Source organism: Pan troglodytes, chromosome 15 (assembly GCF_028858775.2).
Source record: "Pan troglodytes isolate AG18354 chromosome 15, NHGRI_mPanTro3-v2.0_pri, whole genome shotgun sequence".
NCBI lineage: Eukaryota > Metazoa > Chordata > Mammalia > Primates > Hominidae > Pan > Pan troglodytes.
The window spans coordinates 102,229,163-102,371,795 of NC_072413.2; the positions used below are offsets into that span (position 1 = coordinate 102,229,163).

Consider the following 142,633-nt stretch of genomic DNA (forward strand, 5'->3'; position numbering starts at 1 on the left):
CCGTCCTGGCCCTGGGGAGTGGACCATCCGGGGGCAGGGCTGGCCAGTGAGCAGAGAGCCGGCGGTGACATGGGCTCAGCACAGAGCACCACGTGGGGCCTGGGAGGAGCCATGAGAGCCGGCAGCCCTGCCTGTCCTCCAGATGAAAGCGAGGCCCGCAGCCTGAGAGGGAGGGAGGAGACGCTAATTACGCCCAGCGCCGGGCTCCCCAGGCAGCCTCAGCCACAGGATCAAATACCGCCTTCCTCAGCCACGCGCCCGGTAGTGCCAAGTCCAATTACAAGTCTAACCAGGGCTGGTGTGGGCCTCATGGAAATTCAGCAATTAGACCCGCCTCCAGCAGCTCCTGATGGGCCTGCTGTGTGTGCATGTGTGTGCCCCTGTGCCTGTGTGCGCCCCTGTGCCTGTGTGCAAGTGTGCATGCACATGCCCATGGATGGACACACACAGTGTGTGTGTGTGTGTGTGTGAAGGGAAGCAGGGTGAGGGGACTGCTCATTTAGGAGGAGAGGCCAAAGGAGGCCAGGCCCCAGTCAGGCCAGGAGAAGGGGTCCACATGCTTGGGAGACAGTGAGCCAGCAGGGCTGCTGCCTGCTGTACTGGATGGAGCACGAGGCCCTTTGCAGGGGAGGAGACTGCAGCTCAGGAACAGAGAAAACCCCTCCCCTAGCTCTCATGGCTGAGCTGCTGGCTCAGGCCCTTGGGGCTTCCTGGTGGACCCTCAGAAGAGGGGCCCCTGGGTGCTGGCCTTGGGTGCAGTGTCAGCCTGGATCAGAGAGGGAAGATGGCTCTGGGCATGGATGGGGATGGCTGGGCCTGGCAGGGGCTCTTTCATGGGTACATCCCAGGCTCCCAGCCTGTACCCTATCCTTTCTAGATGCTAGTCTCAGCCCTGCCCAAGCCTGTCCCTGAGATCCATCTTCTCCCAGCCCTGAGACAACCCCTTGTGGGCCTCCGTGTCTGGCCATATCACAATGGTAATGAGGGTAGGTAACGAGGGCCCACAGCGTCCTGCGCCATCCACGTGGTACAGCTGGTCTGCCTCCCTGCTGCCTCGGCACCCCGGAAGCCAGGGCGAGCAGCTTGGGTGTCTGTGGGTGTGGGGTTCAGTTAGAGAAGCTCCTAAGTTCTCAGGAGTTCTGCTGGCCACTGTGGCACCTGGGGAGTCCGCAGGACAGCCCAGCCCTCAGCACATGGCCCCAGCCATTTGGGGGGATGCTGTGAGGGTGGACCTTCCCCTCCTTTCCCGCCTGCCCACCCTTCACCCGGCCAGGCCTCCTCCCCATGTGCGATGTCCTCCCAGCATTCGCCCCTCCTGCTCCTCGGTCCTCATGTCCCCAGGCTCCCCTGCACCCCTGACACCCTCTCCCCTCCCCCTACCTCCGCAGGGAGGAGGTGAGACTCCACTCCAGGGGAGGGGCTCGGACACTGGACCAGATTGAGGACTAGCTAAAACAGGGCCGAGGTGAAAGCAGCTTTCAGTCAGATCCGCCCACCAGTGTGCCATGTCAGTTTACCATTGCCATGGCAACACCCTGGAGTTACCACCCCTTTCCGTGGCAACGACCCAATGACTATTACCCCATCCCTAGAAATTCCTGCACAAACCACCCCTTAATCTGCATGCCATTAAAAATGGGTAAAAACATGATGGCAGAACTGTCCTGAGCTGCTGCTCTCTGCCTACGGGGAAGCCCTGCCCTGCAGGAGCAGTCACGGAGCTGCGACACCACCAGAGCCGGGACACCACCAGAGCTGGACACCACCAGAGCTGCAAGACCACCAGAGCCGCCACACCACCAGAGCCGGGACACCACCAGAGCCAGGACACCACCAGAGCTGCCACACCACCAGAGCTGGGACACCACCAGAGCCGGGACACCACCAGAGCTGCGAGACCACCAGAGCTGGGACACCACCAGAGCCGGGACACCACCAGAGCCGCGACACCACCAGAGCTGGGACACCAACAGAGCCGGGACACCACGAGAGCTGCCACACCACCAGAGCCGGGACACCACCAGAGCTGGGACACCACCAGAGCCGGGACACCACCAGATCTGTGAGACCACCAGGGCTGGGACACCACCAGAGCCGGGACACCACCAGAGCTGCCACACCACCAGAGCTGGGACACCACCAGAGCCGGGACACCACCAGAGCCGCGACACCACCAGAGCTGCGACACCACCAGAGCTGGGACACCACCAGAGCCGGGACACCACGAGAGCTGCCACACCACCAGAGCCGGGACACCACCAGAGCTGGGACACCACCAGAGCCGGGACACCACCAGAGCTGCGAGACCACCAGAGCTGGGACACCACCAGAGCTGGGACACCACCAGAGCCGGGACACTACCAGAGCCGGGACACCACCAGAGCTGCGAGACCACCAGAGCTGGGACACCACCAGAGCTGGGACACCACCAGAGCTGCCACACCACCAGAGCCGGGACACCACCAGAGCCGGGACACCACCAGAGCTGCGAGACCACCAGAGCCGGAACACCACCAGAGCCGCGACACCACCAAAGCCGGGACACCAGCAGAGCCGGGACACCACGAGAGCTGCCACACCACCAGAGCCGGGACACCACCAGAGCCGGGACACCACCAGAGCCGCGACACCACCAGAGCCGGGACACCACCAGGGCCGGGACACCACCAGGGCCGCGACACCACCAGGGCCGGGACACCACCAGAGCCGTGACACCACCAGGGCCGGGACACCACCAGAGCCGGGACACCACCAGGGCCGGGACACCACCAGAGCTGCGAGACCACCAGAGCTGCGAGACCACCAGAGCCGGGACACCACCAGAGCCGGGACACCACCAGGGCCGGGACACCACCAGGGCCGGGACACCACCAGGGCCGGGACACCACCAGAGCCGGGACACCACCAGGGCCGGGACACCACCAGAGCTGCAAGACCACCAGAGCTGCGAGACCACCAGAGCCGGGACACCACCAGAGCCGGGACACCACCAGGGCCGGGACACCACCAGGGCCGGGACACCACCAGAGCCAGGACACCACCAGAGCTGGGACACTGCGGCTTCAGTAAAGCTGTTTCTTCTACCACTGGCTTGCCCTTGCATTCTTTCCTGGGTGAAGCCAAAAACCTAGAGGGCTAAACTCCACTTTCGGGCTTGCCTGCCTGCATCATAACCATGAGGCCTGGAGAGCCGGGTCTCTTGAGAGTAAACTGCCGTGAGATTCTACAGGAACTCTGCCTCTCCTCTGGGCTGAGCTGTTCTGCCTCAGTTTCCTCACTAACAAAATGGGGTGACATCTTGAGGTGGCCCCTCTCGGTGCTGCCAGCCTCTCTGCTCCCCACTCTTTTTGGGCGGCCCTCAAGGCGCTTGTACAGCATCTGGGGGGGGTCACACTGCATACGGCAGGGGTTGGGGGGGGATCACACACAGAGGTGCTAAATCGATGCAGGACGTCTGCCCCAAAGACACGCTTGTGCTCCCTTTGGAGAGTCCTGCAGCCTTCGCCCTCTGTTCATCTGTCTGTTTGGGTCCTGGGGATGAGTCTAGGTGGCGGCCATCTCCGGATGTCCCCAGGTTGCTCTGTGTGGGGAAGGGTGGGGAGGCTGCTGGGAACTGGACTCTCCTGGAGAGAGGCAGGGCCAGTGGGCTGTGGGTGCTGGGGCTTGGCACGGTGCTCCCCAGCCTGGTGGCCCCCTCTGCAGTGGATGGAGTCGGGATCCTGGGGGCAGTGAGTCTGGGACCCCCTCTTGGGAAGTCAGCCAGCCCCAGGAGCTGATTTGGCCAACCTGGCCTCAACTGAGCACCAAGGGGGCCTGAGGGAGCACCGAGGGGGCCTCCTGGGAGTTTGTCACATGATGGAGGCCTCGAGCCGTGGCCCGGCCCTGTCTGCTCGCGCCCCCTCACCCACGGCTGGCTATTGTGGATGGTGATGTTCCTGTTACAACTGAGGGATCTCCATAGAAACCCAACAAGGTCTAATTAGACACAAGTAAGTGCTTCCCAAATGCATTTTAATTACAGCTCTGCTGAAATGAACGTCAAACTGAGGTTTCAATTGCTGCGTGTGTGAATCGAATTGGCGCCTTCTCCTTTTCCAGCCATCAGTATGCCTTTTGTGCGATTTTGTGTTAGGACCCAGCAGGATGGGGTGTCAGAGCCTCAGAGTCCCCAGGGAGTGTCCCCGTCCCAGCCCAGAGGGGAAGCAGCACTGGGGCCCAGGGGCAGTGGTGGGGACCCTGGGATGCAGAGGGAAGAACCTGGGGTTCCGGGGGGCAGGGCTGGGGGAGGGATTGAGGGAGTGCCCGGCATTGCTGCTGGCACCAGGGGGGTGTCTGTGCATGAGGAGGGGCTGGGAAGAGTCAGCTGGTCCTTGCAGAAGGGGGCCCCTGGGAGGGGCCCACCCAGACAGGCCAGGTGCCAAGTAGCATGGGGAGTCCTTGCGGCGTGGGTCTTGGGGGCGAGGCCTGGGCCACATTGCTGGGTGGGCCTTCAGCAGGGAGGAGCTGAGGGGGTCTCCTGAGGGGATTTCCTTCCTCCCTTACAAGAGACCTGGGGCCAGGGTATGACTGGCCACCCAAATTCGCACCCAGGGTCCCTTCAGCGCGGGCTGGGCGGGCAGCCGAGAGCTGGGCTCAATCTCTCCGTCACACCTGCCTCTCAGACGTGCATCATGGGATTCTGATCCCCACCAGAAGCTCAGAATGTGACAAATGAGCAGAAAGAAGATCCCGGGGTGTTGAAGGCAGAATTTATTGTGGAGAAATTGCTCTGCAACTCTACTATTGTAGGCTTTAGAAATAGACTTTTCAGTACATAAATCCCACGGCTCCAGCCTCACAGATAAGCCCGGCCCATCCGTCTGGAAGAATTCACAGATGACAAATGGAGGGTGGTGGCTGGTGTGCATTTGTGCCTTAGGCGGGGGCTCAGGACAGGCCGACAGCCCACAGCCCCACCTACGGTCTCAAGCCAGCTGGGTCTTCCACTCGCTGCCCAGCAGCACCTGAGCCCATCCAGCGCTCTGCTGCTTCTAAGGAAATGGACATCTGGGGTCAGCCCAGGCCTCACCAGGGAGGAGGCAGAGCCCAGGGAGGAGGAAGGATGCAAAGCAGGAGGAAGAGGCCGGATGCGGTGGCTCACGCCTGTAATCCCAGCACTGTGGGAGGCCGAGGTGGGTGGATCACCTGAGGTCAGGAGTTCAAGAGCAGCCTGGCCAACATGGAGAAACCGTATCTCCACTAAAAATACAAAATTTTTACAAAGTGTGGCGAGGTGGCCCTGGTCCGGGTGGCACTGCAGCAGTGTGGCGAGGTGATTCTGGTCCGGGTGGCACTGCAGCAGTGTGGCGAGGTGATTCTGGTCCGGGTGGCACTGCAGCAGTGTGGCGAGGTGGCCCTGGTCCGGGTGGCACTGCAGCAGTGTGGTGAGGTGGCCCTGGTCCGGGTGGCACTGCAGCAGTGTGGTGAGGTGATTCTGGTCCGGGTGGCACTGCAGCAGTGTGGTGAGGTGATTCTGGTCCGGGTGGCACTGCAGCAGTGTGGTGAGGTGGCCCTGGTCCGGGTGGCACTGCAGCAGTGTGGTGAGGTGGCCCTGGTCCGGGTGACACTGCAGCAGTGTGGTGAGGTGATTGTGGTCCGGGTGGCACTGCAGCAGTGTGGTGAGGTGATTCTGGTCCGGGTGGCACTGCAGCAGTGTGGCGAGGTGGCCCTGGTCTGGGTGGCACTGCAGCAGTGTGGTGAGGTGGCCCTGATCCGGGTGGCACTGCAGCAGTGTGGTGAGGTGAGTCTGGTCCGGGTGGCACTGCAGCAGTGTGGTGAGGTGGCCCTGGTCTGGGTGACACTGTGCTCGCACAGTGAGGCAGCCCTCGTCCAGGTGGTTGCAGGCTGCCCGCCCCAAGGTGAACGAGGGAATGTGACAGGAGCTGCCCAGGGCTCCCAGTGCCCCCAGGCTGTGTATACAGTGACCTCGCTGGTCTGGGGCATCATCAGGGCCAGGGTTGCATATTATCTCCGACCTCACTGGTCTGAGGCATCATCCAGGCCGGGGTTGCATATTATTTGCATATTATTATCTCCGTTGGTTTCTTGGGGAAGCCAAGTCTGCTGCTGGTCTGGTGCCTGCACCTCATGACGGGTTGGGTCTGGAACCCAGGCCTTTGGCTCCAAGTTCTCTGTGATCTGCCAAGATGTGGGTGGCACTGAGCGGTCCCTGGGGAGGGAGTCAGGAGGCAGGAGCAGAAGCCAGACCAGATACAGATGAGGCAGAGACAGTCCCCTCTGTGGGGCTGGGGTGAGCAGCTGACAGAGGTGTCTGCTGGCCTGAACTCTCATCCTCCAGACTGGGTGAGGGAGTGGAGAGTGCTCTCGGGGCCCACTGAGGACGACAGCCTGAACTCCCAGCCCTGGGCCCCCTGAAGTGAAGTGGCGGCTGGTATGCTCCCATGTCGGGGGCTCTTCCCAAGTAGGGAGTGGTCATGAAGGGGCCCCCCTGGGTCCTGGGGGCTGTGGATGGACAGACCAGAGCCCATATGGTGGCAGCGGTGATGATTTTGCTCAGCCGTTCCTCCTCACCTTGGGCTGTCTTGGGGGATTAGCCTCGTAAACAAGCAGTTCTCACCCTCTCAGGGCTCAGGGCCCTTCCCTGTCGTTCCTGATTTCCGCTCAGCCCTGGGGAGGCCTGTGTGGGCCAGTGGCAGGTCCCCTGGAGCCCGCGCCTTGGAGGGCAGTGCAGAGGCCTGGACTGCGCCTGTGGGGAGGGGAGTGCAGGGAACCGTGCCTTCGGCTGAGGGTTGGAGGCCCTGCGTTGTCCTGCTGGCTGGGGGAGCTGGGGCACGTCCTGGCGCCTCCCTGGGCCTCAGTTTTCACATTTTGTTCGATGCAGGGCTGGGTGGTGAAGTCCTGGCTGAGGGAATGTGACAGGTGCCTACCCGGGCCCCTCATCTCCCAGGACTTGGGGGACTGAGGAGCAAGCATCCTCCGTGTAGACACGTGAGGCCAGGAGACACCCGCAAGGTGAGGTCTGGAAAATGGAGGTTTCTGGATGACCAAGCAGCTGCTTCTTAAAAACTCTACTTTTGAAAGGGACTGCTTTGCACATCAGAATCTCTCCAGAGTGAAGGGTGGGCCCGCTGGTTTCTGAAGCCGCTGCAGACGTGGGTTTGCAGATTGGCCCAATCTCAGCCCCGCTGGTGAGTTGGGGCTAACAGGGCCTGGTACAGGCTGCAAGGCTAATTTAGGATCCAATGAGATGAGACGTGTAGGGTGCCCAGTGCCACCTGTGAGGCATCGCTGTTGGGAGACCAGAATGTTCTGGAGCCATTACCCCCACCAGGCAGGGAGGACACCTCCTGGAAGCCTCTGACCTGCCTCATGGGTCCAGCCTGGTCTTTCACAGCTGGAAGCAGGGGCTGGCTGTGCCTTTTCACTGAAAAGGGCGGCATTTTTGTTCTTTCTTGAAAAAATAAGCATTACTGTTCTTTAAAGTAGATGTAAAATTCAGGTCTTTGAGATTTTTTACAGAGGGATTTTCATAATATACATGTGACCACCAATTCTTAAACATTTACTATGCAAACTGTTTTAAAGTTAAAAAAAAAGCAAATGGTTCTGTTAAAAAAAAAAAAAAAGTACCAAAAACCTGTAAGCAGCAAAGCTGGAATTCGGGCCCAGGTGTGCGGGACACTGCCTCTCTGTCTGCTCCGGTCCTTCCATGAGTCCCTGCTGAGCTGGCACCAAGAGTCCCTTCCCAGCCCCCCAACCCCCCAGGCCCCCAGCCCCTCACTGTCCTCTGGCCTCTCATTATCTCAGTTCCGCACATGGAAAATCAATAAATAATTTGCATAGTGTTCTCCCCTCCTGCCTTTTATCAATATTTAATGACAGGCTGCGGGATGCTTTTGGTGTGCATCCTTCTGGGGCCCCTCCTAATGGGATAGCGACAGAGGTCTCTGCAGGTGCCCGGGCTCACAGATTGCCTCCTGGATGTGGCCCGGGTGGCCGCGATTGGCTGTACGGGCGGCAGGCTTGGAGTCGGGGGAACGCGGTGATGAATTTTAACAACCTGGGAAGACTCTGGCACCGGCCGCTGTGCAATTAGCGGCCTGCGGATGTCAGGGTGGGTTCCAGATGGGAGGCGCTGGGGAGGGGGGGCTCCTCTTTGCCAGCTTGGCTGGGAGGGTGCACGTGGGGTAGGCTGGAGTCAGACATGGTGCGGGGCGGGGGGCTCTTCCCAGCCGTGTGTCCTCTCTCACAGACTCAGAGGGAGGTGGTATTTAGTTTGGCTCAGCAGCTGCCCAGAAACCCTGACCCCTTCAGGGCTGCACATCCTATGTGAAGCGGGGTCCACCCGGCCCCCTCCCCCAATAACGTAGAAGCTGATCACCCCCTTTCAGAGTTCAAGCCTCTCTGAGAGAAGCTGACCCTGATCCGCATCCATTAGGCGGTGGCTTTGGGCTGAAGTCCACATTGGCTGGTAACAGGGTCAGTAAATAAGGCGGCTCGGTGACAGTTCCGGAGGCACAGATGAATACATAACGTCAGCTTCCCGCCTGTCCCCATAACCAGGAGGGGTGGCAAGGCTAGCCGTGTGTGGGGGGGCTCACTCAATGCTGCTGTGAGTCTCTGGGTCTGGATTCCACGTCCATAAATATTTCGCCCCCGCCCCCCAGGAGGCCCAGCCTGCGGCGGTGGCTGCTTCCCCGAGACTCGAGCACGAGTGTGTGTGGGGCCAGCACTAGCCAGGAAGGAGGTGGCTACTGAACTGATGACAGCTGGTCCCTCTGATATATGGAGGCTCTGGGCTTGGGGATTATTCCGCCTGTGGATTTATTGCCCTTCCGGAAGGCAGCCCAATGGGCCTGTGGGCTTGGCCTCAAGGAATGTTTGGCTTTGGGGTGAGAGGGCTTGGAGGGGGATGGGCTTGCTCCTTTGGGGGCCAGGCTCATTCCCTCGGAAGCAGGACAGCCCCGAGGCCTCCCCAGGGTCCTCTTTTGGGACAAGCTCCCTTTGTCTTTGAGGACATGGGAAGACCCCGAGAGGGAGCTGTCGCGAGCTGCCGACAAAAGCCCACTTTACACTCATCAGCTCGGCGGGAGCTCTGCGTGTGGTCCAAAGCCGTGTCCCCTCTGTGGCGGGCGGCATGGCGGGGGCAGCTGGGGCCCCTCTATCCTCCCGCGGCTGCACGTGCTTCCCTGCGAAAAGCAGGGTGAAGCGGCGTCTCGGGGCCAGGACCCTGCTCTGTAGTGGGCGGGGGGGTCCTCCAGAGGGAGAGGAGGAAGGAGAGGGCGTTGGGCTGAGGGGATTGGAATCTGGGGTCACAGGGCTCTGCCAGGGCTCCTTCGCCAGCCACCTGCCCCGGCTGGGAACTCAGCCACCCTGTGTCTCTGTTCCCATCTGTATCTGGGGACTGCAGAAACTGCCTCCTAGGAAGTCAGGAACATGGGGCACACTGGGGGCCCTTTGAGTTCCCCTCTGCCCTGCTGGCTCTCGGCCCATCCTGACTCTCCCCACCGGAGCTCCTGGAGCCGACCCTGCATGGGCCCCACCCAACTCTCTCAGGCTCGGACCTGCTGATGACTCTCCACACTCAGGACCCACTGTCTCCACAGGCCATCTGTGTACCCTGCATCCGCACAGGTGCCCTCCCCAGGTCCCCAGAACTCCTGCCTCTCAGGCCGGGCTGCCCCGGGGAAGGGAGCACAGCCAGGAACCAGGTCTGCAAATGAAACGCTGGTCAGAGCCTCCCCACCAGGCGACGTGGTGGGCGGCGTGCAGGCTCCCTGGGCTCTTAGGCACCCCCGGTGGCATTGACAGCTGGGGAGAGAGGTGGTCTCAAGGACTATGGAGTCCTTCCTGAAAGTCTCTGCTCCTACGCAGCGGAAACGAGTGAGACTGGGAGTCAGCCCATGGCGAGGAGCTGGGGTGGGGGAACATGGGGACCTGAGACCCAGGCAAAGGCCACCAGTGCTCCCGAGGCGTGTAGCCTGAGCCTTTGGCCCCCAGAAGGGGGTGCGGTGGGGGCACCCCCTGGGCAAACCTGCAGCATAGAACAGCACAGCGGGCCGGGGCCCGGGCAGGTGGATGTGGAGAGGTGTTCCGGGGGGTCTCGGATGCTATGAAGAGATGAGAGGTGTTCAGACGCCATGAAGGGGGGGATGCCGCCCTGTGGGTGGAGGGTGGTCTGGAAGGCCCCAGGCTGAGGGGCAGCCCTGGTGGGTGTGGGCTGGGGAAGCCTCTGGGCAGTGGCTGGCCTGGTGCCCTTGAGCTGCTCTACCCCTCATGGTACCAGGACCCTTGGCGCCCAGATGTGCTGGGAGCCTGCACCCTGCGGAGGGGGGCCAGGCCCCTCCTCCCCGCTTTGTCCTCTGCAGCCACCTTGGGCCGCCACCCTCTGACCTGCTGGGGGGTTGTCTCTATGCGTCATCTGGGTGGCCTGAGCCCGGCTCTGATGACTTCACATGGAGCCACCTGCCAACAGAGACATTGGCAAAGCAGCTGCTCTGGGACCTGACAGAAAAGATAAAAATGATGGAATGTTTGTTCTCTGACATGGAAAACCAGGCTCCCACATTTAGGGCAATTGGAGAAAGATCTTCCTGCTCACCTCGGAGCACAGGTGAAAGACCTGCTCTCCTGCACACCTGCTGCTCCCTGGGCCAGGCACAGCCGCCTCCCGTCTTCTGATGGTGCTGTGGCTGTGGCCTGGCTCTGCCTGCATGGAGCGTTGTGCGAGTTAGGGGGTCTCTATGGTGTCAGGGAGCTTCGGGCTCCCCTGGGCTCTGTGCACAGGCCTCTGGGTGGGGCTGGCAGGACAAAAGAAGAGGAAGAAATCGAAGTTAGTCTCAAACTGCTAGACCACAGATCCCATGGGTGGGTCATTCAATGTGGTGAGGGACGGTAGGTGGTGTGACCAAGGCCATCACGCAGGGGCACCTGAGGGTGGGAACATGCGGCCAGCCTGTCCCTCAGGCCTGCCTGGGGTCCTCAACCCAGCATGGGTCAGGGACTGCTGGCCTGCAGCCCAAGAGACGGGGACTCCACTCCTGGCCTTCTGCGTCTTTGCTTGGAAGGCTCTTATGGCTTTGTGGCCCATCCCCAAGTGCCAGCTCCTTGGGTACAGCCTCCTGTGTCAGTGTCAGTATGGGGTCATGGCACAGGGCTGCCCTGAAGGGTGCAGAGGAGACCAAAGCCACAAGCTGGGTCTCTTGAGGGCAGCTGCCTCTCGGACCCTTCAAAATGGGTTGGGCCCTGACCCTGGTCTTGGACCAACCCTGCCCCTCCCTGCCGAGGTATAGATGGAGCTGTCAGGGACTTGGAGGCCAGCGTCTTCTTCCCAACTGCCCGCTGTTGGAGGCCCCCAACAGACTCCCTCAGTTTTCTTGCTAAGGCCTCTGCCACGCGGGGTGGTGGCTGTGCACCCTACAGCATGTGCCCTGTACAAGCCCCTCTGGTCCCCTGCTGTGGCCTTCACCGTTGGCCAAGTTCCTGCTCTGGGTCACTCTGCTGATGGCTGAGGGGGCAGGGTGTGAGGGCGTGGTCCACTCCCAGACCCCTACTCTCCCCAAAGCCCCTCCCTGACCCTGCCCTCCCGCCTCTGCAGGCAGCCTGCCGCCCCTGCCCCCACCCCAGCTGCCTCCTCCTTTCTCTGGCAACCTCCTGCCTGGGGTGTCCTGGAACTGCAGCCAGGGGGACCAGGTGACCTTGGACACGGCGTAGCTGCCTGGGCCACCCCCTTTCCTTGGTAATTTGCGGAGACTCCGGAGGGAGCATGAGCAGCTGAGTGCTGGGGGAGGGGGCTTTCCTCTTCCTGTCTGTCATGTCCAGCCTGTGAAGAGCACGCTGGCTGAGCTGGCGAGAGGGGTGGGGGCGTCCTGGCGCTGCTTCCGCACCCACTGTCACTGTCCCGGCCCTCGCTGAGTGTCCCCGGACCCGTGGGCCCGCGTCTATGCCAGGCCTTGGGGAGTCCTCCAGCCTCGGAGCCTCTTCCCGTTCTCAGACCTCAGTGCGAGGAGGAAATCGGGTGAGTTGAGGTTAATGTTTCCATTAAACCTGGATGGATTTTCCCTGCGTGGATGGAGCTGTTACGCGCCAGGGCTCCGAGCAGCATGGACGGGGCCCCAGCGCAGCCACGCTCCCGAACGAATGCCCTCCTGGGACGGCCCGGCTGCCTGCCCGCCCCGTGCCTCCGCCTGCCTGCCCCCTGTGCCTCTGCCGCCAGGCCTCGCCCTCCCTCCTCTCCTCTCTTGTGAATAAAGGGCCTCAACCCCACCTACCCGGTGTGCTGAGGGTCCCGCTATACTTAAACTGTAGTTAAAGCAAAAACAAACAAACAAACAAAAACAAAAAAAACATGCAAAACCCCTGTGGCAACAGCTTGTCCCGTGCATATCATCTCCACTAATCCATGTCTCCTGCTCGGGGTCCTGCGGTTTCCAGGCCTGTATCTGCGGGTACTTATTTTCCATTTCCTCCCGAGAGTTTAGCCTGCTAATGAGATTTTGGTGTCTGGTATCTTGGCACATGTCTCCAAAGAGATTTATGGGGCTTCCCTCTCCTGGCCCCTCACTTGTCCTTGGCAGGAAGCTCAAGGGGTTCGATGTAATCTGCTCCAGGGCCCTGGGGAGGGGGCAGAATGTGCTGGAAGGCAGATCTGGGTGGGGTCTGCGGCCAGAAGCTGGATGTCTGCTGTGGAGGAGCCAGGCTGGTGGCGTGTAGTCTGTGGTGGCCCTGGGATAACCAGAGAGGGGTGTGGGTGGGGGTCGCCTAGACACCGGCCACCTCGGAGCCAGTCTACAGACTTGGTGTCTCCGCCAGCGCCAGTGATCTGAGCCGAGCGCCCCCTGCTGGTGTTTGGGCTTCCCAGTCCCACTTCACAGTGGGGGCTCCCGGCTCAGACCCACCCATCCATGCCACAGCACTCAGCTCAGGGGCTGGATCCGGCCGGGACCTTGGGTGCTCGGGGGCCCCATGCTCTCCAGGGACAGGGACCTTCGGCTCCACCTGCTGCCTCAGGTGGTCTCATCCATGTGGCTTCAGCCCATTTTCCAGGCAGGGGACAGAGCAGCAGTGACCACAGGGCTGTACAGACACCTGGGGCAGAAGGAGCTGTGGGCCCCTGCCTGGTCCAGAGGTTTCCAGGCCGCAAGCCGGTCCCTAGCTGCTGAACACCGGCTGGGCTCGGCCTGGGTGGAGGAGAGGCCACAAGGCTTGGGTCAGGGAGGGCCTGACCTTGCTGTGACCTTGGGCACGTCTCCCTACTCTCAACAGAGTGGGGCTAAGAGCAGTGCTGTCCTTGGTGGGATGGAGGGTAGATGCCTCCCAGGGGGGTGTTGCCGACCCATGGTGGGTAGATGCCCACCATCACCCCAGCTGCATTTCCTCCTGGGATCTGGGGCTGCTCAGAGTGAAGGCAGGTGTGGTCCCAGGGGGTTGCTCGGAGTGAAGGCGGGTGTGACTCCCGGGGGCAGCTCGGAGTGAAGGCAGGAGTGACTCCCTGGGGCAGCTCAGAGTGAAGGCGGGTGTCACTGCCGGGGGGCTGCTCAGAGTGAAGGCGGGTGTGACTCCCGGGGGCTGCTCTGAGTGAAGGCGGGTGTGACTCCCGGGGGCTGCTCAGAGTGAAGGCAGGTGTGGCTCCCGGGGGCTGCTCAGAGTGAAGGCTGGTGTGACTCCCCGGGGGCTGCTCTGAGTGAAGGCAGGTGTGGCTCCCCAGGGGCTGCTGTGAGTGAAGGTAGGTGTGACTCCCCAGGGGCTGCTGTGAGTGAAGGTAGGTGTGACTCCCCAGGGGCTGCTGTGAGTGAAGGCGGGTGTGACTCCCCAGGGGCTGCTGTGAGTGAAGGTAGGTGTGACTCCCCAGGGGCTGCTCGGAGTGAAGGTGGGTGTGACTCCCCAGGGGCTGCTCTGAGTGAAGGTGAATGTGACTCCCTGGGGCTGCTCGGAGTGAAGGCAGGTGTGGCTCTCAGGGGCTGCTGGGATTGGAGGCGGGTGTGACTCCCGGGGGCTGCTCAGAGTGAAGGCAGGTGTGACTCCCGGGGGCTGCTCAGAGTGAAGGTGGGTGTAGCCCCCAGGGGCTGCTCAGAGTGAAGGCGGTTGGGACCCCCGGGGGCTGCTCAGAGTGAAGGCAGGTGTGGCTCCCGCGGGCTGCTCAGAGTGAAGGTGGGTGTGGCTCCCAGGGGCTGCTCAGAGTGAAGGTGGGTGTGACTCCTGGGGGTGCTCTGAGTGAAGGTGGTTGTGGCTCCCGGGGGCTGCTCAGAGTGAAGGTGGTTGTGACTCCCGGGGGCAGCTCTGAGTGAAGGCAGGTGTGGCTCCCAGGGGCTGCTGGGAGTGAAGGTGGGTGTGACTCCTGGGGGTGCTCTGAGTGAAGGTGAGTGTGAGTCCCGGGGGCTGCTCAGAGTGAAGGCAGGTGTGGCTCCCGCGGGCTGCTCAGAGTGAAGGTGGCTGTGACTCCCGGGGGCTGCTCAGAGTGAAGGTGGCTGTGACTCCCTGGGGCTGCTCGGAGTGAAGGCAGGTGTGGCTCCCAGGGGCTGCTGGGATTGGAGGCGGGTGTGACTCCCGGGGGCTGCTTTGAGTGAAGGTGGGTGTGACTCCTGGGGGTGCTCTGAGTGAAGGTGAGTGTGGCTCCCGGGGGCTGCTCAGAGTGAAGGTGGGTGTGGCTCCCAGGGGCTGCTCAGAGTGAAGGTAGGTGTGGCTCCCAGGGGCTGCTCAGAGTGAAGGCGGGTGTGACTCCCCGGGGCAGCTCAGAGTGAAGGCGGCTGTGACTCCCGGGGCAGCTCAGAGTGAAGGTGGATGTGACTCCTGGGGGTGCTCTCAGTGAAGATGGTTGTGACTCCCGGGGGCTGCTCGGAGTGAAGGCAGGTGTGACTCCCCGGGGCAGCTCGGAGTGAAGGCGGGTGTGACTCCCCAGGGGCTGCTCAGAGTGGAGGTAGGTGTGACTCCCCGGGGGCTGCTCAGAGTGAAGGCGGGTGTGACTCCCCAGGGGCTGCTCAGAGTGGAGGTAGGTGTGACTCCCCGGGGGCTGCTGGGAGTGAAGGCGGGTGTGGCTCCCAGGGGCTGCTCGGAATGAAGGTGAGTGTGACTCCCGGGGGCTGCTCAGAGTGAAGGCGGGTGTGGCTCCCGGGGGCTGCTCGGAGTGAAGGCGGGTGTGACTCCCCGGGGCAGCTCGGAGTGGAGGTGGGTGTGACTCCCCGGGGCTGCTCGGAGTGAAGGTGGGTGTGACTCCCCGGGGCAGCTCGGAGTGAAGGCGGGTGTGGCTCCCAGGGGCTGCTCGGAGTGAAGGCGGGTGTGACTCCCGGGGGCTGCTCGGAGTGAAGGCGGGTGTGGCTCCCGGGGGCTGCTCGGAGTGAAGGCGGGTGTGACTCCCGGGGGCTGCTCGGAGTGAAGGCGGGTGTGACTCCCGGGGGCTGCTCGGAGTGAAGGCGGGTGTGACTCCCCGGGGCTGCTCGGAGTGAAGGTGGGTGTGACTCCCGGGGGCTGCTCGGAGTGAAGGTGGGTGTGACTCCCGGGGGCTGCTCGGAGTGAAGGTGGGTGTGACTCCCGGGGGCTGCTCGGAGTGAAGGCGGGTGTGACTCCCCGGGGGTGCTCTGAGTGGAGGTAGGTGTGACTCCCCAGGGGCTGCTCGGAGTGAAGGTGGGTGTGACTCCCCGGGGCTGCTCAGAGTGAAGGTGGGTGTAGCCCCCAGGGGCTGCTCAGAGTGAAGGCGGGTGTGACTCCCCGGGGCAGCTCGGAGTGAAGGTGAGTGTGACTCCCGGGGGCTGCTCAGAGTGAAGGCAGGTGTGACTCCCGGGGGCTGCTCAGAGTGAAGGTGGGTGTAGCCCCCAGGGGCTGCTCAGAGTGAAGGTGGTTGTGACTCCCGGGGGCAGCTCTGAGTGAAGGCAGGTGTGGCTCCCAGGGGCTGCTGGGAGTGAAGGTGGATGTGACTCCTGGGGGTGCTCTGAGTGAAGGTGAGTGTGGCTCCCGGGGGCTGCTCAGAGTGAAGGTGGGTGTGACCCCCGGGGGCTGCTCAGAGTGAAGGTGGGTGTGGCTCCCAGGGGCTGCTCAGAGTGAAGGTGGGTGTGGCTCCCAGGGGCTGCTTAGAGTGAAGACAGGTGTGGCTCCCTGGGGCTGCTCAGAGTGAAGGTGGGTGTGGCTCCCAGGGGCTGCTTAGAGTGAAGACAGGTGTGGCTCCCTGGGGCTGCTCAGAGTGAAGGCAGGTGTGGCTCCCGCGGGCTGCTCAGAGTGAAGGTGGGTGTGGCTCCCAGGGGCTGCTTAGAGTGAAGACAGGTGTGGCTCCCTGGGGCTGCTCTGAGTGAAGGTGGGTGTGGCTCCCAGGGGCTGCTTAGAGTGAAGACAGGTGTGGCTCCCTGGGGCTGCTCTGAGTGAAGGTGGGTGTGGCTCCCGGGGGCTGCTCAGAGTGAAGGCAGGTGTGGCTCCCGCGGGCTGCTCAGAGTGAAGGTGGTTGTGACTCCCGGGGGCTGCTCAGAGTGAAGGTGGGTGTGACTTGCTTCAGATCTCATTGACATAGATCTTAGGCAAGTGGTTTTCATTCTCTGGAGCCAGTTTTCTTACCTGGGAATTGGGTTAAATCCCGGTGGCCTTGGGCTGTGGTGGAAGTTAGACAGGACAGCCACATGCCACACACTTGATAGATGTGTCACTGATGGTCACTGGTGGGTTATGTGGGGCCACTCCTCTGCCTCTGACTCTAGGATCCCGTTAGTTGTTTACCAAAGTAGCATGTCCACCAGGGTGCTTCCGGGTATACGGCTTGCTTCCAACTCTCTCACTGATATTTTAGGTCTGCTAATACTTGGAGAAATCTTTTGGTGTGAATTATTCTCAGCAGCTGCAGGGCACCCTGGTTCACTTTCCCGTTTCTCAAGCTCCAACGGCACCCGACACTGTTTCCTGGGGAGGAAGCTGATGTGCCTTTAGGTGGACGCCTGTGTGAGGCCAGCCCAGGCCGAGCTGGAACTACCAGCCTTCCGCGGGCATGCGTGCCTGGCCTGCCTCGCCTCAGCAAACACACGATAAATCCCTTTCCCCAGGCCGCCTGCTCCCACTTCCCAGATAGCCGAGCTCTTTCTCACATTTATGTTTCATTTTGTCTGGCGAATATTGTCTTAGATAAATTAGGGAGAGCAGATTAGTGTTTGATTTAGTGGTAGGAACTCCGATGAGCCTGTTTCGTTCTAGTGGTGCCGGGGATGGGATGAGGGTCCCTGGTTCCTCATAGCCCTTGTGGTGGTGGCTCCTGAACCAGGAGGGGTCATTTGCATGGGCCCAGGCTCTCAGTGCAGACCCAGCAGGTCTCCCTGGCCGCTGGGACAGTGGTCAGATGAGATGGCCCCTGTGGGTCCTGGGGGCACAGAGGTGCCACAGTGAGCCAGCCTGGCCCCTTGCTAGCAATAGGCTTGTGCTAGAAGAAAGACAGAACTGACCTGCAGGTGTCAGCAGCTGAGCCTCCTTGTCCTCCCTCCTCTGCACGCTTTCCTGTGCCGGTGTTATTAAGGGGGCCAGGCCAGGAAGTGCTAAATTAGTTATGAGATGCAGGGCTCCAGGGATTCAATGGGGTTGTGTCCTCGCTTCCTGTGCATTTCCTGTGTGCTGGGCATGGCCCAGAGAGACTCACAGACAGATGCCTGCCCTGGAGACTCCCAGGCTGCAGTGGCCAGAGAAGGATCCCAGGGGTCTTATGCGTGTGCAACTTTGGGGGGTCTTCTTTAAGAAAGAAAATTTAAAAATAGAAATATCTAATTGGTTCTAGGCCTTGCAAGAACCCATGTCAGTGGGGGCTTTGCAGCTGAGCTTTCATTAGGGGCTGGATGAATTGCCCCATGTAGGGCCGTCAGCCTGATGAGACCATCACTGTCTCCAGGGATGGGGACTCGCAGGTTAACAGTGACAGAAACTCTCACAGTAGCTGGGGCTGAAGGATTTGCTGGATGAGACCTGGGCATCCTGTGGAATCTAAGGATGGTTGGATCCCCAGGATGGGAGGCAGCTGGGATTTAGGGGCCACCAGGGCCAGGGCCCAGAGGTCTCCTTCCCAGGTCAGGCCTCAGCTCTCTCACTGGTTTGTTCCACGTGTGGCAAATGTGTGGCTGGAGGCTCCCCAATTTTGCATCTTACACCTCTGGCCACCAGAGATAAATTGACTTTTGTTTCCTAGTTCAAGTTCCAGTAACCCTGGAAAAGTGCTGTGATTGGCCCAGCCTGAATCAGGTGGCTCCCTTAGGATAACTCAACTGGGGCCAGGGCAGTGGGGTCACAGTGTACTAACCTAGCAGGTTTGCAATAGCTGTGGGGTGGAGAACAGGAAGTAGTTCCTGGAAAGGGGTAAGTCATACTGATCTCCTTTCTGACTAAGCCAAGGCTACTGTGGGGGCTCAGAGGAAGGTGTGACTTAACTCTGCTTTGAGAACAATGGACAGTTTCGTAGAGGTTGGGCCATTTGGGCTGAGTCTTGCAGTATCAATAGGAATTCACTAGGCAGAGCTGGAGACTAAGGTGACTCTAGGGGGAGGCATGGAGAGGTAGAATTGCTTGGGAAGAATAACTTGTTCAAGGTGATTGGAGCGTAGACTTTGGTGGTGGCAGGAGGGTGGAGTGAATGGGCAGGAAGCTGGGTACGAGGTGGAAAGGCCTTGGACTTGACTCTAGAAATACTAGGAAGCCACCAGAGGGCTTGAGCAGAGGTGACGTGACCAGATCCTTCCTGTGTTCCTGTGAGGATGGGTAGACAGGGCCCCCTGGGAGCTCACAGAGGTGGAGTACCTTGCCCAAGGTGGCGAGAGGGGACGCCCGCAGCCTGGGTCCCAGTGCAGCCCTTGTTCCCATGGGTCCAGATTCCTGAGCCTCATCCACCCCTCCCTCACCACTGCCACCTGGCCAGTAGCCACAGGTGGCTTCCAGAGCACTCTCTTACCGTCCCCCGGGGTTTTCTGGGTACTGACCTTCTCTCTCTCACTTGGGATACCCACCCCTATCAGGGAAATCAGGGGAGGCACTATTGTCTCCTTTACAGAGGAGTAAACTGAGGCTGGGTTAACATTACTTGCTCAAGTCACTCAGCTGAGACGGGCAGTGCTGGGATTTGAACCCAGCTCTGCCTGGCTTCTGAGCCTGAGCTGACTTCAGTGCCCGGCCCCCAGATCTGCACACCAGGGTGCCCCAACTGCCTGGTGAGTGGCCAGGCCAGAGGGAAGCAGGGAGCAGGGTGGGCCCAAGGCGAGGCTCAGCGAGAAGGCAGGAGCAGTAGCCGTGGGGCAGCACTTGGGGTATGTGGGCCATGGGGAAATGGGCACCAGGGGTAGAGCCCCTTTGGGGGGCTGTGGAGGGGGAGCAGCGGGGAGTGCAAGGGGATGTGACACAAGCCCCTTCTGAGGGAGGACTTGGTGGCCGGTTGCTCTTGAGTGGTGCCTGCCTCAAGGCCTGGGCTGTGTCCTGCCCTCCTGCTGCCCCGGCCACCTCTGACAGACCCTGCTAACTGTGGTCAGCCTGGCAGGGCTGGCATGGCAGAGCAGGCCTGTGGTGCCACCCTGACCTGGCCACTGTGGTCCTTATCCTGGGTCAGGAGCCGTCCCCGCCCCAGGCCCACGCTTTCCATCTGCCGGGGACCCTGCCCAGGAGGGGCACATGTAATGCTAGCCTTGTGCATGGCGGCTCCTGGCTGAGGCCTTGACTGAACTTGCATCTACATTTAGACTGAAATGCACCGAGAGGCTGGGCCTGCTGTGTCCCAGGGGCTGCGGATGGGGTGTCCATCCTGCCTGGGTAGGATGCATCTGCAGGGTGCCTCCCACCACACGCTAAAGTGGGGTCATCACCCCTGGGTGGCCTGGGTCACCAAGATGCTACCCCACCGAGCCTGATGGGATGCCTGAGCTCCAAGCCTGCCCCCTCACAGGGGAGATGATGGCCCCACGAAGGCCCCCCCCGGGTGCTTGTGGTGGCCGCTCACTCAGTCTCTCTCTCCAAAGCGGCCTGCCCGTCCGCGAAGTCACTTAGCTGGGATCTAATCGGGTTTCACAGGGGCATAAATTACTCGGCTAGAGGTTGTTCCTGTGGTGTTTCCACCCCGGGCCTGTTATTTACACACCGTGCGGTAATGTAGTCATGGCCTTGGGTGCGCAGTATTTATGGTGTTTGATCGGCTTCCAGCCCAGGCCGCCTGTCCAGGAACATTTGGTGAGATGTTGTGCAGAGCCGCTGGGGACCTCTGCCACAGGCGGGCATCAATCTACCTGGAGCTCCTGCGGCAGCCCTGCAGAGCCTCAAAAGGGCAGGGCGGGCCTGTGGTGCCACCCTGAGCTGGTCACTGTCTGCAGATGGCAGCTCTAGGAGTGATGGCTGAGGACGAACAAGGGTGCGAACTGTCACTGACATTTCCATGGGGCGTGGACGTGACACATGCCGAATGCCATACCTGGCTGTGGACAGTCGCACCGTTAAAGGCAGCAGTGCTAACTGCCGTTCACAGAGCACCCACTGTCTGCTAGGCTCAGTGGAAGATCCTTTGTTTTATTCTCTCCGTGAGTGCTTGTAGCAGCCCTGCAAGGTAGGTGTCCCTCATGGGAAACTGAGGCTCAGTCACTGCAGGTGACTTCCCAAAGGAACACAGCCTGGGAGCTCCATGTGGCAGCTTCCTCTGGCTCTTACAAGGGGAAGGATGAGCTCCCGTTGGTTGCTGGGGTCCCGCCCCTTTGCCTTCATGTCTGTGATGGTGGAAATGCTTCATAAGGAGTGTAAAGTGGTTTTTGTTCCTGACCCAGAGAGATCTGATCACGGTAATTCTGTATCTGCTTGCCTATATTTATCCCCCAAGTCCGGCTGGTGACAGGGAAGCAGATGATCAGTGCCAGGCCTGATAAATTGGACCCAGGGCTGAGGCGGGAGAGAAACCTTGTTTTATTGTTGAAGACAAAGCCGTCGGGCAGGAGGCATATGTTGTGTTGGAGCCCTCGCTGCGACGGAGGCCCTGGGCCTCAGAGCAATCAGGGCTTTCACGAGCACCCCCCACCCACTACCTACGTGGGCGGCAAGGACCCCCATTAGCCCGGCTGGCTGTGGGGGAGGGGCTGACAGAATGTCAGTGGGGTGGAGGGGAGAGGAGGTGATCAATGAGGACTTATTGACTTGCATCTTTCCCCACGACTTGATTAAGACCACTATGGAGATGAGGCCTGAGGAGGGGGCTGGGGCCAGAGCCCCGGGCCAGTGTGGCTTAGGGGATCTTTTATGTTTGGAGGGCAGGAAGGGAACAGAGAGCCGCCGGCTTTGTCAGATGCCTGAAGAGTATTGATCCATATTAGAAATGATAATGAGCCAATTCTGCTGGGCTGGGAGGCCTTAACCATTTCATTGCTTACAAGGCTGTCCTGGTGGGGATGTTGGAGGAGGCTCAGCCTCTAGCTGCTCCTCACCATGTTTCTCCTCGCTCAGGTCTGCAGCTTCCCAGGCCACGACCTGAGTCCACTGATGGTCCTGGAGGTCTGGCCAGAGGGGCAAGGGCAGCAAAGGAGAGGAGCACAGGACTGGGAACGGGAGCCTGGTTCTGGGATTGGCTAGACCCTGCGGGGTTTGCCAAGCACCTGGTGGGTGCCTGACATTCTGCGCATCTCCTCGGGCACCTCTAAGGTGGTCAGGATGACCCTTACTGCTATAATGACAGATGAGATGAAGGCATGGAGGCTCATAGTTGCCAAGAGGCCAGGCCTCTGCCTGCCCCTCCAGCACTCTGGGACGTGATGCTGCCCCTCAGACCTGCCACTTGCTGATGGAGCTTTGACTTCTGTTGAGTCATTTACCCCTCTGGGACCCACTTTCCTCATCTGTAAAATGACAACCACAACAGGCTTGCCGAGATAATTCAGAGAACAATGACAAGGGCTCATACAGTCCAGCCCTGCACCAGCACTTGGTGGTGGGGCCTGGCCTGAGCCTAAAGCTTGACTCTAGCTCTGTGTCCACTTTAGTGAACATTTAAAGTTGAGGAGTCTGAGTTTGCTCCTCCATGGAGGGAGGACATGCGATTCATCTTTCTAAATGGTTGTGAGAATCAAATGAGTCTATGCATGGGGAGTACCTAACATGTAGTTGGTGGTTAACAGAAGATGGCTGTCATCATTGTCATTGTCACCATCACCATAATCATCATTATCACCATCACAACACCCTCACCACCATCATCATTACCATCATCATCATCACTATCACATCATCACCATCATTACCATCATCATTACCATCATCACTATTACACACCATCATCAACATCATCCCCACTGTCATCATCACCATCACCACCATCATCATCACCATCACCACCATCACCATCAACATCACCATCATCACCATCACCATCATCACCATCACCACTATCATCACCATCACCACCATCATCATCACCATCAACATCATCATCACGATCACCACCATCACCATCAACATCACCATCATCACCATCACCATCACCACCATCACCATCACCATCAACTTCACCATCATCACCATCATCACCATCACCACCATCACCACCACCATCAACTTCACCATCATCACCATCATCACCATCACCACCATCACCACCATCATCACCACCATCATCACCATCATCACCACCATCACCATCATCACCACCATCATCACCATCATCATCACCATCACCATCAACATCACCATCACCATCACCACCATCACCATCACCATCATCACCATCACCATCACCACCATCACCATCACCACCATCATCACCACCATCACCACCATCATCACTATCACCATCAACATCATCATCACCATCACCACCATCACCATCACCATCAACATCACCATCACCATCACCACCATCATCACCACCATCACCACCATCATCACCATCATCATCACCATCACCACCATCATCATCATCACCATCACACTCCATCATCAACATCATCACCATCATCGCCATCACCACCATCACCATTACCATCACCATCACCATAACACTCCATCATCAACATCACCACCATCATCACCATTGCCATTACACTCCATCATCAACATCACCACCATCACCATCACCACCATCATCACCACCATCACCACCACCATCATCACCATCACCATTACACTCCATCATCAACATCATCATCACCATCACCACCATCATCACCATGACCATCACCCCATCATCACCATCACCATCATCACCATTGCCATCATCATCACCATCATCATTACACTCCATCATCACCACCACCATCATCATGACCATCACCATTACACTCCATCATCACCATCACCATTACACTCCATCATCACTACCATCATCATCATCACCATCACACTCCATCATCAACATCATCACCATCACCACCATCATCACCATCACCACCATCACCATTACCATCACCATCACCATAACACTCCATCATCAACATCACCACCATCATCACCATCGCCATTACACTCCATCATCAACATCACCACCATCACCATCACCACCACCATCATCACCATCACCATTACACTCCATCATCAACATCATCATCACCATCACCACCATCATCATCACCGTGACCATCACCCCATCATCATCATCACCATCATCATCACCATCACCATTACACTCCATCATCACCACCACCATCATCATCACCATCACCATTACACTCCATCATCACCACCATCACCACCATCATCACTATTGCATCATCATCACCACCACCATCATTACCATTACACACCATCATCAGCATATCACCACCATCATTACCATCATCTTCATCACCATTATCATCACCATCACATCATCATTATAGCTATACCATCACTGTTATCAGCATTACTATCACATCATCATCACCATCATCGCCATCATCATCACCATCATCATTGCCATCATTATCATCACCATCATCACCATCACTATCATATAACCATCATTATAATCACTATCACTGTCATCATCATCATTATCACCATCACATCATTACCATCACATCACCATCATCACCATCATCATCATGGTCATTGTCATCATTATTATCATCCCTGTCATTGTCATCATCTCTTCATTATCATCAACTTGGCAGAGATTGTGGTTTTGTTCCCATCCCAGAGAGATCTGAAGATGCTAATTCCATCCTTGCCTCTATTTATCCCCCAAGTCCGACCTGCAAGGGAGGCTGCTGAGTATGCCAGATCCATTGGATCCATGGATCAAGTGTCTCAACCCCCTGGGATCCATGCACTGGCATTTGTCTGTGGAGTCCAGTGGTAGGTCTTCCCACTACCAGGACACCAGGCTGGGTAGGCAGGCAGCATGGGGAAAGCTTGAGGGTCAAGGCTGTGAAGCTGTGGTGACTGATGTGGGGTCTGCTGATGGGGAGGGGGTGCTTGTGCAGGTGGTATGGGGCTTACTCTACTGCTGCTCCCCAGGAGTAGGAGGAGGGGCTCCAGCTTAGGATGACATATTTGGCTGCTTTCTACACAAAGAAGATGCCTTTGTTCAAGCTCAGGCTGGTGCTGGAGAGAGCATCATCCTGACCTGGGCACAGCTAGGGAACATCTCTTCTGGGGTATCATCTTATGAACATTAGAGGCTTTGACTTGGGCAGGACTGGGTTTTAGTTCCATCCTGACCCTGACTTGCTGATATGGTTTGGCTGTGTCCCCACCCAAGTCTCATCTTGAATTGTAGTTCCCATAATCCCCACACGGGAGGTAATTGAATCATAGGGGTGATGATTTTATAAGAGTCTTCCCCCCTTTTCTTGGCTCTCATTATCTCTCCTGCTGCCCTATGAAGAGGTGCCTTTTGCCATAATTATAAGTTTCCTGAGGGCTCCCCAGCCCTGCAGAACTGTGAGTCCATTAAACCTCTTTCTTTTATAAGTTACCCAGTCTTGGGCAGTTCTTTATAGCAGTATGAGAATGGACTAATACAATAAATTTGTACCGAGAGTGGGGTGCTGCTATAAAGATATCCAAAAATGTGGTAACAGGCAGAACTGGGTAACAGGCAGAGGTTGGAACAGTTTGGAGGTCTCAGAAGAAGACAGGAAGATGTGGGAAAGTTTAGAACTTCCTAGAGACTTGTCGAATGGCTTTGACCAAGTTGCTAATAGTGATATGGACAATAAAGTCCAGATGATGGTCTCAGATGGAGACGAGAAACTTGTTGGTAACTGGAGTAAAGGTCACTCTTGCTATGTTTTAGCAAAGAAACTGGAAGCTTTTTGCTCCTGCCCTAGAGATCTGTGGAACTTTGAACTTGAGAGAGATGATTTAGGGTATCTGACAGAAGAAATTTCTAAGCAGCAAAGCATTCGAGAGGTGACAGAGCATAAAAGTTTGGAAAATTTGCAGCCTGATGATGCAGCAGAAAAGAAAAACCCATGTTCTGGGGAGAAATTCAAGCTGCAGAAATTTACATAAGTAATGAGGAGCCAAATGTTAATCACAAAGACAATGGGGAAAATGTCTCCAGGTCATGTCAGAAGTCTTCACAGCAGCCCCTCCCATCACAGGCCTGGAGGCTTTGGAGGAAAAAATGGTCTTTTTGGCCAGGTGCAGGGCCTTGCTGCTTCATGTAGTTTTGGGACTTGATGCCCTGCATTCCAGCCATGGCTAAAAGGGGACAACATACAGCTCAAGCTGTTGCTTCAGAGGGTGCAAGCTCCAAGCCTTGGCAGCTTCCGTGTGGTGTTGAGCCTGCAGGTGCACAAAAGTCAATAATTGAGGTTTGGGAACCTCCGCCTAGATTTCAGAGGATGTATGGAAATGCCTGAATGTCCAGACATAAGTCTGTTGCAGGGGTGGAGCCCTTGCAGAGAACCTCTGCTAGGGCAGTGTGGAAGGGAAATGTGGGGTTGGAGCCCTCACACAGAGTCCCCACTGGGGCACTGCCCAGTGGAGCTGTGAGAAGAGGACCACTGTCCTCCAGACCCCAGAATGGTAGATCCACCAACAGCTCAGCTTGCACTGTGCCTGGAAAAGCTGCACAGCCCATGAAAGCAGCCAGTATGGGGGCTATACCCTGCAAAGCAGCAGAGGTGGAGCTTCTCAAGGCTGTGGGAGCCCACTTCTTGCATCAACGTGACCTGGATATGAGACATAGAGTCAAAGGAGACTGTTTTGGAACTTTAAGATTTAATGACTGCCCTATTGGATTTCAGACTTCATGGGGCCTGTAGTCCCTTCCTTTTGGCCAATTTCTCCCATTTGGAATGGGTGTATTTACCCAATGCCTGTAGCCCCATTGTATTTAGGAAGTAACTAACTTGCTCTTCATTTTACAGGCTAACAGGTAGAAGGGACTTGCCTTGTCTCAGATGAGACTTTGGACTTGGACTTTTGGGTTAATGCTGGAATGAGCTAAGACTTTGGGGGGACTGTTGAGAAGGCACGATTGCTTTTTAAATGTGAGGACATGAGTTTTGGAAGGGGCCAGGGCAGAATGATATGGTTTGGCTGTGTCCCCACCCAAATCTCACCTTGAATTATATTTCCCATAATCCCCACATATTTTGAGAAGGACCTGGTGGGAGGTAATTGAATCATGGGGGTGATGGTTTTATAAGGGGATTTTCCCCCCTTTGCTCAGCATTCATTCTCTCTCCTTCCACCCTGTGAAGAGGTGCCTTCCACCATGATTGTAAATTTCCTGAGGCCTCCCCAGCCCTGTGGAACTGCGAGTCAATTAAACCTCTGTAAATTACCCAGTCTTGGGTATTTCTTAATAGCAACGTGAGAGTGGACTAATACACTTGCCCTCACTCCACATCTTGCCATTCAGCAAGTCCCTAGGATGTCGACACAGCACTGCGCCTTCTCTGTTGCAGGGCCTGCCCTTCCTTCCTTCCTTCCTTCCTTCCTTCCTTCCTTCCTTCCTTCCTTCCTTCCTTCCTTCCTTCCTTCTTTCCTCTTTCTGTGTTAGGTTTGCAGCTCCTGTTAGCCCTTAAGTGGAGACATTGAATGGAAGGTGGATTTCTCAAGTCTGAAGCTCAGGGAGAGGCCCTTGCTAGAGGTGTGTACTTTTAGAGTCCTCAGTATGCAGCTGAAGTTTGAGCCACAGTCTTGGTGAGACCTCAAGGGAGGATGTAGACAGACAGGCGAGGAAGCCAAGTCTAGGAGCTGGAAGGAGATGAGAGGGCAACAAAAGGCCTCAGAAAGAGTGGCTGCTGAGGTGGGGGTGAGCCAGGTGAGTGTGGGGGACACCTGCAGGAGGTGGTGCTGCAAGGAGAAGAGGCCACCCACGTCACAGGCTACCCATGTCACAGGCTGTGAGAGATCAGGAGGGTGGGGCCTAAGACTGCTGGCTGGCTTGGTGGCCCTCACTGATGTGAGCCACTGGGGTCTTGGTGACCAGTGGGGTGGGGCAGGGAGGAAACAGGCTGGTGACAGTGGCTGAAGGACATGGGAGGAGTAGCTGGGACTGTGATGATGGACCATTCTTTCCAGAAGAAGAGCAAAGAAATGCGGGTAGTAGCTGAAGAGAGATGTGGGTGAGGAAGAACAGCATAAAGAAACAACTGGACATCAATAGTGGGAACAAGTAGAGGGGGAGAAACTGAAGTGCAGGAGAGGGAGGCTAATTGCTGGAGGAATAAGTGGGTTTTCCCTTCTCTCGTTTCTTCTCAAAATGTTCTTTTCACTCTTGGTTTTCAGTCTTTTGACTATAATGAGCTCAGTTGTGTGTGTGTGTGTGTGTTTATATATTCATTCTTTTTGGGGTTTGCTGATATTCTAGGATCTGTAACTGACATATTCTTCAATACTTTGAAAAATACTTGGCCATCATATCTCTGAATATTTTTTTCTGCTCTTTTACATTCTCTTTTCTTTTTTGATTCCAGTAACACATATCCCAGGCCATCTGAGACCATAGAGGCACTGTTCTGAAGTGTAGGTTTTGTAATTATTCAGATACAACAAGGGCAATAGACCAGGGGATGACCACCATTGAAATGGTTTGTTACTCACAGCTCCCAAGAAGAGGGGTCATGCCACACCTGATGCAGGGCCACACAGGGCAGCACCAGGGGTGGCCAAGGGGGAAGAAGGAGTGATGGAAAAGCACGGGAAGGTCCGGCCAGGCAAGCAGGCTGACAATTGGCTCGTTTCAGTCATTTTGGTGGGCTCTGGGGTACAGGTGCTGTCTCTAGTGGTCTGGTACCTGCCCTGGGGTAATCAGGGTGGGACTTGTGGCCACCCTGCTGAGTGTGAAAGCCCATAGAGGAGGTGGCATGGGTGCAGGTTCTGGATTAGCTGGTTTGCGTGTGGAAGGTGTGCCCCAGTGTTTACACTCTCTAGGAACTGACTAGGCCTGGGAGGTGGCAGAGAGCAGTTTCTCCAGGGTCAGCAGGGTCCTGGGTGTCAAAAAGATATGTTTAACACACTTATTTTTCATGTTCTAGAAATCTTCAATCTCTTTGTTCTTCAGATGACATAGAAATTTCTGTCTTTAAGCTTGCTGACTCTCCTATCTCCAATCTGTTGTTAAACCTATCCAGTGTTTAAAAAAAAATTCAGCTATTATATTTTTCAGCTCTGGAATTACCCTTTAAACCTGGGACGTATTTATAATTGCTGACATAAAGCAATTTTTCTGTTTCTTTGTTTGGCTAGTCATTTTTTATTGTAAATTAGACATTGTAAATGGTACCTTGTGGAAACTCTGGATTCTGTTATCTTCCTCTGAGAAGTGCTGATTTTTGTCCCAGTAGCCTGTGCAGATCTCGATTTTATGCTTCATTGAAACAGGTCCTGGAGGCCCATGGTGTTTCCCCAGCCTCTACCTTGGTGACGCGAAGTCCCCACACTCTGTCTCCCCTGTGGACCTGGGGGCTCAGTGTTGGCGTTTTGAGGATGTGTCTGGAGCAGGGCTCTGAGCATTGTTGTGTCTCAGCTGCCTGCTCCACCTGCCAGGCTCGCCTCCTGACTTGGGTTGGTCCTGAGCCCCACCACCTTCCAGTGCTGCTAACTGCTAAGCTCTCCGTCCTGCCTTTGCCCTGGAGAAGAGCACTTGGTCCTGCCCTCTGAATGCAAGGCCCCACCAGGGACCGTGAACCCTACACTCCCCTCCGGACCCTCTCTCTGGAATCCTGCCCCCCACATTCCTGTCCCCTCAGTGCCTGAGCTCTGGTTTCTGCCTCCTGGGCTCAGCTTGCTGTCACACCCTGCCTGGGCTCCACTCCTGCATGAGTGGTGGGGAAATTGTCCTGGGTGGAGGGCTGGGCCAACGTGGCACTCATCTCACAGGCTTTCCTTTTCTCCAGGATCACAGTCGCATGCTGCCTGCACCAACACCCGAAGACCATCACCTAGTATATTCCCCCAGCACTGGGGTTGCTTATGGTGGGAGGAAATGCACGGGCGGCAGAGGGCAAGGGCGTGGCCATTCTGATAGACCACAGGTGCCGAGGTGGGCACAGGAGGAAGGGCGGGCAGGAGAGGAAGTGTAAAGTGTCACTGGCTCAATGAGGACACGCGGTCCTGGTCGGGAGGAAGGCTGGGGGCTGGAAGTTGCAGAGGGTGGGAGTGCGGAGCGTGGCAGGTCAGCGGCCGTGGAGTGGATGCTGGAGGTGGGTTTGTGGGTGATGACAGCCCAGGCTGCAGCCTCAGGAGGAGAGGACGGTCACTGGGTCAGGGGGCAGATGGACTGGCCGTCCCGTGATGCTCAGAGGCTGTGAGTACGTTGGCTGGCTGGGGTTGCCATAGCCAGTACCACAGACCGGTGGGGCAAAAGCAGAAATGAACTTTCTCACGATGTTGGAGGCGGGAAGTCTGAGGCCCTGGAATTGCAGGGCTGGTTTCCTCTCTGGCCCCGTCCTGGGCTTGCAGATGCCACCTCCTCCCTGTTCCTCAGGGTGGTGTGCCTATGTCCTAATCTACTATCAGGACACCCCTCGGATGCAAACAGGGCCACCCTCATGATCTCCCTTTAATGGAATCAGCTCTTTAAAGAGCCTATCCCCAAATACAGTCCCATTCTGAGGTCCTGGAGTTTAGGGCTCTGATATCTGAATTTTGGGAGGTGGATACCATCCTGTCCCTCCCAGCGAGTGGCCCAAAGCTGAAGCCATTGATGAGTGACTGACAAGCAGCAGCCATGGCGGAGGGACCAATCCTGAGCTGGAGCTGGGGCTGTGGGGGCCTGAAGGACTGTAGGGGTTCTGGGGAGAGCCAGATGTCAGCTGTAGCGAGAAGAGAAAGACTGCCAGATGTGCGGCTGAGGAGGAGCCAGGCTACGCCTGCCCTCGGGCCCCCGAGAGTGTGGAGGCCCCTGGCCATGCACCGGAGGAGCCTCTGATGGATGCTTCATAAGAGTGATGCCCACACTGCAGCCACCTCCGCTGCCAGGGACCCCTCCGGTGAACACGTTGGCTCCTCCTCAGGGAAGGGGCAAGTTTCGTGGCTTGACCAGAGGGCCCTAGGTGAGCAGTGCCGTGTTGTCTTCGGAGGAGTTTTCTCCTTTGGCCTCGGTTCGTCCTCTGTGTCATGGGGGTGATTGTCCCTGAACTTTCTGGCTGCTCAGGGCTGGATTTAGGCTCTGGGGAGGCCATGGGGTGTTTCTTGAAGACCGAAGCCATGCTCGAGGCTGTGACTCCTGCAAGACAGGGCCTGAGGGGAAGCCCCGGGGTGAGTGGGTCTATTTGAGGCTGGCTGGGTGTATGGGCCACTGTCTCAATCCCTTTGGCTCGAGCTGGTGATCATGAAGTGACCTCCCGTGCCTAACTTATTTTGGATGGGTCTGAAGGCCACAGCGCAAGCATCAGTGTGCTGGAGGCACTGCCAGGAGGGGTGGGAGAACAAGGCTGCCCTGGGAGTCCTGGAGAGGGGCCCCAAACATGGGTGGAGGTGGCCTCTGGGCTGGCCCTGAAGGCTGCAGGGGTGGGGATGTAGTTGGCTTGTGCCCTGTGGGGGAGGGAGCTGGTGAGTCCTGGGCCAGGGCAGGGCAGGGGGCAGAGCTATGAGAAAGGAAAGCAGAAGGGGTGTGAAGAGAAAGTGAGGGGCTCGGGTGCCAAGGCCTTGGAGGTGGTGGGGCTGGGGGCAGGCGCTGCAGTTCTCAGCATGAGACGGGGGGCAGCAAGGACTCCACCTGCGCTGGCAGGCCCTGCTGCCCCTCTAGCCAGGAGGAGAATGCTTTTTCATAGGGGGAGGAAGGAGAAAAATGACATTGGGCTCCTGGCAACTTCAGCAATCAGCTCCTTGTCAAGAAAATAAAATGCTTTTGAATGTCCAGATTAATGATTGATCAGCACAACGCGAGCCTGTTGGAAGCTTCCAGTTGGCCCACGTGGGGGTCCCCGCTGCAGGCGCTGGTAAAGTGACACCCCGTTAGTCACTTCTCTGCGTGTGCTCGGGAGAAGCCCACACACACATGCTGGTGCCTGACATGGGGTTATTTCTGTGCTGAGGAGGCAGGAAACGGCAGAGGAGGCAGCTTCCAGGGCAGGGAGCACTGGGGCGGCCTGGCTCAGGAGGGTGCTTGATGGCTGTGGGACAAGGCCCACACCAGGCCCTGGTGACGCTGGGCGAGAGCCTCTGTGTGGGCGAGGAGGCTGGGGCTGGCCAGTCCACTCGCCCAGAAATGCCAGAGGTGCCCAATGCCATGCAGCCTGGGGGATGCTTGGACCCGGAGTGATGACAGTGGCTGGTCATTTGCACCTTGAATTAAGCAGAATAAATCAAATAAGAGAACAAAGTCGATTCTTGTTTTGATGCTTATTTTATTTTTGAATGCAACACCCATACAGGAAAGGACATGCATCATAAACGTGCAACAGGATGTGTAACTTCAGAGCCCGCATCTGTGTGACTGCCATCCAGATCACCCGGTAGAGTTCCCCAGCCCCATTCTCCTCCCCCTGCACCCTTCCAGCAGAGCCCCTGCACCTGCGGTCACTCTTGCCTCCTCCTTATATGGGCAACACTTCTGTCCTAGCAACCCTAAACAAGCTGGTGTAGCTTTCCCCATCAGGGTCAGGGTGGGGGTTTATGTAAATAGAATAAAACTAGGTGATTGCTTTGTTCCTTGTTTCTTTCACCTGCTGTTTTGTCTGATGTGCAGCCAACCTTGATAACATTGCATCTTCCTGTATAGGGGTGTGAAATAATCTCAGTGTGTTGAGTTCTTGGTTTCTCTAGCTATAGTCCGTTGGCTTCCATGGCTCCACCATGTTCCGTCATGCGAACATACAACAGGCTTCTCATCCATTCTGCTGTTGGTGAACACTTGGGTGGTATCTGAATTGGCTGAGTGGCCCATGCTACTGTGAACACTCTCGCCCATGTGTCCACTTGTCCTAGGGTCCCTCCCCAGGAGCGGAATTGCCAGCTCACGAGATGTGTGCCTCTTCAACCCTTTTAGATAATGCCAATCTGTTATTGTTTCTAATTAATAGACTATTTTTTTAGTCTGGGCGCGGTGGCTCACGCCTGTAATCTCAGCACTTTGGGACACCAAGCTGGGCAGATCACCTGGGGTCAGGAGTTCAAGACCAGCCTGGCCAACATGGCGAAACCCAATCTACTAAAAACAAAACAAAAATTAGCTGGGCATAGTGGCACGTGCCTGTAATCCCAGCTACTTGGGAGGCTGAGGCAGGAGAATAGCTTGAACCTGGGAGGTGGAGGTTGCAGTGAGCCAAGATTGCGCCACTGCACTCCAGCCTGGGTGACAGAGTGAGACTCCATCTCAAAAAAAAAAGAAAAGAAAAAAAGACTATTTTTTGAGCAGTTATAGGTTTACAAAAAAAAAAAATTCTTCCTTGAGGGTATCCGGGCAGCTTTAGGCTCTTTATGCTACTATTCACATTATACAGTCAGTTTGTTAAGCTCCCCATAGACACAGAACCAAGTCCTGTTGGAGTTTTGGGTGGAATATTATTGAACCAAAGCAATTCAGGAAGAACTGGCATCTTCACAGGTTGTATCTTCCAATACAGGAGCATGTTTTATCTTGTTATTTGGTGTTCCTTATTTCTGTCAATACAATTTTTAGTCTCAGATAAATTTGTTAGATATATTCCTAGATGCCCAATATTCTTTGATGCTTTTAAATTACATTTTTTTACTTGTTTGTTGATGTAGAAATACAATTTGAATTTGTTTTTCCTGTTTTTGTTTGTTTGTTTGGTTGGTTTTGTCTCCTGTTGCATTTTGGACACTGTCTTTAGATTGGTTTTCTAGTTTATTCATCTTTCTTTAGCTGTATAAAATCTGCTAATGTTAAAACTCATGCATTGGCCGGGCACGGTGGCTCACACCTGTAATCCCAGCACTTTGGGAGGCTGAGGCGGGCGGATCATGAGGTCAGGAGATCAAGACCATCCTGGCCAACACGGTGAAACCCCATCTCTACTAAAAAAAAAAACAAAAAACAAAAAATTAGCCGGGCGTGATGGCGGGTGACTGTAGTCCCAGCTACTTGGGAGGCTGAGGCAGGAGAATGGTGTGAACCTGGGAGGCGGAGCTTGCAGTGAGCCGAGATCACGCCACTGCCCTCCAGCCTGGGCGACAGAGCCAGACTCTGTCTCAAACAACAACAACAACAACAAAAAAACTTAGGCATTGAGTTCTAATTTTTGGTTAATTTTCAGTTTTAAATATTTTTATTTGGTTCTTTTCCAAATCTTCTCTGACATGTTTTATAGTTTTCAGTCTCCTGTAGATATGTTTGAATTTTTAAATGTTTTAAACTTAGCAAGCATCGTTATTTGATGTGATCTGATCTGCTTATAATTCCAAAACCTGAAGTCTTTGTGCATCTGTTTCTATTGTCTTTTGTTTTTGCTGGCTGTTGATTGTGAATTTAATTTCATTTTGTGTGTGGTTATCTTTGTGTGCTAGAGATTGTATTTGAAAAATTGCTTGTAAGAATAATTTGAGCCTTAGGATGATAGTTCCTCTCCTCTCCTCTCCTCTCCCCTCCCCTCCCCTCCCCTCCCCTCTCCTCTTCTTTTCTTTTCTTGATGAGTTTCACTTTGTTGCCCAGGCTGGAGTGTAGTGGTGTGAGCTCAGCTAACTGTAACCTCCACCTCCCGGGTTCAAGCGATTCTCCTGCCTCAGCCTCCTGAGTAGCTGGGATTACAGGCATGTGCCACCATACCCGGCTAATTTTTGTATTTTTAGTAGAGGCAGAGTTTCACCATGTTGGCCAGGCTGGTCTCCAACTCCTGACCTCAAGTATACCAAAGTCCTGGGATTACAGGCATGAGCCACGGCACCTGGCCAATAGTACCTTTCTTTAAGGATGGTGTTGGTTTGCTTTTTTCAGGTGCCTAGTGGGGCACTACCTGTCTGGAAGTATTTTACACGAAGTTTAAGCCTTGAGATTTCCTGGAGCAGGACCTCTGAAGTCACCATCACAAATGGCAGGCCCACACAAGGACTGATTTACTTCTGACTCACCCATGGCCTTCAGGCTTAGAGTTGGGGCCTTGTCAGATTCCTCTCTCTTACCAACTCTGGGCTTTGACTCTGTTGTCCCTAATGCCATGCTGATAAATAATTAATAACTGGCTCTTCATAAAAAAAAAAACAGTTTTGATCTGTAGCACCTGCCAATTCCCATGGTGTAAACACTCCTGCCATGGCTGACTTCAAGTTACCAACACAACATCACTGAGTGTGGGATTGGAAAAAGATGCCCATGGCTGGCTCTTAAGAGTCCTCTGAGCCTTGCTGGTTCTCCCTCACCTGCCATTGAGGGGGCCGATGGGTGCAACAGTCATTCCTGAGGCTGCAAAGTTCTTTAAAGCAGAAGCAGCTGACTCTTGCTTATGTTTTGCAGTACTTGCTGGGCTCTCAACTCCTCCAAAGTTTTGGCCTGGTAGTGCATTCTTTGCTTCCTGATTTGCTCTTTTCTGCTTTAAAGAAGATTGGAAAAAAAAAATTTTTTTTGAGACAGGGTCTCACTCTGTCACCTAGGCTGATCGTGGCTCACTGCATCCTCCACCTCTCAGGCTCAAGGGATCCTCCTACCTCAGCCCCCCAAGTAGCTAAGACCACAGGTGTGCGCCACCACATTAGGCTAGGTTATTATTATTTTGTTTTTGTATTTTTGGTAGTAGAGACGGGGTTTCACTATATTATCCAGGCTGGTCCTGAGCTCCTGGCCACGAGTGAGCCACCCACCTTGACCTCCCAAAGTGCTGGGATTATAGGCATGGGCCACCATGCCTGGCCAATTGAAATATTTTAATCCAGCTTTTCTAGTTGTGTTCAGTGGAAGAGTTGGTCCTAGTCACTAATCTGCTACTTATGGACAGAGACATCTCCTATTTTCTGTTGTAAGGACAGGAAAAAGCAGAAAATATAGAAAAGGAAATAAAGAGCAACCATCTCTCAAGAGTACTGCTGCCCAACAAGAACACTGCTGACATTTGGAAACTGTTTTCCGATTTGATTCTTATTGGAAAGCATAACAACCAGCCAGGGCCTGTGCTGCTGGAGCGGGCAGTTATGTGCAGGGAGACAGCTGGTTACGGCTGGCTCCTGGCCTCGACGGAGCTTCTCAGCCTCTTGGAGCCTCTGTCCCCTCAGCTGCTGAAGGAACACATCTCCTGCACTTCTCAAGTTGCTGCCGGAGCGAAGGTGACTCCAGATTCTGCAGTTTGGGCTCCGTAGCTGCTCAGCAAATGTCAGCAGGTCCAGAAGCAAGGCTCCTCAGCTGCAGAGTGAATGCAAATGTCCCCATTGTAAATGGCCATGGGGCCCAGGGCTCTGCAACCTTGGATGCCCAGGATCAGACCAGCTGTCAGCCGCTTTGGAATCTGGGTTTATGGGGGACCTGGGCCTCATAAATGTCAAAGCGTGCATTCTCGGCAGTCCAGGAGTCGGAAAACGTGTCTCTGAGGGGAGCATTCCTTCCATGCACACAGCTGCCTGGCTCACGTTTTTATCCTCGAGCCATAATTAGTCCTTTCCCCTGACCCTGAATTCCTGCCCTGGCCAGAAGCATGCTGTGGCCCTGGGGCCCGCGGCTCCTGGTGGTCGGTGCCCCTTCTGCTCTCCTGCAGCTGTGGCAGGTGGAAGAGCTGTCGGGGGTGGGAAGGGGGCTTGGAGGGATAAGGATGGGCTGGGGAGGGCTCCCGAGGCAGTGGACACTGTGGGCTCTGGGGACTGCATAGCTGTGGAGGGGGCATGTGCTGCTGGGCTCCCAGCCTCTTGGGGTCCTCTCTGTGCTAAGATAGAGCCTGTTACCCTCCCTGAGCAGGTGTGAGCAGACACCTGTCCCCTGCCCTGCATGGGAGGTGAACGGTCCACTAAGTGGGGAGGTCAGGGTCAGATCCCCGGCCTTCCCATACAGGATGACTGCTCAGGCCTAGGACTGGGTGGTCAACAGAAACCCCATCCCTGCCCATAGAGGGTGCTTCCCAGTTCACAGTGACAGAGCCTGGCCTGCTCCTCTTCCAGCCACCCAAGGCAAGACACAGAGCAGGAGGCTGAGGCTGGTATGAGGGAAAGGGGGATGCAGCAAGGGGATACCTCAACCTTGCCTGAGCTACAGACAGGTGAGGACTTCTCCCTCACCTGGTGTTTTCCACTGCATTCTGAAAAGCAGGTGACACCCACCCCAGGGTGGATCCAGGATGGATCTCTGGGTTTCCTGCCATCTACAATGACCCTCCTCATTTCCCCTGGCTAGCTGCCCCCTAGGATGGAGAATGCATCATGGTCACTGATACTTGGTGCCCTTTTCCAGCCTCAATGGCCTGGCAGAGCCAGTGGGGACATAGCAATAATGTGGGTGGCAGTAATAACAGCAGCTGAACCACCTGAGCACCATCCTGACGAGACATAGCCTGAGCTCTGTGAACAGTGAAGTCCCTCTGGTCTCTCAGTGGCCTGAGAATGGCTCTAACTATTATCCTCATTCTCTGAAGGAGGAAAACAAGGCAAGGGGATTTAAATAATTTTTAAAGGTCAGATACCTTCACAAAGGCTGAAGTGGGAGTCAGATGATAGTGTCTGGGTGGAGACCCCATACTCTTACCCTCAACTCTGAGCCATCTGCTATACAACATCTATTTGCTGAGTGGAAGGTGTGTAGCCTGAACCATGCTCACTTCTGGTCCAGAGCTCTTTCCTCAGGGCCCTGGGACATTCACGTTTAGTGTACAGTGGTATATGTATGCTGAATTCCTACATTAGGCCAGCCACATAGTCAGCACTGATTGCTAAAAGAATAACTGAATAAGGATAAATGCTTGAGGGGATGGATACCCCATTCTCCATGATGCGATTATTTCACATTCCCTGCTTGTATCAAAACATCTCATGTACCCCATAAATATATACACCTACTATGTACTCACAAAAATTAAAAATTAAAAAAGATACAAGTTAAACATCTGGCCAGTTATAATGATATGAAAAGTAATAAGGACAAAATATAAATAAAAGATTATAAGCAACAATAGCAAAAAGCATAATTGGATAAAAGGAAAAAAAAATCCCATTCCATGATGAAGAAACTAAGGTTCTAGGGAGCCAGGAAGTGGGGTCTGGGCTCCTGGCTGAGCTCTTAACCCAGAGCCCTAGCAGTTACATTTTCCACAGAAGGACAGAATGAGCACATGGGAGAGGCTTACTTGAAGTCCCCTTGCCATCAAGGGGCAAGGATGGCACCTACCTCTCTTTGGGCAGGGCCCTGATCCTGCTGGATGGGGGCTGCCAGGGCTGCTGCTGAGCAGACTCCTAGGCTGATTCCTGGACCTGATTTTCATTGATGCTGCAAAGACCTCAGCAGAGCGCCTTTGCGCCCTGATGAGATTGACACACAGCTCAAACACACTGCATCCTTGTGGGGGTGGAGGAGATGCACAGACCCTGGCAGAATGCAAGAGAAGCCTGTTTAATGTGTCGACAGGAAGTATCAACCTGCAGCAGAATTGCAATGCAGTCTGTCCTGGGAGGCCAGGGGCTGGGCAGGCGGGGCAGGCGTTTGCCTTGCCTCATGGGCCACTCCCAGGATGACTCCTGGCCTGGCCTGGATGAAGGCTTTGGCCAGCGTTGAGGCTGTTTCCCAATGCAGAGATCGCTCTGACACAGGCCAGCATTGCCTCGGAGGTGGCCCAGAGCTGGGCGGGAGGGAGACAGGCAGATAGCAGGGAAGAATGAGCCATCTCTGTCCCCTCAGTTGGGATGCCCAGATTCAGAGGTCTCATGGTGTTGGCTGCCTTCCTGGACCTGCTCCTGGTTGGGCTCAGAGACTGGTCCAGGGAAGGGCCTACACAGCACTCTACAGTGCAAGAGATGCCGTCTTGGCCCTGGGGCCTTTGAGAGTCCACCCCTCCAGAGGAGCTGGGGCCACAGGGTGCCCTGGCCGGGGAGTCAGGAGGCCTGCAGTGCCAGGGCCCTCTTGCTGGCTGTGGGGTGTGTGCCACTGTGAGCGAGCAGAGGTGTGTGCATGTGTGAGTGGGTGAGAGTGTGTGTGTTGTGCATTGGTGTGAGTGTGAGAGTGTGTGTGTCCCCGAGGAGGGGACAGATGGCTATGGGAGGGCTCCGCTCTGGACTGCAGAGCACAAGTCTGTGAGTCAGGACCTCCCGGAGCCGTGGTCCGGGGCTGTGTGCTTGGGGTGGTGAGAGGCCCCTGGCACCTCCAGTGGCTCGCAGTCCTGTGTGGGTCCTGCAGCCTGTGGTGCACAGGGCAGTGGGGAATGGTCCTGGGGGCCACACGAAGCCTTGGGGAAGTGCCGCATTTCCAGGCTGCAGAGGGCTTTGGGGTGCTGACTGCTGAATGAGGGGCTCCCTGCACTGCGGTCACCGTGCGGCAGTGTCGGGATGGGAGGACAGGGCCTTTGGGGGCTGCTGGGCCCTGCTCACCCTCCCTGGGCAGCCTGAGCTGGGAGGTCAGGTTGGGGGTGCTGGGCACCCAGATTCAGCCCCAGGAGGCTTCCGGGCTGCCATGCTCACCCTGGCCCCGCCCCGAACAAGGGCTCAGAGGGAGAAGGAACGGCAGCCGCCTGGTTTGCGCATAATTTGTTCTGCGGCAGAGTTGCGGCTGTTAAAAGCCTCGGTGAAAAAGCCTCTGGGAATGTGACAGCCTGAGACAGAGAAAATCAGCCCAGGGTCCCTCCTCGGGTTCACACTGCTGGAACCTCTGCAACCTGCCTGGCAATTTGGATGTCACCAAAATCTGCCATGCAGTTGGACGCTGGTGGCTGAGGGTGAGTCCACGGGGCCTGCTGAGGAGGAGAGCGGAGCAGGGCATCATGGGCAGGGGGATGCTGGAGAGGGCTGGGGGGCGTGTGGGGAGCAGCTGGCCCCTCTGGTGGCCCAGGGCACCTCTGGAGAGGGAGAGACCTGAATGGGGGCTCCTGTCTCCACCCAAGGCTGTGGGGAGACCAGGACTCCCCACCAGTGAGGAGGGGCCATTTTCGGAGCTGCCTGCTCTGCCGAGTGAGCTTGTGGCAGGCACAGAGCGGACAAACAGACAAGCATCTGAGTGGTGGCTGCCCAGGCCTCCAGGCCCTGGGGGACAGCAGCTCCTCGCTCAGGAGGAAATGCTGTCCCCTCTGGGCGGGGGGGTCTGTATCTGAAGGAGTTGGGACACCTGGGCTCTGCCGGGGCTGGCGGCTGGGCTGGTCTGTGCCCCTCTTGGGGGTCAGACAGTGGCAGGGCCTGCAGAGCCTGGGTGTCCTCGTGGTGCTGGCAGGTTGCAGAGGGTGGAGCATGAGTTTGCAGGAGGACCACAGCCGGCGCCCACACGGCAGACGTGGGTTCTCTCATGTCATGGCTTGAAGACGGCTCAAGGCGTGGGCAGGGCTGCTTTCTCCTGAGGCCTCTCTCCTTGGCCTACGGATGGCCACCTTCCCTCTGTGTGCGTCCCAGTCTCCTCTTCTTACAAGGACCCCAGTCAGACTGCATCAGACCCCACCCCAGTGACCTCATTCCACCTTAATAACCTCGATAAAGACCCAATCTCTAAAGGCAGTCGCACCCCGAGGGCCACCTTCAGCATAGGAATTTGGGAAAACGTAATTCAGCCCAGGAGAGGTGGGAAGTGGGCCAGGCGCTCAGGGGCGGGGATATCCAGGAGGCCTGGCTTGACCTGGCCTTGCCGCAGGCGTCGCTGGTGGGCCCTCCTCAACCTCTGCCTGCAGGCTCAGGAAGTTTGTTGTGAAGCAAACAATCCCTGCGCTCCGAAGGCGCTTCTTCAGGCCGAGATCCAAAAATCTGACCCCCAGAACCTCCAATGACCAACTCTTTTTCCTCATGATGCCACCACCGTCCTCACCATTATTGTCATTGGCGTCATTGTCACCTCCATTGATTGAGCCCCTACCAGCTGCCAGGGCTGGGCAGGTTCCTTCTCACAGGTGGCCTCATACAACGCGCCAGCAGCCCTGGAGGTGGGGCAGCTGTGCCACTGCCCCATGAGAGAACAATCTGTCATGAGTGGGTTCTGCCCATGAGGACCCAGCCAAAGCGAGGTGGCCAGGATCAGGCAGGGCCAGCATCAGAGCCTCAGGCTTGGGCCTAAGCCTACCGCGGGGACCCAGGCTATCCTCTCCACAGCTCAGGCTGAGGCTGGATCTTCCTCGCTGGTGGGCACGCACGCAGGCGGGCAGGCTGAGAGGTGGGTGCTGGCCTGGTCTGCCAGGAAGGGTGGCCTCAGCTGCCCGCCCCAACCCTCACCAGTGGAAGAGAGGAACGAGGAGAGGTCATGAATGACTGGAACTGCCCTCCCGTGACCTGCCAGATGACCATCCAGGTTAAATTGAGATCTGAGTTTCATAAAAGCAAATTAAATAGACATACATGTATATTTTGATAATTAAAAGTTTTGAACCAGCCATTCACTCAAGGGTAGTTCTGGGGAATTTGTGCCCATGAGACCCTCCCCCTGGTGGGACAGAAGGAGCTAGGAGTGGGAGGCCAGGGGAGGCCTGTCTCCCTCATCCCCCATGTCCAGGGAAAGCTGTGTGGGCCTGGGCCAGTTCTCTGGCCCCATGGGCACCCTGTGCCTGGTGACAGCAGAGGTCCTGCTCTTGGGAGGCTCTGACCCCCTACAGCGGGGCTGCTCTGGGGGAGTGCTGGGGAGCTGCGGTGTCCGGGGAGGGAGCTGGGACCTGCTCCCTTGTGCTGGTGGTGTACCTGCCTGGCACCTCCCTGGCACCAAGCGTCTCATAGGACCCTGCAACAGTCCCGGCTGGGGATGCTGCCTGCAGGTTTCAATGGGGAAACTGAGGCTCAGAGGTGGGATGGGACCTGCCACCCTGTGTGACTGGCAGGACAGAGATGGGGCTGGATTGGGCCCCAGCATGGCTGGCCCTAAAGTCCCCTCCTTTCATGCTCTGACCATCAGGCTTTCCTCGTGGAGGTTGCTGGGGAGATGAGTGGGGCTGTTGCACAGGCCTCCCGGGTTTAGGCCACACCTGGGCAGGGACCTCCCAGCAGAGATGGTCCCCCCATTTGGTGTGGAGGGACCACATGAGCAAGGCAGGGTAGGAGGTGCATTGGGGATCTCGCGGTGTGGGGGGTGGGGCCTGCAGGGGGCGGCTGGGATGGGGAATGGGGCCGAGGCCAGGGGGTGATGGTGAGGGTGGGAGTGTGAAGTGGCAGTGCCCCCACCTGGGCAGCTGGAATGCATGGCCCTGAGCATTGGGTCCTGCATGGTCCTGCGGTGGCCTGGTGGGCCCAGGAGACCAGAAGGCCTGGGCTGATCCCTGAGGGTCTGTCTGGTGGGGGTGGCCAAGGGCACTCAGGGTCATGGTGCTGCAGAGGGGTTGTCAGAGGGCAGTGTTGGCAGGAGTTCTGAGTGAGGAGGTGAGAATGCCTGGTAAAGGTGGAGGGGGAGGGAGGGGAGGGAGAAAGAGGGGGTGAAAAGGGGGAAGGAGGGAGGGAGGATGGAGAGGGGAGGCCCAGTAGACATCCTCACCTGGGGGGCAGTGAGGGTTAGGGACCCTGCCCTGCGTGAGTAATTGGGCAGGGGATCCTGAGGGCGCTTCCAGCCCCTGCATGGTCAGGAGGTCACACGCCCACTCACCCGCTCATTCATTCATTGCGTGGTCAGGAGCTCACATGCCCACTCACCCTCTCATTCATTCATTGCGAGGTCAGGAGCTCACACGCCCACTCACCCGCTCATTCATTCATTGCGTGGTCAGGAGCTCACACGCCCACTCACCCGCTCATTCATTCATTGCGAGGTCGGGAGCTCACACGCCCACTCACCCGCTCATTCATTCATTGCGAGGTCGGGAGCTCACACGCCCACTCACACGCTCATTCATTCATTGCGTGGTCGGGAGCTCACACGCCCACTCACCCGCTCATTCATTCATTGCGAGGTCGGGAGCTCACACGCCCACTCACCCGCTCATTCATTCATTGCGAGGTCGGGAGCTCACTCGCCCACTCACCCGCTCATTCATTCATTGCGTGGTCGGGAGCTCACACGCCCACTCACCCGCTCATTCATTCATTGCGAAGTCGGGAGCTCACACGCCCACTCACCCGCTCATTCATTCATTGCGTGGTCGGGAGCTCACACGCCCACTCACCCGCTCATTCATTCATTGCGAGGTCAGGAGCTCACACGCCCACTCACCTGCTCATTCATTAATTTCGTGGTCAGGAGCTCACACGCCCACTCACCTGCTCATTCATTCATTGCGAGGTCGGGAGCTCACAGGCCCACTCACCCGCTCATTCATTCATTGCGAGGTCAGGAGCTCACACGCCCACTCACCCGCTCATTCATTCATTGCGTGGTCGGGAGCTCACACGCCCACTCACCCGCTCATTCATTCATTGCGAGGTCAGGAGCTCACACGCCCACTCACCCGCTCATTCATTCATTGCGAGGTCAGGAGCTCACTCGCCCACTCACCCGCTCATTCATTAATTTCGTGGTCAGGAGCTCACACGCCCACTCACCCGCTCATTCATTCATTGCGTGGTCAGGAGCTCACTCGCCCACTCACCCGCTCATTCATTCATTTCGTGGTCGGGAGCTCACAGGCCCACTCACCCGCTCATTCATTCATTCCTCCGCGCATCATCCATTCATCCACAGTGCTCACTGTGGCCTCTGGGAGGATGCTCCCACTGTGTTGGGGGAGCCTGTGGCTGAGGAGCCCCCTCCTCAGACTTCGTCTTGCTTCCCCCAAACAGCTGCCCTGGGGCCTGCTGGGCTGGAGCCTGCAGATGGGTGTGTGGGGAGGGTGCGGGTGGGCGGGATCTCTCACGCCTATTGAGGCCCCCATGCAGGGGGTGCCGACTCCCGCCTGCCACCCACCCTTTGTCCACGGCGTTCCTGGCTGCTTTGGCTCCCTCAGCCTCCAGTCCTTTCTTCTCTTTTCACCTCCTTTTCCAATTAAGAGCCCACCCTGCCTGCCCCACAGACACCGTCAAGCCTGGCCCCATTATCCAGTCCCCTGGCGGGTGGTCTCTGCACCGTGCTGCCCTCCATACGCAGCAGCCTCTGTCTCAGGGGTCTCACTGCCCCATCGGGTGCTGCATCCTGGGGAGCGAGAGGGGCTGGTGTGACTGTGCCTGGGCCCCACACCTGGGCTCCAGCAACCCCCGCAACACCTATCCTGGCTCTGTTTGGCAACCTAAGGGTGGTGGGCCATGAGCGTCCCAGGACCTCAGAATTCCAGCTCTTGGAAAAGTGCCCAGGGCATGAAATTCCCTTTAGAACACACCCTGGGCCCACTGTCCCTCTTGGGCACTCTCAGCCCCCAAGGCTGGTGGCACTCACTCCCTGCCCTCACAAAGGCTGCTGCTCCCACCTCCTGGCCATGCCTGGGGCCAGCAGCAAGTGCACTGTGGCCACAGAGCCAGGCAGTCAGGAGAGGCCAGAGTGCGGTGTCCTGAGGAGATAGCACCTGTCCCACCCGCTATTCCACAGTAGGGGAGAAACGGAGCTTGGAGGGGTTCAGATGGTGTCTTGAAGGATAGAGCAGGTTCCTATCCTTGAGGCCTCCTCCTGCTTCCTGACTTCTGGGTGGACCTGACCATCTCCTCGTGTTGCAGAAAAGGGCTCTAAAGCCCAGTTGTACCACCTACCAGCCAGGGAACCTGGTGAAATAGACACTGTACAATGTCTTCCAGCCTTGTGCTTCCATTCTACAGACGGGCACCATTACATCACTAGGAGGAGTGAACCTGCCTCTGGCAAACAGGTCCGGCCTGCAGCACCCACGGCGGGTGGTTTCCTTTCCTACCCCACAGCCTCCCCTGGGGCCACTGTGTGCCCTGAAACCCCCTCCTTCCAGCGGCCGCACAGCTCCAGCTGTCTGGGCAGGCTCTCCTCTGACTCAGGTTGAGACTTGCAGCCAGGCCAGGCCCTCTGCTGTGGGCACACCTGCTGGCATCACCCCTCTCACTGGGCCCAGCCACCCCTCGGCCTGGTGCCTCCTTGGACAGTGGGCATGGCTGCCCCTGGCTGCAGCTGGTGTCCTGGGGCTGGCATCCCAAATCTCCCGCGTTCTCCAGCACCGGCGGAGAGAAAGCCCCGCTGTCCAGCCGAGTTCTGATGGAGATGGTGCCAGGCTGCTTGTGCCCTCCTCCGCCCTGGTCCTGGGGTCTCGTGGTGAAGTCAGCTGCTTTAGAAATCAGGCGGGAGCTGAGGGAGTGGAGGGCTGGGGGCCACGCCCTGAGCTTCCCTGTGTACCCGCTGACGGCTGCTCTTTAGGAGCCAGGCTGGGACTTCCAATACACCACGAGAAGCCAGCAACCTGGGCTTCGATCTGAGATCTGTTTAGAAATGTTGGCAATGAATTCAATATTTTAAAAACCAAGATGTAGTGAGGGAGGCTATGGAAAGGCTACCAGCAGGGGTTAACTGGCTGCCTGGGGTGAGATGGGGTCCAGGTGGAGGGGGTGAGAAGGGAGGGGAGCAGGGGCGGGATGGGAAGGACTCTGGTGAGGCACGTGGGTCCATCTGTGCAGAGCTGCTCGTGGAGGGGTGTGGAAGCCCACCCCGTCCACCGCCCCACTGGGCCTGCGCAGTCAGGCGGTCCCCGGGAGCTGAGTGAGGGGGCTCTGAGGAGAGGGTACTCAGGACGGTTGGGGTCACCAAGCCCAGAGGAGGCTTCCAGGCAGCCAATTTCAGACTTAATTCATGCAGCCCTCTGGGGCTGACCGAGTGCCCTTCTCTCCCGCGTTGGCGAGCAAGAGGCAGGCCCTGGTGTGCTGGTGCATCTCCTGGTGGGCTTATGAGGGGCTGGAGCCCTGGGGAACTCTGGAGCAGCCCCTCCAAAGGACGCCATGGGCACAGATGCTGTGTCTGGCTACAAGAGGCACTTGGATCCCCAGGTTTGCTGCTGTGTGTGCATGCATGCGGATGTGTGCATATGTGTGTATCTTTGTTTGCGTGTTTCTGTATCTCTGTGTGGGTATGTGTGCGTCTGTGTATATCTCTGTGTATGCCTGCATGTGTGTCTATGTGTGTGTGTGTATCTTTGTAACTGTGTGTGGGCACACAGACATATGAACGTGTGTATCCGTGTCTGTGTATCTGCCCACATGTGTCTGTATGTGCATGGGTGAGTGTGTGTCTGTATCTGTGCATGTGTGAGTGTGTGTCTGTATCTGTGTGTGTGTGTGTGTGTGTGTGTTGTTTCCTTCAGCAGGGATGTCAGCTGTGGCCAGGGGGCCCGCAAGCCAGCCCTAAATTTGGGCAAATTTGGCCTGACCTAGGGAAGAAGGAAGCTGTGTTCACTGCCGCTGAGGGTGGGTGGGAGAAGGGCTGAGAGGGTCAGAACTGAGGGGCCCCAGGGGGCAACAGTTACCCTCAGTGGTGCAGGTGGGGAACTGAGGCTGAGCCAGAGGCTGGGAGACAGGAAGAGGCGGGAAGTGACCGGAGTGAGGCTGAGCAGAGGGAGCGTCTGCGTTTCATAAAAAGTCATAAATCCAGCCGAAGCTAACTGTGGAGGAAAGGGTACTGGGCCCCTCCTGTCTTCCCCGACCCCGTACACTGACCCGAGGCTGGACAAACCCTCAGTTCCTGCCCGCCGAGAGCACGCATCTGTTCATGCCCCTAAAATATGGGTGCTCAGGACACTATCAGCCTTGGACAGCTGCTGTTTCCACTTGAGCTGTGAAATTTATGCCGTTGGGAAGACAAATGTCCTTAGCCAGGGCTGGGGGAGATTCACAAAAGGTATGAGCAGCCCCCCTTCCCTCCTGTCCAATTTTGGAGGCTGGGAATATTGGCTTCACTCTGACAGCTCCCTGACTGGGTGGCCCAGAAACGACGTATGGCTGGAGAATTCCCAGCCTGTAGGCTGAACACCTCCAGCCTTTTTTTCCTATTGTATTAAAATATACATAATCTTTATCGCTGTAAACATTTGTAAGTCTGTAATTCAGTGGCCCTGAATACACTCTCAGTGTTGTGCAACCATCACCTCTATCTATACCTAAAGCTTCTCATCTTCCCCCAACACCTCTGCCCCCATTAAATAACAACCCCCTCCCCCAACACCTCTACCCCCATTAAATAACAACCCCCTCCCCCAACACCTCTACCCCCATTAAATAACAACCCTCTCCCCCAACACCTCTACCCCCATTAAATAACAACCCTCTCCCCCAACACCTCTACCCCCATTAAATAACAACCCTCTCCCCCAACACCTCTACCCCCATTAAATAACAACCCCCTCCCCCAACACCTCTATCCGCATTAAATAACAACCCTCTCCCCCAACACCTCTACCCCCATTAAATAACAACCCTCTCCCCCAACACCTCTACCCCCATTAAATAACAACCCTCTCCCCAACACCTCTACCCCCATTAAATAACAACCCCCTCCCCCAACAACTCTATCCCCATTAAATAACAACCCTCTCCTCCAACAACTCTATCCCCATTAAATAACCCTCTCCCCCAACACCTCTACCCCCATTAAATAACAACCCCCTCCCCCAACACCTCTACCCCTATTAAATAACAACCCCCTTCCCCAACAACTCTATCCTCATTAAATAACAACCCTCTCCCGCAACAACTCTATTCCCATTAAATAACAACTCTCCCCCCAGTGACTCTCTCCCCATTAAATAACAACTCTCCCCCCTCAAGACAATTCTGTCCCCATCTAATAACAACTCTCTCCCCTGACAACTCTATCCTCATTAAATAACAACTCTCTCTTCTTTCTTCCCTCAGCCCCTGATCACCTTTATTGTACTTTCTGTCTTTATGACTTTGCCTACTCTAGACACCTCACATGAGTGGAATCATGCAGTAGTTGTCCTTTTATATCCGACTTATTTAACTCAGCATAATGTCTTCAAGGCTCAGCTCTGTCTCAGCACATGTCAGAATTTCCTTCCTTTTCAGGGCTGAATAGTATTCCACAGTATGAGTGGACCACACTGTGTTTATCCTTCATCTGTTGATGAACACTTGGGTTGCTTCCACTTTCTGGCTATTGTGACGAATGCTGCTATATGCATGGGTGTATAAATGTCTCTCCAAGACCCTGCTTTCTTGTCTTTTGGGTGTATGACTAGGAGTAGAATTGCTGGGTCATATGGCATATTCAACCTTTTGAAGAACTGCCAAACTGTTTTCCACGGTGGCCACGCCATTTTATATCCCTACCAGCAATGCGCAAGAGTTGCAATTTCTCCACATCCTCACCCCCAGTTCTTTTCTTTTCTTTATAGCTGTAGCCATCCTAGTGGGTATGAAGTGTTTGGGTTTGCATTTCCCTAATGACCAGTGATGTTGAGCATGTTTTCATGTGCTTATTGGCCATTTGTAGATCTTCTTTGGAGAAATGTCCATTCAAGTTCTTTTTTCATTTTTAAATTGGGACCTCTAGCCTTATTGAGGTCTTTCTTCCTGAATCATAAAGGATAGGAACACTGCTAGGCTGGGTCACACTGGTATGGGCTTAAAATGCAGGGGCCCTGGATCCAAGCATGGTGAGGGATTCTGGAGTCTGGGCTCTGGGAGGCTGGGGAGCATTAGGACATGAGAGATCTCTTGGGAGGGGCAGTGATGGGAGGTGGGGGTGCCAAGGGGTGGCAGAGCCTCCCTGGCTACAAGGGACCATGGGCAGCCCCAGGTTTTGGAGAACTCCCCTAATAGAAGGGAGCATGGCATCAAGGACCCTGGCTGTAATGCTTGGGAGGGGAGGACTTTGGGGACAACTTTTCTGGAGCTCTCTTATCCTCCCCCAGGCCCAGGGCTTATGCTCATTACACTTTTCCTGTGCACATTCACTAAACAAACATTCTTGAGCACCCAGGCTGTGACAGTGGCTGGGGCACCTGGAGGGAACCAGGCCAACATGGCTCCTGTCCCCACAGAGCCCACAGTCTTGAGCTGTGCTGCTCAGTTTGGCAGCACTAGCCACTTAGTTACTGAAATTAAAGTTAAATACAGTTAAATAAAGTTGAGGCTTCTGCTACCAGCCAAGATGGAGTAATGTGAATTGGATTTATCCTTCCACCTGCAATAAGCAAGAAATGGACAAAAATACATGAAAAATCAGTTCTCAAGGCACTGTAGATGATGGAGTAGAGTAAGAGGCTAGAAACAAATCAGATGAACTCCACAGCTGTCTTATCTTACTGCTGGAGAGAATGTCCATGCCGTGGAGCAGGAAGCAGGAATCCAGGCAGAGCCAGGTGGACTCCCTGAGTTAAGGAGGAGACTAATGTGGTGAGAATTGGCAGGACAGAGGTGCTGCAGAGGAGAGAGCTGAACACAGAGAGAACTCTGAGATCCATAGAGGGTCCCTTTCAGGATTCAGTTGAGGACTGAGCATCCTCTGAGTATGAGGAAACTACCTGAGTTGGGAAAGAACCATCAAAAAGGCTCAGAACTAAGGCCTGGTATTCACGCAGGGCCAGGAATAGTGCCTGTTCCTAACAGTGGGGCTGGAAAACCTCATAATTTCTGGGGCATTGGTAGAATGCCTTGCTTCAGTCATGGGATATAATTTGCCCTAGGCTGAGCACTGCTCCATTTCTTCCTAAACTATCTTAAAAGCAAGACCCTGAAGAAGCAAACTGTTTCCAAATGACTTAACTGAATCTCAGGAAAAGCTCAAGAATCCAACACCTAACAATATAAAATTCACAATGTCTGGAGTCCAGTAAAAATTAACAAGTATGCAAAGAAGCAAGAAAATGCAACCCATAATAAGGAGATAAATCAGCAAAGACAGCCCAAGACTGACACAGATGTTAGAATGAGCAGGCAAGAGCATGAAAATAGTTATGATGACTGGGTTCCATATGATGAAAAAGTTAAGTAGAGACATGGAAGATATAACAAAGACCCACATCATATTTCTAGAGATAAAAACTGCAATGTATAAGATAAAAAATACACTGGATGGATGGAATTATTGTCAGATTAGATGTTGAAGAAGAAAAGATGATCACACTTGAAGACATAGCAATAGAAATAATCCAAAATGAAACACAGAAAAACAATATTATTTTAAAAGTTAACAGAATATCATTGAACTTTGGGAAAATGTCAAGTGGTCTAATCTGTTTAATTGAATTATGTGAAAGAGAAGAGAGAGATGGGAACAGAAAAAAAAAATACTTGAAATAATGGCCAAATATTTTCCACATATGAAAACTATAAACCCATAGATTCAAGAAGCTCAAAAAAGGCAAAGTACAAGAAACATAGAAAAAACTACACCAAGGAGCATTATAATCAAATTGCTCAAAAGTAGTGATAAAATTTCTTGCTTGCAGCCAGAAAATAAAAGGCAAGATTTGTATAGTGCAACAAAAGTGAGAATAACAGCAGATTTCTTGTGGGACACAACGTAAGCCAGAAGAAGGTGGATCAACATCTTTAAAGTTCTGAAGGAAAAAATATCTTTCAACCTAGAATTCTGTGACCATTAGAAATATCTTTCAAAAGCAAAGGCACAATAATGACTTTTACAAGTATACAAAAGCTGAAAGAATGTCTCAACAGAGGACCTGCATTGCAAGAAATTTTAAAGAAATTCCTTCAGGCGGAAGGAAAATGATACTAGTTGGAATTATGGCTCTACAGAAAGGAATGAAAAGTCCTGGGACTGAGACTTTATAGGTAAATATATAAGATTTATTTTTATTATTTAAATTTATTTAAATGATAATTAATTGTTTAAACAAGAATAATGTAGTATGAGGTTTATGGCATATATAAAGTTAAAATGCATGACAACAATAGCACAAAGTTTTGAAAGGGAGGAATGAAAATATGCTATTAAAATGTTCTTATCTTGTATGTGAAGTAGTATAATAGCACCTGAAGGCAGCCTACGATAAGTTAAAAATATATGCTATGAGCCATAAAGCAACCAATAAATTACAAAACAAAGAGAAATAGCTAATAAAATAACAAAACACATAAAATGGAATTGTAAGAAATATTTCTTTAATCCTAAAGAAGGCAGAAAAAGATGAAAAAGGGAAAAACAAATGGGACAAATAGAAAATAAAGAGCAAAATAATAGACTTAAGCCTACCAATAATACATTAAATGTAAACAGTCCAAATATTCCAATTAAGAGACAGAGTGACTGACAGAATTAAAAAGCAAGACCCAACTATATGCTGCCTATAAGAAACACACATTAAATATGAAGATACAGAACTCTTGGTTTCTGGCCTGGCATGTGGCATGTAAACAGCTTGGAAGTCATCACTCCATTCTCATTACAAGTATAAAGCTGAACAAACCACAAAAGCAACTCTTCTTAGATCCTTAAGAGAAGTGAGGTCACAGGGCAAACTGCTGTCCTTCAAATTGGATAGACAGACAGACAAATACAGAGAATTACAACTTACTGGAGCAGAAACCTCTGCAGGAACCAGTGCTGGAACAAGAAAACCTAAAGTGTAATCAACAAATTGCCAGAGGCTCAGTGTGGATAAGCCTGGGAGTTAAAAACTCCAGAGAGACCCAGTCACAGTCCCCCTTCCCCCAGCTTTTGTGAATTTTTCCTCCTTGGTCTTTCCTCCAGGTTCACACAGTGAATACCAAAGGAAAATCCCTTTGTGCTTTCCAGCAGGGAGAAGGGGAAAAAGAGCCATTTTGAGATATACCAGACTATCTGTTCTTAATAATGGTCTACCTTCCAGAGAAACTAACCAGATCCTAGCCTTCTGGAGTTTTATCCATGCTTAATTGACCTGACAGAAGGGAAACACCCACCTCCAGCCCCCTCCAGCCATTCTGTCCCACCTAAGGAGGGGGATCTGAGACGCACTAGTGAGTTTCACAGTCCAGGGGCACAGGCTCACTAAAGGTAAAGATACAAATAAGCTGCAAGAAAGGGAATGGGAAAAGATATACCACACTAACATTAATTAAAAGAACTCTGGAGAGGCTGTATTAACATCAACAAAGTAGATGTACAGAATATTACCAGAAATAAATAAAATCACTTTGTAATGATACAGAAGTCAATTCATCAGAACATAACAATTCCAAAGATGTATGCACCTAATGACAGAGCTTCAAAATAAATGAAACAAACACTAATAGAACTACAAGGAGAATTAGACACATACAATTACAGCCAGAAATTTTAATACCCCTTTTTCAATAACTGTTAGGGCAAATTGACAGAAAATCAATAAGGGCATATAAGACTTGAAGAGCAGATTGAACTGACATTTATAAAATACTCCACTCAACAACAGAATACCCATTCTTTTCAAGTGCACATGGAACACATTTACTAAGATAGACAATATTCTGGGCCGTAAAACAAGTCCAAAAAATATAAAAGGATCCAAGTCATAAAAAGTTTTATCTGGTCACAATGTGATTAGATTAGAATTGAAAAATGGAAATATTTCTGGAAAATTCCCCCAAATTTGGAAATGAAGTAACATATTTCTTGGTAACTTATGGGTCAAAGGAGGAATTAAAAGGGAAATTAGAAAGTATTTTGAACTAAATAAAAAGGAAAACACAGCCTATAAAATTTGTGGGATTTAGTTAAATCCCACTATTTAGGGGGAAATTTGTAGCATTAAATGCCTATGTTAGAAAAGAAGAAATATCTTAAATCAATGACCTTAAGAAACTAGAAAAGAGCAAATGAAACCCAAAGTAAGAAAAAAGGAAGTAGTGAAGATCAGAGTGAAAAATCAATGAAATCATAAACAGAAAGACAGTAGAGAAAATCAATGAAACCAAAAGCTGGTTCTTCGAGATGATTGAAAAGATGAACAAACTTTTAGCTAGGCTGGTCAGTAAAAAGAGAGAGAAGACACAAATGACCAGTATCGGGAATGAAGGAGGTTACATAAGAACTGATTCTACTGATATTAAGGAATGATAAGGGGATATTATCAGCAACTCTATGTCAATAAATTCAACTACTCAAAATGGACAAATTCCCTGAAAGACACAAATTACCAAGGACGTGCAGGATGAAGTGGATAACCATACAGCCCTATAACTATTAAAGAAACTGGGTTTGTAGTTAAAAACCTTTCTACAAAGAAAACTCCACGGTCAGGTGGCTTTACTGATGAATTCTACCAAATGCAAGGAAGAAAATACCACTCAACCAATAGTAATATGCGGAGCGCAAATAAGCATGTGAAACTGCTCAATATAGTTAGTCATTCAAGTGGAAACTAACCCATAGTGTGAGAACACCACACACCTAGTAGAATGGCTAGCATTAAAAAGACTGACATACCAAGTATTGGAGATGATATGGAGGAACTGGAACTCTTCTGTGCTGCTGGGGGAGGCAGGGTGTGTAAAATGGTACAACTGCTTTATAAAGCAATTTGTCAGTTTCTTAAATCATTAAACATATACCTACCATATGATCCAGTCATCCCACTTCAAGAGAAATGAAAACAGTCCACACAGAGTTGTATGTGAATATTCACAGCAGCTTTATTTGTAACACCCCAAAACTACGCAGAACCCAAACGTCCATCAACAGTTGAGTGGATAAATAAAAGGTGGTGTGTCTGCACAATGGCTGCTACTTGGCGATAGAAAGTGATGTATTATTGATGTGCACGATGACGTGGATAAATGGCAGGTAATATACTGAGTGAGGGGGACAGACAAAAAGGAAATGTAATTCACGATTTTATAAAGAATATGTATGTAATTCTTGAAAATGCAAACTAATCTATAATGACAGAAAATAGATCAATGGTTGCTTGGGGCCTGGAGAAGCGGGCAGGGAAGATGGAGGGCAGGATCTCCAAGGGGCACGAAGAAGGTTTTTGGTGTGATGGGAATGTTCTTTACTTTTGTGATGGTTTTGCTGGTGTATACATGTGTTAAAACCTATCCGATTGTATACTTTAATTATGTATAGCTTATTCTATGTTAGTTATACTTCAGTAAAGCTATGGAGTACAATTTTTAAAACCCAGGTCTGCGGTTACAATAACCACATTTCGAGTGCTCAGTAACCACAGTGGCTAGTGGCTGCCACACTGGACAGTGCAGATACGGAACGTTTTTATTACTGTGGACAGTGCTGGTCTCAAGGGAAAGACACACGACCTGGACCATGGCGTGGGCTTTGTCTTTGCAATGGGAGGAAAACATCAGCGGAGTAACAAGAAGGAAGGGACTCGAGGGCCTTGGCAGATGTTGGTTGGGCTGACCAGGTCTGCACCCAGGCCCTGGGGGACCTGGTGGGGAAAAGGTCCTTCCTCCCCAGTGGGGTGAGGGGAGAGGTGTTGGCCCCAAGCAGGATGGTGGCGATGCCAGGTGGCTATGGTGGTGAGCGGCCCACGCTGCTGTGGACCAAAGCCAGAGGGGAGGGTGTGAGGCCTGAGGTGGGGAGCTCAGATGCTGCTGAAAGAAGGCAGGCTCAGGGCAGCCCAGGCAAGAGGGGTTGAGCCAGTGATGCTCCCTGTCCTGCTGGGATGCTCTCCCCGTCCCCTGCTGCTCTGCCTTGGGGAGCAGAGAGAGGAGGCAGAAAGGGGTCTCTGGGGAAGGTGTGCCCACCCCAGCCAGTGTAGTTTGGAAGGGAAGTGGCATCCCGGGTGTCAGGGCCCCCCACCCTGGGGGAGGAGCTGACCTGGGGAGCAGATGACAGCCCAGGGCTCATTAAGGCTTTGGGGAGCCCCTGGTTCTGAGCCTTGCCTTCCCCCTCCCTCTGCCCTGGGCTGGGACTCTGAGCTCCTGCTTCCTGCACCCCCATCACTGTCTCCTTTGGGGACAGGGACCAGCTCTGGGGGTCAAGTGCTAGGGTGAGGTTGACAGAGGTCCCACTTAGCTGCACGGCCCCCACATGTAGACAGTGAGGGGGAGTATTAACTGGCAGGGGAGGCACACCCCAGCCCCCTGGGGAGGGGGCCAGCTGCATGCCGGGGACAGGCTGCAGCTGGGGTGACGGGGCTGGGCTCATTCCGGTTGGGGACAACACGGCTCAGATGGGTCCCACCTGCAGGCAAGCCTGTCCCGAGGGCCTTGGTTCCAGTGCAGGGGTGGCAGAGCCTCCTGCTGCACAGGACAGGGCTGGGGCAGGCGGGGTGGCTGGGCGGGGCTGGGGCAGGCGGGGCTGGCCACGTCCACTGCCGGGCCTGGAGGACGGGTCTTGGCTCGTTCCCCACCTGAAGGACGGGGCGGGGGGGACTCTCTCCTTTCGTTGTCCCATCTGTCCCTTGGGCAAAATTGAACAAACCCATAAAAGCCAAATACCTCTCATTGTAGAGGACGGTCCACCGCCCAGGTCTGCACAGCGGCTCCTGAGGCCGAGTTGATCAAAATGTAATCAGTTCTAACGCAAGACCTATTTGATGACAGGTATGGTGTGGCCGTGTGTAACTATCCTTACAATTAATTAACTTTTCATGTCGTTCATTAAGCTCCATAACTTATGAGGCCGGGCACTGTACAGTTGGAAGTCACAGAAGGGAAGACCGGAGTTAAACCGTGCTAGGGTGTCCCTGGCATGAGGGGCACCCTGCGTGGCAGCTCCCAGAGCTGGTGTCTGTGCACAAGCATGGTGGGGCTTACCCGACCCCGGCCCCTGGCTCAGCTGGGGACTCATGGTGGAGCAGCTGCAGTCGCTGTAGGATCATTCCCTTTGTGACTGGAAATAATTGCATTTGTGATTTGCACAATGCTGCAACATATTGATTTTTCAATTACGCCGGGAAGAAATCGAGAATGAGATGGAAGGGAGTGGCGGCTCCTCGAGGGGCTCTGAGTGGGGGTCTGCAGCATTGCAGCGGGTGACCCTCAGCAGGGGGCCTTGGGCCAGCGACCCCCAGGGTCTTAGAGCTACAAGTGACCTCAGACATACGTTCTTTGTCCAGCTGGGGAAACTGAGGCCCAGGGTGGGGACAGGCCTCGCCCGAGGGCTGGCAGTGAGGGTGGCGCCAGAGCTTGGTCCCTGCCCCTGACTTTAGTACGTGAGGCCCTCACCTTGCCCTGGCGTGAATAAATGAAGTTGGGACTAGCAGGAACCTTCTGAGAGGGTCCACTGGGCCTGAGCCGTCCGGGAAATGCGAGGCTGGCATACAAACTTGGCAAATCTGTTCCTCATGCCAACACTCTCCCTGGGGCTTGCCTTCAGGCCTTGCCTCTCTATCTCCGTTTTAAAATGTTAGTCTTGGTTGAAGCGTCCCTTCCTCTGGATCTTCTCAGGGCCTCTCTGTCCTGGCTGCCCCTGCCCCAGTATTGGCATCTTGTGGGTCTGGCCGGCCTGGGCTGCTGGGAGGATGGGTGAGCCCCTGAGGCAGAGCCTACTGTCTGCCTTCTCCACCCCCAGGGGCAAGGACCAGGTAAGGCATGGGAGCTGCAGAGCAGGAAGTGGCTAGAGCTTGCTCACAGGCAGCGCTGGGTGCCGGGCTTGGGGATGAGCTCCGGACAGGGGGCTCTTGGAGCGCTGGCCCAGGCAGTGGTGCTAACGCAGGGGTCTGGTATCCCAGGCAAGAAGGGTGGCTGGAGGTGTCTGTGGGTCACCCCCTTTCTGCCCTTCCCTGTCATCTGCTCCTGTCCCTAGGATGGGGTTCTGGGCCTCCCCAGCCTTGGGTAAGGACGCTGGTGTTGGCATGAGCCGAACTGGTACTTGGGAGAAAGGGCTCCAGAGCCCCCAGCTTGGGGGAGGCTGGGCAAGCCAGGGCAACAAGCCCAGGGAACTGAGCCCACCAGGGCAGTGCAGCCCCGGGGTGGGGGTGCTTCCTGGAGGGAGGCTCCCAGCAGGGCCTGAGGTTGGGCCAGCTCTCCCAGCTGCCCGTGGCCTCTGTGGCACATGCCCAAAGACATAATTCTGCAGCACCTCTATGGGCGGCAGCTGGGGATGATGGTGCCACTGAGCCCGTGACAAAGCCAGTGGCTTTTTGAGGGTCAGGCACAGTCCATACCAGGCTTTAATTTAAAAATCAAATTCAGCCAGGCGTGGTGGCGCAGGCCTGTAATCCCAGCGCTTTGGGAGGCTGAGGCAGGTGGATCACAAGGTTTGGAGTTCAAGACCAGCCTGACCAACATGGTGAAACCCCATCTCAACTAAAAATACAAAAATTAGCCGGGTGTGGTGGCGGGCGCCTGTAGTCCCAGCTACTCAGGAGGCTGAGACAGGAGAATCGTTTGAACCCGGGAGGCGGAGGTTGCAGCGAGCTGAGATCACGCCACTGCACTCCAGCCTGGGTGACAGAGCAAGACTCCTTCTAAAAAAATAAAAAATAAAAATATTAAAAAAATAAAAATCAAATTCAGCCTGGCATCGTGGGTCAAGCCTATAATCCCAGTACTCTGGGAGGCTGAGGTGGGTGGATCACTGGAAGCCAGGAGTTCAAGACCATCCTGGCCAACATGGTGAAACCCTGTCTCTACTAAAAATACAAAAATTAGTCGGGCATGGTGGCGGGCGCCTGTAGTCCCAATCACTCGGGAGGCTGAGGCAGGAAAATTGCTTGAAGCTGGGAGGTGGAGCTTGCAGTGAGCCGAGAGTGCGCCACTGCACTCCAGCCTGGTGACAGAGCGAGACTCCGTCTCAAAAAAAAAAAAAAATCAATTTTTTTTTTCTCAGAACCTGCCCTGCTCATTTATAAGCTCATAGAAAGCTCTATAGGCAATTGCATTTCCTGGTGCGTGTGTGTGTGTTTTAAAGAAGTGGAAACCACATGGGAGGGAACACACGGGCCGCCGCCTGCTGGCTTCTGTTCCAAGGAAGCTCCTGGTTTCTCCTAAGATGAAGGAGCCACTTTCCTGGGCTCAGGCCCTCTGGGATCTGATGGCCAAATTTGGGCCTACAGAGTGGGGAGTGCGGGTGAGGGCAGGGACCAGGAGGCAGAGGCAGTGCTTCTGGGGTCTGGGGCACTCACTCGGGTACAGGACACCTGGCTTCTGGGTGTGGCTGGGGAGGTGGGAAGTGAGGGCACTTGCAGGGCCTGTTCTGGGAGACCTGCCCCCTCTCCCACCCTGAGGTCCGGAGACTCTCCACTCCTCCCGCCTTCCCTTCCACCCTAGGGTCCAGAGCCTCTCCACTCCACTCCTCCCGCCTTCCCTTCCACCCTAGGGGAGCACGAGACAGAACTTAACACGCACCTCAGGCCGACACCTACCCTCATGGCCCTGCGAGGGAGCCGAGCTCGTAAATGACCGCACAGGTGAAGGATTTAATTTTCTCTCATTCGTCCGCGTGTTCCGGCTGCCTCATAAATCACGGCTGTTTATGACTCTCTTCGACACTTTTGTGATGGCCGATAATGGCTGAGTAAGTGGCAGAGAGGATGAATTCTGCAGCGGATTTTAAACAAACGTGCACATTGGAGCCACAGATAATGTGAAGCATCGCAGCCGTTGGGGGACACCTCGCAGGTCACCCCCAGAGCGCAGCCCTGGCCTGCTGGGAAGGGCCTGCTCTCTGGGGGCCTGGCCTCCCTCCTAGAAATGGGCAGGGGCCAGGGGCAGCTTCTTCCCAGGGATATTTTAGTCACAAGGAGCAAGCCCCACCAAGGCTAGTGGGCACCTGTGTGTTTGAGAGTGTGTGCAAATATGTGCCTGAGTGTGTGCGTGTGGGTATGACTATGGGTGTGTGCACATGTGTGCACGTGTGTGTGTGCATGTGTGTGTGTGCACGTGTGTGTGTGTGTGCGCATGTGCACGCCGTCAGGGTGCGCAGGCTCCTCACCTGTCCAGGGCGCACGGCCCAGAAAGACCACTGCTTCTTAGGTCATAGTGCACCTATCTGGAGGATGGGGCGGCACCAGAGCCCCAGGTCAGAGTTCTCAGCAGCTGCAGGGCCTTGTTCAATGGCTGAGGGTCAGGCTCTGGCCTGGAGCCGGCTCCCAGAGAAGTGCCACCCTCTGTCCCCTGCTGGGGGCTGGTGGCTGCTCTCCATTTCCAAGGGTCCCTCCCAAACTCACCTCCCCTCCCCCCAGACCTCCTCTGTGAGGAACTGATAAAGCCATAGTGGAGGTGCACACACACTTCACACGTGCACACACACGCACATGCCCACACACGCCCACGCCCACACACGCACACACCCCCCACACGCATACACATGCACAAACACGCCCACACACACGTGCACTCACACACACACATGCACACACATGCCCATGCCCACACACACGTGCACACACACTCCCACGCCCACACATGCCCACAAGCCCACTTCCCCGAGACGGTAGCCATGGGTTCATCTGGAGCCCATTCCTCAATCACCATCCGGTCTCACAGCCCCCGGGCACTGGGGGTGGTGCCCACCACTGTTTATTTTCTGCTAAGACGCACTTTGCCATCCTAGGGGTTGGAGCATCTCCTCGTAAAGCCATAAATGTAATTGATATTCTCAGCATTTCGAGAAAAAATACGAGTATTAAAGATATACAGTACACCTCATAAAATTCTCTCATATTTCTTCTTTATGGTGGGTTCTAAAATTGGCAAAATAAATTCCCTAAAACCCATTATGCTCAACGTACAGTGTGTTTTGGAGGCTGGGAGAGGCTGGGCTGGGGGCTGCACGCTCCTCTCCTAACATGGCCTCAGTCCCCGCCTGGCCACGAGGCCTGTTTTCCTAGAAACCTGGTAAAAATGGGAATGGTGATTGCCCAGCTCATGGTCTGTGACCGCGGCCGGGTGCTGGGAAGCTTAATCTCAATGCTTCCCCCCAGAAAATAAATGCCTTTATGATGCTCCCCACGCAGGTTCTGCCTGACTCCGGGATGCTGCCGTCCCAGCTCTGGGCTGAGCCCCTTTTGTAATTACATGGGGACCCTGTCCTCATGGGCGCAAACACTGAGGCCTTAGCTAGCAGAGAGCACAGGCTTCAGAGCGGCCGCTCCCAGATTCCTGCACTGCCCCCTCTGCAGCTTCACAAACCTCCGCTTCCTCTTCCGCATCCCGGCTCCTTCCTTCGTAGTGATAGTCACGACTCCTGATTGCGGATGCACGTTTTTTCTTTATTATCTTTCTATTTCAGGAGATGAAAGCTCCAAAGAACAGGCTACCATATTAAAAAAACCATTTACAGCCAACTTTATCGAGGTATAATTTCCATGTAATAAAATGTATGCCTTTTTTTTTTTAAAGTAGGCTTTATTTTTTAGAGCAGTTTTAGATTCACAGAGAAATCGTGAAGATTGTACAGAAAAACGCCACCTACTCCAAGCCCCACCGTGAACACTTCCCAGAGTCTGATGCGTTTGATACATTAATGAATCAATAGGGATACGCTGGTACCAGCTAAAGCCCACATATGAGGCAGATTTCCTGAGTTTTTACCTCGAGGCCTTCCCCTGCCTCAGGGCCCCGTCCAGGACACGCCATGCCTTTTGGTGGTTGCGGCTCCTCCTCAGGGCCCCCTCAGCTGCCACAGTTTCTCAGACTTTCCTTTGTTTTGATGACCTTGACAGTTTCGGGGAGAACGGGTCAGGTATTTTGTGGAACCTTTTTTGGAATTTGTCTGCTGTTCTTCTCATGATTAGACTGGAGTTACGGGTTTTTGAAGGAAGACCACAGGGGCAGGGCAGAGGGCCACTGGTGCCACACCCTTCCCAGGGTGCGTGCTCTCAACACGGCTGTCCCCGTTGACGCTGACCTTGGTCCCTGGCTGAGGTCGTGCTGTCAGCTTTCTCCTAGGTGAAGTTACCGCCCACCCACCAGCCCGCCACGACCTCCCGCACTCTTTGGAGGAAGGTCACGGTGCACAGCCCACACCGCGGGGTGGGGAGTCCTGGTCACCTCCTTGGGGGCAGAGGATCTGCATGAATCCTTCCGAATCCTTCTGCTTGGAGACTCGTCCTTCTCCCGTGTTTGCTCATTTGCTCAGTTTTTGGGTTCTATCAGCAACGACTCACGGACACTCTTGTCAGATTTCGGGTGTCCCAGTCCTCCTCCATTTTGTTGCTCAAGCTGTCCTGTCTTTGGTGGCGGCAGCTCTTCAGTCGGCCTGTGACCCGTCCCTTTGGTTTTAATGCGTCCTTATTTTCTGGGATGAAGCTCCAGGCTCATCCTGTATGTTTCCTGCCTCAGCCCCACATCAGCTGTTCCTCCAAGGAGCCCGGTGCCTTTTGTTGGAAGGTCCCATTAGACACCAAGACCTGGGCACCGGGCGTGCTTGCTGCTTGGGTGTGGTCGCTTCCAGGCCCTCTTGGCCAGCGGAGCAGGGAAGTGTCTGTGCGTGTACTAACCTGGGCATGAGCCCATGTCTCACGTGCTTCTGTGTGTGATCCTCCGTGTGAGTAGGGGTCATCAGAGAAACAGATGCAGCGGGACGTTCACACCCACTCCTGTTTGAGATTGCTTGGAAGCCTGGGCGCAGGTGACCACGCAGGCCGAGAGGTCCCACGCCCGCGGAGACCCAGGGAAGCTGGTGGTGCAGTGAGGTCTGAGTCCGAAGCCCTGAGAGCCGGAGGGCTGATGGCGTTAATCTCAGTGTCAGGGCCAGAGAAGGTGAGGTGAGTGTCCCAGCTCAAGCAGCGCGGCAGGAAGAGGGGGGCAAATTCACCTTTCTCTGCTTTCTGCGCTATTCGGGTCCTCAGCGGATTGGGTGACGCCACCCACCCTGGGGAGGGCGGCCTGCTTTACAGAGCCCACTGATTCAAATGCTAATCTCATCCGGAACACCCTCGGACATCCCCAGAAATAACGTTCAACCCAGGCCAGGGGAGCTGACACATAAAGTTAACCATCACACCGCCCGCATGGAGAGGGAGCCCACAGGAAGGAGCTGGTGCTGCTGTCTCGACTCTGACCCTCGGCTGTGTGGGTCGTTCTGGCCCCTGCCCCTGCCCCTGCTTGTCTGTAGCTCCCACCCCACAGTGAGGAACCTGCCCCACCGCCCACCATCCATGGACCTAATCGCTAAGCTCCAGTGTGCAGGGGAAGCGGTGTAGGAACTGCTCACCTGTACCCCGCGGCAGAAGCGTGTGTCTACCAGGGTACAGGGCTCATGTGCGGGTCCATTTGCTTTTGGCTTCACAGACTTCGTCATTTGTGAGGGTACCCAGGTCAGCCCCATCCCCCAGCCCCTCCCTACGTCTGTAATACAGCTGCTCCCTGGGTCTGTAATACAGCCAGAGGCTCTCGCCACACACGGCCCGTCTTCCGTCCTAGACCCCCAGCCTCTTGACTGAGCTTTAAAATTTGCATACATTAAGGCTCACTCTTGCTGTAAAGTTCTGTGGGTTTTGACAGATGCATAGTGTCCTGTCTCTGCCATTACAATGTCGTTCACATTAGTTTCACAGCCCTAAAAACCCCCTGTGCGGCCGGGCGCGGTGGCTCAGGCCTGTAATCCCAGCACTTCGGGAGGCCCAGGTGGGTGGATCACGATGTCAGGATATCGAGACCATCCTGGCTAACACGGTGAAACCCCGTCTCTACTAAAAATACAAAAAAATTAGCCGGGCAAGGTGGCCGGTGCCTGTTGTCCCAGCTCCTCGGGAAGCTGAGGCAGGAGAATGGCGTGAACCCAGGAGGTGGAGCTTGCAGTGAGCTGAGATGGTGCCACTGCACTCCAGCCTGGGCGACAGAGCGAGACTCCGTCTCAAAAACAAAACAAAACAAAACAAAACAAACAAAAAAAACCCTGTGCTCCACCTATCCAACCATCTCCTCTCACCTGGAACCCCTGGCCAACACTGATCTTCTTACTGTCTCCACAGTTTTGCCTTTTCCAGAAAGTCATACAGTTGGAACCATACAGCACTGTAGTCTTTTCTGATTGGCTTCTCTCGCTTAGCAGTATTCATCTAAGGTTCATGCCTGTCTTTTGGTGGCTCGATAGCTCATTCCTTTTTATCAGTGTATAATATCCCATTGTATGGATGGATCTGCCAGAATTTGTGTATCCATTCACCCAGGACATCTTGGTTACTTCTAGGTTTTGGTAATTATGAATAAAGCTGCTATAAACATTTGCATACAGGCTTTTGTGTGGACCTAAGTTTTTCAGGCCAGTTGGGTAAATACTTAGGAATGCAACTGCTAGATCATATGGTGAGACTATGTTTAGCTTTGTAAGAAACTGCCAGACTGTTTTCCAAAGTGGCTGTGCCATTTTGTCTTCCCACCAGCAGTGAATGGGAGTTTCTGTTGCTGTGTATTCTCATAGCAATTGGTATTGTCACTTTTTGGAATTTAGCCATTCTAGTAGGGAGAGTGGTGTCTCGTTGTTTTAATTTGCATTTCCTTCATGAAAAATGATATCAAGCATCCTTTTATATGCTTATTTGACATTTGTCTTTTTTGAGTGAGGTGTTTGTTCGGACCTTTCCCCCATTTTAAAATTGCGCTGTTCGTTTTCTAGTTGTTAAGTTTTAGGAAGTTCTTTGTGTGATTTGGATACACGTCCTTTAATCTGACTTACATTTTACAAAGGTTTTCTCCCAGCCTGTGACTTGTGTTTTCATTCTTTTAATGGTTTCTTTTGCCGGGCAGAAGTTTTTAATGAAAAACACATCTTAACAATTTTTTCTTTCATAGGTTGGGCTTTGGGTGTTGCAATCAAAAAACTCATTGTCAGACTCAAGGTCACGTAGGTCCCCTGCTTTCTTCTAGTTTTATGGTTTACATTTAGGCCTCTGATCCGTGTTGAGGTGACTTTTGTGAAAAGCGCCCTCAGTGTGTGTCTAGATTTATTTACTTATTCTGCATATGGATGTCTAAATATTACAGCACCATTTGTTGACGAGACTTTCTCTGTTAGAGACACATTTTCTCCTTTGTCAAAGATCATTGGCATTTGTGTGGGTCTACTAGTGGATGTCTGTTCTATTCCACTGATCTGTTTATCCATTCATTCATCAATATTTCCCGTCTTGATGCCATCATCTTATAGGAAGTTTTGAAATTGCGAAGCGTGAGTCCCCTAGCTTTGTTCTGCACCATTGTGTTGGCCATTCTATGTCTTTTGGCTTTGTGTATAAACTCTAGAATCAGTGTGTTGATATCTACAGGATAGTTTGCTGGGATATTGATTAGGGTTGATTAGATCTATTGATTCTATAGACCACATTTGGAAAAGTAGACACCTTAACAATATTGAGTCTTCCTATGTGAACATGGACTATCTCTTCATTCATTTAGATTTTTTGGATATCTTTCGTCAGAGGTTTGCAGTTTTCAGCATACAGAGCCTGTACATGTTTTGTTAGATTTGTGCCTAGGTATTCCACTTTTGGGGGTTCTGCTATAACTAGTATTGTTCTTTAAATTTCAAATCCTGATTGTTTATTGCTGGCATATAGGAAAGGATCTGACTTTCATATATCAACCTTGTATCTTGCAACCTTGCCGTGTTTGCTTATTTCTTTCAGGAGATAGATTCATCCATTCATCCATTTAATCATTTACATGTTGCTATGGTTTGGCTGTGTCCCCACCCAAATCTCATCTTGAATTGTAGCTCCCATAATTCCCATGTGTTGTGGGAGAGACCCGGTGGGAGATAATTGATCATCGTGGCAGTTTCCCCCATACTCTTCTCAAGGTAGTGAATACGTCTCACGAAATCTGATGGTTTTATAAGGGGAAACCCCTTTTGCTTTTCTTTCTCATTCTCTCTTGCATGACGCCATGACTGTGAGGGCTCCCCAGCCATGTGGAACTGAGAGTCAATTAAGCCTCTTTCCTTTATAAATTACCCAGTCGTGGGTATGTCTTTATTAGCAGCGTGAGAGCAGATTAATACACACATCTTAGATTGATTTTCCAATGTGAAAATCATACCTCAAATAAGTCCCTCGTGGTCATGCTGTGTAATTGTGGTTATACATTGTTAGATTTGATCTGATAATATTTTGTTGATTATTTTCATATCTACATTCATGAGAGTTATTGGTTTGTAGTCTCAAGTTTCTTTTCTTGTAATTTCTTTATCTGTTTTGGTATTAGGGTAATGCTGACCTCTTACAATGAGTTAGGTAGCATTTCCTCTGCTTCTATTTTTCAGAAGAAAAATTAAATCACTTAACTTAATGATCTCCAGTTCCATCTGTGTTATTGCATATAAAGACAGACTGTAGAGAATTGGTATTTATTCCTTACATAGTTGGTAGAGTTCACCAGTGAAGCCATCTGGGCCTAGTGCTTTCTTTTTTGAAGATAATGAAGTATTATTTAAATTTCCTTAACAGATATAGACCTATTAAGGCTTTTTAAAAATTTTAAATTATTTTAAAAAGTATTTGTGGGTACATAGTAGTTGTATATACTTATGAGGTACATGAGATGAAGATGTTTTGATATAGGCATACAATGTGAAATAAGCACATCATGGAGAATGGGGTATCCATCTCCTCAAGGATTTATCCTTTGAATTACAAACAATCCTATTACATTCTTTATTTTAAAATGTAAAATTATTATTAACTACAGTCACCCTATTGTGTTATCAAATACTAGGCTTTATTCATTCTTTCTACTTTTTTTTTTTTGTACTGATTAACCACTCCCACCTCCCTCCCAGCCCCTGAGTATCCTTCCCTGTCTCTGGTAACCATTCTTCTATGCTCTATGTCATTGAGTTAAATTGTTTTGATTTTTTAGCTCTCACAGATAAGTGAGAACATGAGATGTTGATCTTTCTGGACCTGACTTATTTCACTTAACATGATAACCTCCAGTTCCATCTGTGTTATTGCAAATGACTGGATCTCATTCTTTTTTTATGGCTGTAGAGTACTCCGTTGTGGATACATACTGCATTTTCTTTAACCATTCATCTGTTGATGGACACTTAGGTTGCTTCCAAATCTTAGCTCTTGTAAAAAGTGCTGACCATCATAGGAGTGTAGGTATCTCTTCCATATACTGATTCCCTTTCTTTTGGGTATATACCCAGCAGTGGGATGTCTGGACTATTTAGCTTTTTAATTTCTCCTTGGGTAGTTTATGTCTTTTAAATAATTGGCCCATTTCATCTTAAATTTCAAATTTGTAGAGATAGAGCTGTTCATGGTATTACTTTATTAGACTTTTAATGTCTACGGAATCAGCAGTGACAACCTCTCTTTCATTTCTGATATTGGCAATCTATGTTTTCTCTGTTTTTTTTTTTTCCTTAGTCCGTTTCATTGATCTTGTTAAAAAATAAGCTTTTGATTTTTTTCTATCGCTTTCATGTTTTCAGTTTCATTGAATTCTGCTTTACTTTTTATTATTCCTTTTCTTCTGCTTGCTACAGTCTTAAATGGTTCTATTTCTAGTTTCCTACAATGGAAGCGTAGATGATGTATTTTAGACTTGTCTTCTTTTCTAACATGTACATTCATGCTATAAATTTCCCCTGAGTACTGCTTTTGCTGCAGCCTGCACATTTTGATAAATTGTCTTTTCATTTATTCCTAAATATTTAAAATTTCTCTTGAGACTTCTCCTTTGACCCATGTGTTATTTAGAAGTATGTTGCTTAATCTCCAGATATTTGGGGATTTTCCAGCTGTCTTTTCTGTTCCTGATTTCTAGTTTATGCCATTGTGTCTTAAGAGCACGACTTCTCTTCTTTTAAATTTGTTATTGCGGGTCCTGCGGCCCAGAACGCGGTCTGTCCTTGGCAAATGCTTCACGAGAGCTTAAAAGAACGTGAACCTGCACGTATTCTGTTGTTGCTGGGTGGAATGTTCTAGAAACATCAGTTGATGACGTTGATTGATAGCATTCTTCATGTCACCTCTGTCCTTGCTGACTTCTGATTGCTTGATCTACCAATGACTGAAAGAGGAGTGTTGATGTCTCCAGCTATAGAGGTGGGTTTGTCTGTTCTCCTTGCAGCTCCTTGAGTTTTTGCCTCCGGTGTTGTGTGGAAGGACGTGTCTGGAGCTGCTGCAGTAAACCTGAAGAAGTGGCTGCGTGCAGTCCTAAGCCCCTGTGGCCTCTCGGTTGCCAGCAAGTCCTTTCCTTGGCTGTGGGCCAGTGACTGTTTGCAAGACCGCAGAACGGCGAGCTACATGTGATCAGCCGGTGGAGGAGCCTCTTTTCCCCGGCTCGCCAGCCCCACACGCCCACCCTGTCTCAGAGAGACTTATTTTTCCTTCTTCAGTGTCATCAGGCTTTGCCTCCTGACTTACCTTGGCCGATGGAACGTAAGCAGAAGCAGAAGCGCCTCTTTAAGAGAGTGAAATGGTCCTGGAGGGAGCGGCTCCTCCAGCCTGGATGCTCAGCTGTGGCAAGCGCCCGGCTGACCTACAGGAAACGCGGAGCCCGAGTGGAAACACACGTGTGTTGTAAGCTGCTGAGACGCCGAGATTGCTGGGGCCACAGCCCGGCCTGGCATCAGCTGACTCGAGGAGAAACTGGCACCTAGAATTCGGTGCTGTCACACACAAAACCTAAAATTTGTGGCATTGGCTGGGGTGGGGCAGGGGAGGGGGAGAAACTATAATTAGAGGCTGGGAGCAGCATTTTTATGTGGTGAAACATTTGGCAAAACCGTCATCTATATGTTTTCTTGGGGGCAGAAAACATAGGAGGCTTTGGGCTGGGCAAGGTGGCTTACGCCTATAATCCCAGCACTTTGGGAGGCTGAGGCAGGTGGATCACCTGAGGCCAGGAGTTCGAGACCAGCCTGGACAACATTGTGAAACCTCGTCTCTACTAAAAATACAAAAATTAGCCAGGCATGATGACGGATGCCTGTAATCCCAGCTATTTGGGAGGCTGAGGCAGGAGAATTCGCATTAACCCTGGAGGCGGAGGTTGCAGTGAGCCAAGCTTGCACCACGGCACTCCAGCCTGGGCAACAGAGTGAGACTCTGTCTCAAAACAGCAACCATCACCACCAAACAGAAAACAGGAGATTGTGGGTTTAAGCAAAGAGGTTTGGAAACCAAATGTGACTGGTGTGTCTTGGTTGCTATTGGAGATACGGATGAGATAATACAAGAAAGATGTGCTCAGATGGAAATTGTCTGGTTTGCAAACAGCCTTGAAAGAGGCAACTGCTTCTTAGCTCCAACCAGTAAAGGATAAATGGGAGACATGCTTGCTCCACAAAAGCCAGTTAGGCTCAGGCTGGTGGCAAAAGCCAGGTGGAGAGTGTGACCCCCGGGGGTTATGATCTCTGAATAGATTAAGGTGGCAGCCCAGCACATTTCTTTCTCTTTCTTTCTTTTCTTTCTTCCTTTCTTTTCCTTCCCCTCCCTTCCCCTCCCCTCCCCTCCCCTCCCCTCCCCTCCCTTCCCCTCCCCTCCCCTCCCCTCCCCTTCTCCTTCCTTCCTTCCTTCCTTCCTTCCTTCTTTCTTTCTTTCTTTGACCAGTTCTCACTCTGTTGCTCAGGCTGGAGTACAGTGGCACGAACACAGCTCACTGCAGCTTCAAGCTTCTGGGCTCAAGCTATCCTCCCACCTCAGTCTCCCCAGTAGCTGAGACTACAGGCGTAATTTTAAAATTAGCCCAGCTAATTTTTAAAGTTTTGTAGCGATGCTGTCTTGGCATGTTGCCCAGACTGGCCTCGAACTCCTGGGCTTAAGAGAGCTGCCTGCCTTGACCTCCCAAAGTGCTGGGATTACAGGCGTGGGTCACTGTACCCGACCCCAGCAAATCTTTTGAGTCAGGTGAAATTTTGTAAGAAGAGAAATTGAGGGCATTGCTCTCCCAAGGAAGCCCCAGAAGTTAAAAGTAGCTGCCGTAAAGTCAAGACAGTGAGACGTATCTCCTCACCTGCCGTGAACTGCCCAAAACAGACGTGAAGCCAGCCACGTGCTGAGGGATCTGCACACCCAGCTTTGCCTTGCAGTGACTGCGAAGGTGCAAGATTTAAAAATCACGTCTGAGCCTCCAGCGTTCTGTGGACAGAAAGCAGGAGTGGTGCGGGCTCCCTGAGGACATAATTTCCAATATCCTCTTCAGATGTAGCCCAGAGGGTGATGGAAAAGGAAGAACCTCCCAGAGGCGAGCTCGGTGATGGGCCAGCAATGGATTAGGGGCTCACACCACGGACTGGAGTCAGCTATGTTGATCAGCCCCCTGGGGTTTGCCTGGGACGTCGCTGGCTTCAACACTGAAAGTCCCACCTCTCAGGAAACCCACTCGTCCTGGTGAACCGGGCCGGATGGTCACCATGAGAGCCTGGTTTGGAAACATTCCCCACGCCCAGGTATGGGGCTCTCAAAAATCTCTGCCCAGCAGGAGCACAGGGCTGCCATCCACGAGCAAACACAGTGCCGCCCTTTCCCTCTCCAAAAGGGGTGCTTCTTCCGTCCATCCGGGGTCTGTCCTGCCGTGGTATTTTGTGTTGTGAGTGGAAGCTAACGTTCCCTTTTAGCTCCTGGATCGGGAGGAGATGTGTTCAGATGGGAGGCTGAGGCTGTTTCCCACATGTTCTGTGTGCAGACGTGAGGGGAGTGAACACGAATGGTGAGGTGTATGGGCTGCTGGGTTATGGTCACCAACGTGGACTCCTCTTCTGGGACTTTCCCGCCTTACTCACAGCAGTCTTAACCACGCGACTCGCCCAGAGTGAGCAGATGTTAGCAGCAGTGGGCCGGGCTGTGTCCAGCACCAACCTGAAGAGCACCACATGGTCCTGCCACATTCTCTCTCCCTCGGCTGCGGGAGGGCCTGGATCCCAGGAGAGAGAAGATGCATGGGGCAGACCCACAGCCGCCTGCCGCCTACACGGAACACCAGCCAGAAAAAAACCTTGTGTTGAAAGAGAGATCAGAGGCATTGCTCAGTGATTCCAATCCTGAATCGCTGAGCTTCTGGGGATGTTTGTCATGGCAGCAGAATCCAGCATAGCTGACTAACACAGACCATGCCACTACCTTCTCCTGGAGACCCTCACTGACTTCAGGTTGACAAGCACAGGGGCCTCCTGCCTCCCCTTGGGCCAGTCCTGGCCTTGCAGGCACCGTCTATACCCTGACTCTGCTGCCCTGCACATTATCTTATCTGCCTCCTTTTCTATCGAAATATTTTAAGCAAGGGGAGAAACGAGGGTGGAGCAGCAACCAGAGGAGACCCTTGCCCAGGGGATGCCTGCCCGGGGTCTGTCCTGGGCAGGGAGCAGCACAGCCCTGGTGGCTTGGGTAATGTGGCAGCCCCCTCCCCAGGAGTCCCTGCACTGGCCACTCCAGGCACCAGGATTCTTTTTGCCTTAATGAATTCCCCTCAAGTCTCTGGTTAGAAGTTTCCTGCTCCAATCTTGAATATGCATCTTTTAAAATACTCTGCAAATTTGAGGGCCTCTCATGTATCATTGCAATCCTCCAGCTATTAGAGAAATTGGGGTATCATATAGATTATGGAAAAATTACTTTGGGCAGAGAAGGAGGTAGAAGATCAAACGCTTATCTGTACAAATAAATTCAGTGCGATCCACAATTAAGCAGCATTTGACATTTAAAAAATATTTGATCCATGTTTTGGCTTCCAGAGCTGCTTAAGGGAGCTGCGATGTGTAAATTACATTCAAATCAGGGTTAAATATAGTTCCCGGAGAAAGATTGTATGATTTAAATTGCCTAATTATTTGGGGGAAAAATCTGTTCTCCAATAATTAAGAGAATGAGGATGTTCGACTTATTGGGGAGAGAGATCAGAAGTGGCTATTCCCTTCTGGGAGACCAGGAGATGCTGGCTTGGGGAGGGGATGGTCACCCCTCTGGGGTGGGGGCAGGCGATAGAGACCTAGCAGGCAGGCCCCAGGCAGGGGGAAGAGGCTGCCCTTATCTGGCCCCAGGCAGCCTGCTGGGGTCTGTGGCCAGGCAGGACACCCAGTGCTCAGGAACCAACCAGAAACCAACTAGAAACTGGCAGCCTGGGTGCTGAGCCAGGGGCCCGCAGCCGCACCAGGCAGGGAGTGGGCGCCAGCTCTCTCTGGCAGGGCTGGCCGGCATATGGGAGCACCCAGGCTGGGGCCAGATGCCTCGGGAGGGGGATTTGGCAACACTGAGAGCCAGCAATTAGTTAATTAGCTGATATGTCTTAAAAGTCAGTGTGGGGAGGGGTGTGGATGGCAGCCTGCCTTCAGGAAAAATTCCAAACCCCAGCAGCCCCTCCCTCCAGACCCAAGAGTGTGTGTGTGTGTGTGTGTGTGTGTGTGTGTGTGGCCCTGGGGCAGCAGACAGCACGGGCCCAGCTAGGCAGCCTCTGATCCCTGCTTGACATAAGTGCACATGAGGCGTGCAACCTGGGCCAGCGCAGAAGGGCCCTGAGCCCCCGTTTCATCTGTGACATGGGACAAATTGCCCACACCTTTCAGTCCGCGCTGAGGATTAAATGTCAGCATAGACGGGAGTGCAGTGGTCGGAATCTGGAGGCAGACCTGGCCCTGTGCCTCTGCTGTGTGAACTTGGACAGGTTACCTACCTCTCTGAACCTCAGCTCTCAAGATAGTAAGAACAGTGACCTCCCAGGCTGCCTGGGGGGTTCATCGCAACCCCATTCATGAGGCAGGTTTAGCCAGGTCAGTGGTCGGGCAGGCAGCAGGCCTGGGCTCCTCACGCTGCAGATACCCACTGATGACCTGTGAGGGGCCCGGTGTCCGTCCAGGTTCCAGGACATCCACAAAGGGGTGGCGAAGGCTCCTGCTCACCCTCAAGTGCGAAATCGGGTCATTCACGAGGAAACGGGATCTTTGCAGGAAGCTGTTTGGCGTGTGATCTAGAACCACAGGTTCCGCGGGGGAGCGGGGGCCTGAGTCGGAAGAGGGGCTGCAGGCCGGGAGGCAAGGAGGAGCCATTCCCAGCGTGGGAGAAGAGGGCTCCAAGCAGAGGCTGGTGGGGGCATTTGCTGTGTTCCCGGAACTGCGGGGGGCCGCTGGGACCTGGCAAATGATGGGAAGCCATGGGTGGGTTTTGAGCAGGGACCACTGTGGTCTGATCAGATTGAAGGGAATGGCACTGGCCAGGGAGGAAGCAGGGAGCGGAGCAGTGGGCTGGGGCCAGACGAGGTGGTCGCAGTGGATGAGTGCGCACGTGTGTGTACGAGTGTGTGCGTGCAAGTGTGCATGTATGATCTGAATCGGTCTCCTGACTGCAGCCGCCCGCCACACACACCTGCCTGTAAGATAGAGAAGGCGGGTCAGTGTGGCGGCTGACTTTTGGGGATGGGGCCTATGGGGCTTGTGGAGTGATTGGGTGGAGGGTGGGCGCTGGGGAAGAAGCACAGCTGCCTCGTGCCTGCATCACTGGCAGCAACTCAGTGCCCTGCGGGGCACACCCTGGGTGCCACTGCCCAGTGGCGGGCCCTGGGCCATGGGGAGGGTGCCCTGCAGGAAGCCCTGTACCCAGTGCTGTGATCTGTGGATGATGCACGTCCAGGCCCTGGGCCCAGCATGCAGGGCTGCCCCAGTCCAGCACACAGGCAGCTCCCGAGGGTCTGGGCCACCTCCACTCAGCACCAGGGATGGTGTGGAGGCTGGTCCTGGGCTAGTCTTGGCTCCAGAAAGCTTCAGGGGCCTGAGGTGACCTGAGCGTGTGCTAAAATTCCTAGGCCAACCTGCCCCGCAGGGCAGAGCTGAAGGTCCTGCCTGTCCTGGATCCCAGGCCGTGGGGACGCGCGGGAAGAGAGGCCGTGGTAGGCAGAGTTCAGGTCTGGGGACACTGACCGCGGTGTCAGGTCACTTCTCTGCCGGCCTAGGCAGGAAGGGAACCCAGCAGGCAGAGCCAGCATGGGATGGCGGGGCTGGCCATCTCAGGCATGATCAGGCCCACGGGAAAGTCGGATGTCAGGGCGCCAGGGCCTCTGGGTGGGGGCTTCAGAGGAGTTGCAGTCGACTCCTGGAGCAGAGGTGAGTAAGCCCCTGCCGCCCTCCCCCTGCTCAGAGCCTGACCTTTGAGACGTTCACACTCAGCCACGGACCCCGAGAACCATGTAAGGGGATCTGAAGCCTCCACCCCCACCCAGCAGAGCCACCCTCTGGCCCCAGACTGAGCCCACCCAGTGGGTTTGCCCCCAGGTCCCTGCTGCTGTTGTGTGCCCCCATGTCTTGAAGGACACAAACAGTTGAGTGGGGTGGGTCTACCTGCAATGCTCCGCTCCCTCCCATCTGTTGAGCCCCCACCCCAGCATCTGAGTGAGGAGATCATCCCTGAGCCCCCAAGCCCTCCCAGGAGGCCCTGAAGGGACAGCAGTGCTTGGGGGGATGCAGGAAGCCTCCCTCTCCCCTCTGCTGGTGTGCACATGGCTTGGACGTCCTGCCCCTGCCCCTGCCCCTGGGGGAAGTGTGTGGAGCCTGCTGGTGGCTTTTGGGCGGGAGGAGTGTGAGGTTTCATTGCCCAAGAATCCAAAGGGCAGAGCATGGAGGGAGGCATCTCACAGCGCCAGCCCTCACAGAACCCTGTGGCCACTAAGGCCAGCGGGGGCCCTTGCCCTCTGCCTCTGCCTCAATGCCAGCGGTCCTTGAGGCTGGGTCGGCTGCCCCTGCTCTGGTCATGGGGGCTGAGGGATGGCAGCCTGTGCTGGGGGGCCCATGCTCACGGCCTCCATGCTGTCTGCTGACCTACACCGGCAGGGCCCAGGCTTCCTGAGGACTTTAGACATCCTCTCTTGTCCCTGTCATCCATGGAGTCAGGCCTGGGTGGGGCACTTGCCTCCAAGAGACGCCCTGGAGCCTGCTCTGCAACATGCCCATTCTGTGTCTGGGGAATGAGAAACACTGAGACCGGCTGCCTGCCTGCATGCAGCGAGGCCACTGAACGCCAAGGCCAGGCCTCCTGGGGGGCACCTGGGGTTCCTCTCTCACCTCTTCCCCCAGATGGACCATTGCCAAGGAGCTCAGGTGCTGGGGACACTTCCTGGGGGTGATGCAATGAGGAGAGGGCCGTGTGGCTGGGCCTAGGGGACCTCCAGCTAGCCTGTCCCCGTCTTTCTCTTCTGCCCTCGGGTGGGCCAGATCTATGCCCTGAGACTCACTTTGCCCCAAAGCACCTGAAACCCCATATGCCTAAGACTCTCTGCTGGGGGAGGCCCCTCTTCTTCCCATCCCAGGGAGAAACCAGGAGCCCTGGCTGGTGCGGGTCATGTGTCCACTCTGGGATAGCCCACTCCGGCCACAGGGCAGGATGCCAAGGCCTGAGCCCCAGGACCGTGGGGCAGGAGTGGAGGCAGAGGCAGGCAGTCAGGGTGGCGTGCTGGGGTGGCTGTGTGGGGCCGTGAGCACACACACCACGCGGGCTCTCCACATCACCCGAGGCATGGTGGGCATGCCTCCCTGTGCCAGCCCTGCTCCTCTATAATTCCAGGGCACACGGAGTGGCATGCCAGCATGTCCTCTGACCCTTCCTGTGCGTTCAGAACTGGCTTCACTCGCTTTGGGCTTCCTGGTTCCTAGGAGAAGGTGCAGGAGGTAACTTTGGCCTCTCCGCCCTCCCCAGCGCCCCTTGGCATTTGAATGTGCACGACAGAGAGAGAAAGAGAGAGAGAGGAGCCAGCTGGCACGGGGTCACGTCTCTCTGTCAGAGCGCAGTGAGCGCTGCTGGTCTTATAAAACCTGCGATGGTAATTGAATCCGGGCAGGAGTCCTTGACGGGGGCTGTTAAACACAGGAGCAGGGCTGGGCTTGGGTTTATGGGCTCCTGGTTCCCAGCTCCTCTCCAGAAAGACCAGGGCTGAGCTTCTGCCGGGGTCTGGACGTGATGGAGCAGGGGGATGGACGCGATGACCCCCTCCCCGAGAGCAGCCAGGGGACTGGCCTAGTAGCCACAGTCTGTGCATTTCCACCCAGGGGCTCAGGAAGGCCCCGGGAACTGGCTCCCTCCGTGGGCGGGTGGTCACCCTTCGATCTATGCTCCCGTGGCCCGGGTTCCACCCTGCAGTGGATGGGGGTCGGCCCTGTGCCTGCTGCTAGGCTCCTAGAGGAGGAGACGGTGGGACACTGACCTTGTGGAACGCCAGGAAGGGAGGGAGCCCAGGATGGGCAGCTGAGGCCCCTGGGGTGGTCAGGCCAGTGCTGAGGCTGGGGGCAGAGAAACTGCTGCCCGGGAGGGCGGAGGGGGCGTGTGCAGAGCAGGCGGGAGTGTTCCCTGCTAGTCCAGAGAGGTTGACCGTTGTCCCCAGGGTGGCCTGGCACACCTGTGGCTGTGCCCAGGTAGGAAGGCTACTGTGCCTTCTGGAAAGGCTGCTCCTGAAAAGGACACGTCACCAGGCATCTGCCCTTCGAGGGGCCTGTGCCTTGGAACTGTGGAGCTGTGACCTCCCTGCAGAGCTGGTGGGGGCGGAAGCAGCACTGGCACACCTGGCTGGGTGAGGGGGGCCGGGGTGGTGAATTATTTAGAGTCGCCAAAGGTGTTGAGTTAGAAGCTAATTAAACAAGCTCTCCGCAGAGCAGCACTGTAAAAGAATCATAAAATTCCAATCTCATTTGTTCTGCTCGGCTTGCGCAGGCGTAGCATCCCCATAAAAGGCAGCCAGCGCTGCACAGTCTGTGGGCAGCTTGCAAGTGTGCGGCCTTCAGGGGTGCTCTGCAGGGCCGTCCTGCCTGGTTGGGGCTGGGCCAGGCTGGAGAAAGCACTGGGCGTGTGCTGGCAGCTGGGAGGCTGCGGCCCCCCAGGTAGCCCCCTGGTAGGGGCGGTTCTCACTCAGGGTGAAAGGGGGACCTACGGTGGAAAGGTGAGGTGGCCTCGCTGGCCAGCAGGTGGCCCAGGGCCCCTCTGTGGTGCTGCTGTCCTCCTGCCTTGGGTCTTGGAACAAGGCCTTCTGGTGCCCAAGCTTCAGTGGGCAAAGCTGCTGCACCCTTGAGTTGTCATGGGTGGGGGCGAGAGGCTGGGCTTGCAGAGGAAGGGGAGGGGCTTCTCCGTACTGGGCTGAGACAGGACTCTGGGGTGGCGGTGTGGGCCGGGGCCCTGCTGGCCTCTGCGGTGCACCTGCTGTGTGCAGCTCTGCGCCAGGAGCCCAGACTGCAATGTGTGCAACTCCCACACATCTGCCATAGCTTGTCCAGCAGAGCTCAGCAGGGGGTCTGCCTCTCTGACACCTGAGGGAGGGGTGCAGGCAGGAGGGGAGGGGCTGGTGCTTCTAAAGCCCGCCCCCTCAGGCATGGGGAGGTGCCCTAGGGCTCAGGGTGAGGTGGGGGCTCAGAGCTCAGGCCTGTGTGAGGGGCTGCCTAAGCCCCAGGCTTTGCTGCGAGGGGTTCAGGTGGATATGTTTAGGCAAATCCCTTTAGCATCAGGGAACTTGGGCTGCGTCCTCTGCAGCAGACGCCGTATTGCCTCCTGGACCTCCCTCTACGGTGCCTCCATTCCCTCGTTTCCACCATCGTCACGGAGGCAGCGTGGCTGGTGACTGTGAGGGTGCAAGGTGCTCACTGCGTGCTGGGCTCCCTCGTGGCTGGCAGAGGCTCCACATGCCCGGCAGGTTGCAGTTTGCAGACAGAGCTCACATGGTTTCCGGGACCTGTGCGTCCCCGCAGCGCTCCAGGGCGTCCACTCAGTTGAAGGATGGGATGGGACAGCTGGAGGTAAAATGGGCACCAGGGTCATTCATGCTACAGCCGGGTCTGTCCTTCTGGGTCTCTGACCTTCCAGAAGGACAGCTCTGCCCTGTGGGCCCCTCGGCACTCGCATGAAGCCTCTGGGGCCTGGACCACTCCCGTCCTACTGAGGGAGGACGCAGGGTGTAAAGCGCTCCCCCAGCGAGGATGAAGGAAAAGCCGGTGGCCGTGATTTGCCATCGTCACTGTCACCTGGATGTCCTGAGAACCCCCTGGGGACCAGCCTTGGAAGGCCCAGCCTTAGCCGGAGAGGCAGTGTCTGGCCGTCCTGGTAGATGGCCCAGCTCCTACCCTCATCGGCAGTTGGGTTTCATGAGCCTGCCATGCACCGTGTGTACAGGGCAGGTCTGGTCACATCTGGAGTTTGGAGAGCCCAGCTGTGCCCCTCCTGGGCAGGACTGGGGGTCGCCTAGGCCTCTCTAGAGCTCTGGAGGCCGAGGCAGGGCCGTGAGCAGTGGCCAGGGTCCTAGTGCTTATCTGGGATCCACAGTCCAGCTTTGAGCCCCACACACAGAGCCCAGGAGCCCGGGCTTCATCTGCAATGACAGGCAACAGGCGGACAATGTGGGCACCCGGAGCGTGGGTGTGCCTGCTGTGATTTGTTATCATCTCAGCACAAAACAGGCTGATTTCTCCAGCCTGGGTGGCCTGCCGTGTGGTGTGGGGCCAGGGGACGCCATCGTGCGGCATGTCAGGCCTCTTTGTCTCCTGGTTGGAAGATGTTGATGGATTCTCTATTGCTTGTTTGATCAAATTGTCCAGAACACAAAGGGGGAGATTGCGGCAAAAGCCACATTTGGAAAAACAATTCCTCATCCTGACAGCAGTCCCTGGAGAGAGGGCTGGTCCCGCTGGGTCCCCAGCACAGAGACCACTTGGAAATCTGGCTGGCAGGCAAGACCTGTATTTAGGGCCAGAGTGGGCTCCATGGCCAGGAGCAGGACAAGGAGAGGCAGCCCACCAAGGAAGATGCCCTGAGACCCTACCCTGAGATTCAGGATTTGTTGCAAGCGTGGCCTGTCATATGGGAGTTACCTGCAAGTTCACGGGCAGAGGAATGCAGAATAAAGTGGTGTGATCTGCCATTCAGGCTCCTGTAGCAAAACACCCCGAGCAGGGGGCTTATACATTGAGATTGACGTCTCCCAGGTTTGGAGGCTGGAGGGGCAAGGCCCTGGCAGAAGCCTTGTCCGTGAGGGCGGGCTGCTTTTGTTTTCCAGTTCACGGATGGCCGTCTTCTGGCTGTGTCCTCACATGGAGGACGGGGTGACGGAGCTCTCCAGGGTGTCTTTGTTAGGTCCTTAATCCCATTCCTGAGGGCTCCACCTCCATGACCTAATCAACTCCCAAAGGCCCTGCCCCCCAGTAGCATCACGTTGGACATGAGGACTTCAACATGGAATTTGGGGGTGACTCAAACGTGGAGACCATAGCAACGTCTGCCCTGCAAATACTACACAGCAGATAAAAAGATGAGCTAGGTCCTCAGGGAAAGACAGGCGACGGCCATAGCATCTGGGGCATTCTGGCCGCGGTAAGCATGGATTCAACATGCTGCTCCTTGACTCAATAGACGTTGGGTCTTGTTGGTGGCGCAGTTCCAGGTGGGTCTTCCTGGTTGAGGGCCCAGGGCCTTCCAGGGCTCTGCCACCCTGTTGGGTCTCACTCGTACCCGAGGAGGGTGGAGAATCCTGACAGGTGGTGGAAATGGCCACATGGAGCTGTGAGGGGTGGGGAGTGTGGCTGGGTCATGTGGACACACGCAAAGGCAGCCTGGGTGCTGCGGGCAGTCGGCCCTGTCCTCAACAGTGTGCATAACTGAGTCACTGGGGAAGAAAAGAGAAACCCCAGAGTGACGTGTGCCATTCGATGCCATCTAAGGAAACACACAAAGCACAGCTGCGTTCCCCCAAACACAAATGCACGAGGTGCACAGGGAATGTTCTGGAATGACACATACCAACGGGAGAAGGGCTGTCACCCTGGGGAGGCCACTTGGACCGAGGAAGGGGAACGGGGGATTTCTGTGTCTATAAAGTTTGAATTTTAATTATACAAATTTATTCACAAATCATTTGCATAATTAAAAAACCAAACTTGAATACATTTTAAGAGGGTTGGTGATAAGAGGAATGAATTCAGAAGTGTGGTCTTACAGGGGGCATTGGTCCAGCAGCCTGGCCATCTCCAGCTCTCCCCTTCAAGCCACCTCCCAGGCCCCCAGGGTGTCAGGGGCCCCAGGCCAGGCAGGTGACCGGAGCTTTCCAGTTCTGCCAGACTGAAGGGGTGGGCAAGGGGGAGCAGGTGCCTCTCCCATCCCATGGTCCCAGCTCCTCAGGCACCATCCTCCATGGACAGCCCCTGCGACACCGCTCTGGGTGTAGTCCCGCACTGTGGACTGATGCTGGGGCCTGGCCAGGTGCCGAACACGGGTGATGGAGCCATGTTCTCCTCTCTCCCAGGATTCACATCTGCAATATAGAGGGGAGACCCCTAGGAGCTCGGGGACTGCGGAGGCCCCTAGGCCCAGGTGAGTCATGCCAGGCTGCGTTCCAGAGGGCAGACAGGAGGTGATGTGGGCCTCAGGGCTCTGATGGTAGCAGCTGCTGGAGAAAGAGTGGCATCAAAGTGGAACTGGGAGAGGGCTGGGGCCAGCTGCGATGCAGGGATGGGTGAGGTGCTGGCTGGCTGGGAACCCCAGCCTGTGGGGGCTTTGGTGGTGAAGGTGTCTTCTGGTGGAAATGTCTTGGGGGAGGTGGCCTGGGGCGGCTCAGAGGCTGGCTGTGTCTTCCTGGCCCTGTCATCCTTAGCATGGGGCGTCCAGAGTTGTTGCCTTGTGGACCAAGACAGCCCACAGCCCATGGCAGCTTCCAGAGCCAGAAGAAGGGGAGTCATCTCTGAAGAGCCCTGGACTACCTCCTTGCGGACCTCATTGGCCAGAACTTTCTGGCTCTCATGCTCACCACAAGGCCAATCACTAGCAAGATAAAAAAGGAGCACCCCGAAGGGCCGAGACCAGCTGTGCCTCTGGGCAGGGGAGGGGCTGCCCCTTCCTTACCTGAACTCAATTCATTTTATTTTTATTTTTTAACATAAAGAAAAGGCAATGGGAATTCAGTGAGTGGACAGCTAGCCACCTCTGTGGCTGCCTGCCGTGTGAGCACGGGCCATGTTCTGTCTTTGATCTCCTCTGTGAAACGGGAATAACAGCAGGGGCTAGGTTCTGACCCCTCAGACCTCACCCCTGAGCTTTCCAAGCCTGCATCCATTTGCTCTTCATCCCTACTCTCAAGACTTTCAGCATCCCATCTGCAGATGAGGACTCAGAGGCCCCAGGTTCCGTAGCTGAGCTGAGGGGCCAGAGGTCCAGCCCAGAGGCCGTTGGCTCCGTGGAACCCCGGGAGCTCCAGGCTCCCAGTAGTGCATGAATGTGCATGCGTGCATGTGTGTGAATGTGTGCATGCACGTGCATGTGTGTGTGCATGCATGTGTGCATGTGTGTATGTGCATGTGTGTGCACGTATCACGGACAAATACACATTAAAGTGTGAGTGGCACGGCCGTCCCCCCTCCGTCATTCACTCACAGCCACATATGCATATGTGAGTGAATGTGTGCATCGTGCATGTGTGCATGTCTGAGTGTGTGCATGTCTGTGAATGTGTGTGTGCACGCATATGAGTGCATGTGTGCATATCTGTGAGTGTGTGTGCATGTCTGTGAATGTGTGCGCATGCATATATGAGTGCATGTGTGCATATCTGTGTGTGAGTGTGTAACTGTGTGCATGTCTGTGAATGTGTGTACGCATGCATATATGAGTGCGTGTGTGCATATCTGTGTGAGTGTGTGCATGTCTGTGAATGTGTACATGCATGTGAGTGCATGTGTGCATATCTGTGTGAGTGTGTGTGTGCATGCATATATGAGTGCATGTGTGCATATCTGTGTGTGAGTGTGTGCATGTCTGTGAATGTGTGTGCATGCATATATGAGTGCATGTGTGCATATCTGTGTGAGTGTGTGGGCACGCCTGTGAATGTGCGTGTGCATGCATATATGAGTGTGTGTGCATATCTGTGTATGCGTGAGTGTGTGCATGTCTGTGAATGTGTACATGCATATGAGTGCATGTGTGCATATCTGTGTGAGTGTGTGTGCATGTCTGTGAATGTGTACATGCATATGAGTGCATGTTTGCATATCTGTGTGAGTGTGTGTGTGCATGTCTGTGAATGTGTACATGTATATGAGTGCATGTGTGCATATCTGTGTGTGTGCATGTCTGTGAATGTGTACATGCATGTGAGTGCATGTGTGCATATCTGTGTGAGTGTGTGTGCGCATGCCTGTGAATGTGCGTGTGCATGCATATATGAGTGTGTGCGCATATCTGTGTGTGCGTGAGTGTGTGCATGTCTGTGAATGTGTACATGCATATGAGTGCATGTGTGCATATCTTTGTGAGTGTGTGTGCATGTCTGTGAATGTGTACATGCATATGAGTGCATGTTTGCATATCTGTGTGTGTGTTTGTGCATGTCTGTGAATGTGTACATGCATATGAGTGCATGTGTGCATATCTGTGTGTGTGTGTGCATGTCTGAATGTGTACATGCATGTGAGTGCATGTGTGCATATCTGTGTGTGTGTGGGCACGCCTGTGAATGTGCGTGTGCATGCATATATGAGTGTGTGTGCGCATATCTGTGTGTGCATGAGTGTGTGCATGTCTGTGAATGTGTACATGCATGTGAGTGCATGTGTGCATATCTGTGTGAGTGTGTGTGCATGTCTGTGAATGTGTACATGCATATGAGTGCATGTTTGCATATCTGTGTGTGTGTGTGCATGTCTGTGAATGTGTACATGCATATGAGTGCATGTGTGCATATCTGTGTGTGTGTGCATGTCTGTGAATGTGTACATGCATGTGAGTGCATGTGTGCATATCTGTGTGTGAGCATGCCTGTGAATGTGCGTGTGCATGCATATATGAGTGTGTGTGTGCATAGCTGTGTGTGCATGAGTGTGTGCATGTCTGTGAATGTGTACATGCATATGAGTGCATGTGTGCATATCTGTGTGAGTGTGTGTGCATGTCTGTGAATGTGTACATGCATATGAGTGCATGTTTGCATATCTGTGAGTGTGTTTGTGCATGTCTGTGAATGTGTACATGCATATGAGTGCATGTGTGCATATCTGTGTGTGTGCATGTCTGTGAATGTGTACATGCATATGAGTGCATGTGTGCATATCTGTGTGTGTGTGCATGTCTGTGAATGTGTACATGCATGTGAATGCATGTGTACATATCTGTGAGTGTGTGTGGGCATGCCTGTGAATGTGTGTGTGCATGCATATATGAGTGCATGTGTGCATATCTGTGTGTGTGTGTGCATGTCTGTGAATGTGTACATGCATGTGAGTGCATGTGTGCATATCTGTGTGTGTGAGTGTGTGCATGTCTGTGAATGTGTACATGCATGTGAGTGCATGTGTGCATATCTGTGTGAGTGTGTGTGGGCATGCCTGTGAATGTGCGTGTGCATGCATATATGAGTGCTTGTGTGCATATCTGTGTGCGTGAGTGTGTGCATGTCTGTGAATGTGTACATGCATGTGAGTGCATGTGTGCATATCTGTGTGAGTGTGTGTGGGCATGCCTGTGAATGTGCGTGTGCATGCATGTATGAGTGCGTGTGTGCATATGCATGCACATGTATGATGAGCCCAGCTACCAAGGCACCTGCTAAGCACAGCACCTGCACCCTGGAAACCCTCCCACATGCCATCAGTGAGGGTCATGAGTCAGCAGATATGATGTGCCTGACGTCAGTGCTCCTAAGAGAAGCCTAAACAATTTTCATAGGAAATGCACCTAGGGACTGCATTGTATAAATGCAACACTAATGACAGAAAATTTCAAAAATACTGTGCACAAAGAAAAATAGTCTCCCCTGTTATCACATCCCCCATGTCACCCACCGTAAACATGTTGATGTCAAAGGCTTTCGGGTTTTGTCTGTGCACGTGTTCATGTTATTAGGTCATTTTTTTTTCTCACAGGTTGAGACTGTGCTGCACTGCTGCTTTGTAAACCTGGAAGATTTTTATCGTGAATAAATACCTGCCGCAACAATGCCTAATGCTTTTGTGGGGTTCTGTTATTTGGATGTGCCACTGGCGGTGACGGCTGGCCCCTGGGTGGCCATGTAAGGTGCTTCCAAATCTCTGCGATGGCGACGTCACCTCAGCTGCCTCTCCAGCCACGAGTCCTGGCACCTCCCCTGCCTCCTGCTTCCTGCTGCTTCTTCTCAGCCCCCAGGCACATTCCTGCTGCAGGGCCTTTGCACATCCCGGGATTCTGGGGCTGTGCCCTCCCCAGGTCTTCTCACAGTCTGTCTGACACTCCCCTGGGGCCTCTGTTCCATTGTTTCTGGTCTGATGATACCTTCCAAGTCAGTCCTCTGGAGTGGCACATTTGGGCCACATGACACGCCGGCCTACACTGTCCCCAGGGACGGTGGCCACTTGCCCTCTCGCCGCCTCTCCTCCCATGCCCACCTCCCAACCCTGGCCAGCATTTGAAATCTCCAGTTTTGGAGTTTTTTTCACCCCCCATGGCCAGCTTGGTGAGAAATGACTTCTCATTGTTGGAGTGTGTCTGGCTACACGCGATTGCGCGTTTCCGTGCCTCTTGTCATTTGCCCTTGTTTTATGAATTGCCACTTTGACCTTTTTGCTCATTTGTCTATCCAGTGCCCATCTCTTCCCAATGATTCCTGTGTTCTCAGTGTAGGTGGCTGGGGATGAGAACGGGAGCTTGTCCTCCCCCACGCTGAGTCCAGCATTCAGGATGGAGTGACATCTGGATGGCCATCAGCATGCAGCGGGGCTGGGGCTCCTCGAGGTCAGCAGGGTTTGAGGGTTGTCAGGGCTGTGTGCCACCAGGGCTTGGCAGGTCCCCAGGTGCGGCGTTTGCCATGCTGGTGTCCCCTGCGCCACGGCACCTGTTCCCTGTGACCTTCCCCTGTTCCTGCTTCTCAGGTGAAATGTGGCCTGGAAGCTTCTGGTTATGTGGAAGACAACAGCTGTAGAGGCTTCCCCGTGACCTCAGGGACCAAGGGCTGTGGAGAGGGGCTCACCGGGTGCAGACAGGGGCAGGTGGCCTGGGGGTCCCGAGCTATGACATCGGTCCTCTGTTCAGCCGGAAGGGTGCCTGTCATTGGCACCAGCAGGCACAGGAAGGAGGGACCTTGTGTGACGGCAGGTGGAGGGGTCTGCATGTGTCTCTCTCTGCCATGGCAACCTGTCTGCCCCCGTCCACCCTGCCTTCAAGTGCCAGAGGGTCAGGGGACAGCAAGGGCCACAGTGGCAGCAAGGACCCTGCAGATGTTGCCCTGCAGTGCCCTAGAGATCTGTAGACCTGGGGCCCCACCTGCAGAAGCCAGGCCTGTGTGTCAGGTTTCGGGGGCTCTGCGGCCGGCTCCAGTGCATTACTGAGGCTGATAACTGTGCCCCCATTCAGGGGTCCCTGGGGCGGCCGCTTACTCCTGGCTGTGCAAACAGCCCTTCTTTCCTGAAGGCCGCCAGCCTCCTCTGTCTTGCTAATAGCCCTGTTCTTTTAATGACCGATAATCAGTGTTTACCCAGAGCCTTCACCAGCAGCTCCTGACGCTTGGCTTCATTATGCATGCAGGCTTTGCGGAAGCTGCTTCCAGCTGCCTGTGTGGCCTGCTGCAGGGGACGTCCGGCTGGAGGTCCCACCTTCCTCCCGCCTTGGCCCAGCACCCTCCAGGCCTCGCTGCTGGCCCCTGGGGTGGCTTCGGGGCGCTAGGGTGGTGACAGCATCTCGAGACCCCCCCTGGGCAGACCTCCTCCTGTCAGCTCCTCCTCTGTCTAAAGAGCCCTGCTTGCTGGGAGGGGCAGCACCTGCCTCGCTGGACAATGTCCAGGACACAGGAAGCACCCGATCAATTATAGCCAATAAAATGTTCAGTAATGGCCACTAGCATGTCTGCAAGCCGGCTGTGGTCTGGGTACTGTACTGGACACCTCATGCGTGTGTCAGGGACAAATATGTATTAAAGTGTGAGTGGCACAGCCATCCCTCCCCACCTCTGCCTCCACCACCTCATTCCCCCTCCACCTCCGCCCCTCCCTGCTCCCCCCCACCCCCCCACCTCCCGCCATCAGTGGGGGCTCTTGCTGCTGCTCGGCTCTATGGCCTTTGATAGAACCCGGCGGGTGGTGGGTTTTGGAGCAGAAGATGCCCAAGAAGGAAGAGAAGGAAAGGCACACGGGTGTGGGTGGGGGAGGGAGGGGGGTTGCAGTGGCAGCGGGAGAGGTGGGGCAGCTGAGAGAGGAAGGTGGGGGGGAGGGCACTTTCGGAGGCAGAGGTCACCAAGGGCCTTCAGCTCCTGCCTGGGGCCAGGCCCTGCAGGGCCTCCCAGCGCAGCCCTTACCAAGAGTCACTGGAAATCAAGACAGGCCCCCCCCCTCCTTACTTCTGCCAATTTAGAGTTAGATCTGTACTTGTTTCTGGAAGCTTCTTATGTGAGGGACTGGCTGGAAGGTACATGTCTGGATCTCACCCTCGCCCAGTGACCATTCCACCTTGGCCAGAAGGCGCTGATGTCCTGGGCCGAGGGCCTGAGCGAGGGCCTGGGAGTGCCCACCCCACCCTCTGCAGCCTCCTCTTTCCCACAGCCTCTCTGTCCTCCAGTATCCAGAGGCCCTGAGCTGGTCACCCCATTGTCACTTTGTGTTGCTAAAGCCCCGGGCCAGCCATGCCACCAGCGTTTTGGCTCCCGCGTGTTGGGGCGGGGCCCGGCAGAGCTCTCGGGGCGGCTGTTTGGAGTGGGCGCAGGGCACACAGGCACGATGTCTCTGGTCATCTGTTCCAGGTGTCCACAACGTTGATCAGCTTTGAGAGATCACGTTTCTGCGTTTCTCAGACCTGCCTTGGAAGGGGTCTTGCTGGGGCCGGGAGAGGGGCTCTGCTGGGGAGGGGGGCTCTGCTGGGGAGGGGGGCAGGGGTGTGGGAACGGGGGTGTCGGCTGCTGGGCACGGAGCAGAGTCCCTCAGACGTGCTCCCCGCTTCTCCCTGTGACTCGCCGCCTCTTTCTGAAAGTGGGTTTTGTTCTCCCCAGCATCTGTGGTTTCTGATGGATTCGAAAATATTTAATAAATATTTGGCTTCCATTTTCAAAATGTTCTGTGCTCTTTTTAGGTTTCCTTATGGAAAGAGACTGAGATATTCTTATTTCAACTCCCAGGAGCCCATGGGTGCCTTTTACTTCCTCCCACTCTTACCCCAGACTGCCTGGTTTGTCCTGGTTTGGAGGTGAAGGCTCTGGCCCGGAGCTGCAGAATCGGTTCCCCAGGGCTTGCAGGAGTAGGCCAGGGGCCTGGAGGGCCAGGGGGCTGCAGGGGCCAGGGGGCTGCAGGGACCAGGGGCTGGAGGGACCAGGGGGCTGGAGGGGCCGGGGGGCTGGAGGGGCTGGGGGGCTGGAGGTCCCGGGGGGCTGGAGGGCCAGGGGCTGCCTGGGCCAGGGGGGCTGCAGGGGCCGGGGGGCTGGAGGGGCCGGGGGCTGCAGGGGCTGGGGGCTGGGGGGACCAGGGGGCTGGAGGGGCCAGAGGGCTGGAGGGGCCAGGGGCCTGGAGGGCCAGGGGCCTGGAGGGGCCGGGGGGGCTGGAGGGGCCGGGGGGCTGGAGGGGCCGGGGGGCTGCAGGGGCCGGGGGGCTGGAGGGGCCGGGGGGCTGCAGGGGCCGGGGGGCTGGAGGGGCCGGGGGGCTGCAGGGGCCGGGGGGCTGCAGGGGCCGGGGGGCTGGAGGGGCTGGGGGGCTGGAGGGGCCATCTGCTGCTGGCCTTTTCCCTTGAAAACAAGCCAGTGCTTCATCTCCCTTCTTTTAGCAGCAGCTGAGCTGGCCGGGGGCCTCAGAGCGCTGGCCCAGGTGTGAGGGTCACGCTTCTGCGGGGACTCCAGCCAAGCCTCACCCATCCCCAGAGATCTCCTGTGAGGCCCCAGCTTGACTCAGAGCCCAAACGAGATTGTCTTGGGAGGTGCAGAGTTGGGAGATGCAGGCTGGGATGAACCCCGGGGGAGGGGCAAGGCCAGGCAGAGGTAAGTGCAGAGAGCAACGGAGGGAGGGGGCCGCCAGGAAGGGGCCCTGGGCAGGATGGAGGCTGTCCACAGCAGCAGCCTGGTTGGTAGCTGGGCCCTACCCTCAGGCCTCCTCCTCCACGGCAGGACGGAGCAGTGGTTAGGATCACCCCATCCTCCCAAAGCAAAGGCATCCTCTGTTCTGGGAGCTGAGAGCACCAGGGAGCTTCCTCCTGCTGCCTGTCCCGGGCGAGTGTCTGGGAGGGGCTGGGGCAGCCTGTCACCAGAGTGTGGTCATTGTCATCTGCATCCCGGGGTGAGAAAGGACAAGAGGGCTGCCCTCTGCCTCCCTCCCGTGCTCCCTGTCCTGAGGCTGGCAGCTGTGAGAGAGAAGATTGTCACTCAGCAAACACTATTTCCTCATCCACTGTCCCCATTGATGGCAGGCTTGGCCACCGGGCTCGATTTAGCCGGAAGTGGCCATGTGCCAGCTCCCAGCTGAGGGCTCTGGTGACCCTCCTGTGAAGAGCCTGCCTTGGGGGCTGCAGTCCCAGGGAGGAGGCTGGACTCAGCCCTCGTCCTCCAATGCAGCTGCAATGAGCCTGCTCCTCCTGCTGGTGGAAAATGCAGGTAGGCACGTGAGCCACCAACCCTGGGGGCTCAGTCAAAATCCTGAGGACCCCCAAGGGGCAGAGCCGATGGGGCCTTCTGACCAGGATGCCCAGAATGGATGGCACTGGGGGACACAGGCTAATTGCGGGGGAACAGGTGAAGGTGGGTGAAGCAGCTGCGTGTTTGGGGCAGAGGGAGAGGTATTGTGAGGGTTAATTTTATGTGTCCACGCGACTGCAGACATTTGGTGGACTCCGATTTGGGGTGTGTCCGTGCAGGTGTTTCTGGATGAGATTCAGGCTGGAATCCGTAGACTGAGCACAGCAGATGTCCCTCCCCCATGCGGGTGGGCCTCGCTCAATCAGGTGAAGGCACGCTGAGGAAACTGGTTGCCTTCCAGCCGGGAGGGCGGCTGCTTTCCTGCTTTCAGACTTGAGCTGGAACATCGGCTCTACCCAGGTGTCGAGTCTGCTGGTGTCCAGCCTGATTTGCCACCATCAGCTCTCCCAGGGCTCCAGCTTACTGACTCGGTGCAGATCTGCGGACTCAGCCTCCATCATTGTATGAGCTAATTCACTGCAATAAATCTCTGTTTCCACGGCCTGTTGATTCTGAGTCTCTGGAGAGGAGAGTACAGCAGCAGTGGGTGACAGACACCAGGGTCCTCATCGGCACTAAGGATTGTCCCCGACCGGAATGCGGAGTCCGGGCTGAAGGAGGTGACTCCCCACCTCCCTGCCCCGCCCTGTGGTGGGGATGGGTGGGGGGAAAATGCCCAGTTCCTGAGCTGGGCTCTGAGTGAGAGTGGCCCTGGTTAGTGGGGGCCCTCTGCTGGGCGGTGGCCGGAGGGAGACAGGGTGCCAGGCCGGGAGAAATGTTTGGAGGGCATCAGTGCCAACTTCCTGGGCACGGTGCAGGTGTGGAGAGAGCTGCCCCCAGCCTGAGAGGATGCTGGGTTGGGCTTATCTCCACTCGGAATCGAGAGAACTCACCGACCCCAGAGCCGGACTGGCTGCCGTGGGAGGCCACCCCCCGAGAAGAGAGGAGGAGCCGAGGCCTGTTGCTGAGGGTTGGGGATGGCAAGGAGGAGGACACAGAGGGGCCCTTCCCAGGCCTCTGTCATCACGGCTCATTTCTGGAGTCCCAGAGCCGGGCAGAGCCAGGCTCAGCACAGCAAGGATGACGGCCCAAGTGGAAGCACTGGCAGGGAGAGCTGGGACAGACGCAGCCCCAGACAGGCTGGACCCCAGGGACGGTGCAGGGTGCACATCGCTTGCCCCACTCGTACTCTGCGCCTAGCAGCTCCCTGGACGGTGGCCGGGCAGGAGGCCGTCCTGACTGATCCCGCAAATGTATTTACAGCTATTGACGGCCTGAACGTGGCCTATTGATCCACGCCTGAGCCTGGCCGGGCGGCGCGTGCACTTGGCCAGGGCAGCCCTGCGTGACGAATGGGCAGCTCACAGCCCACCCTCTCCGACAGGTGATTGTTTCAGTGAAAATGAGAAATGATGATCAGGGCTTAAGGCTGATGATTGAGGAAGATTTCCAGTGACTTTGCAGGTCGTCTTGTTGGTGCTAGTAGCCAGGGCCTCCTACAGAGAGGCATGTTCCCCGACTAGGCAGGTCACCATGGATGTCTGCAAAGATGCTGTCCTGGCGTGGGGACCCGGGCAGGGGCACAGGAGGCACAGACGTTCCTGCCCCTTTCCCTGGCTGGGTTGCGCTGCTGAGGTGGGCCAGGTGGGGTTCACTCTTTCTGGCTTCTAAGGGGGTTCCAGACCCCAGATGGGCCTGGGGAAATCAGGGGTTTGTGTGGACAGCCCCATGGGAGAGGGGCTGTTCCCAGCCCTGGTGCCCGCCTGCCTAGGCCTCCCTGGGACTCTGGGCCCAGCCTTATCATTCCTCTCTTCTCTTCTAAGATGAAAAGAGGATTCCTGCAAGTGGAGACGAATCCTCGGGCCCCTGAGCTGCAGGTGGTGAACAAGGAGCTGAGGGCCTGCTGGTTCCCCAGGAGGGCAGGCAGGGCTGTGCTAACGAGGAGAAAGAACCGAGTGAAGGAAGGCACGGAGGTGCCAGGGAGAGACCAGGAACCTCCTCAGCTTCCTGGCTTCCTTCCTGGCCCAGGCCCGCTGTTCCCGGGGCCCTAGGCTGGGCTGAGGTCCCCTCGCCCTGTGCAGGGCCTGGGGCTCAGGTTCTACCAGCTGTAGCCTGGGGCCTGAAGGTCCATCTGATATTTAAAGGACTCAGAAGGCCCTGGGAGGGTGTTGGCAGGAGTAGCCTCAGTGTTGATTCCTCGATGGCCCCTGAGCCAGGTTCAGGAGCACAGAGAGACGTGGGTGCCACCTCTCCCGAGCTTGGAGCTCACTCTTGGGGGTTGAGATGGGGCCAGGAAGGGGTTAAAGCAGGAAGCATCTTGCAGGGCTGTTAGGAAAATGATATTCTGCTGTTTGACGTCATTTTAATTCCATTTCAAGGGCATTTAATCTTATTTGCCCGATGACTAATCCCCGGCCTTGAGTGAATTAACGTGCGGCCCCTTCTCTGAGGGGAAGCGGGACCCTTTCAGTGGAGACATCGCGTCACCGCGTCCCGCCTCTTGCTTGGCGGGCAGGGCTCCTAGCCAGAGGCGGGGGCAGCCACTGGGTGGGGGCTGTGGTGAGGACCTGACCCCTGGGTGAGGAAGAACGACTCGGCATCTCCTTAGCCCTGGAACTTTCCAGAAGCATGCCTGCCTGCAGTTTCTCCTTTGTGCCTATGGGCAGAAAATGCCCATTTCCCAGGCCCAGGACAAAAGCTCCAGAACTGGATGCTTCGAGGCAGGTGCAGGGACCCAGGTGGCAGGGCGGGGAGCAGCGAGAGCCAGCTGCTGCATGTCCAGGGCTGGTCCACCCAGGCCACCCAGCAGGGGCCTCAGCCAGGGCCGCAGGGGCCATGACAGACGCGTCAGGTGCTGGCATGCAGGAAGGAGTCACCAGACTTGTCCACCCAGTTGGAGAGGGCCAAAGAGAAACTGGAAACTGAAGCACAGCCGGGCAGGGGCTTGCTAGATGCATTTTTCAGAAGGGCTTGATCTTGTCCCTGGACTTTCTCTGTGATCCCACCTTGACTTTCAGCCTCACGGGACTGGGACCCCCTCCCCTGCCCCCACCCCTGCTTTGCCTTCAGTGGCCACAGGAGAAGAGGACCCATCTGCTGGGTGGGCAAGCTGAACTGTCACAGCCCCCACGCAGTCCCACGTCCCCTCTTGCTCAGGCCACAGACGTGCACAGGAGATGCCAGGTCCTGTCTGCCTTGCAGAGTCAAAGGAAAAACTTTCTCGTTGTAATTTCAGGCCTTGGGGAGCCTCTAGGAGGAGGAGAGGGGGCCAGGGAGGCTCTGGTGGATGTGAGTGGAGTCTCGCCATGTGGACAGCCCTATGATTGGTGAATATTCCAGTCCTCACAGTGGGTGAGGCTGAGTGGTGGCTCCTGGGGACCAGAGATGGTCCTGGCTTAGCTCTTCGGCAGCAGCCTCTGACCTGCCTGTGCTCAGTGGGCTCCCTCCTGCCACCCCACAGGGCTGGGTGAAGCTTCTGCTTCTGCTTGGAACACGCTGGCCCCCGGCCTGACCCTTGTGGGGTGATGGGTCCTTCCCTGAATCCAGGCTCCCCAGACTTTAGGGGCCCGGAGGCCTGGGATGGGGGAGCAGGCAGGGCCGCAGCCCCAGGAGGCGAGATGCCCTGGCTACCTTCCTCCCCCTGCCCCTGCATCTGCTTTTGCCTCTGCTGGTGCCTCTGAGCTTTGAGGAACTTCTGCTGAGTGCTTTAACCACCCACGGCCTGGACCTGGTTGAGCTTTTGGGTCTTCTGGGAGCGAGCATGTCCTGTGAGTACCCCAGGGTGTGATTTGCACGCAAGAGGTCTGTATGGACCATGGGGGGCTGCAGGGGCTGCAACCTGGGTAGCCTGGACTTGTGGGAACTGCAGCAGCTCCTGGGCCTTCCCAGGTGATCTGGCAGGGACTGGAGGCATAGGAGGGGCTCAAGATGCTCGTTCCACCAGAATGAGCCTCCTAACACCTGGACAACCAGGCGGCACAGAGGTCAACATGGTGACTGAAGGACAGTGTGGCCTGCAAGTTGGAGATGTTGGAACATCTGGGTTAATCAGAATGGCCCTACAAGCACGGCCATTGTAGCTGGCATTGGGGTTGACCCCAGCATCCATTGTGCCCCAGTGTTGCCCTGAGTCTGTCACCATAGCACCTACTTCCTTGCCATGGGCTCGGGGTGGCAAGGTGTGAACCAGCCAGGCAGGCTTGCCCACCCTCTGTGGGCTGCATGGGAGCAAGGAAGGTCATACTTCATGGTGGTTGGCAGCCACCGTCTGCTCAGAGCGGCCCCTACCTGACACAGAAGGCAGTACCGAGAGTGGTACTTCATCTGTCCATCCACCAATCCATCCATCCAATCTCACACTCACCTACCCATGCTTCCATCTACCCACCCATCCGTTTACCCATTTATCTATCCATTTACCCATCTGCCCACCTACCCATCCATCCATCCATCCATCCATCCAACCAACCATCCATCTACCTTTCCATCCATCCATCCATCTATCCATCCATCCATCCATCCATCCATCCATCCATCCATCCATCTACCTTTCCATCCATCCATCCATCCATCCATCCATCCATCCATCCATCCATCTACCTTTCCATCCATCCATCCATCCATCCATCCATCCACCCATCCATCCATCCATCCATCCATCCATCCAACCATCCATCTACCTTTCCATCCATCCATCCATCCATCCATCCATCCATCCATCCATCCAACCATCCATCTACCTTTCCATCCATCCATCCACCCATCCATCCATCCATCCATCCATCCAACCATCCATCTACCTTTCCATCCATCCATCCATCCATCCATCCATCCATCCACCCACCCACCCATCCATCCATCCATCCATCCATCCATCCATCCATCCATCCATCTACCTTTCCATCCATCCATCCATCCATCCATCCACCCACCCATTCCATCCACCCACCCACCCATTCCATCCATCCAACATTTACTTTGATCCTGCTGCATTCCTGTACTCAGACTGAGTGACAGTTCTCTGTACATAGCGTCCAGGGTGGTCACAGAGGGAAGTTCTGGGGTGGGGATGGGGCAGGCCGTGGCAACTCAGAGGAAGCCCCTGGCCCTAGCCAGGTAACAATAAAACAATGTTTTTTTTCAAAAAAAGCCACCTATGAAATGTGTTATTAAACCCAATTTAATACAAATGTTTTGAAAGTCCTTGCATATGAAATTTGAAGACTAAACGATTATCCTTTGCCAGATCCCTAGTTTGGTTCTGGAAAGTAGAGTCTGTGCAGCTTGAGGAATTTCTTAAAAATTTCCTTAGAAGTTCTGACAACTGGAACTGGGTCCCCAGAGGCAGCTAGAAACAGGGTGGGTGAGGATTCTACACTGATAATAATTTTAATAAAAAATGCTGTGACTTTATTTGGGTACCATAGGCATGGAGTTCTGTTTTGCCAAACAGTGAAGCAAAAAGTCTGAGCGTGCTGAGCTGCTCTGTTTGCTTTCAGCTGTGTGGCACTGGCAGGCAATGTGATCTCTCTGAACCCCAGCTTTCTCCTGGGCAAACGGGGATGCTGGTTCCAGCCTGCGGGTGGCTGGACTCAACAGGCATTGCTTGCATCCTACTGTGGGGCCACTCCGCAGGTAGGTGTTGCAGGAGAGGGACTGAGACGCATCACCCCGGGTGGCCGTGGGCGGAGAGCGCTACCCTCGCGTGGCCTGGTCTGTCCCAGCTCCTGGCTGGCCCCGGGGGAGGAGGGCAGGGTGGGTTCTCTGCTTCGGCAGGGAGCTGGCTCTGCTGTTATTGGGTTATCTCATTTGCAAACAATAAATGTCATGAGCAGGAGACCCTTGTCAGCCTCCCCTTCCAGGATGCAAATGTAGCCTTTATCCGCCTCTGCCCTTTATTAAAACAACCACGGAGCCAGCGGACAAACAAGACAATTAGCTGTGAATGATGTCATCTCCTTCTACTTTCTGTAATGAGGCCCAGGCCCTGGCAAGGGCGGTGGCGGAAGCTGGGAGAAGCCAAATCTGATTAAAGCGCGATCAAGAGGCAATGCTGACCTTTCGCTTTCAGCCACTGACCCAGCGCCTGAGAGCTGGTGCGACAGTTGGGACAACGGTGCGATGTCACAGCGATTACCTTTAACCAGGGGATGTTAACTGTCCCCCGTGAGGAGGCACCAGTGGACGTCAGTCCCCAGACCCGTGGGGTGCGCTAGGCAGGGGCCGGGTGGTGGCCGAGCTTTGACACATCTCCTGGGGAGGGCACCCACCGAGTGCCACTGCATGGTGCCACTGCCACCATGACAGTACTACAAAGGCCACCACCGCTGTGTCACCAATACCACCACCACTGCTACCATCACTACCACCACCACCATGACGACTACTACTACTACATGATGACCACCACTGCTGTATTACCACCACCACCACCACCACCACCACCGCTACTATTTTTTTTTTTTTTTTGAGATGGAGTATCACTGTGTTGCCAGGCTGGAGTGCAGTGGCGTTATCTCGGCTCACTGCAACCTCCATCTCTGGGGTTCAAGTGACTCTCCCGCCTCAGCCTGTTGAGTAACTGGGATTACGGGTGCGCACCACCACGCCGGGCTAATTTTTGTATTTTTAGTAGAGACGGGGTTTCACTGCGTTGGCCAGGCTGGTCTCGAACTCCTGACCTTGTGATCCACCCGCCTCAACCTCCCAAAGTGCTGGGATTACAGGCGTGAGCCACTGCTACTATTACTTTCACCGCCACCATGACTACTACTGCTGCTGCTGTGATGAGCACCCCTGCTCTCTTAGGACCACCACCACCAACACCACTGCTATAACTACCATTATTACCGCTGCCACTGCTGCTGCTATTACTACCATTACTATGGTCACCACCACCTGTATTAATACCACTACTACTATCACTCCTGCCACTATTACCGCCGGTAGTGCTGTTACTGCTACTGCTGCTACCACTGTCACCACCACGTCCACCACCCCTCCTACTTCCACTGGCAATATTATCACTACCACCACTGCTATTACTATCACCCTCCTGCACCCCCACTGCCACTGTTACTGCTGCTGCTGGTAACGGTGGACACACTAACCATGTGGACGACCTGCCAGGACTTCCTAAGCACACGGTACTCCAGCTGCGTCATTTCCTGGACTCACGATGGTGCTGTGATGAGGTGGTGGCCACATCTCCATTTCACACAGGGGAAGCTGCACCAGGGCCCTCAGGGGATCTGCCCCAGGCCGCATGGGCGGGGAAGGGGAGCTGAGCCGGAGCCACTCCACCTGGTGCCAGGCCTGTGCCCTTTCCAGGGCAACTGATGTCTCAGAGTCCTGGCCCCAGAGCAGAGAGCCTCTGAACCCTGGAAGGTCCTGCTTGCTGGAGTGAGGTGCCTGCGAGGACCGGCCCTGTTCTCAAGCCCAGCTGTGGACCTGCGTGGGCTGCCTGGCGGGCCTCATTCTCTCTGCAGTGGGAGAAATGTGCAGTCAACCCTGAGCAAACGTCTAAACCTCCAAACACACCACGACATTCAAAGCCTCATTTTCTATCCCGAACAGCCTCGCTCTGTGAGACGGGCCCAGCTGCTGTGTCCGTGGCCACCTGCCTGGACTGGGGTTGGCTGCTGCCGACACACATGTGCTCTGTGTGAGTGTGCATGTGTGTACCACGGTTGTGTGGACAGGAGGGTGGGCACGGACCCTCGGGGTGGGTTCTGTTTCCTGGGGAGAGACAGCACCCAGGCTCTGTGGGATGCTGAGTGGAGCGGGAGGCAGGCAGTGTGTGTTCACTGGGACAGAATTCTTCCCTCCCCACATCCCTTTCTTCCTGAGACTCACCCAGATTGAGCGCTGACGCTCTGCAGCCCTGGGTGGCCCCAGCAGCACCCCCAGCCCAGCATCAGCCTTGGGGAGAGTCATGGTTAACAGCACAAACTGTGAACCCAAAGGATTCGAATCCCAGCTCTGCCTCCCATGAGCTGTGTGACCTTGGGCAGCTGACTTAAACTTTCTGAGCTTCTGTTTGCTCATCTGTAAAATGGGGCAAACGGCAGGATCTCCCTCATGAGGTTGGTGTGAGGGTGATACGCACTAAGCGTAGCTAGCACCCAGCAAATGTTTATGTTATTGTTACATTATCACAGAAAAATGCACCAGAATTTAAACAACGCTGACAATAAATATGCAGTCGATGATGACTTCCCAGAGTTCCAGAAGCAACTCCAGCACACGGAGAGGCGCTGATGTGCCTGTCAGCTGCTGCTACTGAGGAAGCCGCTGCTGGTCTCCGGAAGCTCTTGTATCCCCAGGAGTGCCGTCTGCCTGGCCTCCCCATTCCTGCAGTCCCGGTTGTCATCTATGTGGGCCAGGCCATGAGCCCTCCAGGCAGGCGGTGCTTCAACCCATCCCCTGCACCAACAGCAGCCTGCTCATCTCCAAGCTCAGCTCAGCCCAAGAGCAGAAAGGGAGTGTGCTGGAAGCAGGTTCAGGAAGATGAGTGTTCATGGGCCGTCTGCATGCCCTGGGCTGGGGAGCTCTCAGTGGGAGCCACGTGGGGTCGAGGATTGGGGGAGGCTATGCAGGCCCAGGGGCCTCGGGCTTTTGAGCTCAGGCTCTGGAATAGCCTTCTTCATGCACCCCCACACAGGGACTGACACTGATTTGCAAGAATGCCATTTCGAAATTTCACATCACACTTCCACCATGGCCCCAGACAGCAAGCCAGGCCCAGCCCCAGACAGGCAGGCAATGGGCATCTGCTCATCATCCAGCACCCTGGAGAGAGCAGGAATGAGTGCCGTGGTCCAAGTGCGTTCACTGGACTCTAAGAGGGGAGTGGGAGACCTTTCTGGAGACCCTTCCCTGGTGTATCAGTTTGCCAGGGCTGCCATAACAAAGACCGTAAACTAAGTAGCTTAAAACAACAGAAATGGTGTTCTCCCACAGGTGTGGGAATCCAAAGCCCACCTTCGAGGTATGGACGGGGTTGGTTTCACATAGGAATTTGGGGGGGACACAGTTTGACCCAGAACCCCTGGAGAGGAAGCCTAGAACCCACAGAGGGTTAGCCCTGAAGGCAGGTAGAGTAGTGCCAGGTGGGTGACCCATCCCCTAGGGGTGCCCCTCTGGATCCTGCTGGGCCCTGGGAGGAGATGGCCCCAAGTGGAGCTGGTGGCAACTGGCCGTCCCCTGCCAGGGTTCCCCTGCTGGAGACCGTGGTGGCTGAGTCATCGCAGGTCCTCAGGCCGGTCTGGGTGGACGTGGAGGGTGCTCAGGATGTGTGGCTGGATGCCCCAAAGAATGAACGAGCGCCCTGCGGGAAACACGGGGAGGTGAGCCGGAGACCCCTGCTCTGCAAGCTGCCCGGGTCTGGCCAGCGGGCACTAGTGTGGGAGTTCAGCTGGCAACCCCCGACAGCCTTCTGAGCACGGCCCCCTTACCAGGTGCCGCAGCTTCCCAGCCTCCAGCCCCGCCCCGCCTCGGGGATCCTGCCCAAGGTCTGCTCTGCCAGGAAGTGAAGGAGAAGCCTGTCCTCTTCCCCCTCGGGCTGGGGAAGAGCTCACGGCCCAGGTCACGCCACAGAAATCCCCTCCTCATCTGGCCCTCTGACTCCACCTTTCCACGCTGTCTGTGGGACCAGGGGCTGAGCCGTCAGTGGCCGTGGACCTTGCCTTGACCCCACACTGGGCCCCGAGCCACTTTCTGCGCAATGATCTCTCCCAACCGCATCATCGCCATCTTCTTCCCAAGTCCCCAGTGCAGCCCTGGGGGCCTGTCCTGTGAGACCCCTGAAGAGAGAGACCCCGGCAGGGACACTCTCACTGTGACAATGTTGAATTTACCTGAAGGTTAAGAAACCCTCTATTCTGGTGTTCCGGAAAACAGCTGATGGCAGCGGGGAGCCCCCTTGCCCATAAGACTCTGGAAAACACTCCCAGATGCTCCTCATTTCCAGGGCCAGGCCCGACACATGCCCTCGAGTTCTTGTGTGGCCTCACGAGTGACTGGCTGCTCAACCGGAAGGAAAGGCGTGTTACTCAGCCTCGGTTCAGCTCCTCACTCCCCTCGAGCCCCGAACCTTGGCCGCCCTCACTCGAGCCAGCAGATGCCCTCCTGAGAACAGGCGCACCAGGGCCAACCACGCTTGGCTCTGACGTCCTGCAGACTGTCCCCGCTTCCCCACGCCACCTCCTCCCAGCTCTGTGGACGCCTCTGTCTAAGAGAGAAGCCCTTTCCCCTTACCCTGGAGAAGCCTGCAGCCCTTTGGTGAGGCGGGGGCATTCTCCCACTGGATTGCCCTTCCAATCCAGTGTCACCTGTGGCGACAGCCTGCCCCCCACTTGCAGTAACCCTCTTGAATAAACGCCTCTCCTTACCAGTCTGCCTCTGTCCTTTCTTTGATAATGCAGAGGAGACAGAGGAGGCCAGGTGCAGTCCGACTCAGGGGTGGCTGCAAGGTTGGCAGGGACTTCGGTGACCCCTGTATTAGGGTTCTCCAAAAATGCCAACAGAGCCTGTGTGTGTGTGTGTGTGTGCATGCATGTGTATGCATGTGTGTACGCATGTGTGTGCACACGTGTGTGTGTGTGGATGTGTGTTTATTATAAGGGATTGGCTCATGTGGTTATGGAGGCTGGGAAGTCCCTGGATGTGCCGTTGCCAACTTGGAGACCCAGGAGCGCCGATGCTGTGAGTTCCAGTCCCATCCAAAGGGGGAAGACAGATGTCCCAGCTCGGCAGTCAGCAGAGTCAGTTCTCCCTCGCTTCACCTTCGTGTCCTATGCAGGCCTCCGACCTATTAGACAGGGCCGCCCACATGGGGAGCACCCCTGCTGGACTCAGTTCACTGACTCCAGTGTTGATCTCCTCCAGAAGCAGCCTCACACATACCCAGAGTCATGTTTGACCAAATGTCTGGGCACCGTGTGTCCCAGTCACATTGACACATGTAATGACCCATCACAACCCCTGAGAGCACCGGCTTTGTGGCCTGGGCTGCTGCGGATGGGGCGGGGTGGGAGGTGTCCCAGGGCTCTGGAAACCTGTGTTTCAGGGTCACATGGGTGCTGAGGTCACCATGCCACTCCCTGGCCCTGGTGGCTGTGTCAGCCCTGACCCCGGACTTGACTTGGGCCTCAGCCCTTGTGTTGGAGATGCCAAGTGGCAGCCCCTCGCCTGCTCACCTTCACTCTTAGGGGCAGGATGCTTCGGCCAAAGCCTCTGCCTTGACGGTATCGCCTTGATGTGAGCACACGTGGCTCGGAGAAGCTCAGGGTCTCGCTGCACTTGGGCCTGGCTGCAGGTGCGCGTGTGGCTGCCCTGTGTGCAGGGTGTGCGTGCACAGCGCTCTGACTTCCCGTGCGCTCCCAGCTCCCCAGCACTCTGCTCTGCTGCATCCTTGGGGCCACAGCGAGATGTGAGATCTGCAGCCGGGATCTGGGAGTGACCATGTGACAAGAAGACCTCGGCCCCTTCCCTCCCCTGGGGAAGCCCGGGGGTCTTTGCCTGCTCAGGTCTGCTGGGCCCTTGTGGCCACAGTGAGCGGTCATTTCCACAGCAGGTTTTGTGACCATGTCGGCACTGCCCGATGCATGGGCAGAGCCGCCAGCTGTCGGGCAGACGGGCAGCTGAACCCTGGTTTTGACCCTGGGAGATGGGTGCCTTCATCAGCTGTTTGCCGGTAGCTGCCCTGAGACTTGCTCCTGAAACAGAAGAGGGCCTGGAGCCCGTGCAGACGGCCTGGGGAGGCTGGTGCGAGGGTGGGCGGTGGGGAAGGCAGGGCAGGCAGGGGCACGGGTGTGCTGGGATCTCTGAAAGCACCAGCTCCAGTATCTCTTTTGTCAAAGGCAGGCATGTGGTTTGGTCCCTAGAATAAAATCCCCCCTTTAGTTGCCAGAGGCTTGGATTTTCATGCCTGCACTGGGGGTGAGGCTCCGAGGCCGATTCTTGACTCCTGGAGTTTTCAGCCCCTCTGGGGGCTCCTGGGAGGGATGAGGCTGCTTCTGCCATGAGGCCTGGACCCCTGCAGAGTTGGAGGTGTGGCCCAGAGCGGGGTGGGCTCAGTGACTTTCGACCCTTGCTGTGAGGTGAGCTCAGGAGGGAACTTCAGGACTGGGGGCATAGGAGGGAGTGAGAGGTGAGTGGCCAGGGCGGGACGCGAGCAGAGCAGGGCCCTGGGAGTCCAGGGGCATGACTACAACCTGGGCTGGAGCCCGGAGGGCATGTGAGGGGCTTCACCTGGGAGCCGGCTGGTCAGAGGTTGAACTGGTGGTGCGTTCCTGCAGGGCCCTGGCAGCTGGGGCAGTGAGCCACAAAGGGGCCACGGCTGGTGAGGGGAGCACATGCAGCCAGGCGCAAGAAGCAGGGAGCGCCTGATGGGATGGCGAGGCATGGGCTACAGGGGCCCGTCCTGGCCCTGGGGGGTGCAGGGGTGCTAGAGTCATCAGCTTCCCTCTGTACCACATTGCAGTCCTCCCAGGGAGCAGAAGTGATGGTTCTCGGGGCTCCAGGGTGTGGTGGCGGTGACGGTCCCACAGGCTGCTGTCTGTGGGTTTTCCTCTCCTTGCTTGGAGCCACCTTTTCCCCTGCTGACTTTAGCTCATGGTCCCTTCAGTCTGGGAAGTTTTTATGGGCCTCCTTCTGGGTGCCGGGGACTTGGGCCAGATCAGGTGGTCTTGCCAGAGGGCTGACGGTGGGAATGGGAGTGATCCTGACATGCAAACAGGAGTACCAGGCAGGGCCAGAGCCGTGGGGTCTGGGATTCAGCCAGCCTGGGGGCCTCTCCTGGGAGCTGTCCTGTTGGGGTTCCAGGGGTATGAATGCCCCTGGTGGGTGGCCCTCAGTTTGTTTGTCTTTGAAATGGGCTGTGACCAGGCTCCCCAGGGTGCCTGCCCAGTGCCAGGATGGGGTGTGAGGTTGGGATTGCAGCTGCCACCACAAGCCAGGCAGTAGGACAAACATGGTCTCAGAGGGTACGCCTGGGCACAGGGGACCAAGACACCATGTGGGGCAGCCGAAGGGGGCAAGAGCCTGGGGCTGGAATCCCACCAAAGGTGCCTGGCAGCCTGGGCAGGAGAGGGGTGGGGAGGGGGCTGCCCTCTGCCCCAGTGACCCTGCATTGGGCAGTCCCTGGGCCCCAACCTCAGCACCGCCCCTTGCCCGGCACCTCGTTTTTCCACTTGGACCCCTCCCTGGCTTCCTGGTCCTGCCATCGCCTCATCCAGCCCTTCCCTGGGCTATCAGGGCTGGGCCTGTTTATGCAGCTGGGGCCAGAGGAACCAGCTCCAATGCCGAGACAAGGCAGGGACAGCCATTAGTCATGGGTGGAAATCAGAAGTTAGACGGACCAAGGTCCGAACGTCAGGGATGGCGTTTGGGAGCGCAGGCGTGGGGCTGGGCTGGGCCGCAGGCTCCTTGGTGGGAGCCCCAGACTTGGGCCCATGGGCCTCCATCAGCCCAGCCACACCATCACCTGCACTGAGCCGAGCCCTTCCCCGGGGCTTGGATCCACTGGGTGCTGATAGGACCCCGTCCTTGGCTCAGGGCAACTCTGGGGAAGTCTGGAATCCTTTGAATGGTGCAGATTGCTGTGACTCACAGCTGTGGGGCCATGAGGGACTGGTGGCCGCCCAGCCTGCAACCTCGTTTTGAAACCTCAGGGTAGACCCCTGTGCAGCCCCAGGCCACCCTGGTCACTGCCCTCAACTGGGTCCTCATGCCCGAGCATGCTGTCCTGGGCCATGACCCTGCCCACGGGCTCTTCCTGCCCCTAGCCCAGGGACTCAGAGTCACACAGTGGATGGGACCCCACAGTCATGTAGGCCACATTCTGATTGTGTGGTGGCCCACACGCCTCCAGAAATGGGGCTTGCTGTTTGCCAGAGGCCAGAGGGCACAAAGAGGTCTCGGATTAGGCCCCTATATTGCAAAGAAGGATGGCTCTATATCCCAAAGAAGGACGGCTCTATATTCCAAAGAAGGACGGCTCTATATCCCAAAGAAGGGTGGCTCTATATCCCAAAGAAGGGTGGCTCTATATCCCAAAGAAGGACGGCTCTATATTCCAAAGAAGGACGGCTCTATATCCCAAAGAAGGGTGGCTCTATATCCCAAAGAAGGGTGACTCTATATCCCAAAGAAGGGTGGCTCTATATCCCAAAGAAGGGTGGCTCTATATCCCAAAGAAGGGTGGCTCTATATCCCAAAGAAGGACGGCTCTATATTCCAAAGAAGGATGGCTCTATATCCCAAAGAAGGGTGGCTCTATATCCCAAAGAAGGGTGACTCTATATCCCAAAGAAGGGTGGCTCTATATCCCAAAGAAGGGTGGCTCTATATCCCAAAGAAGGGTGGCTCTATATCCCAAAGAAGGACGGCTCTATATTCCAAAGAAGGACGGCTCTATATCCCAAAGAAGGGTGGCTCTATATCCCAAAGAAGGGTGGCTCTATATCCCAAAGAAGGACGGCTCTATATTCCAAAGAAGGACGGCTCTATATCCCAAAGAAGGGTGGCTCTATATCCCAAAGAAGGGTGACTCTATATCCCAAAGAAGGGTGGCTCTATATCCCAAAGAAGGGTGGCTCTATATCCCAAAGAAGGGTGGCTCTATATCCCAAAGAAGGACGGCTCTATATTCCAAAGACGGACGGCTCTATATCCCAAAGAAGGGTGGCTCTATATCCCAAAGAAGGGTGACTCTATATCCCAAAGAAGGGTGGCTCTATATCCCAAAGAAGGGTGGCTCTATATCCCAAAGAAGGGTGGCTCTATATCCCAAAGAAGGACGGCTCTATATCCCAAAGAAGGACGGCTCTATATCCCAGAGAAGGGTGGCTCTATATCCCGAAGAAGGACGGCTCTATATCCCAAAGAAGGGCGGCTCCATATCCCAAAGAAGGACGGCTCTATATCCCAGAGAAGGGTGGCCCTATATCCCGAAGAAGGACGGCTCTATATCCCAGAGAAGGGTGGCTCTATATCCCGAAGAAGGACGGCTCTATATCCCAAAGAAGGACGGCTCTATATCCCAAAGAAGGACGGCTCTATATCCCAGAGAAGGGTGGATCTATATCCTGAAGAAGGACGGCTCTATATCCCAAAGAAGGACGGCTCTATATCCCAAAGAAGGACGGCTCTATATCCCAAAGAAGGGTGGCTCTATATCCCAAAGAAGGACGGCTCTATATCCCAAAGGGCGGCTCTATATCCCAAAGAAGGACAGCTCTATATCCCAAAGAAGGACGGCTCTATATCCCAGAGAAGGGTGGCTCTATATCCCGAAGAAGGACAGCTCTATATCCCAAAGAAGGACGGCTCTATATCCCAGAGAAGGACGGCTCTATATCCCAAAGAAGGACAGCTCTATATCCCAAAGAAGGATGGCTCTATATCCCAAAGAATGATGGCTCTATATCCCGAAGAAGGACGGCTCTATATCCCAAAGAAGGATGGCTCTATATCCCGAAGAAGGACGGCTCTATATCCCAAAGAAGGACGGCTCTATATCCCAAAGAAGGACGGCTCTATATCCCGAAGAAGGACGGCTCTATATCTCAAAGAAGGACGGCTCTATATCCCAAAGAAGGATGGCTCTATATCCCAAAGAAGGGCGGCTCTATATCCCAAAGAAGGGTGGCTCTATATCCCAAAGAAGGACGGCTCTATATCCCAAAGAAGGACGGCTCTATATCCCAAAGAAGGGTGGATCTATATCCCAAAGAAGGACGGCTCTATATCCCAAAGAAGGAGGGCTCTATATCCCAAAGAAGGACGGCTCTATATCCCAAAGAAGGACGGCTCTATATCCCAGAGAAGGACGGCTCTATATCCCAGAGAAGGGTGGCTCTATATCCCGAAGAAGGATGGCTCTGTATCCCAAAGAAGGTTGGCTCTATATCCCAGAGAAGGGTGGCTCTATATCCCGAAGAAGGACGGCTCTATATCCCAAAGAAGGATGGCTCTATATCCCAGAGAAGGGTGGCTCTATATCCCGAAGAAGGACGGCTCTATATCCCAAAGAAGGATGGCTCTGTATCCCAAAGAAGGGCGGCTCTATATCCCAAAGAAGGGTGGCTCTATATCCCAAAGAAGGACGGCTCTATATCCCAAAGAAGGGCAGCTCTATATCCCGAAGAAGGACGGCTCTATATCCCAAAGAAGGACGGCTCTATATCCCAGAGAAGGGTGGCCCTATATCCCGAAGAAGGACGGCTCTATATCCCAAAGAAGGATGGCTCTATATCCCAGAGAAGGGTGGCTCTATATCCCAAAGAAGGACGGCTCTATATCCCAAAGAAGTCCCCCTTGGCTGCCCACCCAAGGGAAATGGAAAGTTGATTGGCAGCATCTGCCAAGTCCTGGGGAGGGTACCCTATCCCAGAGCCCTGTGGGATGGCAGCTGATGCTGGTGCCCTGCAGCTGACCAGGCCCAGGCTTGGGCTGCTGGCATCCCTCCTGAGGGCACCTGCGTAATGATAGCACGATTAGACCCGTACCCTGCAGGGACAATTCAGAGAGGCAGAAACTGTCATTGCTAATTGGTAATTCCATAAATTAGACAGTAAAGACAGATGTTGTGAGTATTGGAAAAACGCTGTCAAATAATTGGGTTATTCTCATAAGAGGAGAGGCGATTTGCTACCTGTCAAACAGCATTTCACCCCTGCCTGTTGCCTGCCTAGCTGGATAGATGCTGGCTGGGGAGGGGCCCCAGGACCCAGGGCCCCTTAGAATTCTCCAGGGCCCCAACATCAGGGGGCAGGGAGCCCCACTGCCAGCTGGGAGAGGCCTAGGCTTCCCCATTCCCCATAGGCCCCTTCCTTACTGTCTTTCCCAGGGTGCCCCCCAGGCTCACGTGAGCAGCCCCCTTGCCCGGAAGCTCTCTGTCTTCCCGTGCACCTTCTAGTCCTGGGAGACCCTACTGATGGCATGCCTCCAGCAGGAAGCCTTCCCGGCCCCATGCAGATGTGGGGCCTATAGCCTCAACTGCAGCTTTGGGGAAGCTTCAGGGCCTGGGGAGTCTTGTTACTTCTTTCCCTCAGCATGAGCCCTGCCTGCCCAGTGCTCCTGGAGGTGAGGAATCACATCTGCACAATGCCGTGGCCTCCATCCCACCTCCCACAGACCTGCCCTGATGCCAACTGGGAGATGAAGTTGCAGGTGAGAGGGCTCGTCCTGGGGCTTCAGCTCCTCCTGCAAGGCTGCAGACTCAGTGTGCACGAGACACATCTTGCCTGTGAGCAGACAGCCTCGGGACAGGGAGCTCATGCCTTACCTGGAGAGTTTGGCCTTCAGCTCGATGCTCTGCCTGCCGAGAAGCTTGCTTGCCCCCCTGGGGCCTCCCCTGTTAGAGCCTTCCCTAGCATGGGGGAGTGAAGGGCCCTGTAGAGAAGGCTGGACGTGGGCTTCACATGGGACCTGGACAGGGGCTGCCTTGCCTCCCTGTGTCGAGTTGAGCTGCTTCTCCATCCTGGGCCCCAGGCCACAGGGAGCTGCACCCTGGCCACTTGGCAGATTCTGGGCCACCCTCAGGCAGGCCAGAGTTTGGACAAGGAGAGGGCTGCTCTGGGGTAGGCAGTGGCCAGGCATTGCTCTCTGCTGCATCCCTCCAACTCTATGCACAGTTGGCAGGAAGCTGGGTCTCTGGGCCTGACAGCCCTGAGTGATCTGTGGGAGAGACAGTGTGGAGAGATGGACAGGGCTGCAAACATATCTGAAGAGAAGCAGGAAGAGACCTGGGGTGACCCCAGGTGGAGCTGCCTCTGCCCTCCCCTGATTGCCTGCTCTGGCCCATCTTCTCCAGGTAACAAATGGCCCTGAAGCCCACCTCTGGCCTGCTTGCAGCCCCTTGGCAGTGCTGGGATGTAGGCTGGGTAGGGAATCCTTTATAGAAGCCCAGAGCAACAGATGAACTTGGGGAGGGCTCCCCTATGGAAGCGACTTTGGGACTGAGTCAGGGCAGGGAAGAGCACTGCAGGCAGGGACACGGCAAGTGCAAAAGCCTTGGGGTGGCAGGGAGTGGCAGGGAGTGCCAGGAGCATGCAGGGCTGTGGTAGGGTGGCAGGCAGTGCCAGGAGCATGCATGGCCGTGGTAGGGTGGCAGGGAGTGCCACAAGCACGCAGGGCTATGGCAGGGTGGCAAGGAGTGCTAGGAGCATGCAGGAGTGTGGTGGGTGGGGTGGTTGAAGGGAGAGGGACAGTGTGGCAGTGATAGGGGGCCCCAGGGGTGGATGGAGCAGTTCATTTGGAAACAATACAGTCCATTGATCAAAAAGAATCTCAAAGGAAATTTTAAAATTACCCAAAACAGTATAAAAAACAAGCGAACTACAAACTAATAACCCCTCATGAATACAGACATAAAATCCTTACCAAAATATTAGCAAACAGAAGTCAGTAGTATATAAAAAGAATATATACTATGACTCAGTGGGTTTATTCCAGGGTTGCAAGGCTGGTTTAATATTTGAAATCAGTCAATATCATTCATCATGTTAACAAGCTAAAGAAGAAAAAAAATCACATGATAGTATCAATCTATGAAGAAAAATCATTTAACAAAATCCAGCACTCATTCATGATAAATTATCAGCAAACTGGGAATAGAGGATGATACAGTTTGAATATAGTTTGTCCCCTCCAAAACTCATGTTGAAATTTGATTGCTATTATGATGGTGTTGGGGAGTAGGACCTAATGGGAAGTGTTTGGGTCATGGGGATGGATCCCTAATGAATAGATTAATGCCGTCTAACCAGAGTGCATTCTTCTTCTCTCAGGACTGGGTTAGTGATTGTGACAGTGAGTTGCTATAAAGTGAGATTTCTCTTTGTGTTTGCTTTTGCATTGCACATGCCTGCTTGCCTTCCCGTTTCACCATGTCTCGATATAGCACAAGGCCCCCACCAGAAGCTGAACAGGGGCTGATGCTGTGCTCTTGGACTTTCCAGCCACCAGAATCGTGAGCCAAATAAACCTCTTTTCTTTATAAATTACCCAGCCTCTTAGGTTCTGTGATAACAACACTAAGTAGACTAAGACGGAGGTGAAGTTCCTCATTTGCTAAAGAACATCTACAAAAACCCTACAGCTAACTTTATATACTTAAAATTATAACTAACTATGTAATTAATACTGAATCTCTTTCCCCAAGATTGGAACAATTATATATATATACTTAAAATTATAACTAACTATGTAATTAATACTGAATCTCTTTTCCCAAGATTGGAACAAGTCAAAGATGTCTAATTTCAACATTCTTATTCAACATAGTGCTGGAAGTTCTAGCTCTTGCAATAAGACAATAAAAGCAAATAAAAGACATAGTATATATATCTGAAAGGAAGGAATATGACTATCCCTACTTGCGGAGGTTGTCTACATAGAAAATCTGAAGGAATTGACAAAATATTCCTAGAACTAATCAGGAATTCAGCAAAGTTTCAGTGTACAAGATAAACATACAAAACTCAATTGTATTTCTATATCCTAGCAATGAACATGTGGATGCTGAAATTAAAAATAGAATACCATTTACAACTACTCGAAAAATGAAATAGTCATAAATTCAACAAAACATGTACAGGACTTGTGCTGAACAGTATACAACATTGATGAAAGAAATCAAAGATATAAATAAGTAGAGAGAATGACTATGTTATGGATTAGAAGACAACATAGTAAAGAGGCCAATTCTCCCCAAATTGATATGTGGGTTTAATGCTATTCCTATAAAAATCCCAGCAAGCTTATTTTGTAGACACAAACAAGATAATTATAAAATTTACATGAAAACGAGAAAGACTTAGAATAGCTGAAACAATTTTGAAAAAGAATAAAAAAAAACATTCCATCCAATTTCAAGACTTTTTAGATAGCTATATTAGTCTAGATGGTGGTATTTGGTCAATTGGCTGAGGGATGGACCCACAAACCAATGGACTAGAACGAGAGAACTCAGGAGTGGAGCTACACAATAGTACCCAACTGATTTTTGACAAAGTGAGATTTCACAAAGTGCAAAAGTAATTTAATGGAGGACAAATAGCCTTTTAGCAAATGTTCCTTGAGCAGAAAGAGAGCCTCAGTCTAAACATATCACACGTTATACAAAAATTAACTCAAATTGGACAAATAGTTTAAGTGTAACAGGTGAAACCAAGAAACTTTTAGAAAAAAGCATAGGAGAAAACCTTTGGGAACTAGGGGTAGGCAAAGAGTTCATAGACTTGACACCAAAAACATGGTCCTTAAAGGAAGCATTGATAAATTGGACTTCATCAAAATTAAAAATTGTCACTCTATGATGGAATCTGTTAAGAGGATGAACAAGCTACAGAATAAGAGAAAATATGTGAAACCACATACCCGACAAAGGATTAGTATCTAGTATATACAAAGTGCTCTCAAAACTCAACAGTAAACAAACCTTAACAATCCAATTAGAAAATGTGCAAGACCCCTGCAGAGACATTTCATTGAAGAGAGAAGATAGATGGCAAATAAACAGATGAAAAGATGTTTGACGTCATTAGCCACGGAGGAAATGCAAATCAAAACCCAAGGAGATGTCACTACACACCTATCAGAATGACTAACTTTTACAAAGAATGAAAACACCAAATGCTGGTGAGGATGTGGAGAAGCTGGATGGGAACGTAACACAGTATTGCCACTCTAGAAAGACAGTTTGGCAATTTCTTTAAAAACTCAATTACCCTATGATGCAGTTGTTATATTCCTGGTCTTGTATTCCAGAGATATGAAGACATGTTCACATAAAACATGTACATTACTGATTAGAGCAGCTTTATTCACCATAGCCCTAAACTGAAGTCAACCCAGATGTCCTCCGATGGGCAAATGATTAAACAAACCATGGTGCCTCCACACCATGGAGCACCACTCAGCCAGGAAAAGGAGCGAGCTAGTGACACGTCCAGCCACCTGGGTGAATCTCTAGAGAATTATGCTGAGTGAAAAATGCCAGTCCCCAAAGCTTACATACTCTATGTATGGTTTCATGTATATAACGTTCTTGAAATGGCAAATTTATAGAAAGGGAAGAAGAGACTGGTGGTTAGCAGAAATTAAGGAGTGGGTGCAGGGGGTGAGAGGAAAAGTGGGTGTAGCTACAAAAGAGCGCCCTGAGGGTCCCTGAGGGGTGGGTGCTCTGTGTCCTGGCTGCATCCATCAACACCCTGGTGGGGATACCGTGCTAGAGTTTTGCTGGAGGTTTCCACTGGGGGGGACGGAATGAAGGACACATGGGATCTGTTTGTGTTATTTCTTGTAGCTGCTTGGGGATCAACAATAATCTCCGAATAAAAAGTGTAATAAGTAAAGCAATAAGAACAACTAATAAAGGCATATGTATCACCAATTTAACCTGCCTGGGACGTGGCCCCTCCCTGTTCTCACTCTCTAGGTCTTCTTCTCGGCTGGATGTTGGGTTTGGGGGAGGGCAGAGGTATGGGAGGGAGGGGCTGCTCTCAGAGCATATGGAACTGCGGGCTCTTCTCATTGAAGGAGATGCATTTCCATGTCAAGGTTAGGAAACTTCTGAGGACGCATCAGAGGAACCTGAGGCCTCTGAGGCTGGGGGAGTCCCCTTCTCTCCCCACGTTCCCCGGGGCAAGGCCCAGCTTCGACCTCAAGGTCCCCCGTGCCAGGTCAGGCCCTGGATGGGCCTCTGGGCATGTCCTGGCTCCATCTGCCTCCATCCCAGCCTGGATGCGTGTGTGGAGATCCCAGCCTGGATGCGTGTGTGGAGATCCCAGCCTGGATGTGTGTGTGGAGTGGACGACAGGCCTCCCAACTGCTGAGCAAACTGCACGAGCCACACGCCTTTCTCAGCATCGTGCTTGCTGCCTGTCTCAGCACAGCCTTGAGGGGGGGCCTTTGCTGAGACCCTGGGATGAAACCCTGCAGCCAAAGGACAAGCCCGGAACAGGCCTGCGGGTGCCACTTCCAGAACGCCTTACTGCTCCTTGTCCAAGGAGTGGCTGCAACTCCACCTTTTCCCTGGAACAGGCCACCGGGGTACGTGGGTGAAGCCTGAGGGTCACTGCACCAGGCGCCCTGCCTTGGGGTCAGCTGGACCTGTGGCCTCGGAGGACTCGCTTCCTGGCTCCTGCTCTCTTCTCTGGCCTGTTGGGCTCACTGCTGCAGGCCCAGCATGGACCCTCACCCAGAGTCAGCGCCCGGCGCCTGGGGGCCCCTAGGGTGGAGGAACTCAGTCAGTCCCCAGGTGGTCTGAGCCGCCCATTGGATGCCCAGCCCTGCCCAGTGGCCCTGCCCCGCCCTGCCCAGCCCTGCCTCTGAGGTCTCCACCTGCCTCGGAACAGCCCAGTCATTCTCATCCCCAGTGTTTTAATTGAAATGCCCTACCAAGGGCTTAAATTAAAAACCAAACACTCAAAGCACCAGTGCCTTTTAGATGACTAAAATAAAAACCGAATTGAATTTTCCTAGGGAAAAATATCTCGTGTAAATTTAGCTAAGGGAGTGAAAGAGTGGCTCTTTAAAAATAGATATATATGGTTTTTAATTCAGAGTTATTTGCAAAGCAAATTAAAGAAATTAAAAAAAAAACCTGCTCTGCCAATGGGGAGACTGGATCCAGACAAAGGGGAGCTTGCGAGGCTTGGTGAGCGCGGGGCGGAGCCAGGGGCCGACCCCACAATCCTGCCCCTGCCAGCCTGGCTCTGGGGCAGCCGGCCCTGGACCGGGCTCCTCCTGCAGGGCCGGTGCTTCCATCCCCGGCGTGAGTGCCCATGTCCTATGTTCGTGTGCTCTTGTTTTTCAGGCTTTGAGCTGGATCTATGGGGTCTGGGCTCAGCTACCGGCTCCTCACCATGGAAGCCAAGATGCTGGGACCCCAAAGCCAACGAGGCAGAGCCGCCACCTCTCAGCCCCTCCCCAATCTCGCCCTCACTGCACCCCTGCCCACCTGAGGACAAGCCTGGCCTCATGTCTTTTCTTTGCTGACCCTTCTTCTATTTGGGGAAGGGATTTAATAAAACAAAACAAAACAAAACTGAAGCTCTCTGCTGAGAACCAGACTAAACTGAAATCTCATTCCTGCATGGGACCCTCCCATCCACTGCCCCAGCTCCCAGAGGAGCAGAGCAGGCCTGGCTTCAACCACCAACACCCTGCCTTTGCCTCCATAGCACCATGCCCATGGCAGGGGCCACCTTTAAGACATGGGACGAACTCCCCACCCCAAATTTGGCCCAAATGTTGAGGCTTCTGACACCACACACACCCCATGGGGGAGTGAAGGGCTTGTCACTCATATGGTGGGGCTTTCTGGGGACAGCAAGGCAGCTCCCAAGGTCTGGAAATAGCTTGGGAGAGCAGGAGGGCCCTGGCTTTGGGGTTTATGTGGCCGAGTGGGGAGTGGGGCCGGGTGGGGGGTCCCCAGGCTGGCCCAAGCTGGGGCATTTGGAGTTTTCCAGGGTGCCAAGGAAGGAGCCCCCAGGACATAAAACATGAGCCCAACTTTATGGCCTGTGACCTTCCAGCCTGGCTGAGCACCTGCCCGGCCTCAAGGGTGCTTCTGCCAACCCTGTGTGCGATGCCCAGCAGGCGGGGCTGCGGTCTCCTTGGCCCTTGCCATGGGCAGCCCTGGCCCATCTTCTGGGACGAAGAATTTCCCACTGGGCCCTCTATCTGCCTCCAGGGCCAGTCCCAGCCTGGCTGCCACAGGCCAGGAGGCCCTGCCCCATGCAAGGAACTCACCAAGGACACTGCCCTCCCGTCTGTGGCACTGCTGCTTTTGCCTGCCAGAGGGCGTGTGGGGAGCGGCTGTCCGTGCCTCCTCTCCAGGAAGACAGGCACTGCAGCCCGTCACAGGTGCTTCCAGGTTGGCGGAGGGGCGGGGCTTGGGCTGCAGGGCCGCTGCAGGTGAGACCTGACAGGTGCAGGCGGGCACCTTGAGGGAAGCGTGCGCTGGGGCCCAGCCTAGGCGCCTCCCCTCCAGGGACACCCATTTCCACCCTTCCTTTGGAGGCTTCCTGTTGGCTGGAAATTCAGAGTTAACTCCCACAGGCAAAGGTTGAATCGCTGATGCTGCGCCAGGCGAACGCCATGCACCGCGGCCCCATCAGGGACGCATTTTAATTAAGTGAGGACAAGAGAGGTGCCCTGCCGTTCCTGGGGGGACCCTGGACTGCCACCAGCATCTCATGACACACCTGTCAAATCATCACGGTCCTGGCAGGAAGTTCGGGAGGGCTGGGGGGCAGGGGGCTGGGAGAAGAAGGGTTGCCACTAGAGTCAGCCCGGCGTTTTCTCAGCTTCCAGAAGGAGGTGTGTCTTGGGAGGATGTGGGCAGAGCAGAGGCAGGGAGGCCCGGGTGCAGGCAGATGGTGAATGGCCCTTGGGGCAGCCATGAGATGTGTGGGGCTTCAGGACCCCAAAGGCCTGTCTGCTCTGCATCTTTGAGGACACCCACCCTCAGTCAGCCTGCAGCCTCTCCATGGGGACTTGCCCTGCTTCCCTCCCGCCATCCTGCAGCTGGGGCCCCTGCCCTGCAGCCCCCACCCCAGAGAGTGCCCCGCACATAGGCCACAGAGCTCCAGCCCCGGGCTAGCCGGGGAAGCTCAGCCTCTGGGTAACAGTCTTGTGTGCCTGCATCCCGGAGCCAGGGATGGCCTTTTGGGACCCAGCCTATTTATGCCAGGGTTACTCCAGGAAACCCGAGCCTTGTCCTCTTCTGAGCCTCTCGGACTAGGGGCTCATGGAGCTGTTGCTCAGTGAGGGCATTTGGGGCTTTCCCCTGCAGCATGGACAGGCCTGGTTTTGACGGACAGGAGCATCTCCAGGTTCCCCCGAGCCACACACTGCTAGGGAGCACCCTCTGCCGCATGGGATTGACTTCTGGGGCTTGGCCGGAGGAGCTGTGTATCCTTGGCACGCGCCTGTTCATGAGGAGGCAGCGTTTTCTTCCGGTGAGTTCTGCTCCCTGGGAAGACAGCGGTTCATGGCAGGCAGCCTGGGTGGACTGCAGCCGTTGCTCTGGCCTACTGTGGACCCGACAGGTACTAACACGCTCCGTGCACGCTCTGCTTCACCCGAAAATGGGGTTGTGGGCAGGGGCAGAGTGACGTGAGTGGACGTGTGTGTGTCTGTGCCCAGCACGACGCCAGCGTGTGCTCTGGAGATGAATGCTAACAGGCACAAAACAATTGATAAGGTAAAATCAGTTTCTTAATAAACACTCCCTTGTCCAAGGTATGGACACTAACGTGAGAGGTGAAGGCTGAACTGCAGGGATTTCAGGGGTTTGCACATGAATCCCTGTTTTTCAGGCTCCCCAAGACATTGAGCATATGGGGAGCCCTTTGCAGAGCACCTGAGTGAAGTGAGTCCCCTGACTTTACTGGGGAGTCACAGCTGTCACCCATCATGGCTCAGCCTTCGGTCTCCTCCACGGCACACCTGTGAGCAGCCGGGCCCAGCCCTCCTTGTCCTGAGTGGCCTGGCCCGAGCTGTGGCCAGTGCTGCTGGGGCAGCCCCACTAGACCTGGGGACAGAAGAGGACTGGGAAGGGCCCATGTGCAGCTGCCTACACTGGGGGCTCGAGGAACACCCCCCATCCCAGGCCTCCTCCTCACTGGGGGCCTTACTTGGCACTTGGCACCCTCTTGGGCATTTGGGGTGGGAGTTCCAGGTTCCTGGCCTCTCTCATGCCCAGACCTGGAAGTTACGGAACCAAGGGAGTATCGGCGAGCGGGTTTCCACGCTGCAGCCCACCCCGGCGGCCGCCCATCTGTCCCTCTGCACCCTGACTTCATTTTCCTGCTGCAAGGAGAAGCCTGGTGCCTCCTCTGCGGTATCTGCAGCCTGTGACTGGCTGGAGAGTGAAGAGGCTGGAGAGATTATAAACAGACCATGGGTCCACCAGAGTGGCCCGAGAGCTTGCCCAGAACCGGCCCCACATCATCTCTGTTTCCGCCCAGGCCTGCCCACACCCAGCCTCAGCCGGGGTGATGAGCTTCCTCCCGTCTCGAGGGGCCTCTGCCCGCCCCTTGGAGGACGCGCCCCGGCTGCGGCAGCACATGCGTGGGCTTCTGTGTGAGAGGCATCCCTGTTAAGTCGGAGGGGTGGGGAAACTGAGGCCCAGGGAGGCCCCGGGCAGAGGAGCTGGGCTGTGGCCCCTGCCCCCTCTCCTGCCCCTCCTCTCCGCCCTGTCCAAGACTGCGCTTCTTCATCTTCAAATGAACCCATGAGCCTCCCTGTGCAGGGACCCGTCACCCAGGCCGGCCTCAGGGTGCCTCCCCACTGTCCCTCCTGGCCTCCTGGCCCCTGTGGCCACCAGCATGGGCACGACCCCTCACCCCACCAGCACACGGGGCTCCAAGCTTGCCCGTCCTGACCCTGCTGGCTCTGGCTGCTGTGAGTTCTCCTTGGCCAAAGGAACGTCCTAGGCCCTGGCTGTGCTAGCGCCAAGAGTGGGGCTGACACCAAGCCAGCTCCCCACCAGCAGCTCCAGGGAAGTCAAGAGATGGAGGATCAGAAAGCCAGCCAGCGCCTTCCTCCCCCAGAGCCCTCTGCTGCCCCGTGGGGCCTCTCCCAGCACCATGGGAGCTGAGGCCCTTTCCCTCCCCATGGTGACAGGAGGGCCACAGGCTGCTGGGGCTGTGGTGGCCGCCTGGAGAGGGCTTTTGCTCCTGGGGCTCCCTCCGTCTGTGTCCCAGGCTGGCCATTAGGAGGGTCTGGTCATCTGTGGCACATGCCAGCCAGCAAAGGGCACTGGGGCAATAGTGCCCCCCTGGTGTGGGCACAGAACTGGGCACCCACTGTGGTCTCAGGCAGGGCAGGAAGGGGACTGGAGTCACAGGGTGGGGAGAGGGTAACAGGCTTGACTCTAACAGAGCCTCCTCCCTCGTTCCTCCTCCCTCCTCCCTCCCGCGCCGTCTTTCCCTCCCCAGTGTCTCTGGCCTCGTCTCCGAGGAGCGGGCTGCACGGAGATGGGCCCCGTTCTGTGTGTTCTGTGGGCAGAAGAGCCGGTGTGCCTGAGGGTGCGGGCCTCCTTGGTGCCCCAGCCTGTACATGGGAGCCACCCGCATGGTCCCTGTAGCGTCCTTTGGTGACAGGCAGGCCAAGTCAAGAGGTCCAGGGTGTATTCCTGGGGCTGAAAGGGAACAGGGGCGAGGGACTCCTTGCCCCCAGCCTCCGGCTCTGCCTCTGGCTTCTGTGGGGAGCTCAGGGTGCACAGTTGGCTGCCAGCAGCCCTAGCAGTCTCGATGCCTCTTGATAAGACTTCTATCCATGTGGGCCGCAGGGCGGAGTGTGGGAGCCTGCAGAACCCAGGCTGGCCTGGGAAGCCCCGAGCCTGGTGTGAAGCCCTGGAGAACCTGGCTTTCCCACTGCTCTCCTGTGGAATCTGCCAGGCACCATTTATTCCCCGTGCTCAGGGGCAGCTCTGTCCACACCTGCCGGCCACGCTTTTGCAGATTCTCCCAGCAGCCCCTGCGTGTGTCCGGGATGCACCAGCCCCTCGGCCTGGCCTGAGCAGTGTGGAGAGGCTCCTCCCGGCCCAGCCCCCTAGGGTGAGAGCAGCCTCAGCCCCTTCCCCAGGCAGCCCAGGAGGACAGAAACCTGAAGGTGAAGGATCTCTGCAGAGTGGGGCCTGGGCACCAGGAGTGAAGAGAAAGTAGCTTAGGGACCTGGAAGAGAGACCCTGATCCCCAGACACACACCCTCCACCCCTCCCCCTCGCTCCCCCACAAGACAGACTCTGGGGGTCTTTAGAATTCATCAGGTCCCCACATGTTGAAGTGAAGGATGGAAGAATGGGTTTTAAATTAGTGAAACCTTTTTACAGGGGATGGCTGTCAAGGATAATTTTTAATTGCAAATAAAAAACTATAAGAAAAAAAGTCTGTCAGAAGGAGGCCAGCCCTGGAAAGGGCATTCTGACGGCACCTGCTCCAGCAGAAGAAGGGCAAAGTCACCCAGGCCTGAGCACCAGCGCCTTCTCTGCACCCACCCACCCACAGCCCCTTCCCCTCATCACCACCCACAGCCCCTTCCCTCATCACCACCCACGGCCCCTTCCCCTCATCACCACCCACGGCCCCTTCCCCTCATCACCACCCACGGCCCCTTCCCCTCATCACCACCCACGGCCCCTTCCCCTCATCATCACCCACGGCCCCTTCCCTCATCACCACCCACAGCCTGTTTCCCTCATTGATGGCCCCATCCCCTCACCCACACTGCCCTCCTCCGGGCTGGCCGAGTCTGGCCTCAGGCCCCTGAGGGTACTTGGAGCTGGCCCTGTCACGCCCAGGGCTGCGTCCTAAGGAGCAGAGTGCCCAGAACATGGGAGTTTCGGTCTTATTGGCCCGAGAGCTGCTGTGGCCGGGGAGCCGCCCACACCCAGCTGGAGAGGAGGAGAGGAGTCCCAACGCCGGGACTCTTGGCAGAGGCTGGGGAAGGGGGTGCCTCCAGAACTGGCCTGGGCTCCGCCAGGGAGGTGGCCTTATTTTCCTCGCCCGTCTGAGCAGGGTCAGGAGGGTCTCGGGGCAGGCCCGGGGGGTGGTGAACGGGAACACCCTCCAGTGCCGGGGGTTTCTGGTCCCCGGGCTCAGTGCGCCGGGGGGCGGGTTATGGCTCAGGGAGTATTTTTTTTCAGAGCCTGCCACAGAGATAATAACACCTCTTAAGACGTGGTAATTAAAATCCTCTCTGCACACAGCAATAAATCCATGCAGCACAACTTTCTTGTAAAAATGACCTTGTGAGATGATGTTTTCCAGCCGCATGTTTTATCAATATCACACTTCCCACAGCTTGACAGCGCACGGGGTGCCCCCTCCATCTTCCTGCCGGGCTGCCCGGCCCAGATGCTCACTCCTTCCTCCAGTCCTCCTGCGCCTCTCCATGGCCCCTGGACGCTTGGACACCCCCTGTGCTGGACGCTGCCCACCTTTCCTGCCCCCTCCTGAGTCTGGGTATGGGGCTCCAGTCCCCACCCCACCACTGACCTGCCCCGGAACTTTCCTGGCTGTCTGCAGGGCCAGAAGGCTCCCCAGAAGGAGTCTGGGGGTCCCCACCGCTGGTCTTATCCCATCTTGGGGGACAGTTAGGAAGCAAAGGCGTGCGCTCATCTCCGCCATCATCATGACGTAACAGCCACCATCTAATGTTCCCTGAAAGGGCAGGAGTGTGCTGTTGGTTTTGACCAATGCCATGGTGACGGTGGCGCCTCTCCTGTGGGCAGGCTCTGCGCTAGCTCCTAGATCCTAACAGCCTGCTTGGCAAGACCACGAGTATCCCCATTTCACAGATGGGGAAACCGAGGCTTGGGGTCCAAGTCGGATGTGAGCCGGTCGCAGAGATCAGGGCTGGGGCCCACCAGGCACGAGCTGTCTGGGAGAGTGAGTGGCCTCGGGGATGGAACACGTTGCACAGCACTGGGGGTGGGGGCGGCTGGAGGCATCCAGCATGAGGAAGGAAAGGTGGGACCCCTTCCTGCAGGATGGCATGGGTGTCCCTGTGCCCAGAGCCTTAGGCCTGTGCTCCTGCCTGTCTCTGCTCCTGACTTCTGGTAGGGACCCAGGAAGGATCTGAGGAGGGTGGAGAAGGGGCTGAGAAGAAGCCCCGTGAGCATCCAGGCATGGCCGCCCCTCCTGCACTGCCAAAGCCTGTCCCCCCATCTCTTCCTCCAGACTTATAATAAAACGCAGTTTATTAGCCAGGTGCGGTGGCTCATGCCTATAATCCCAACACTTTGGGAGGCCGAGGCGAGCAGATCACTTGAGGTCAGGAGTTCGAGACCAGCCTGGCCAACATGCTGAAACCTTGTCTCTGCTAAAAACACAAAAATTAGCCAGGCGTGGTGTCAGGCGCCTGTAATCCCAGCTACTCAGGAGGCTGAGGCAGGAGAATCGCTTGAAGTGGGGAGGCAGAGGTTGCAGTGAGCCGAGATCATGCCGCTGCACTCCAGCCTGGTGACAGTGCAAGACTCCGTCTTAAAAACAACAAACAAACAAACACCACAGTTTATTTAGCTAAAATTCCTGTACCATACAATTGACCCATTTAAAGTGAACAATTCAATGACTATGTGCTCACGGACGCGTGCACCATCACGTTTTACATCGTTTCCATCACCTCCCAAAATCCCCTCTCCATTAGCAGTCACTCCCATCTCCCCACATACTCCCAGCCCCTGCAGACCCTCTGTCTCTGTGGATTTGCCTGTTCTAGGCATTCATTTAAATGGCACCTTCGTGGCGTGGCCCAATGTGTCTGGCGCTTTCAGTGAGCACAGTGTCCTCAAGGTTCTCACATTGCAGCGCGTGCCAGCACCTCATTCCTTTTTATAGACAAACCACATCCCATTGTCTGGATGGACCGCATTTGTTTATCCATCCACCCCTTGATGGACACGGCTGTTTCCGCTCTGTGGCTGTGTGAATGGCCCTGCTGTGAATGCTCGCCTGCGTGTGCTGTGGGGACGCGTGTCTGCCTTTCCTCCAGGACAGCACCAAGGCGGGGAGTCACCAGGTCGCGCGGTTCCACTCCAGCCTTTGTCAGCTCCCCTCACGCAGAGCTCTCCCTTCTGGGCTCATCCATGCCGGCGGTGCCTAGAGCTTCGAGGCTGGCCCCTTTGGCACAGCAGAGCCTTCTGTGAAGTCTCTGAAGCGGACTCTGAAAGCCTCCGACGCCCTTGCTGGTGGCTCAGGGGCTGAAGGGCTGTCTGAGAGCGACGTGTTCATGAAGCATCACCTCCCCCATGTTCCCTTAGCGTGCTCTTGCTTGAGAACATGCACAGGGCCTTTTAAGTGGTTTAGGAAAGCACGGTGGTTTAATGTATTACAGGAATATAATTGTATTTTTATTGCTCATTACATTCTGAGTTAATTACATAGCAACCAGGTTTGTACTTTGTAATATTCCAACGAAATAAGCGTATGCACTCTTGGTTCAGAGTAGGCGTCTTCTAGCCCACACACCTTGGGGTTAGTCGGCTATGGCTCAGTTTGTCCCACAAACAGTATCAGAACTATCATTGGTTACTGGGGCACCCAAGAGGGTGCACCGTCCTGGGGCCCAGCCTTTGCTTTAGGGTCCACCTTCCACATCATTCCAGAAGGTTCCACCTCTTTGGGGTCAGGTGCTGCCTCACCCCTCCTGCCCATGGGCTGGCCCTCACCTTGGCTCAGACTCCGCCCTCTGAGACGTGCCGTGGGGTCTTTCCAGGATGAGGACCGCTAGTGCTGACATCTCAGTGGAGACATGCCTGCTGAGAAATAGACTCGATCTGGCCTCACGTTGGGGAGGCAGATGGAGAGTCGGTTGGGGCGGGGAGGACAGATTCGGGCTGAGGGATGGGATCCCCCCAGCCCTGAAGCACTGAATGCCAGAGGCCCTGACAGTGGCCCCTGCGTGGGCAAGGTTCCATTGAGTTCTGGGGACTCCTGGAGATGAAGGTGCTGCAGCCGCTGACAGACAGCTACCTGCTCCTGGGTCCAGAGAGCATCCCTGAGGCTTGTGTGCCTTCTGTGGTGCAGGGCTGCCTTCCGGAAGCCTCTTCTTCTGAGAGATGGGATGACAGAGAACACACCAGTAATTTATCCTAAGGCAATCATTGGAAGAATACACAAAAATATATTTCCGAGGCTGTTGCTTCTCTTGCTTATTCGATGTGAATAGTCACTACTGGGATGAGTGTGAATATGCATTAGTGGGAGTGTGGATACGCATGAATGTGTTTGAACATGCATGAGTGGGAGTGAATATGCATTACAGTGAGTGTGAATGTGAACATGCATGAGGGTGAGTGTGAATATGTGCGACTGTGTGAGTGTGAATATGCATGACTGTGGGCATGAGTGTGCATGTGCATTACTGTGAGTTTGTGATTATGCCTGAGTGGGAGTGTGGATATGCAGGAGTGTGAGCGTGGATATGCAGGAGTGTGAGTGTGGATATGCAGGAGTGTGTGATTATGCATGAGTGTGAGTGTGGATATGCAGGAGTGTGTGATTATGCATGAGTGTGTGATTATGCATGAGTGTGAGTGTCGATATGCCGGAGTGTGAGTGTGGATATGCATGAGTGTGTGATTATGCATGAGTGTGAGTGTGGATATGCATGAGTGTGGCTATGCAGGAGTGTGAGTGTGGATATGCAGGAGTGTGGATATGCAGGAGTGTGTGATTATGCATGAGTGTGTGATTATGTATGAATGTGAGTGTTGATATGCAGGAGTGTGAGTGTGGATATACAGGTGTGTGAATGTAGTTATGCACAAGTGTGAGTGTGGATAGGCATGAGTGTGAGTGTGGATGGGATGAGTGTGTGATTATGCAGGAGCGTGAGTGTGGATATGCATGAGCATGAGGGTGATTATGCATGAGCGCGAGCATGGATATGGAGGAGTGTGGGTGTGATTATGCATGAGTGTGAGTGTGGATATGCATGAGTGTGAGTGTGGACAGGCAGGAGTGTGAGTGTGGATGGCATGAGTGTGAGTGTGGATATGCAAGTGTGAGTGTGGATATGCATGAGTGTGAGTGTGGATAGGCATGAGTGTGAGTGTGGATAGGCATGAGTGTGAGTGTGGGTAGGCATGAGTGTGAGTGTGATTCTGCATGAGTGTGTGTGGATAGGCATGAGTGTGAGTGTGGATATGCATGAGTGTGAGTGTGGATAGGCATGAGTGTGAGTGTGATTCTGCATGAGTGTGAGTGTGGATTTGCAGGAGTGTGAGTGTGGATAGGCAGGAGCATGAATGTGGATAGGCATGAGTATGAGTGTGATTCTGCATGAGTGTGAGTGTCATTATGCATGAGTGTGAGTGTGGATAGGCATGAGTGTGAGTGTGGATAGGCATGAGCGTGAGTGTGATTATGCATGAGTATGAGTGTGATTATGCATGGGTGAGTGTAAATATGCAGGTTTCAGTGTGAATACACATTGTCAGTGTGAGTGTGATTATTCATGAGTGTGTGACTATGCCTGCGTATGAGTGAATGCATGTGTCAGTGTGAATATGCATTACGGTTAGTGTGAGTGTGATTATTAATGGGTGTGAGTGTGTGCATGCACACCCCCAAAGGAACATGCATGGAAGGGAACACCAAATGTTCCACTGGGACCTGGTGTGTATGGAGGAATCTCAAGGGTCCTTCCTGGAATCTTTGTCGTTCCTGGGCCTCCGAGTTGCTCTAGGTAGAGACGTGTTTTTCAGTGACCCAACACAGCCTCTAGCGCCCTGCTCCTCTGGAAGAGGAAGGCGTCCACACCCGGGCAGCTTCTCCAGCCTGGCCTCACCCAATATGTACCTGGGCTGCTTTGAACCCTCAGAATTTCTTCAAGGGGTTCTCCCATTGGCACCTGCTTGTCCATCCTTTTTTGTGGGTGGAGCTTCAGGAACAAGCTTTGCTCTGTTTCCCAGGGGTCCCTCTGGGGTCCAGGTCTCAGTGGCCCAGTGAGTCTCCACCACCGCTGCTGACACTAGGGAGCCCCTGGCCTGTACTGGCTCCCTGCCTTCTGGAACGTGTTGCCTCACTCAGCACCTGTGTCCTGTCTCACAAGAGATTTTTTAAAATTGTGTTTTCTAAATGTTTTAATAGGGAGCTTTAAAAAAGACACAGAAGCAATGTAATGAGAGAGTGTGGTACCTGGATGCTCACATGCCCATCCCCCAGCTTCAATAATGAGCACCACCAGGCCCCCACTGGGTTATTTTAAAGCAAATTATTCCATATTTAAACTTTGGTCTTGGGACCCAGAAGAGTTCCTGCACAGATGTGGCCGATTCATGGCGCCTGTCTTCTTACGGCTCTGAGTGGCTCCAAACCTCTTTGCTGGTCTGGCTATGTATGTGTTGAAGAAATCAGCGTCTTTGCCTGTGGAACTTCCTGCCCTCTGCACGGTCGTTTGCGTCCAAGCGGAGAGCCTCATGGTGCCCTTCACCCTGCACTTCTGCCCAGCAGTGCCACGAATCTGTGCTTAGCCCTGAGGCTGGGCTAAGCAGCCGCACACACCTGCTGTGTCACTGCACACACCGTTGGGTTGGGGCTGCCGGCTGGGGCCACTAGCCTGGCTAAGCAGCCACACACACCGGCTGTGTCACTGCACACGCCACTGGGATGGGGCTGCCGGCTGGGGCCACTAGCCTGGCTAAGCAGCTGCACACACCTGCTGTGTCACTGCACACACCGTTGGGATGGGGCTGCCAGCTGGGGCCACTAGCCTGGCTCCACCTTTATAAGGTTTCTCATGGGCTTCTCACCGTGGTGTGAGCAGCCTCCAGGGGTGACGCTAGTCACCATTCTAACCCGCTGCAGCTACCTCCTGGCCTTCTTCCATTAGGGACATTTTCCTTGCCAATGATTTGATGACTTTGACAGACAGTTCACACAGAAAAGGCAGCCAACACCTGATCCTCACCCATGTAGCTCTGTCCACTGGGATGAGATGGTGCCGTGGTCCTTCCAAAGGGGCCGTGAGGTTTTTCTTCAGTGTTTTGTCCTTATGGTATCATTTAATTTGGTTTCAGTTCATTGCAGTCATACATGAGATGTGTAAAGGTATAAATTGTATTCATTTCCTGGGGCTGTGTAACAAAGTGCCACAGACCAAATGACAGCTGTGTCTTGTCCCACAGCTCTGGAGGCTGGAAGCCCGAGGTCCAGGTGTCGGCAGGGCTGGCTCCTTCGTAGGCTGCGGGGGAGGCTCTGCTGTGGCCTGTCTCTGCGGCTTGCGATGGTCCTTCCTCACCGTGTCTCTGCTCACAGTCCTCCCCCTGTGCGTAGTTGGGCCGCAATCACTTCCTAAGAGGACATCAGTCAGATGGGATTAGGGCCCACCCTGAAGATTTCATTTTAACTTTATTGTGTCTTTAAAAATTTTCTCCAAACTATGGTCACATTCTGAGGTACTGGGGATGAGGACTTCAACATATGACTTTGGGAGACACAGTTTGGCCCCTAACATAGACGTGGACTTTTGCGATGTGAATATCGTGCCATCCTCCTCTGGAGGGAGGCATCCTGGTTGCCTCCAGACTCTCTCGCTCAACCTGGTCATCCTGAGGGCTGTTTATTTTCCTGTATGACAAGATGTTCGAGATTCATCTCGCACGTTTCCTGCTCCAGGTCTCACAGTGGCCATTTCTCTAGGCAGCCCTGTTTCCTTTAGTGGAAAATGGCATTTCATGGTCACAGTCGGGAGCTAAGGGGATTGCGGCTGCTAGGCAAGTCATTCCTTCTAAACCTTTCCTGTGGCCAAAGCTGAGAAATGCATTTATTTTTTGGGTTTTTTTGGCAAGAGAAAAATACATCATGAATTCATACTAATATTTCCCATTTAAATGTAAGATTACAGTGTTTGTGCAGCTTCTTTGATTTTTTAATTTCTATCTCTCTCCTCTTATGCCGAAAATCTTGGTTCCTAATGACATCTGCATAATGACTTACCTGCTTTCTCTCACTGCACATGATCTGTGCGGCTGTATTGGAACGTGGGGGAGCCAATTTGGCCATGAGATTTTTGCTCTGTCCCCGTCAAGAGGGAGAGTCTGTTTTCCCATGTTGTGCATCCGGACTGATCTTATTTGCTTTGTTCTGGAAGGTGCAGCAGACGTGATGTGGTGTGACCTTGAAGGCAAGCCCTTAAGAGATCTTACAGTTCCTGTTTTCCACTCTCCAGGATCCTGAGGTCGCCAGGCTATGAAGAAGGCTGTGATGAAAAGCTCTTTTATCCAGAGTGGGCCCAGCTTTTCCAGCTGCTCCAGCTGGGCCTGGTGCCTGGGCCTTCACCTGGCTGCAGGCAGGTGGGAAGCCCCTATGAGGACAGCAAGGGAGCCGGTGTCGACCCCCATCATTGTGAGACGTATAAAGCATTGTTACTTGATGCCACCATGTTTCAGCATGTCTGTGGTGTAGCAAATAGAAAAGTGATCCAGACATTGGTACCGCCAGTGGAATGGTGCCTTGACAAGCACCTGAGACGTGTGACGTTGGCTTTGGGCCCAAGGGTGGGTAATGTCTGGGAAGGGGGAAAGGGACCTTTGGAGGCTGGAGAAACAGTGACCCTTGTCATTTAGGAATAAGTGGCCAAACTGTCACCTATGGTAACTTGGAAGGTAAAAGATATACCTTATGAACGTGTGGGATCCGGTGGAGGGTCTTGCCTCTGGACAGAATGTCAAAAGTGCCCATCAGCTCCATCTCACACATGTGATAATATACAGAAAGAAAGGTGAGCTGGGCCAGGTGCAGTGGCTCACGCCTGTAATCCCAGCACTTTGGGAGGCCGAGGCGGGCAGATCACAAGGTCAAGAGATCGAGACCATCCTGGCCAATATGGTGAAGCCTCGTCTCTACTAAAAATACAAAAATTAGCTGGATGTGGTGGCACACGCCTGTAGTTCCAGCTACTCGGGAGGCTGAGGCAAGCGAATCGCTTGAAACTGGTCGGAGATTGTAGTGAGCCGAGATTGCTCCACTGCCACTGCACTCCAGCCTGGTGACAGAGCAAGACTCAGTCTCAAAGAAAGAAAGAAAGAAAGGTGAGCTGGAGAAGGGATCATTCAATCTGCAATCAGAACTTAAAGACAAAAGGCCCAGGACTAGCTTGCATGGAAAATAAAACTGTCACTCATCCCCTTTCTCTCCAACTAGTAAAAATATGCAAAGTGAAATGAAGCCAGGGCCAAAGATCAAATTAAGGATGTATCTGTAAGATCCTTTGTTAAGGCTTTTGAAAGACTTATGGCAGTACCTAATAGGCCCGCTCAGCCACACAAAAGGGATTTTAAGAATCCAGGATTGTTCCATAACAGCCATACATGGCCCAAGACAGGGAAAGATCTGTCTCAAAAAATAATTATGCATGTGGCTTTTGAGATATGGTGTAAACTTCAATTAGATTCATAAGAAATCCACAAAGTTTTAAAGAGAGTTGTATTGGTAAAAACACTGTCAGCTTAGACCACAGAAGACGGTTTAAAGTGAAAAGAAGCTTCTGGGAAGAAAAAGGTTGAGAAATTACTCAGCTACAAATATGGGTCACTTCTTAAGGAAAAGAAAATAAAACTCAGAGGGTGTAGCCAAGAACAAAGGAGAACAATAAATTAGAAAACCACTCCCAAGGAGGAGAGCTGGACCTAATCAAGGAACATTCTTTGCCCTTGGAGTAGAGGACACTGGCTGTGTTTCATGATTGCCAGGATTGGTGACTGCGTGTGCCTCCTGTTCCTCCCCTTTTTGAAGGGGAGTGCGTATAGGAGTTTTCCTGTCCCTGACTCATCAGTGTACAGGCACCTGTCAGAGATAGTGTGAATCTGGTTCCAGATCATCTCAGTAAAGCAAATAGCTAAAAAAGAGTCACACAATTTTTTTTTATTTTTGCATTTAAAAGTTATGTTTATACTATACTGCAGTCTGTTAAGTGTGCAACAGCATTATGTCTACAAAGCAGTGTAGATATCTTAATTAAGAATTTTTTTAATTGCTAAAAATGCTAACAATTTTCTGAGCCTTCAGTGAATTATAATCTTTTTGCTGATGGAGGGTCTTGCCTCAATGTTGACGGTTGCTGTCTGATCAGGGTGTTGGTTGCTGAAGTCTGGAGTGGCTGTGGCAATTTCTTAAAATAAGACAATAAAGTTTGCCACATTGATCGTTTGACTCTTTTCATGAAAGATTTCTCTGTAGCATGTGATGCCATTTGATAGCATCTTACCCACAGTAGAACTTTCAAAATTGGAATCCGTCTTCTCAAACCCTGTCACTGTTTCGTCAACTAAGTTTCTGATCCTATTTGAAATCCTCTGCTGTCATTTCAACAATGTTCACAGCATCCTCACCAGGAATAGATTCCATCTCAAGAAATCACTTTCTTTATTCATCTATAAAAAGCAACTCCTCATCCCTTCAAGTTTTCTCATGAGATTGCAGCAATTCAGTCACATCCTCAGGCTTCACTTCTAATTATAGTTCTCTTTCTATTTCTACCACATCTTCATTTCCTTCCTCTGCTGAAGCCCTGAACCCCTCAAAGTCATCCATGATGGTTAGAGCCAACTTCTTCCAAGCTCCTGTCCATGTTGATGTATCTTCAATCACAAATGTTCTTCATGGCATCAGAAGGATTAATCTTTTCCAGAAGATTTTACTTTTCCCAGATCCATTTGAAGAATCACTATCTATGGCAGCTACAGTCTTACAAAATGTATTTCTTAAATAATGAGACTTGAAAGTTGAAATGCCTCCTGATGCATGGGCTACCGAGAGGATGTTGTATTACCAGGCATGAGAACAATGTTCATCTCTTTGTACATCTCCATCAGAGCTCTTGGGTACACAGTCAATGAGCAGTCATATTTTGAAAAGAATCTTTTATTTCTGAGCAGTAGTTCTCAATAGTGGGCTTAAAATATTCAATAAACTATGCTATAAACAGATATGTTGTTATCCTGAATGTGTTGTTAAGCTTTGGGATTTTGACAATGGGGTAGGTGGCACACGGAACCTTGGTGTGGTTTTAATTTGCATTTCTCTTGTTATGGGGGAAGATGAGCTTCTTTTTACATCTTCTAGGGCCATTTGCATTTCTGTTTCTGTGAACTGTGTGTTCCTATCTCCAGCACAGCAGGTGTTTAAACCCAAAGGTGATGTGATGACAAGAAACCCCCTTCCCAACCCCTAACCCCAGGCAGACTGCTCTCCCAGGCCAGGGCCTCTTGGACCTTAAGGAATGAGGACAGAGCATCCTGAAGATGGGGAGTCCTCTTCCCCAGGTAAGCTCAGGTGCCCTTTCCAGTGTGCCAAGCGTGTTGCCTGTGTCCTGCCCTGGGGGTTCAGGAGCCTCCTCTTAGAGGAGAGAAGCCTGCAGGGGCCTGGCCTGCCCAAGGCTGCATGTTCAGCAGTGGTGCAGCAGTGCAGTGGGGCAGCGGTGCAGTGGGGCAGCGGTGCAGTGGGGCAGCGGTGCAGTGGGGCAGCGGTGCAGCAGTGCAGTGGGGCAGCGGTGCTCCTGCTGGCAGAGCCTGGTATCGGCGGAGCCTCGCGTCATGTGAGCCTTGGAGCTGTGGTTAGTGTTGTCTGATGACTGTGAAAGCTGGACCCTGGAGGTAGCAAGAGTTGAGCCTGTGAGCCCCCAGGAGACACAAGGCAGCCGTGCAGCACAGAGAGAACATCCCGGAGGAGGCCTCTCCTTGGGAACGTTGACACGCAGGCTCTTCTCCTGTCACGCCACCCTCCACTTGCCCATACCTGTGCGGTCGGACGGCAGGGACACCAGCCCCCCACGCCTCAGCCTCTGCTGCTGCTGAGTCTCTGTAACCCCTGATGGCCCCTTCAGGAAAGGCCCCTTGTTCTCCTTGTTCAGATGTGAGCGTGAGACCCGGGCTCCAGACATGCTGTCTGCATGAACCCTGAGAAGGCTTGGGATGGAGCTGCCTGCCTCCTGGGAGCAGAGTCACAGCCTGAGCTGGACCGTCCTGGTCTTCCCAGAGGGACCAAGGTTTCCTTTTCCTCTCTTGGCTGTTTGGGGAGCCCAGGCTTGAGAAGGCAAGCCTTGTCCAGCAGGAGCAGGAAGGCATGGTCTTGGGGCTAGAACCTGCCACCCAACCCATGCTCTGGTGAACGACAGAGTGGCGAGGGGAGGTGGTAGTTAAGGTCTGGTCAGAGGAGTCCGTGGACCAGCCTGCTGGCCACGAGGGCTTGCTCAGACCGAACCTAGAGCTGGGTGCACTGAGCCTCCCAGTCCAGGGACTGCTCCAGCTGGCAGCCCCTGAACTAAGGCAGAGCCAGTCCCCGGGGGCCCCGTGGAGGACTCCGCATCCTGGGCAGCTCAGCCCCGAGGAAGAGGGAGAGAGTCAGACCCAGTTCATCCTCCCAGCGTCATCCTCCCTGGGGTCCCAGAAGCTCAGGCTCACAAGGGACCATGAGCCCAGGGCTTGCCAGCTGCCTTTCCCAGCACCAGGAAACATCCACAGCAGGAGGAAGTGTCTACATGCCCACGTGGGGGTCAGGAGACCGAGCTCCCTCCAGCTGCAGGCTCGCCCATGCTTCCGGCTGTCCCTGTCACCACCTCAGCTCTGCCCAGCTGGCCTTTCAAATGCAGCAGAGACTGTTTCCCCGGCCAGCCCAGGAGACCCCACCAAAGCTTCTTCTCAGGGTTCCTGGGCACGAAGGGCTGGGACAGGCTGGTGGTGGGGGTGGCTGCCTCTCTTATGGGGAGGGGGTTGCGTTCAGGCCAGGCTGAAGAGGCACCAAGAAAGAAGAGGGGGGTGTAAGCTGAGCCAGCACCACCTCCACACCCTCCACACCCCCACCTCCAGCACGCCCTCCACGCCCCCTCCATGCTCCCTGGGGCGATGCCTTCCCCACCCTCTCCCCAGGCTCCAGCTTCCCCACAGGGCTGGTCTCTGGAAGCAAAGACAGATTCGGAGCCCCGTGCTGCTCCCCAGGGAAGGATTTCACACTTGTCCCTGGAAGGGCCTGTTGATGATGGTGTGACCACTGGAAACTGTCCCTAAATAGCTGTCCGGGAAATGCTGCTGGTTGCGACGATCCGTCAGTCACATACTTTCTATGTGTTAGGGGAAATACCTTAAAATCTTTTTAAAATTGTCATTTATTTAGACATTTTTAAAAGAAAATCTAAGGGAAAAGTGCTTTGTTTAAAATGCAGGGAGGCCATTTGTTTCCAGTTACAGGCACATTATTATACCATCAACAAGGAGAGGAGTAGCTTAGCATTTTCCCTCCGCTTCTTTAAGAACTATTGGGGACTTTTGGCTTTAAAACGGGATCACTTAGGTCGAGGCATTCTTTGAAGCCAAACCGCTTAGAAACCAGTATTTTGTGCCAAGGGAAGAAATCTCACGGAACAGCAAAGCACTTATATGTTCCACTTTAAGAATCTGAAGGCACAGATCGTTCACATCGGTTCCGATTTTACGTTCCATGAACGTCAAATGGATAAAGCCTCCTTGTTACAGCTGTACCAAATCAGGGCTAACGACTGGTTGGATTTCACGCTTCTTTCAAAAGCTCATGTGGTTACACCATCTTTCACGTGGCCTTTAATATCCCCACGTGCCGCGGCTGCATTGGAACCCAGCGCCACGCTCCCCAGTCTCTCGTGGGTTCCGGGCAGTGAGTGGCAGCCGGAGGGCCCAGGGCAGGTGCTGCCTGTCAGGACCTCAGCCTGTATGTGCCGGGGGATGTTCGTGCCCAACAGAGGCCACTTGTCTCTGGGCCGGGGAGGCACCGGGTGGCCGTGCCTGTCAGGGCCTCCTTAGACAGTGCCTTCTTGGGCCAGCCGGCGGCTGCCCAGGTCAGGAACAGATATGTCGCCGGCGACACCATTATCTCCCGGGCGAATGGCGACGTCTCCGCAGCCAGGCAGAGCCCAGGCTGCCGTGTAATTGGACCATTCAAAAGTAAATTATCTGCAGCTGGAAACAAGACACTGCCTTTTAACTCGGGCATTATAAGGTCAAGACTCGAGACATCGCTGGGAAAAGCAGTTATTGAAAAGCGATGGGAAAATGAAATTTAAAATTCAAAGCCACCATGTGCGGCGAGCGTGGCAGGAGGCGTGCGTCACCGGCGGCCCCAGGAGCCGGGTCAGGAGGTTTATTTGCATCTTTATTTTGCTGACGCTGGAGAGCACTGCGTGAAGTGACTCTAATATCAATCTGATGAAAAAATAAATCCTGGAACAAAAGCTGCAAGACACTCGTGGAGCCCGGGCACTGTAGAAGGGGCCTCGCAGCAGACCCCGGCCGGGTGGTGGGACATAGGCCCTGGGCTCTGGGCACCAGGCCGGCCTCTGCCCCACTTCCTGGCATTGGGATGGCTGTTCCAGGGAGGGTGACTCGGTCTCCCCCATTTCATCCCTCCTCTCTGCGTGGGGCAGTCTCCTCCCAGTTCCGCCCACAGCCCTCCCCACACACCCCTGCACCTGCCTATCCTGTGGCCCCTCCTGCCACAGGAGTTTGCCCTCACCCCCACCCCGTTCAGGTGGCTCCCTCGGCCCTCGGCACCCTCCCTGCCCTCAGCCTGAGCCGAGCCTCTGTGACCTCATCCTGCTGTGTCGTGTGCACCATTGTGGGCCCTTCTGGGCAGTCAACAAGTGTGATGTGCTCACCTGGGCCCCGCTATGTGGGGTGCTTACCTAGGGCCCGGGTACCACACCCAGTCTCAGGCTCTTGCCCACAACTCATACTCCTTTTCTCCACATCCTTTTCTCTTCTTGTGCCTGGCATAGAGCCTAGCCCAAACCAGGGCGCACAGGAGCAGGAGTGGCCCTCAGAAATGGCCGTGCCCACTCCCTGTCCCTGCAGCCCAGTGGAGACTGGGGAGTGGGGAGGCCCAGTGGGGAGGCCCAGCCTGCGGGGACAGGCAGCCACAAGCAGACACAGCCTGAAGGAGAAAGCACCCCAGCCCCTCCCTCTTCTCTCAACCCCGCACCAAACTGCCCTCCCTCCCCAGCCCAGCCCAGCCCCCAGGTCTCTTCTGCTGCCAGCTCACAGTGGTCACATGCCTTGGGCCTGGTGGACCATGTGGAGGAACGGAGGATGGGTATTCGCAGGTGGAGGAAGCGGGTCCCTGCGAAGTGGAGAGCTTTGTCTGGGGTCACACAGCGACTTAGTCTGGGGGTCCTGAGACCAGAGCCCAGCCTAGTGCTGGGTCTTTGGCAGCTTCCATTCCCAGACGCCAGGGTGGGGGAGATGTTCCCTCACATGTCTGCCAGCATCCTGTTGATGGCCTGAGACTGTCTGCCCACTGTCTTCTGCGGGACCCTGGGCCCTGGACCCTGGAAGAAAGGGATCCGTTTGGAGAGGAGCAGAGAGCACCAGCCACATGGAGCCCGAGGCACACTGTGTGCAATGCCAAGCAAGCCACGCACCTTCTGTGGGACTCGGTTTCTTGTTCTGATAAACAGGGGACATGTGTGCTCCTCACAGGGCTTCTGTGAAGATTAACCAGTGAGCACAGAGCACCCAGCCAAGGGGGCAAGTAATGGGCTGGAAGCTTCTGCATTTGTTTTCAGAGGATTTTCTGCTGCCTCTCACTCCTATATCTAATTAGAATTAGGTTCTGCTGGATAGAATAGAAAGCTCCCAAATAATCATGACTTCAACATGATAGAAGTGTATTTGTCTGTGTGTTTGTCTGTGTGTTTCTGAAGCTGGAAGGGGGCAGGTCCAGGGCTGCTGTTGTGAACTTGGCATCAGGAGCCGTGACTGCTTCTGTCCTGTTGCTCCACCATGCATCGCCTTTACTCCTCAGGTTTCCTTTCCATCGCCAGATCTTAGTCACATGGCAGACCGCACTGCAAACAGGGCTGGGCAATGTAGCCTTTATTCCTGGAAGACACCTGCCCAGTGAAAATTGTGTGTTCTATTACCGAAGAAGGGGACCGCAGATATTGGGGGCAACTGGTAATCTATGCATGACCTACAGTCACATGCCTGAGAAAAAAAATATTTTTAAGACCCGGAATGAATAAGGATATTTTCAGCTAAAAGTGGGAAGAATTTGTTAACAATAATCCCTACTTTAGGAAGAGGGAAAATGATCTAGGAGGATGTTCTAAAGCAAAAGAAAGAATAGCAAGCAAAGAAAGGTGAGACATGTGGGTACACTTCAGTAAACATTGACAATATGAAGCCATGGTGGTAATGTCTGACTAAAAAGAACAAGGTGGAAATAAAATGCTTGATAATAATTACATATAGATAGGAGGTCAGTGTTGGGAGTGAAAGTATTCTCAGATCCTGTATGGTTGGAGAGGAGAGTAAGAGGATTACAGTATTAACTATTGCATTTTGCTTATTTTCTTGCTAATCATTTTAATTTTATTAACATTTTATATAGCATATATAAGAGTATAAAATGTATGTATATGGTTTAAAGAAGGAGAAGAAAATTAATAATCATGTAAACTCCTCTGTAGCCACCACTTGGATAAAATCCTCCCGGAGCCTCAACAGCCCACGGAATGCTTCTCCCTAATCATACTCTCTTCTTCAATCCCCAGTGTTCCTGGGTAATGCGAACTTGAATTTGTGTTCATCTTTCCCTTGTTTTCCTTGATCGTTTTTGCCATTTATATCTGTGATCCTAAATAACATATTGTCTTGTTTGAGCTGCTTTTAGACCTTATGTAAATAGAAACTTCTTCATATATAACGTTTGTGTCTTGCTCTTTCATTCAATACTATATGCATGAGGACTATCCATTTGAATGTTTACGGTGCAGTTCATTAGTCTTTATTGCTGTTGGGTACTCCGTTGTGTGAATATGTCACAATTTGTTGATCAGTTCTATCGCTGATGGACATTTATGTTGTCTGCAGGCTTTTTACAATCACAGTGCTGCTATAAGCATCCTGGTATACATCTCCAGGTGCGTGTGCGTGAGCCTTTCTCTGGGTGAGCCTGCTGGAATGCTGTGATTGGGGTGCAGGCATGTTTAAGCAATGGGGCCCCACTCTGTCTGAGCAGCCAGCAGGGCTGGAGCAGCTTGGACCCTGGACTTTCTGTCTGGCCTTGCAGCCTGGAGCAGCCTCGCCCATTTACTCCATTGTGTCATATAAGTACTGCTGTTTTCTGCCAGGAGTTGGAAAAGGTTTGGGGTCCTCTAGAGATGGCACCCGGTGAGGAGTTGCTGGCTTTTTAGTTATGTGCAAGTCACCTCTACTAGGTGTGAGAAACTGTTTTCCAAAGTAAGTGTAGCTCTGACAGCTGTGGCTGAGACATCCTACTGCCCACTCATCCTTTCCAGTACCTAGAATTGATCTGCTTCTTAATTTGTGCAAATTTGGTTGTAGTAAAATGATACCATAGTATTTTATTTTGACTTAATAGAAAAATACAATTTAAATCCAGTCCAATCCTATCTAATCCAATTAATTGTCTATTATTGAGCATGTATATAGCTGAAACAACAAAACTCACACAGTACTAAATGGTATGTTCACTGATCTTCTCTTCCCTGATCCTGCCAGTGTCCTCTCTAGAATTAACCATGATTGACTTAAAATTTTTTTGTTCTGGCATTTACACATCTGCATTTTTCTAAATATTGTGTATATATTGCTGCCTTTTTATTAATTCATTTAGAATATAATTTTTAAAATTTCCTGTTACAGTGATGAGAATTTAGCCCTTGCATTCTGCTAGCTCCTGTGCTCTCCTTTCTTCTCTTCCAGTATAGTTATACTATAATTTTTGCTTAAAGTTTGTACCTTTACATTGTCCATATAACATTCATAGCTCAGCCTAACATTATAGTATACTCCAATTATGTTTCCTTTTTTACTTTCTGTGTTTCCTAAAGTTATTCATTGCCTTGCTTTTTGATTTGCTTACTTTTTTTTTCTAACCTATTACTAATTCTTCCCACATCTTCAAATATCCTTTTTGTGCACTTTTCCACATCACATATTCCTGTAAACCCTCTGCCTGAAGATCTCTTTCTCCTCTCATCTGGGCTGGCTGCACACTCCATCCCGGGACTTGCCTCTGCTGATGCTTTTCTCCCAGGTGGAGATCCCTGTTTCCTGGATCTCATTCATGTCTTCCTTTCTTGGTTTGCTCCCTTGTTTGGCATGAACCATTTTGTGGGTAAATGATGTGAAAAGATGGTTCATCAGCCCTGACAACCTTCAATATTCTGGTGTCCTGAAAAATCTGCTCTTATCTAGACTGGTTGCCCTGTATGCCTGGATCTTCCCTCACCACCATACTGGATAGTCCTTTCACTTTTCTCCTATTTTCTGGAGAAAACTAGCAACCACTAATCTTTTTTCGATCTCTATAATTTCATCATTTTGAGAATGTTGTATAAATGAAGTTGTAAAGCATGTGACCTTTTGAGATTGTCCCCCCTCTCAGCACAATTCCCTTGAGAGCCATCTGAGTTACTGCATGCATCAACAGTGCTCCTTCTTATTGCTAATACTCCATAGCATAGATGTACAGCAATTTGTTCAACCATGCACCTATTACAGGAAATTTTGGTTGTTTCTAGGTTTTGGCTATTACAAATAAAGCTGCTATGAACAACAGTGTACAGATTTTGCATGTGAATATAAATTTTTATTTTTTAGGGTAAACGACCAAGAGTGTAATTGCTGGGTCATAGGGTAAGAGTACGTTTGGTTTCATAAGAAATTGCCAGACTGTTTTCCAGGTGGTTGTACTACCTTAAATTCTCACCAGCAATGTATGAGTGATCTCCAGTTTCTCCACATCCTCCCCAGCATTTGGTATTATCACTATTCATTTTAGGTGTTCAACTGGTATGTAGTGGTATCTCATCATGGTCTGAATTTGCACTTCTCTAATGGCTAAGGATGTTGCTCCTTAAGTGTTGTGCTCTGGCATCTTGTTAGCCTCATCCTAGTCCTGGCTCTGCCACTCCCCCTTCATCGTCAGTCCTAGAGACACCTGCTGCTGCCAGTTCCTGAGATTTTAAATATTCTTGGGAGCAAATCAGACTTATTCACAGTTTTTCCCTTGCTGGCTCAGGAGTTGTCTTTCTCAAGTCTGCTAAGGCAGTTAGCACTTGTCTATCTGCTTTCCAGCTTCCAAAATTTTGTTGTGTTTTACTGTTTACTGTTAGTTGTTTATGATTTAGTCTGTCATAAAGTACGCTTCCCCTCTTCCTGTTGTGTTCTTCTCATCCCTAAGAGTTTATGTCATTAAAAAACCTCTCATTATAGTTTTAGTAGGAGTGTGGAGAGAAAGTGAGATGCATATGTTCAGTCTATGATCACAATCAGAATTCCCTAGAGGATTTTCAAAAGGCATTTCTGAGTAGGCACAGTGGCTCAAGCTTGTAATCCCAGCACTTTGGGAGGCCAAGGCAGGAGGATCACTTGAGCTCAAGAGTTCAAGACCAGCCTGGGCAGCATAGTGAGACCCTGTCTCTACAAAACTTTTTGAAAATTAGCAGTGAATGGCGGTGCATGTCTGTAATCCCAGCTTCTTGGGAGGCTGGGGCAGGACAATTGCTTGAGCCTGGGGGACTGAGGCTGTGGTGAGCTATGATTGTGCCCCTGCACTCCAGCCTGGGTGATAGATAGACCCCATCTCAACCAAAACAAAAACAAACAAACAAACAAAGGCATTTCTTTGATTACTGAAGAGGTTGAACTTACTTCCAAATGTTTATGAATCTGCGTATTTCCTCTTCTGTGAAATGCTAGTTCAAATTTTTTGCCCATTTCTTCCCACGGGGATTTTTGCCTTCTCTTATCGATTTGTAAAAGCTCTTCATATTTTTTGTATGCTGTTGGTCAGTTAGATGTGTTGCAGATACTTTCTCGTAGCCTGTGACTTGTCTTTTCACTTTTTGTTGTTGTTATTGCTTTTTGTAGAGAAGGGGTCTTGCTATGTTGCCCAAGCTTGTCTTGAATCCCCAGGTTCAAGCAGTCCTCCCACCTCAGGCTCCCAGAGTGTTGGGATTATAGTTGTGAGTCACTGTCCTCAGCATTCTTTTTCACTTTTTAAATGGTTTCTTTTGCTGAATTGAATTTCTTAATTTTAATAAAATTGCCTTTTGTTACAGCTTTCCCTTCACGCTTTGCTCTTTTTGTGTCTTGAGAAACCCTTCCCTCTTCAACAGTCTGTTTAGTTATGCCTTTCATGTTTAAATCTTTGATCATTTGGGATTTATTTCTGAGTATGATGTGAGGTAGGGATTCATTTTCTCTACTTAAAAAATGTATGGAGAGCAAGTTTCCCAGCATCTTATCAAAAAACATCCTTTCTACACTGATCTGCACTGTTTATTCTGTCAGTTATACTTCAAGTTTCCATTAGTATATATTTTTCTGTGTTCTCAGTAATCTTCTGTTGGTCTTTTTGTCCATATCTGCACCCATACCATACAGTTTAATGACTTCAGCTCTGTGCTAAGTCCTGCTGTGTTGCATAGGTCCCAGCTTGCTTTCTTCTTCAAGAGCATCTTGGCTAATCTTAGTCCTTTGCTCTTACATGAAAAAACCTCTTGTGATTTTTGTTTAAGTGTGTTAAATCTTTAGGTCAATTTGGGGAAAACTGACATGGTGATGAAGTACATAGTATGTTTCTTTATAAAATATATGATACATCTCTCCTTTTACTTACACCTTCTTTAATGTCTTTGAATAAAGCTTTTATTATTTTTCCCATAACGTGTTTGCACATCTGTTGTTGGTTTTATTCTTAGGTATTCAATATTTTTAATTGCTAGGGTAAATTACATGTTAACATTTATATTTTAAGACCATGGTTGGTATAGAAATCGGTTTGTACAGATTGTGATTGTATTGAAATGCAGTTGGATTGGGGTATTGATTTTGTGCCCAGCAAACTTGCTAACTATCTTCATTCTAATTAGTATTAGTTTTTTTCCCTTCTACTTAAACAATCATATTATCTGCAGACCATGATCACGTTTTCTCTTTTCTTTCCTCATGCATTTATTTCTTTGCTTTACTGAAACTGGTCTGGCCCTTTGGTTAACTTTTGACTTTGTAAAAAAGCCTATTAAAATTATGAGTAACAACTGCCTTAGTGCATGCAGGCTACTATATCAAAATACCTCAGACCAGGCAATTTATAAACAGCAGATATTTATTGCTCACAGTTCTAGGGCCTGGGAAGTCCAAGATGGAGGTGTCAGCAAATTCAGTGACTGGTGCGCCGGTTTCTCACAGATGATGACTTCTCCCTGTGTTCTCATAATGCAGAAGCTGGAAACAAGCTCCCTCCAGCCCCTTCTGCAAGGGCACTAATCACCTCCCAAAGGCCTCATCACCTCTTGATACTATTGCATTGGGGGTTAGGCTTCAACATATGAACATTGGGGGGATGCAAGGATTCAGACCACAGCAACTACTGAGACAATGTGAATAGTACACACAACCTCCAACCCAGTACAGAAGGAAAAATCAGGAATAAAAAATGTCTAATTCACATGAAGGTCAGAAAGGAAGAGGAAAATAAAGGTCAGAGGCAAAGTATGGAATTCCAAACATGGAATGCCGAAATGGAGAACTCAGGTCCGGAGCCGGTGAATTGCCCTCCGCGCTTATGGAGATCGCCTGCAGCGCCACCTGCAGGCTGGAGGAGCACTCCGGGCCCCAGTTCACCGCCCTGGACCCAGCTGGCGCCACCTGCGGTTCCCAAGGACGCATCCAGTAAGGGGCGGGGCGGGGCGGGGCGGGGCGGGACTCACCACCCATGTGACCTGCACTGGCCTGGACGAGCTGCCTGACTGCAGAGGACTCTGCCAAGAATTTCAAGAGGTGCAGTGGTCCAGTCATAAAGCAACGTGAAAACGCTGTAAAAAGAGTTTAATCGCGCACACCAGGCAGACATTGCATTTAATTTATCACTCTGCAAAATTAAAGCCGTTCTGGGCTTTGCTATCACTCATGCAGGGTGGAGTTATTTATTGGACACTGTCAGAGCCGAGGGGATCTGAAATTCAGGTCAGGGAAAGTCAAGTTTACAAAGGCCCGTCCGGGTCCCTAGGGGCCCAGATGGCTCAGGGCAATGTTCCTGTGTCTTGCTGCTGCAGAGGCTGAGGGGAGCAGGCACTGTGTTCACATCCTTGATGAGAAAGCCGAGCTCCGTGTGGGTGCGTGCAATCCCGCCTCCCCGAGCTCCACGCTCTGACCCTCTAACTCCTCAGACCACTAAGTAGGCTGTCCCCTCACCTGCCCCTTTGACGATGTGCTGCGTGCCAGGTGCCTGAAATGCGTGCTCCTACCTGCCCAGCCCTGTAAGGAAGCCCTGCATGGTGACCCCCATGTCACAGATCTGAGCCCTGGCTGAGTTGATCACCGGGCCTGGCGCTGTCCACCCAGTCTGTGCTGAATCTATTTGAAGAAACCCATGGGGTCCTGGGCTTGGACCTTTTGCTTGGCCCAGGGAGGAGGGGCAGGGCAGGCGTGAGGCCTCCTAGAGGAAGGATGGCGGCCGGTTTGAAATACACCTGGGAAATGGCTCCGGGGGACACCACAGATTCGCCTTCAAAGCACTCGTTCAAGCAGTTACTCACTGGGACTGATTGCAGAGGAGGTGGGCAGGGGGCGCTGGCCGGGCCTCTGGGCTCTAATTAGGTAATAAGGCTGTTTGTGCCAATTTGCTGGGCCGACAGGCTGGCTGCTCACTGGCTGCCTAACGAGGTGGGGAGTTGGGGCGAGTGGCCCAGGCAAGGCCCATTGACTCACCAATGGGCTGCGGCTGCCCCTCCTGCTCCTGTCTTCAGGGCCCAGGAGAGGTGAGTGGAAGCCGGGGAGGCCGGGGGTCCCTGGTGTGGGAGGGCCACAGCAGTCATTGGCACCCAGACCAGCAAGACCAACCCTCCAGCTGGAGGCCCTCTGTCCCTCCGAGGACTCACTGCCCGAATTGCCAGACAACCTGCCAGGAGTCCCGGCACCCACACCTCCTGTCCTTGTGGGTCTGGGTTGTTTGCACTGAGTGCAGAGCTCTGCGGCTGATGTAGGGAGAGAACAGAGGGCTTAACCCCTTCCTGAATCCTCTCATTCTGGCCCCCACCACTGCTGAGTTTAACACCATCCTGACACCCACTTTCCAGAGAAATCAGCAGAGCCTGGAAGAGCCTCAGGGAGTTGAAGGAGAGATGAGGAGAAGGGGCTGCCGCTGTGGGTTTTCTGTGTGACCTCGGGTGATGGCCTGCCCTCTCTGAGCCTGGGTTCCCTGTCTGTGGTATGAGCTGGTGCTGCAGGTCAGCCTTTGTGCCTCTCAGAGACAGTGTGTTGGGTGGCTGAGGGGGGTGCTGGGGGTGTGAGGGGAAGGAAGAAGACCAGCAAATGCATGCGGTCTGCTTCCCCATGAGATGTTCTGCTTTCTCCCATCTCTGCCGCACCCCTTCTCCTGGGGACCCCCAGCCCAGCGCCCTGGACCCAGGGCCATGCTGACAAGGGATCCTGTGAGCAGCCTAGGAGCAGGCGCACATTCCACACATACTTCTGGAGCATGTGCTCAGTGCCAGATGCCACAACAGGGGCTGGAGACACTTGGGGAGCTCCAGGCTCACATCCCTGGGGAGGCAGGCGCCAGCCCCACAGTCCTCTGAGTAACTGTCCTGCAGGGTGGTGCTCAGCCGTGCCTGCCCACACCTCCATCGACTCCAGGTGGCACATCAGGGCAGGGTCACCCTCACCCTCCAGTTCCCAGAGGCCTCCTCGGTCAGGCTGCACCCTCTGTGAGTCCCTGGAGGACCCTGGGCTGAAGTCAGGCCTTTTTCCTCTCTCCTGCACAGATCTGGCACCTTCCAGCTCCTGCCCACAGATCTGTATTGCACCTGCCAAGCTCCAGTCTCCCACCCCCAACCTCTGCAGACTCTTCCAGCCTCCTCCAACTCCAGGTTCCTGCAGGATCCCTCCCTGTCCACCTAGACTGGAGTGACTCTGAAGTCACTTCTACAAGCCTGTGTTGGGCTCCCGTGCAGAAGTCCCATGTGCACAGAGCCTCGGTTCTGGCTGCAGAGGCAGCTGGCACCAGATGTGCAGACACAAGGTGCCTGGGCAGGTGCCCAGACAGAAGCCTCAGTCTGGGGCCATGAGGTGAGCACACTCCCGAGGGAGGCATCAGCCCAGGACCTCAAACAACGATGGTGAGAACACCAGCCCGCACTCTTCCTCATTAGTTGGAGTCAACTTGGATGCCACCTTCTTGGGAAGGTCTCTCTTCCCCACCATACCTCTGTGCCTCCATCTCTCTCAGCCTTTCGCCCTACCAAGGAAAATCTTCCTTGTCCACCCAGCATGATGTATTCATTTGTGAGTAAGCTTTCTGCTCTTTCCCCTGCGATGCAAGCTCCATGCAAACAGAAAGATTTGTCTGCATTTCTTTTCCTGCCAAATCTTTAGCATAAAGAATAGTGTCTGGCATGTAGGAGGTGCTCAATAAATATTTGTTGAGTAAACAAACGAATGAATTGGTTGTACATCCCCTTCGAGGCAATGTCCACACAGCACATTTATCATTGCTGCACTTGCAGGACAAATGGCTTCTGTGTCCTGCTGGCTTCCCTCCTTTTGGATACCAGTTGCCCACGTTTCCATTAGATCTTCTGATTTTTCACTAGCGCTGCCCAAGTGCTATCGACTGCCTGATGGGTGCCTTCCCAGACTCTTCTGCACATTGCACAATCAGGCTGTCACCAATACATCACTCCTCCAGACACCATGGAGAGGGGCGCCTTAGTGGCAAAATTTTTCCAATCGGGGGAGCAATTTTCTCAGGATAAGTTGCCATGAATTGCAATTACCTGATAGAGGAGCCCTTGCTATTGCTCTCGCCATGTGTTGCAAATTGCATCCTAGAAGCTATGTGCTGCTCACGTGCCACCAGCTCACAGTGCCACCAGCAGTGCAAGCACCTGCTGGGGGAAGTCCAAGCTGCACCTGCCTGAAGCCAGCATGAGGCTGAATCCCAGCCCTGAGCCTCCAGGGAGAGGCATGACCCAGACATGAAGGCAACAGAAAGATATCTGTGACCTGCCCACATGGAGGGATGGTGCCATCCAGGGTCCTTTCCAAAGAGGGCACTCAAGGGCAAGGTCCAGTGTGCATGGAGCGTAGGGCCAGGGAGGGTGAGGAGTGCTGGTAGGACCCCCTGGAATGAGCACCAGTGCAGAGAAGCATTGCCTCCCTGCTAGAGGAGGCCCCGATGGATCATCCTGACCAAGGGGGCAAGCTCTAGATGAAAGAGTAGGACAAAAAGAGAAAGGAGGGAGGGCCTTGGAGAGAAGAGAAGGAAGGTGAGCAGGCCAGCGGTCACTGAGCTGGGTGTCCATCTGTGGCTTCATGAGCCTGGTGCCCCTCTCCTCTCTTGAGGTGCAATGGCAGACCCTGTAGGGTCCCCTACCCCCACTGCATGTGCCCCTGCTGGGGCTGCCCATCCAGGGTCCAGGGCTGCCTCCTTCCCTCCAGGCCCTCTTGACAACCCCGCTCCCCTACCCTAATTTGTGGGAGGATTGGATCCTAAGCCAGTTTAGCCAACTCTGAGACTCACTCTGTGCCAGACGGAGGCAAGGTGTGGGGCTCAACCCCGCTCCCCTACCCTAATTTGTGGGAGGATTGGATCCTAAGCCAGTTTAGCCAACTCTGAGACTCACTCTGTGCCAGACAGAGGCAAAGTGTGGGGCTCACAGGCTCCAAACTGAAAAAGCAAGTTCACAAAACGGGGGGCACCCGGCACCGTGGGAGGCGTGCAAGACATTGGATCCGACTTCACTGGAGGGCATTGCGAGAATGTTGGAGATGGGGAATGAGAGAGACCGGCAGTGAAGGTGGCACACCCGCCCCACCCTCAAGGCACCGTGCACCGCCCTGTCCTCGGATCTCCCCTCCAGGGCAGGAACGCACCCACCTGACCGAGTTGCTGAGGACAGGCTCCAGTGTGAGTCATCTGGGCCACGCTTGGCTCCTTTTCGGTGGGGAGTGGAGGAGGCAAACTCTAAATTTTATTTTTGAAGTGAAAAAAGCTGCCATTTAAAAAAGTTGTCAGTCAAGTTCCACTGCTGTGTGTCCATCAGAGCTCGAATTGGACTGATCCTGCCATAGATAATGGTGATAACCTCTGGACAAATAACAAAAATAAATCAATCAACAGAACTTCCAGTTTCAGCTGCAACATGTAAACAGCTTGGAAGTCACTCCTCTCCTTACAATAAGAAAAAGGCGGAAAAAGTGAAAATCAGTGACTTTTCTCAAACCCATCAGAGAATGGGGTCGCAAAGCAAACTGCCACCCTCAAATCCCGGGAGACACATGAATATGGAAGAGCAAGTCTGAGATCTGCTCACCTGGAGCCGAAGCCGCTGGAACCAGAAACCCGCAACTTGACTGGCAGCCTTGATGAACTGCTGGGGGCTGAGCGTGGAGTAGCTTGACAGGGAGCAATTTCCTGGGGCCACACTCTTTTTTTTCAGATGGAGTCTCGCTCTTGTCGCCCAGGCTGGAGTACAGTGGCACGACCTTGGCTCACTGCAACCTCTGACTCCTGGGTTCGGGGCCACATTCCTTATGGGGGGCCCATTTTCGTGGGCTTCACTCCCAGAAACCAGCAAGTCTTTCATGGTGAAGATCTGAAAATGATCCCTGTGTCTCTGGCAGTGGGTGGCGAAGGCAATCGCGTGAAATATACCCAGTGCCTTCTTCATAACCAAGGCCTGTTCTCTGGGAAACCTTATTGCAGGTGGGGGGGGGGGATTTCCTCCCACTCCTGCCCCCGCCAGTGTGTCTGTCTCACCTTAGGATAAAAACAAAAAACATAGTAAACGAGGGCCAGAGAGCTTCAAAAGAATAGATTGGGAATATTGCAACCAGGAAAGGACTTGCAGGGATAGGAAGCTATACCCATGCAGAAACACGTGAAGGTAACAGCCTAGGGTCACAGGCCCACTACAACAGTGACATGTAATTGGAAGATTATAAAGAACCTCCTCCCCAACACCTACCACGGCCCCAACAGGGCTCCCATATAATAGCAGTGGATTCTGGGACAGACACAGACTCTCTAAGGAGGATTTCTCAGGGAAGCCCAAAGTCAAAAGTGGCGGACACAAACAAGGATACTAGAGGAATCCGACGCTTCTGGCACCCATAGCTACAGCAAACATTAAACATGGACCAACTCCTAGCAAGGTTAACATAAAACTTCACACTAGGCCAGGTGCGGTGGCTCATGCCTGTAATCCCAGCACTTTGGGAGGCCAAGGCAGGAGGATCACCTGAAGTCGGGAGTTTGAGACCAGCCTGACTAACATGGAGAACCCCCATCTCTACTAAAAATACAAAATTAGCCAGGTGTGGTGGTACATGTCTGTAATCCCAGCTACTTGGGAGGCTGAGGCAGGAGAATCACTTGAATCCAGGAGGCAGAGGTTGCGGTGAGCCAAGATCCCGCCATTGCACTCCAGCCTGGGCAATAAGAGTGAAACTCCGTCTCAAAAAACAAAACAAAACTTCACACTAAAGGCTTATTTCTCTCAGTTCTTACCACCCAATACAATATGTCAGGTTTTCAGCAAGAAATTACAAAGCATGCTAAAAAGTAAGAAAAAAACACAATCTGAAGAGACAATGCAACCATTAGAAATGGACTCAGATGTAACACAGATGATTCAATCATTAGACAGGGAAGGTAGATATAACTATAATTAATATGCAAAGGGCTGTAATGGAAAAAGACAACAGCAGAAACAGATGATTAACCTAAGTACAGAGATGGAAACTCTCAGTAAGAATCAAAAAGATATACTAGAAATTTTAACAAACAAACAGTTATGACAGAAATGATAAATGGCTCATCATAGGACTGACACATCCAAAGTAAGCACCGGTGAATTTGAAGATAGGTCAATTAACACGTCCCAAACTATTCTCTGTGTCTCTTAATATCTCTTTTGTATTTTTTACCTCTTTTCTCTCTAAGATGCATTCTGTGTAATTTCTTCAGTTCTCCTGTCTAATTTAGTAAGTCTGTCTTTGACTGCATCTAATCTGCTACTGTTTATATCCCTCTTCCCTCTTTAGCATATTTGTTGAGTAAACAAACGAATGAATTGGTTGTACATCCCACCAACCCATTGGTTGTACAACTGCCACCAACTGAGTCCTAGGGGTTCTCTTCCCTAAAGGCAGGTTGTGGGTAGCACACAACCTCAGGCTCTGCTTACCTTGACTTGAAAACCTAGTGACAAGAATGTAAGTCTTGGCAGAGAGACAGTCTCTTTATTCACTTTTTAAAAAAATTATTAATATATAATTAATATACCATGAAATGCACCATCAGTTTTCCTTTGCTGTGCAAGACATCACCGACAATCTAGCAGCTTACAGCAACCATTCATGTTGTGCACGGTTCTGTGGGTGGTTCTCCTCTGGTCTGGTCAACTGACCTCAGCTGGGCTCACTCATGCACCTATGGTCAGCTAGCAGGTCAGCTGGGAGCCAGAAGGTCCAGGGTGGCTTCACTCACACGCC

General features: G+C 54.0%; 1 long non-coding RNA gene across 1 annotated transcript; it reads left to right on the forward strand.

Annotated features, from left to right (window-relative positions):
* Window positions 1-11,793: 11,793 nt before the first annotated feature.
* LOC112205401 (uncharacterized) lies at window positions 11,794-79,239 on the forward strand. The gene is made up of 3 exons (XR_002939366.2): window positions 11,794-12,016; window positions 78,250-78,317; window positions 78,598-79,239. It is a non-coding gene; the product is annotated as an uncharacterized LOC112205401 (long non-coding RNA).
* The last annotated feature ends 63,394 nt before the right edge of the window (window positions 79,240-142,633 follow it).